At 56.0% G+C, this 123,093-nt stretch overlaps 2 protein-coding genes and 3 long non-coding RNA genes across 11 annotated transcripts; 4 read left to right on the top strand and 1 right to left on the bottom strand.

The window, feature by feature from the left end:
- Positions 1 to 8,942: 8,942 nt before the first annotated feature.
- Positions 8,943 to 76,261, top strand: TMEM255B (transmembrane protein 255B). 6 transcript variants are annotated; one of them, XM_082435181.1, is made up of 9 exons: positions 8,943 to 9,138; positions 15,031 to 15,173; positions 17,815 to 17,877; positions 26,020 to 26,109; positions 26,508 to 26,705; positions 29,144 to 29,224; positions 31,003 to 31,088; positions 34,393 to 34,536; positions 74,844 to 76,261. In XM_082435181.1, exons 1-9 carry the CDS (start codon positions 9,084 to 9,086, stop codon positions 75,280 to 75,282), a joined length of 1,299 nt encoding a protein of 432 aa, XP_082291307.1. In that variant the 5' UTR covers positions 8,943 to 9,083; the 3' UTR covers positions 75,283 to 76,261. The 6 variants fall into 6 exon arrangements, with proteins under 6 accessions (XP_082291307.1, XP_082291308.1, XP_082291306.1 ...); XM_082435182.1 differs by lacking the exons at positions 26,508 to 26,705; positions 74,844 to 76,261 and adding exons at positions 32,281 to 32,440; positions 39,904 to 46,265; XM_082435179.1 differs by lacking the exons at positions 26,508 to 26,705; positions 74,844 to 76,261 and adding exons at positions 32,281 to 32,440; positions 39,218 to 39,871 and having other exon boundaries at positions 8,950 to 9,138.
- On the bottom strand, positions 50,775 to 85,399 carry GAS6 (growth arrest specific 6). 2 transcript variants are annotated; one of them, XM_082435175.1, is made up of 15 exons: positions 85,184 to 85,399; positions 84,807 to 84,973; positions 72,558 to 72,582; positions 71,115 to 71,177; positions 66,305 to 66,427; positions 65,412 to 65,534; positions 62,677 to 62,799; positions 61,443 to 61,564; positions 60,667 to 60,785; positions 60,202 to 60,391; positions 58,030 to 58,194; positions 56,838 to 57,006; positions 53,397 to 53,569; positions 52,055 to 52,283; positions 50,775 to 51,205 (listed from the first exon to the last, which is right to left on the bottom strand). In XM_082435175.1, exons 1-15 carry the CDS (start codon positions 85,254 to 85,256, stop codon positions 51,054 to 51,056), a joined length of 2,016 nt encoding a protein of 671 aa, XP_082291301.1. In that variant the 5' UTR covers positions 85,257 to 85,399; the 3' UTR covers positions 50,775 to 51,053. The 2 variants fall into 2 exon arrangements, with proteins under 2 accessions (XP_082291301.1, XP_082291302.1); XM_082435176.1 differs by lacking the exons at positions 71,115 to 71,177; positions 72,558 to 72,582; positions 84,807 to 84,973; positions 85,184 to 85,399 and adding an exon at positions 66,948 to 67,174.
- A 146-nt stretch (positions 85,400 to 85,545) lies between these two features.
- Positions 85,546 to 96,794, top strand: LOC309647661. The gene is made up of 3 exons (XR_014256236.1): positions 85,546 to 85,731; positions 93,777 to 96,502; positions 96,643 to 96,794. It is a non-coding gene; the product is annotated as an uncharacterized lncRNA (long non-coding RNA).
- On the top strand, positions 85,859 to 92,109 carry LOC309647662. Its single transcript, XR_014256237.1, has 2 exons — positions 85,859 to 86,546; positions 87,012 to 92,109. It is a non-coding gene; the product is annotated as an uncharacterized lncRNA (long non-coding RNA).
- An 11,088-nt stretch (positions 96,795 to 107,882) lies between the features above and the next one.
- Positions 107,883 to 109,535, top strand: LOC309647961. Its single transcript, XR_014256418.1, has 2 exons — positions 107,883 to 108,973; positions 109,079 to 109,535. It is a non-coding gene; the product is annotated as an uncharacterized lncRNA (long non-coding RNA).
- The last annotated feature ends 13,558 nt before the right edge of the window (positions 109,536 to 123,093 follow it).

Below are 123,093 nucleotides of genomic sequence, written 5' to 3'. Positions count from 1 at the left end.
CAGCCGTCGGGTGTAAGGGATGTGTCAAGTGTACCTCCGGGTCCCTTGTGCACCGAGGGCATTAAAGCCCCTTCCTGGTGAACGAACCTGCAGGATGACCCTCTCTCCGGTGTGCTGCAGCCACAATGTCCTGCAGGGGCCCTGAAGAGCCGTCCAGTGCTTTTGGTCTGTGACCTGAACCTGCCACTTGAATGTCTCCTGGGAGGCTGAGACGGGGGCCCGTGGCCAAGGGAGGCTGAGATGGGGGCCCGTGGCCAAGGGAGGCTGAGATGGGGGCCCTGGGAGGCTGAGATGGGGGCCCGTGGCCAAGGGAGGCTGGGCTGTCGGCAGGATCAGTCGCTGTGTCGGCCCTGACGCCGGTTCTGTGTCCTAGGGTGAGACGCGTAGATTATCTAACGGCTGTAAATCTCACCTCACTACGTTCAGGTGCAAGACACACCACTTCTGGTCTTTCTAAACCCATTTAATCTGCTCTAGGTCCCCATGGCCCTGAGCAGAGTGATTTAAACCTCAGGAGGTGGGTGTGGCCTGGCCTTTGGCCGCCGTACGAGTGCCTGCCCGGGGCCCACGGCGCCTGAAGTGTAGCCCCTCCTGTGGAAACAGCAACCCCGGCGGGGACCCCTCTGCCTTCATCTTACGCCTGGACGGCCAGAGGAGACAGGGCATCGATACAGTTGAATTTCAGATAAACAGCAAGTAACTTTTTTCGTGCGTGGGACATACTTAATGCTAAAAACTTATTCAACGTTTTTGGCTAAATGTGGCACAGCTGTTGCAGATGATTTACTCAACGTACGTTATTCCATGAGCTAGCAGGTCTGTGGGGATATAATCACAGAAGCGAGTTACGTGTGACTTCCGCTGCCTCTCTCTCGTGGTCTGCTCAGGGGTGCCCCCCGCTCCCCAGTAAAACTCAAGCCAGCCCCATGTAGTTACACACAGGCAGCAGAAGTCCTGGAGTCACTTCACTTTTATTTTAAAGCGCTTTGGAACTTAAATTTTCACATAGAAACAAAGGAATTGTCAACGCCCACACTGTGGTACGGACACTGCCCCACAGGTGCAGGAGCCTGGCTGTGCCGGTGTCCCGCTGGTCACCCCGACCCAGAGGCGCCCTGCGGCCCCTGTAGGCAGCAACCAAAGCACTGACTTAAAATGCGCCACCGGGAGAATGGCGGCTCCGGTCACTCCATTCTTCCCCAGCTGGGCTGGAGGGACGTCTCCACCCTCCCGTCCAGTCGCAGCCTTGGGGCCTGGGGGCAAGGCCGGGAGGCCGGACGGGGCACAGGGCAGTTCCCAGCTGCTGGGTGCGTGCTTATGGTGACTCTTCATCGTGGGGTTTCTTCATGGGCCTTCGGGGGCCTCTGCCGTGGGGCGTCTCGGGTGCAGACCCCCTGACCGGGCACACTCTGAGGGGTCTTGCTGTCACTCCAGCTGTCCCCCAGCTCCCCTGGGCAAGGGACACGCCATCCAGGCTGGATAACGGGGCTGCCCGGGCGCTCCCCCGGGCCAGAGCTGGGGGCTCTCTGTGGAGAAGCCTTCGTCCCCGGGCCCCTTCACCCCCGAGCACAAGCCTCGTGATGCCCGAGGGCTGCTGGGCTCAGGCACTTGGCCCTTGCCGTCGTCCCCATGCCAGGAGCCAGAGGAGATCCCACTTTCCATCCTGGTGCGTTCCAACGTGAACTGTGGTGAGGCTGTGGGCCCCCCACAAGCGCATATTTCCTTACGGAGAATCTGCAGACGCCTTCACTGCGACTTTTCCTTTGTAAAAGACAAAAAATGCAATTTCCATCCAAGTAGAAAAGGGTAAAAATAAAAGTTTAAAAACACGGCAGACTCTCTAGATTGTGATATGGCCCTGGTGCACGCTCTCTTTCAAAATCACATACACACATTACTCAGCCATAAAAAGAAACGAAATTGGGTTTATTTGTAATGAGGTGGATGGACCTAGAGTCTGTCATATAGAGTGAAATAAGTCAGAAAGAGAAAAACAAATACCATATGCTAACACATATATATGGAATCTAAAAAAAAACGGTTCTGAAGAACCTAGGGGCAGGACAGGAATAAAAACGCAGACGTAGAGAATGGACTTGAGGCCACGGGGAGGGGGAAGGGTAAGCTGGGACGAAGTGAGAGAGTGGCATGGACATATATACACTCCCAAATGTAAAATAGATAGCTAGTGGGAAGCAGCCGCATAGCACAGGGAGATCAGCTCGGTGCTTTGTGACCACCTAGAGGGGTGGGATAGGAAGGGTGGGAGGGAGACGCAAGAGGGAGGGGATATGGGGATATGTGTATACGTATAGCTGATTCACTTTGTTATAAAGCAGAAACTAACACACCATTGTAAAGCAATTATACTCCAATAAAGATGTTTTTAAAAATCACATACACTCGTGTGCAGATGCATACGGACACGTGCACACATGTACACACATGCATATAATACACAGGTACACAGATACACATACATGTACACAACACACATGCACACGTACACACACACGTGCACTCATGAGCACGCACACGCACACATGCACACACATACACGCACACACATGCACTCTTGCACACGCTCACACTTTGTCCCCATCTCCCTCCAGATGCAGAGAGTTGCCGGCACAGCCCTGTGGCCCCTGGGTCTGCACCCCGTGCTCTGCTCCCCGTCCGGGCGGGTCCCGTGTGGCTTTGTTCTGCTGCTTCTGGTAGCCCGTCAGGCCCTGCCGTCTGTACATATAAACCCCCTTTCTTCCACTTGTTTGAGTGGAGCTGCAGCCTGGGAGAGGCAGCCCCATGGGTTTTCTGGGGTGATTCAAGAGATATGGGCTGATTCTGATCAACACAATAACTAACTAAATATAACTGCCAAATACCATTACCCAACCTCAGCTCAGCAAAGGCTGAGGTCACCTCCTCTTATTTCACGATGGGCCCAGCCCCTCCTGCGAGTGTCCAGACACACAAGTGGGCCCCAAGTGAAAATACAGCGTCCCCGTTACAGGCATTTTGCCAGCTAAGAGAAGAAGAGTTTGAGAGGCCATGGGATTAAAGTAAACATGAGATAGGCTCCCAGGCTTTACCCAGACAACTTCAAATGAAGGTAAGAAGGCTTGATTTGATTTTGTAGAAACCAAACCTCAGTCCCTCAGTGACAGCAGGTTCAGGCTCCTTACGTCCAAGACGAAGGGCCGAGGGGAGAAAGCTGATCAAGGTCCAGGGCCTCGGGGTGTGACGACGGGGGCGGCCAGCCTGGGGGCTCCCAGCCCCAGCTCCTTGCCCAGCCCTGTGGGTCCTGGACGCTCAGGGCGCCGCCTTTCCCCGGCACACCAGAACTGGTAAGGGCGTGGTGCTAGACCAGGCCTGTGAGGGGCAAGGCCCCACTGTCAGGGCGACGGCTTGCACGTCCCAGGAGACCGAAGGCAAGTTGCGGCTGCCAGTCGGAGGCCCGGAAGGCTCCCCCTCCTCACGGGGGAGTCGGCCGGTGGGGGGCGTCCCGCTTCCCGCAGGGACAGAGCCTGGAAAGGTGATCCTCCCTGCTTGGGCTCACTGAGGGGCCGGGAGATCACGGTTACAGGCCTCCCGCGAAGCCCCTGGAGCGTTTGCAATTTACACCGTTTGTGTCCCTGAGAACATCTCCCGCCTGGCTGGCGGCCTCGCCGGGCACAGGCAGGCGGGGCCCTGAGTCTCCCCGGCCTCCGGTCTGCATTATTCATCCCCGGCTCATCGCAGGGTGTTCGGTTACCGCAGGGCCCCTAAGCCCGAGAGCAGACTCTCACGCGCTCCCACAATGGACAAGGGTCCTGCCTGCGCAGGGGCCCAGGGGCCCTGGATCTGGACCCCGCCCGGCCTGCGGCTGACAAAGCAGCTTCCTGGATGGTTCCTAGGGGTCCTTTAATCCCTCTCTTTTTAGGGCTGGTCCTGGTTTCAGAGCCTGCTGACCCCTACCTGCTCACACGGGTTGGGGGGAAGGGTCCTCCACCCGGGTCTCCTTGAGGGGGCCGGGCCGGGAGGACCCCGTGGAGAGGGGTGCATCCAGCAGGGGCCCCCGCCTGGGTGGGAGCAGGTGCCGAGAGGGGTGGGGGCCATGCTTGTTCAGTCTCCATCCACAAGGTGTTCCTGGGCGCCTGCCGCGAGTGGGACGTGGTTCTAAGCAGGGAACAAAAGAAGGGCCGTGAGGAGTTCAGTTTCATAACAGGACCGAGTGAGCGCCAGGTCACCCTGCCCACCACCTGCGCCTGCACAGGATCGAGGGCTGAGCCTCCCTTCTTGGGCAAGCTGGTCATGTACTTTCATGTCACCCTGATCGTAATTTAAGAAGCTAAATTCTAGACTCCTCTTCCTCTCCCCTGTTCCAGCTGGAGCCTGTGAGATTCACCCTCGGAGGAGGGAGGCCGGGCAGGGGGGACGGGCAGAAATCCCTGGGGCGCTTCCCATCTCTGCTTTCTCCGAAGCCTAAGCCAGGTAACTGGGAGGCAGTGACCGGAGTGCGAGGGGAGGTGGGCCGGCACCCGGCCAGCCTTGGCCGCCAGCCACCAAAGGCCATCTGAGCTTGGCGGGGGCCCCCGGGGGCAGGCCGTGAGGACCGTCGGCCAGAGGTGCCCACACCCTCACCTGCCACTGTGACGGAGTGGAGCCCAGCCGGGAGCAGGGGGCCAGCCAGGTGTGTGCGCACCTGTGCCGTGTGGGGCCTGTGGGAAGATCAGTCCCTCTTCTCGCAGTGTGGGGGCCGAGCCAGCCCCTCCCGTCAGCTCCTCCGTGCTGGACGGGTCTCCAGGGGCAGCTGGGGTCACGCTGGCCCTCATGCTGGGAAGAGTCCCTTCCCGCCCCGGGCATGAGGAGGATGCAGGGAGACCCCATAGTGCAGAATCCTTGGATTCACGGTGATTTCTTGCCCTCCTGACAGCCCTGCTCCTGGGCCCCTGAAAGCCTGCCCCCCCTACTCAGCTCCCCCCGCAGGCAGCCGGACACAACACCGTGCACACCTGCCCCCTCGGCATCCTCTCGGCCTGAAAGCCTGCTTCCCATTCCTGCTGCTCACGGACCACCCGGGCACCTCAGACGTTCGTTTCCCTCCAGAGGCCCCGGTTCAAGTGTCCAGGCCCCAGGATTATTAATGGCCCCTAGGGGGTTCCGGTGCAAGGCAAGGTCACCGAGCAGGTCACCGGGGAGGCCTGGATCTCCGCAGGGGCCGGGTCACGTCCCTGGGGATCCCTGTTCCTTCTCTAGCACGGTGACTGCTCTCACCGATGCTATTGTCACCATCTGCTTTATAACATAGTAGTATGTTTTATTTCTCCTACTTCTCACTTTTCAAGCTCTTAAAGGGCAGGTCTGTATGACTTATCTTCATGGCTCTCCTAGTATCTTGCATATAGAGGAAATTCAATAAATGTTTGTTGACTGCACGAACAAAAGATTAAATTAAATGTCTGTAGTGAAGTAAATACATGCTTTCCCACTTGGAGGATGTGATTACGCCTTGATATCGAACTGACCTGGTTCATATCTTATTTCAGCCACTGACCAGCTACTTCACTTCAGAAAAATTATTTAAATTCTCAGTGCCTCAGTTTCCTCATCTGTGAAATGGGTAGAACATTGTTCCGATTAACTAAGGCAGACGTGAGCAGCGGTGATCACAGGGCGAGGCGTCTGATAGGTGTTCGACCAGTGTCAGCCTTGTCCCCGATCTCCACCTGCCCCGCCCATCTGAAGGGTGAATCCAGGTCAGCTCAGGACCTCTGGACAAGACCCACTGAGGGGATGCGGCTGTTTCTGGGGGGAGTGGGGACTTGAGGGCAGGTGAGGGCAGTGGAGGCAGGGGACTTAGGATACTTCAAACATATTACACTGAGCCGGAAGGAACTTGGCACTAGGGTTCATAACTGTTTTAATCAATTATCTTCTTAACATCAGGAATAATTGGTCCAGACCCTCTGCCTGTCCTCGGACCAATAGAAGACAGATTACCTCATCGTCTCATAATTGCCTTTGCAAGAGCTAAATTAAATTACGTTTTAAAAATACCCTGATCCCAGACTACTGCTCCCTGCAGAGTTGGGCTGGATGCGGGCGTCCTCAGGCCACCGCAGGGGATCAGGTGTCAGTCGGTGTCATCAGCCTCAGAGCCAGTGCCTCCTACGCTGTGGTTGTGCTGCTTGGCCTCCTGGCGGGGTGTCTGGGGGTGAATTCTAAAAATGTCCGTGCCAGGTCCACACGCAGGCTTTGGAGGAGCCCCGGGTCTGCTCTAGTCACGTCGAGTAGCCTCCTGGACCTCGGTTTCCTCACCTGGGCAGGGGGAGCTCGTGGGGGGGGGGCGGGCACGCTAACCCCTGCCATGCTCCTCACGACCCCCTGCTCACGGAGCCCTGAAAGAATTTCCGAAACCCCACCCAGCTCCAGCTGGCATCTAAAATCTCCTGCGGTAAATGTATTAGTTGGAAAAGGGTATCATTTCTGGCAACACATGCACATTTTCTAAGGATATTTTCAGTGAACCTTTGGAATGACACACAGGTCCAGCCCACCCAGCTGTCCGCGGGGTGCGGGCGCGAGCTCGACCACGAGCGGCCGGGCGACCCTGCTGAGCCCCGGTGGGCCGCGGCCGGGCTGGCAGGGCCGAGCGTGGACAGAGCACTTGGACCCCGTGTAGCTCTTCTTCCCAACACACACTGGGCCCCGTTTGGCAGAGTCGGGTCTGGTTTTCCAAGCAGCCAACCGAATCAGACTTGCTTCCTGTCAGAAAATGTTATGAATTACCCTTCAATTCCGACAAATGGGCGAATAGGCGCCTCCACGACAACCGCTGACTCCTGGACTGTCTTCTACACCCTCCTGGGCGAGGCGCGATGCGGGGGCGGGGCGGGGGTGTCTCCTGTGAGTTCGCAGAGGGGTTTCTTCCTGCTGCTGCTCTTGGGTCACGGTTTCCGTCACCGCTTCTGTCTGGGCCCCGGACGAGCAGCCACGGTGGGGACTGCACCACTGGGGGGGCCTCATGGGGGACGGGAGTGAGCTCTCGGCTCAGACCCCCATACGGAAGACAGAGTAACGAGAGAAAAGCAGCTCATCACACAGCGTGGGGAGCGTCTCCAGGGAAAACAGCGGGTTCAGACAGACAGGGCAGGACACAGGGGAGCAGGTGCGGCTTCCAAGGGCATCGGACACGGGAGGGAAGGAACGGGGTGAGGCCTGCAGATGCCGCTGGGCCTTCTCTCGGCTGGTGAGAGTTGGTCTCCCGTAAAGGAGAATTTATTTCCTGTTTTTAGGCAGAAGGGGGAACTTTTTCTGCTCCTTATAGCCTTCAGCTCAAAATAATTTTTATGTCAAAGAGGCAAACTTCGGGGTGACGTGTTCTGGTTGCCTTCAGCCTTTCCTCCTGCAGGCGGGCTGGGGAAGGAGGTGCAGCAGCCCCGAGGCCTGCTCTCAGCGGGATCTGCTTATTCCCCCTCCCCGCAGCCCAGGTACCCCCCCGCCCCCCGCCACAGACGGAGGCTCTGCTTTAGAGCCCTTAAGCCCCACACGTACCACTGTGTATTGTGGTTAAAACAACACAATTTATTCTCGTGCAATTCTGGGGCCAGAAGTCCAAACTCGGGCTCACTGGGCCACAGTCAAGGTGTTTAGGGGGCACCCGCTGTGTGTCTGCACGGTATGCAGTTGGTGTGACCACGTCTCACCGCCTGCTCTACACCACGGTCACTTCTCCCTGGATCCTAACCGCGTTTCCGGCCTCCTGGCTCCCATCCTGCTGCCCTACAGCCCCTCTCAGTGACCCTTCTGATGTGGGCTCCCCTGGGGCCCTGGCATCGCGGGTAAGACCTCCTGCCGCTCACTGCGTGCCAGGCCCGCCCCCGGTCTGCCCAGGGGCTCCTTCCCAGACGGCTGAGCGGCCCCACCTCACGCCCTCTGGGTGGGCGGGACGTCTCCTCTTGGCGACCAGTGACCCGAGCCCTCCTCCTCCTCCGAGTCACACTTTCCCTCCTGCCGCAGCAGGTGTGGCCGTCTCAGGCCCCCCCGACCCCCCGCATTTTCCTCGGTGATTGTATTTATTGGCCACTGTCTCTTCTCCGAAGGGTGCCCGCTGCACCAGGACCTTTGTCCATCGGTCCTTCCCGAGTGCAGGGCACGGTGTCTAGCGTGTGGAGTGGGTGCCCAATGCAACCCGCGGAGGGCCAGCGTGAGCGAATGGTGTTGCTTTTCACGCCTAAAACCTGTCCACAGGTGGTGTTACATTCACCTCAGCACCACGAACTGCGGCTTTGCTCCACGTTGTGTTCGAGTTTTCCCTGCTGGCGCGTGACGCCTCACCACGCGGTGAACCACTGGATACGTAAATCTATCCCTCGTCCTGGGGTTCGTTGTTCTGCCGTTACACACAGAGCTGTGTTGCATATTTTGTGTGCAAACCTCACACGTCAGGGTTTTCCTGTCGCGGTGGAACCCCTTCAGAATGACTGGGGCTCCTAACAATTACTTCACTGCCAGACATTCTGATTGGACTGGTCTGGGTTGGCTCAGGACAGCAGTAATTTTTTAACAGAAGGTCTTTAGATGATTCTCAGGGCAGCCTGGGCCTGGAACCACAGGTCTTGGGCTTGTCTTTAAGCAGGGAATTGCTGGCTTGTAGGGACCCATCTTCGACTTTCCCAAACACTGCTGTCAAAGTGGTCACAGCGGGCGTAATCCCACCAGTAGCGCACGCGGGTTCCTTCCCCCAGATTCGCAATACTGTCACCGTCCCACCTTTAAAGGTTTGCCAGTGCCGAGTCCGGGGCGGGGGGCGGGGGGTGGTGGGTGGGAGCTGGCTCCCAGTGCCCCGCCGCACCGCCTTTCCTTCCCCGGTGCTTGCGCTCCGGGAAAACCGGAAGGGGGCAGGGGGCGGGGAGGGGGCGGAGCGAGGGGTGGAGGGGTGGGGCGGGGGCGGAGCGAGGGGCGGGGCGCAGGTAGGAAGCGAGCGGACAGACGCTGACCGGAGGGGCGGTGCTCGGGCATCTGGTCCTCGCGGCCACCGCGCCCCACGGTCGCTGTCGCAGCGGGAGAGCAAGCAGCCCCTCCCACCCGGAGCAGCCCCCGGGATGCAGCCGCTCCCGCCGCCGGTGCCTGGGCCCCTGGCCCTGCTGGACACGACAGGTGAGCGCACAGGTGAACCAGGCTCTGGTCCTCCGGCGCCCGAGCTCCGCCGGGACCCCTGGGCGCGGGCACAGGCCCTCTCCCTCCGCTTTTTCCTGAGTGTCCAGACTTTGCGCCTGTCTCTCCCCGTCTCGTTCTCCGCTGTCCTTTATTACGAACAGTAGACGACGATCCGTATACACCTTACAACCCACTCCTTTTCCATCTCTTCCACCCCATTTCAGGCTCCAAAAATTTCTAGGAAAAGGTCATTTCGTGGGGCCAGGTGGCTTCTTCCTGCTTGAAAGCCTTAGGGCATTCTTTGCGCGGCTGTCCGCCTCATCCGAGCCCTCCCCAGACTTCTCCCCCGTAAATTCACGGAATCTCGAATTCGCGGATTTCCCACCAAGCCCGATGCAGCCGAAGCCAGGCGGCGGGACACAGGAAGCCGGCGCCTTTGTCTCTCTACCGGGAAGTGGCCGGGAGGGGAGTAATGGGGGTGTTTTCCTGACGGGGAGGCCGGGAAGGCTTCAAGAAGAGAAAAGGTAGTTCCACGGCGAGCGGGGCTCTGACGGACGGGCCGAGGGGTGGTGATGCCTCGGGGTCCGGCTGCCGCTTCACAGGGGGTCCAGCGGAGAACGCAGGGGTTTACCTCCCAGCCCTGTGTGCGGTGGCTTTGCAAAGTCTCTTTTAAAAAACCAGATTAGTGATGTTGCTTGATTTTTAAATGATAATCAAGGCATCTGGCTTCTTCCTAAAAGAAACAATTCTATACCCACCGCTCTCTAAAGCCAAATGCTCTGTGACAGACTGACCTACACGTGTTCCATCCTCCTGGAAAACAATTACTTATTATAATCACAACTAGTTGTTATGACTAGTTATTAACTACTTAGAATTATTACCATCATTATATTAGAATGACTTGATTTCAAAAATAGCATTTTTGACTTAGAATTTTCTTCTGAGGAGGAACATTAAATTTAAAAAATACTGAGAGTTGGTTTTTTATTTAAAAATACTAAACATGAGTGTAGCTGGGATGGGATTATGGGTATTTTCTACCTGACATGTCTGCACTCATGCCCTTGGGGGTGTATTCTGTGTAAAAGCAAAATAAAAGGGAAATTGTTGGCTGAGGGCACATCCTTGTGCCTTCGTCTGTTTCCCTGGGACGGTTGCTTAGCCCCCCACGGCTGCTGTCGAGATGAAATGATTAAATGAGCTCATTCTTCTTTCTGGGAGGCCCGGCTCTCCTGGCAAGGAGGGGGTGACGAGGTGACTGCCCCCACCCCGGTCTTTGTGACACCCCCTTCCTGGCTCCAATAAGTGGAGAAGGTGCGGAGGGGGACAGCCCGTAGGTCTGCTCCATCCTTGCACCTGGTCATGGAGCCACAGATACTGGAAGGAGGCTGGGAGGGGAGGCTGGGAGGGGAGGCTGGGAGGAGGCTGGGAGGAGGCTGAGAGGGGAGGCTGGGAGGAGGCTGGGAGGGGAAACTTGGGGGAGCTTGGGACGAGGCTGTGAGGGGAGCCTGAGGAGGTTGGGAAGAGGCTGGGAGGAGGCTGGGAGGGGAGGCGGCAGGGGCAGGGAGCTGGCAGGGCTCCTGGGGAGCGACAGTCTACACAGGCTGGAGTCAGGAGAGCAGTGAGCAGGCAGGTGAGACGCAGATTTGGCCTCAGCCCCACAGCCCCAGACGTCCCCCCTCCGCTCTCAGGTGGAGAGCACCGGGTAGGAGTAAGTGCTGATTCACCTTAACGTTAGCACCACCCACGACCATATGTCCATTATGCGCATAGGCACGCATCTGGAATTTTCACGGATGTTCTCTCACTGCATCCTTATCACAATGAAGAGGCAGGCAAGCAGAGGGTTGTCATACCCCCACTTTGCAGATCAGGAAACCGAAGTTCCCTCATTCATTCAGCATGAGGAGATAACAGGCTCGGGGACCCGGCATCAAGCAAGATCCCCACGGCCCCCGCGCTCAGGGTCCTCCTTCTGCAGGGCTCAGAGAGGGCGGGGGGCCGCGTGCGATCACTCAGCAGGTCTGGCAGCCCCACGACAGTTCGACAGTTCGGGCAGCGTTCGTGTAAGTTGCCACCAGTGCTATAAGCCTAATAGTAGAGATTTTAACTAGGAGTCAGGGCACCGCCTTAAGGATGCTTCAGTTGTAACAACGCACACTGTAAGACTCCTGCTAATGGGACAGGCAGGTCGAGGGAACAAGTCAGGGAATTCTGTTTTTTTCCTTCAGTGTGGACCCCCTTTTCTCTGAAACTTGACCTAAAAATGCATATGCCTTATGGCAATTAGAAAGATACCCTACCTTCTTTTCTCGAGGCTATTTCTCATTGTCTTATTTTTTATGCAAGACCCTCTATTTATAAAGACTACTGAAGGTTGGGACTCTTCTCTTTGTCATCCCTGTTGTACCTGGAATCAAAATATTCCAGTTTGTGTCATTGGGATGAGGCCACTCAGAAGCATTCCTTTCCCACCTGCCTGTCTCTCCAGACCTCACGGTAAACTTGGAACTCGCGATACGAATCCTGACAAGGAGGACAGCTTGCATCTTGTGATTTTTATCATGTAGAAGTTTCAGAGGGAAAGTCATACTAGGGAAAGCCTGGTGAAATGGTGAAGTTATATTGAAAATGGCTCCTAGGAAGCTTTACGTGGTCCCGAAGGAGATGTTTGACATAACCTGTCAGAATGTCACTAACGGACTTGACAAGGTCCCAGCAAAACTGTTTGCCTGGTGGGGCCCCTCAGGTCCCCGCTCATCACGCGACCGCCCTAAAGGGACAAATCAAAGCGGAGCCAAGAACCTTCAGAACCAGAATATTGCCACAGGGGGTCTGCCAGATGGGCCCACAGGAGCTAAGAGACAAAGCCCAGCGGCCAGAACTGTGGTTTGAAGCAGGTGCTGAGACGTCAGTTAATTATTTTGAGCATAAATAGACGTGTAATGCATTAAATTAGGGAAAATAGCAAAGTCCTTTGAGGAGGAGGGCATTTGATAATTTTCTCAAATACTTAGTCCCAGAAAATTTAGTTTCAAGAGTCTTCCTGCTCTTAAAACACATTTTACAACAGAGGTGGGGATGGAACTTCAGGAAGAACAGCTGAGGAGGGGCAGCTGATAAGGAGGTGGGGCTGCTCTGGGTCCATCCGCAGGGGCTCGGGGGCTGGCAGGGTGGTCGGCACACGGGAGAGGTGACCCCTGGGGGTGGGTGGACGGGGTGGAGGCTGGCATGCCACCCCCCCACCGACTGCTGGATGGCCCTGGTGTGATTGTCTCATCAACTTCCATGGTAACAGCGTCACTAACTTCCAAAACATAGAAGAAGATGTGTTTTTAACTTTTGTGTCCGTTTTTTTCCAATGTACCTGCCTTTCTAAAGTTAATCACCCAGAGCAGAATGTCGCCCGAGGGGAGCGTTCTTTTTTCCTCTCACTCACTCATTTTCAAAGTGGCTTTGCCATTTCTGTCCCGTTTCCCTACAGACACCCCAGATCGGCTGTAACCGCTGATCTTTCTGACTCTGGGGCAAACCAACTTGTACTTGTATCCTCAGTTTCAGGCTCTAAATACATGCAAAGAAAAATAAGTGATTGCTGTCTGCATGCACACGACTTTGCAAGTAAGATGCCGTGAATAATAGTGAACAAGAGAAAAGCCCACCAAGGGGACCCCAGGGCCGTCTCCTCGCACTTGTGGCTGTGCTTCTGTAGACACTCCTATAAATGGTTCACCCTCAACAGTTCTTACATATTTGCAGTAAAAACTACGAGAAAACAGCAATGAAAGAGCAGGTGAAGGGAGGTGAGGGCCTCGCGGGAAATGAAGTGACCTTCCTGAGAGCTTTGCCCTCGCCAGGCCAGTGGGTAGAAGCGGCGTTCCCGGGCTGGCCAAGTGATTCTGAGTGAGCACGTTGACTCAGAGTTGTGTGTAATTTATTTCTGAATGCGTGACAATCCCGTTCTTGGGTGGCGTGACCTTGACCTGCCGTTAAACTTTGTTGACGAGACTGCGGACGGGTGTGTAAATCTTCAAAGGCACAGTCTGGGCGGGAGGCCCGGGGTCATCTGAGACAGTGGTTGAGGTCAAATGAGCAGCTGCTTCCCCACCAAACACACACACACACGTCAATTTTAAAAACTTTGGTGTGGGAAGAAGCACCACGTTTTTCTTTCATCCTGTTTTGTTTTGGAGTCACAAGGATGAAGACGGTTAACCTTCCAACAAACGAAACCCGCCAGCATGGCTGTGTTCAGTGTGGAGTCTCGTCCTGCCCTCTGTCTGGCTGTCTCTGCCTCCGTTGTGCGGTTGCTGATGACTACGTAGGAACAGGTGTATCTGAGATCAAATTGCTGTAATAATTGTTACAATTACGGTTATTGTAAGTGAGGCTTCCTTGCCTTCCCTGAGACACACGAGAGGAAGAACGGTTCACACAAAACCCAGAAGTCAAGGCTTGAGGGAGGAAGGTGCCAGTGACGGAAGGTTTCCTTTCTTGCTTTCTTGAGTTCTGTGACAGTTAAAATTAGGTTTGGCTACAGATACCAGGACATCCAAAATAGTGGCTTAGAGTCTAGAGATTTAATTCTGTTCCCTAATCAAAGTTTGGAGGTGGACAACCCAGGGCTGTCTTTCTGCTCTGCCTCTCTTTGTGTGCGACTTCTATTGTCAAGGTTCCCTCATGGTGCAAAATGGCTGCAGGGGCTCCACCTTTAGGTTCACATTCCAGGCAGCGGGAAGGATGAAGGGGAGAAAGGCAAGGGGACTGGCTCCTTTAAGAGATTTCCTGTAGGTCCCACCCAACATTCCTTGGTGAGATGGAGATTATTTGCTGAGAACATAATCACCCAGCTGGAGCAGAGGCTGGAAAATGCCATCTTTCAGCTGGCGGGTTTCCACATCCAATCATTGGGGCCTGTTGACAAGGGGAGAGGGTGATGGACGTGCAGGTGGGCAGCGGCGGGCTCTGCACAACTTTATACTTTCCACCCCTTCCCGTTTGATCACTCGCGTGTTTGGCGCTGAGCCAGGTACAGGAGGTAGAAGAACAGCAGGATGCCGGCCCCCGGGGGAGCGGCTCGGTGTGGACATGGGGCACAAGTGCAGCCACGGAGCAGCGTGGACGTGCTGGCCACCCCAGAGGGAAGCGTGCCCCCTCTCTGTGTGGGACCTGCTCGGCCTGGTCCAGGGCCGGGTGCAGAGGTCCTCTGTCCCGTCTCGGAGTAGGGCAGGGTCCAGGGTCACGGGCTTGGCAAGGCCCAGGGGTGCGTGTTAATGCAGGTGAAGTGCTCAGTAAGACCAGGCGCGGAGCAGATGCTCCCTAAGCGGCCGGCGTGACTGCTGCCGTGTGGGGTGAAGCCAGGACGGAGGCCGGCGGGGGACTTGGAACCCGGGGAGGGCTCAGCACCCCCTGACGTTTACTGAGAACCTACTGTGCGCGGGCACTGTCTCAGGTGGCAGGGACGCAGCGGGGAACGAGGCAGGGCCCCCGCCCACCCTCATGGGGCTCGTCGTCCGGGGGGATGGGCAGCAGACGTGTGGGTGGTGACAGTGCCTGGAAACCCCTGGGTGCGGTGGGGGCCACAGGGGAGGGCGGCCGTGCAGGGGTACCGGCGGGGTCTGGGTGCCCTTTAGGAGATGACGGTGAGTCCTCAGGGCGGGCGGAGGGGTGGCGAGGGGTCCCGCTCTGAGGACGAGGAAGGGTGGGGAAGAAGCAGGTGGTGGTGGTCCCTGGGGAGCGTGTCCCTGGGGAGTGTGTCCCAAGCTCCTGCCAGTGAGCAGCGGGGCTGCAGCAAAGAGCCAGGCTGACCCGGGATGCGCTCGAGATCCTGGGGCCCCTCTCCCCGAGCCCAACCCCTTACCAGCTGGCTCCTTGTTTGTCCTCCCCCAGAAGGGTTTGCGAGAAGAAAGAAGACTTCCCTGTGGTTTGTGGGGTCTCTGCTGGTGGTGTCCACCTCCATCCTGACCGTCGGCCTCGCCGCCACCACCAGGACGGAGAACGTGACCATGGGCGGCTACTACCCCGGGATCATTGTGAGTGGCACGGTCCCTGGGGTCTGCCGGTTGGGGGGCCTGGGGGCCACGGGGACACAGACATCCGTGTGCTGCTGACATGCTCCACCCCAGCCCCCGAGCTGGAGGTTTAGGGCAATTATCCTGCATGCTCAGGTGGCCCAGTGGGGCACAGGGACCTGAGGGGTGGGGGAGGGGAAGGAGAGGGGTCGGAGCCAAGAGGTGCGACAGGCCCTGGCCCAGAGTCTCCCAGAGTGCCCGGGGAGAGCCAGCCCTGTGACACCTGGATTTTAGCCCCATGAGACCAAGCTGAGCAAACCAACCCTCGGAAACTGGACTCAGAGCTTTAAAAGATGCCACGAAACCTGGATAGAAGGTGCGTTCGTGGGATCGCATGGGATCAGCAGGAAAACGAGCCGACGTGGTCCTCACCTCCGCTTCCGGGCAATAACCCCGCGAGGTAAACGCACAGCCCAGCCAGACCCGGCAACAGCGGCCCCCAAATCCAGAATCATCCAGACTTCTAAACTGTGGAATTGTGTCCATTTGTTGGCAGTAAAATTTGCTCCAAGCATCTGCATCGCACTCAGGGAGCGTCTGTGAAATTGCTTTTTATCAGATATGATGCCCTGCAAATGCACCAGAGCCCTGAGGGGCTGTGTCACAAAGTGCTAAACCAAGATTTTAAAAAATGAAGCTTATTTAATCTCATGACTCTCACTAGAGGTATTACCCAGATTAGTCATGATGTTGATAACATTTCTAGCAAGGATGAAAATAGTTTAAAATATTTTACAAATATCATTCATTTTCTCTTTATGTTTTTCTTTATTTTTATATTTTATCTGTGCTTTATAAATCTACATTATCTTCCTGTGTATACTTTCTGAGTAAACCTACATAAATAGTGTCTGTGCAGATAGTATTCTCAGTGAACTCTCATGAGACTCTGCTTCCCGGCCTGTGTCCTGGACGGGAGGGGAGCCGGGGATGTGGAGGCGGGCGGCCGTGAGGACGCATCCCCCAGGTGGCCTGCAGAGCGTCAGGATCAGTCTTGAGTAGGATTTTGCAGTGTTCTCTAAGCTTCAGTGGTTCAGGATTCACCTGGAGGTCACCCTCAGAACATCCTGGGTGTGTTCAGAGCCTTGCTCCGCAGAGAACCTGACTCCTGGCCGAGAACCAGAGTGAAACTGGCTTCAGCTCAACGGTTCTGAAAGCAAACGGCGGACACAGCAGATGAGGTTTGCTCCAAGAAAATGTGGATAAAGGTCACTTCTGTGGACACACGGCATCCGACCCTGAGGCTCACAGCAAGGGCGGGTCTCAGGAGGAAACTGGGTGAGAAGGTGCAAACACCGCAACGTTTTGGAAAGAGGAATTTTTTCAAATCCAAAAAAATGCAACTTAGTGAAACTTAATAGATATATTTTAATACGTTTTTGTTGGAGTGGGATTTTGATATTTTGAACTGTGGAGTGGGATTGTGATATTTTGAAGAAAACGCTCATCTTTCTTCACTCCTTGAGAATTCTTAAATTATTGGTGAAAACTACATCTGTGCATTCACGTCCGTCCCCATAGGTATAATACTTGCAGGTAAAGACATCCTTGGACATAAATAGGTCTGATTTTTAGTGCATTAAATCTGGCACCATGGTTAGAGATGCCACAGCTGTGTGGGTCAGTCGCTCGGCTGTCCCCAGGCTGCTGCCTCTGCCTCGCATGGTCACTCAGAATCCGACGGGCCGGGCAGAGCCGAGGGTCACCCGCTGGGCGGGCTCCAGGGCGGGGTCTCGGGGCGGCCCTGTGCATCTGCGAGGGGCTTGTCACCGGCTCCCCTGGCGAGGGGCTTGTCAACGCCTCCCCTGGCGTTGCAGGAACTCTGTTCTTCAGGCTGAGGGGAAGCTTAGGAATTCTTCCCAGGCGGGTGTGGGGGGACGAGGCCGCCGGCGCCCCTGGGCACGCTCGGGTGATGCAAGACGAGCACAGTCGTGGTGTTTCTCCAACGTCCCAGCGTCACCTGCACCCAGGCCGAGAGCTGAGGCCGAGGAACAAGCGGACTGGTTCTCAGGGGCCCCTGGGTGCCCTTCCTGCCTGGGCTGGAGCCCCCAGACCACCTCTTCCTGCCCCAGCATTACCTGTCTGCCTGCTCACCTGAGTCAAACGCTCATTTCTAAGGGGCGTCAGCCGTGTCCGTGTCTGAAACACCCTTGGTTCCGGCTTCCTGTGATCCTCCCTGCGGGTCAGCCGTCCTCCGACGATGGCCCAGGAGAAGCTCTCAGACGGGCCTCTCCCTGACCACCAGGCGTGGAGGATGGGTCACCACGAAGGTGTTCTCCTGTCGGGGTGGGGGGCACGTGACACTCTTTTCCCGGAATCGAGAGTTGAACTGACGTAGGAGTTAAAACATCTGAACACAGAAGATGAGACGGGTCTGTTTCAGCAGCTTCTGTTCCGGTCACTGGCTTTGATGGACCCCGAGAAGCCCACCCCAACGGGCCTGAACCTACCTGCCACTTAGTGCTTCGGGCTCTGTGAGGGGGGATGGCTGGCCTTGCTTGTTGACAGGGTGTCCTGAGCTGGGTGGCCACTGTCCCCTGTCGGCATTAGGCTGCCAGGTGTGTAACCGAGCGCTTTCTCCCTTGTTTTCCTTTGGTGTCAGCTGGGCTTCGGATCTTTCTTAGGAATTATTGGCATCAACCTGGTGGAGAATAGAAAGCAAATGGTAAGAATGTGCATTGTTTCTTTCAAATTTGGGTGGAGGGGCTGTACGCGGTGGGGGGGGGGAGGAGTGCTGCCCCTACAGCTGTGGGTGTTCCTGGGAAAGCCCCTGCCCCAATCCAGCACCCTCAGGGTCAGTGCCTAGCTTCTCAGGACTCAGGGTTGAGTGGGTGCCTTTCACATCTTAGGCTAAGTGAGCATCGCCCCTGGGATTGTAGGGTACATCTACAACCTCACGTGGTGTCTTAGCAGCTAAGGTTGGGCCACGGGAAGAAAAGTTTAGGGTATGGGGTGGGTTGGGAAGGTGGGCAATTAGCTTAAATGCTGATGTATAAGGTTCAGGCAAAAACACGTGTGTATGAATACCTGTCCTTGAGTCAGGAGCCCTGGCATCTCCTCCTACATCTGGGGTGTGACGACGGCTCTCCCAGACTGAGGAGAGAGAAGGGGTCAGTGGAAAACCAGGAGAACCGTGGTTCAGAGGCCTTTGCAGAGGGCATGTCTACAGCTGTTTGTCTGTGGGACGTATGAGGGCCAACTTTGATCAGTCAGGTTACAAACCTGACTTTTTATTGATCATTTCAATTTGGAATCTGTCTTGTTGATGCAGTGCTTTGGGGAAGAGAGCTCTAAGAATAGTTAATTCAAAATAGTTAATTTTGCCAAATCATTGTGCCAGCCAGTGTTGACTTTTGAGAGGGTTCAGGGAGGACGCAGTTGGACCATATGCTGTTTCTGTCTCATCTCCAAATCATCGTATCAGACTGTGCTGGCGTTTCCGCCTCTACCTGCACTGGCCATCATCCTGATGTACCACCAGGATCACAGCGGCTGCCCTGGGCTTTCACGGGTGTGTGAAGATGTGGAGAAGGTGGAGCCTGGCACACAGCTGGCGGGAATGTGAAATGATGCAGCCACTTTGAAAAACAGTCTGGCAGCTTCTCAAAATGTTACACGTAGACTTACCATAGAGTAAAGTGTGTGCTCTCGTCTGTTTCTACTCTGGCCATTCTGTTGGGTGTGAAGTGGGGTCTCATCGTGGATTTGTATTTCCTTGATGACTAATGATGTTGAGCTTCTTTACATGTGCTGATTGGCTTTTTGTATATCTGTTTCTGGTTGTTGTTGAGAAATGTCTATTCAAGTCCTTTGCCCATTTTTAAATCGGGTTACTTGTCTTTTTATTGTTGAGTTGTCAGAGTCCTTTATATATTCTAGATACAAGTCCCTTATCCGATATATGATTTGCAAGGATTTTGTCCCATCCTGTGGATTGTCTTTTCACCTTCTTGGTGGTGTCCTTTGAGGCACAAAAGTTTTCAATTTTAATGAAGCCCGATTTATCTAGTTTTTCTTTTGTTGCTCGTGATTTTGGTGCCATTTCTAAGAATCTCATGCCAATTCCAAGGTCATGAAGATTACCCTTATGTTTTCTAAGAGTTTTATCACTTACATTTAAGTCTTTGGTCCATTTTGAGTTGATTTTGTGTATGGTGTGAGATAGGGGTCCACATTCAAGCTTTTGCATATGGCTACTCAGTGGTCCTGGCACCATTTGGTGAAGAGACTGTCCTTTTTCCGTTGGATGGTCTTGATACCCTTATTGATAATCACTTGGCCATAGATGTGTGTGTTTAGTTTTAGACAAGTCTGTTCTCTGATCTGTGAGCTTCTGATAGAGATTGTGTTGAATCTGTAGATCAGTTTAGGGAGTGTTGCCCCATGAACTTGGGGATGTTTTTCCATCTCTTTAGATCTTCTTTCATTTCTTTCAACAATGTTTTATCGTTTTAAGAGTTGAAGTTTTGCACTTCTTTTGTTAAATTTATTCCTAAGTATTTTATCCTTTTGGAGGCTATTGTGAATGGAATTGTTTTCTTAACTTCATTTTTGGATTGTTCATTGCAAATGTATAAAAATACAATTGATTTTTCCATGTTGCGCTTATATCCTGCAACCCTGTTGAACTCACTCATTAGTTCTAATAGTTTTTTAGTGGATTCCTGAAGATTGTCCATCTATAAGGTTATGTCACCTACAGAGATAGTGTAACTTCTTCCTTTCCAAAATAGTTGCTGGAGTTCTATTTCTTTGGCTTTGGCAAAAGAAATGTGGGTCTTGGAGTGGGAGGATAAAAATCCAAAACTGACCCTAGCCCCCAGACAGGGTCCAGCCCCCCAGGAAGCCACCCTGAACCCCAGGCAAGACGGGGCCGCCAGGTTCCATAGACCAGAGCTTTCTGCCTGAGGTTGTGTGTGTTGCCTGTAGAATCTCATTTCGGCCCTTTCAAGAAAGCATTCCTCCAGACTCACCATGTATGATAAACACGTGTTTCACTAACATTTAATTTAATATTTGTGAGAGCTGAAACCTGTGTCGACCATTAGTATCTCTGTCATCTTGACCGTCATGAACCTCAGTTTCTTCACATTCAGGATTGTAGAGCATCTGTGTTAACGCACGCGAGAATATCCAGTGCGGCACTGGTCCCTCACGGGTGTTCGGAGACTAGTAGCCATTGTTACTTATTGTATTGAAGCACGTAGGTCAGTCAAAACATTCAAGTTGTAGCAAAAGGAAACAATAGCAAGCTGAGAAAATGTCAACTAGAGACAGTCCTTGTTTCAAATGCATCTAGATTTGTAAGAACACTCTCTTTTCCCTTGCTTTCTCTTTATTTTAATTTTTTGCAATAGAAAAATTTAAATACATGCAGAAATGGACAGAATAGTACAACAAACCCTCTGTATCCATCTCCCAACTTCATCCATTGTCAACTCATGACCGATCTTGAGTGGTATTTTGAAGCAAGTCCCAGACATGGTATCATTTTGTCTGTAAACATTTTACTCTGCTCAAGCTAAGGGGTGGAATCGAATCATTACAAGTGGCTCCTCCACGATCTCTGCCCGTTACGGCGTTAGTCTCTAGTGATGTCCAAAGAATGCCCTCAACTGAGTCAGCTTTTGCTATTTTACCATTGATGAATGAGTTCTTGCTTTCTCCTTCCCCAGACATCAGAGTCCCTGATTTCACCAGCGGCTCTGCAGTCTAGCTTCATCCCCACGGCCGGGGATGGAGAAGTTAAGGGCTTAAAGCAGCTTGTTAACTGCCGCCTCCGCCCATCCCCAGCCATATGCACGTGCACGTGCACACACACAGACACACACACACACGTACACAAGAGACACACACACAGACACACACATACACGCACACAGAGACGCACACAGACACACACACAGAGATACACACACAGACGCATACACTGGAATCTTCCCGGAACATAGTTTAAAACCCCCTGAACTAGAAGGACCGATGGGGCGTCACTTAGCGGTAGAAGTGCGTTTCCTGCAGAGGGTTAGGGTACCGGCCTCTGTCTGTTGGGCTTCAGTTCCTTCGAGTGTTGTGCTAGAGGGTCCTGGCTGTGCCCTCCGGCACCCCCTGCTCCAGGTCTTGACATCAGGGGAGTCTCCTCGGCCCTTCACCTTCCCGTGTAGAAGCCAAGCTGGTCTCTGCCCCCCCAGGGCTGAGCTGGGCGGGGCTGAGACAGCAAGGCCTCGAGGGCTGGGCGGGCAGACATTGGGGTGCTGGGGGATCCGAGGGCCATCGGGGAGGAAGCCTGCGAGGTCCACGGTGACCCACTTGGGGGCTGTGCAGGTGGGGCTGGGCTTTCCCTGTGAGGGCCCACTAGTGACGGGGGTCCTGGCAGGCAGGGGCGGGAGGGCGGTGGCCAGGTTCACACGCTGTCCCACCTCCAGCCCCGTGCTCCACCGAAGGGCCTGCACAGTTCTTTCTTCAGCAAATGCTTCCTGGAACAGCTGCACGATGCTGAGCTGGGGGCTGGGGCTGGGGGGTGGGGGAGACCCTGAACTCATGGGGCTTCAACCTGTGCATGCAGCTGGGGGGCCCTTGGCGGGGACAGGGGAGAGGCAGTGAAGGCAGAGAAGGGCTGGAAGGTCTATTCCCAGGCTGGGCAGGAAGGTGGACACTCTCGGCAGATAAGGCCGAGAACCAAGCAAGACGTCAAATTTGTTAGGAGTTCCAAAGAACCAACTTGCAGTTACCTCGATTCTCTTTACTGCTTTTCTGTTCTCTGTTTCTTTTATCTCTGCTTAAGCCTTTATTAGTGCCTTTCTTCCGCTGGTTCCGGGTTAAGTTCGCTCTTCTTTTCTAGTTCCCTAAGGTGTGTTAGCTCCTTCTCCTCAGTGCCTGTGTTCACAGCTCTCGCTTTCCCTCGGTCCTGGTTCAGCCGTGTCACCTCTTGCCTGGGCCCTGTGGTCGGGGCTAATTGCTCCCGTCTCCACTTTCTTCCATTCATCTGGCTCCAGGCAGCCTTCGTCTTATCACACCCTTATCTGTTTGGTGTTTGTTTTTGAAAATCACTTTCCCCTGTTGGAATGTAGTAAACTCTGTGGGCCCAGCGGAGATTTGAAGATGACCTTCCCCTACTGAGTTACAACTGCTCTTCTCCCAGAAGAGACCCCGGCAGGACAAGGAGACACAGTCCCAACCCTAATCTAGTGCCTTTCTTAGTTGCTAGAGCCACAGACAGACCCTGTCTGCAACATCTGTCGGGTCCGGCAGCCCTCGTATTAGAGAGGCACCTTTGGGGCGTGAGCGGGCCCTTGTGCTAATGTTAAACCACTAGGCTGCTTGAGGGGCAGCAAGGCCTGGAAAGGACGTGGCGGCTGTGACCGAGACCAGGACATGCAGACCTTGGCCAAGAGGCAGCTGCTTGTCCTGGCTGGTTTCCTATTTCCAGCCCGAAGCGTTGGAGGAGAGAACTTATATTGTCTTTCCCAGAGCTGTCAACTGGACCCTGGTGGTTCCCAGGCAATAGCACGCGTGTGGTCAGCCCAGTGCCGAGTTTACCACGTGTGAGGTCGTGCTAGCTCTTTTACTTTTTCCAGGGTGGTGGGAGGATGGGCAGCCGAGCAGAGTCAGTTGAAGGTTGATGAGCACGTGCAAGTCGTGGGGACGCGTGCAAACCGAGTCAGAACCTGTTTACACACCCAGCTGTGGGCAGCCCTGCGTGCTAGGAGACACTTCGGAAGTTGTGTGCTTTCTGTGGAGACCTGGATGAAATCCGGTGGAGGTGTGATGTGAGGGTCTCTCGGCCGAGACTGTGACTGAGCCACAGCTGGGTCGGAGCCGGCCACTGGCCAGCGTGGAGCAGGGCGCTCTCTGAGGTCATGGAGTTGGTGCGTGGAGGACTCACCAGGACCGCGGGTCCGACGATGGCTTTGTTCACCCGCTGGTGGTGAGAGAAGCAACAGGGCCTCAGGGGCCACTTCTGGGAGTGTCTCAGGCGACTGCAGTGCTTAGTGGACTTCCTGGACCAGCACCCCTGCTGGAGCACATGGGGCTGGGCAGACACCCCCTTCTGACGAGGTCCCGGTGACCAGGCGAGCCGCAGACCCACTGGTCCTAGGAGAGCCATCGCTGGGGACAGCTCCACTCCTTAGGGACACTGGCAGCGGCCGTGAGGGAGGTGGGGAGGGGGAATGGTGCCATCCCAGGGGTGTCAGGCCACAGGCCTCCTGTCTGCAGGAGCAGGTACCCGGACCCAGCGCATGGCTGGACCCGGTGCCAGCCCGGCGTCGGGGACAAAGCGGGTGCTGGGGAACACTTGCTGGGGGAGCAGTTTGTCCTTCCCATTGCTTTTGTGCCAGAAAGTTGTCCTCCCTTCCTGAGGTCACAACTACTGGGGGGTCTGGGAGGGGCCGGGGCTGCGTCTGAACTTGACTGTAGCTGTGGCCTCTCCGTAAGGCTGGGGTGGGAGTTCCAGGTCAGAACCGGTGCTTTTCCTCCCTACGCGGCTGGGGTGTCAGGATGAGATGGGCGCCCTGTGCTGAAGGACTTGGGGCTCCAAAGCGATGTTGTTCAGGTCACGTCTCTGTGTTGGGTCCCTCTGGCCGGAAGCTCTGCCCAGCAGGAACCGCGTCCTTCCCGTCGGGCTACGGCATCCAGGGGCCTTGCGGTCAATCACAGGAGCTGCCCTGCTCTCCGGCCGATGCTAAGACGAGACGGGGTGGCCTCGCGCTCCAGCCTCTACGAAGCATGAACCGTGGGCTGAGCGTCTCTGTGTGAAGGGCGCGAGCCCGGGGGCGGCTGGAGGGTCCAGGGAGGAAGCAGGGAGGACGCGGCAGCCAGAGCAGACGCAGGCCTTTCATTCCCTGGAGACGCGGGCCTGCCTGGGTCCCTGGGACAGCGGAAAAGTGCCGTCTGAGTCTTTTATGTGTTTTCATGTAGTTTGTCACAGGGCAGTACAAGCCTGGGAAGGCTCGGTTCGGTGCGGTTTCTGCAGTGACTTTCCCACCACTCTTTAGCTAGCCACGTTGCGTTTGTGTGCAGTAACTTCACGGGAAGGGACCACGCGGTCTTCCTCCCCCGAAATGAGGGAGGGTCTACCCCTGGCCTCCCTGCTCGGCATCGAGGCCCTGCTGGGGTGGGACCCCCGCCTCGTGTCTCAGGGCAGCTCCTGCCTTGTGGACCTAGAGCACCTGGGCGGAACGTGGGTCTGACCGGGGCCCCGCAGAGCCCCAAGGCGAGCTCGCTGCCATTGTTCAGATCCAGGCACAGTTCTCTGCGTGGCTCCCCGCAGGGGGTCCCCAAGGTCCCTTTTGTTCAATTCCTCATTGCTGTCAGAAGTGTCACGTGGGGGGAAGGGCCAAGGGCAGCGGCCGGGCTGGTCACACCTGCATCCACGCAGCACCTGCAGGGCGTGGATCCAATGCATGGAGAGGTCAGCCGCGTGGCCCCTTCTCCGGATGGGGACACAGGATCAAAGGGGTCAGCAGGGCAGAGATGCCCGCAAGGCTGGGCGACAGCTCTGACGTGCGGCGTCAGGGGACAGGTTTCATTTGGAAGCAACACGTGGGGCTGGGCGTCAGGCCTGTGGGCTGCCAGGAGGGAGCCCAGCCACCCTCCCCCCTTGGGACAGCCTTGTGTGGCCCTCCCGCCCATTCTGTCCCTTGAGTAGCCACTGGGAGCCTCACGTCAAAACGGAAATCAAAGTTGCAGTCTGTCAAACCAGCCCACGCTTCATGCCAATCCCTGTGCTTTGTTGAAGAAACAAATCCCTCAGGCTGACGAGGGTGGGAGGGTGAGGCCGTGCAGGTCAGTGACCCCAGAGCCTGACTCGGCCACGGGGAAAGAAGCAGCCAAGGAACGCGGGTGGTGGGAGGCAGCTTCTGGCCGTGTTCTCCAAGCTGAAGGCAGACGACCCGCACGCACGCATCGTGCTCTAGCTCGCAGCTTGTTGTTCACAAGGTCTGGGTTGGAAATCCCGGTTACTTTACACACCTTCTAGGACGGAGTAAATGCACTGACGCCATGGCTCGTGGCTGCCACGGGGGTCCTGGCGTGGCGGGCAGGGTGGACACGGTGTCTCCAGCAGCAGGACATACAGGAATTTGGGGACCACTTTTACTATCTGTTTTGGTAAACCTGAAATTGTTTCCCGAGAGAGAGAAAAAAATTTAAAGAAATGGCCAACAGACGTAAGAACAGGTTCTCAGCCTTGATAATAGCAGAGAAATGCACGTGGAGTGACAGTGGGGCTTTTTGCCGTCAGATGGCAGAACGGAGAAACGAACAGCGAGCCCTGTCCTTCGGGACATCAGGGGGTGGGTGTCTGGCCGTGGGGTGTGGGAGCGAAACGCATGTCCCCTCAGATTCTGACCTGCAGAGACCCCCCCTGCCTTGTCCTGTTGGCAAGCGTGGGTCCCCGTGTGTTCCAGGAGATGGTCCTGCAGAAACACGCGTGTGTGAGCCCAGACTTTTATGCAGAATGTAACTAGGGTCTTTGTAGCAGAGTCTGTAAAAGCAAGAGATCGCAAACCGTTTAAATACCCTGGGAGGCCCGCCGTTATCCACCAGGCCGTGTGGGGGGGCGACAGCTCCCCATCCACGAGCCCCTCCCTCGTACCCTGTGAAATAAACAAAGCAGCCCGCACGGGCCTTGCTCAGTGGCATGGGCCTGGGGCGCCGCCCTGGCCGTCGTGGAGGGTTTCCGGGGGGGCCGTGGCGGGAAGGGAGGGCCCTGCCGAGCAACTTCGGGGGGCGGGGGAGGGGCCTCGGGCGGCTGGGCGCTCGGGGAAGGCTTCTCATGGGACTGAGCCTCTCCTGTCTCTGCTTCCAGCTGGTGGCGGCCATCGTGTTCGTCAGCTTCGGCGTGGTGGCCGCCTTCTGCTGCGCCATCGTGGACGGCGTGTTCGCCGCGCGGCACATCGTGAGTTCTCCCCAGTCTCCCTCATTCTGTTCTCAGTTGCTCTGTGCGTTTAAGAAACCTTCAGAGGTTCAACTTCCTCTTGCAGGACGCGGCTCGGTGACCTTCACAGTCTGACGAATACAGATTGTGTTGGCCAATCGCAGCCTTTCCTCCTGTCCCTCCCCTCGTTTCCTCCAGAACTGACCCAACACGCACCCCCTACCCCAGGCATCGCATCAGTAGAACCAAAGCCCTTAACTTCCCACCGACGCTCCTCAGGCCCCTCTTTAGTCAGTAAGATGAAAGACGTCCTGGACCCAGTGCCCCACGACGTCCCAGGCTTTTCGCTCAAATACGCGTGTTGGGACCTTCTCACTGGACACTGTGCCCATGAGGTCCCTCTGCCTCTGTCATCCTAGTGGTGGGGAAGCCGGGGCAGGACAAGCCACGTGAGACACTCGTGCTTTGGAACCGTGGGGCGGTGGCCGGGACCTGCTCAGAGGGAAGGGCCGGGCCCTGCTGCTCCGTCCACCAACAGGAGCCCTGACCTGGCGCCCCGTCCGGGCCGGGAAGGACCCGCCGGCATTTCTCTGTGGCCCCAACGGGTCGTGTGTGAGGTGGGAATGCGACACGAGCTCAGGGCTTTACGTGCGCTCGTTCACGTCGATTAACACTGAACTTGGAGTGTCTTTATGCCTGTAAAGTTTCCTAGGTTATAAAAAGTGCCGGCCCTGGTGGTAATGTTAGGCTAAGCTTTACAGTCGCTATTCTTGGGACTATTCGGTCGGTTTGAAATTATTTCCAGATAAAAGGCTTAAAAAGTGCCGGCCCTGGGGATCCGTACCGATTCCTCTCCAGGAGAGGCGAAGGGCCAGGGAAGGCTCAGTTTCACCCTCCCAGGCAGGTTTTACAACTAGAGAGGCGGGTACGGTTGATCCCCACAGCCTCCCTCGAGCCTCAGGTGTGACGAGCCCCCTGTCCGGGGTTAGGGTGTGGAGCTCAGTCCCCACGTCCCTGCGCTTTTCTTTCTTTATTCCTCAGATGGGTTTCCAGCTTCCTCTGGCTGCGTGTGGCCAGTGTGCCCAGGATTGGCCGTCCCCCCAAAGCTGGGCCTGCCAATCAGGGACTTGGACGTGAACAGGGGGGGCTGAGTTTCCAGGTTGAAAACACGTAGCCTGAAGCTGCAGGGAGACGGCTGTGGTTGAACTATGGAGAATCAATTAAAAATGCCCTTTTCTGCAGCTTGTAACTGGCTATCGGCACTTCCCGAGGTTACAGCTTTAAGATGCCAACAGCTGGGGTAGAAGAATGTGTGGAGGGCGCCCCCAGGGCAGACGAGCTGGCATCCAGCCCACTGTGGACGTGTCGGGTGTGAGGGGGTCCGGCAGGCCGGCACCCAGCGGGGCCCGGGAAGGCTTCATGAGCCTCCACGACGAACCCGGTCCTCAGGGGCCTGTGAGCCTGTGCCCGCCGGCGTGTTGCTCCTTCTGGTAAATTCCAGCCTCTGGGCTCAGTCTCTGTCTGGACCAGGCCCTCCTTTCTGCCTGTAACCAACTGAGCAGAGGAGGATGGGGGCCCGCGTCTGGGAGGCAGCCTTAGGGAGCCCCGCCTTCCTGGGGGCAACGGAGGTGGGGTCTCAGCCGTGTGGGCGGCTTTCTCGGGCCTCACACCCTCAGCCCTCCCTTCAAACGCACTGGCTCCCCGGGTGGAAGAGCCTCTCCGTCCTTCTGCAGGAGCGAGAATGGCCCTGCCGTGTTTCAGGGCTGCACGGGACGCCTGAAGCGGCACCCCTGCAGGCGAGGACTGACTGCCTGCAGGCGCCGCCTTCCCAGCTCCAGGGCCAGGAGGCCCTCCCGGCAGGAGATCTGTCGGGAGCTAGCGCACCGGCTCACGCCCAGGCGGAGGGGCCGCGGTGTCGCCCCCGCGCTTCTACTGAGCGGCTGCTCAGGGGCGCCCACACCCGGCACAGCGTCCTCTTGCCTCCAGGCCGGTCCTGCATGACCGTCCTCCTCTGTCGCTGGTAGTTTTATGCTTTTTTCTCAGGTCAGAAGCAGGAATGCTTTGAGAAATATGACTGACAGAGTAAAAAAACTCAATACAGTTGTCGGGATCTGGACTCGTAACTTACAGATTAATAAGCAGCTTCATGGCATTTCACGTGCGCCCTTGCTGTTCACTACCATGCAGGTGATAAGCATGTTGTAATCGTCAGTTTATTGGTCTCTCTCCTTCACTAAGCCCCTCAGGGCAGGAACTTGCCTTACCCGGGTGCCCTTATGGTTTGGCACCATCTGCCCTATGAATGTCGGGGACAGACTCGCGGATGGATAGTTGGATAGGCACATGGGTGGATGTATGCTCCGGTGGTTGGTGAGTGGATGGGTGTGTGGAGGGAGGGAGATGGATGGATGTGGATGGATGGATGGAAGGAAGGATGGACGATGGATGCTTGGATGCACGGATGGAAGGATGGATGGAGGGATGGGTGGATGCATGGATGGAGAGGTGGATAGAAGGATGGATGGATGTGGATGGATGGATGGATGGATGGAGAGATGGATAGAAGGATGGATACCTAGATGAGTAAGTGATCACGTGGATGATTGGCTGGTTGGATGGATGAGTGGATTAGGCTGAAATCCACCTTGCTCCGGATGAGTGGATTAGGCTGAAATCCACCTTGCTCCCTCCCTCGTGGAAAAATTGTTTTGCTTTGAGGAAGAGAGGCAGGAGCCAAGGGGTCTCTTCGTTGAGACTTGTACGGGTGCACGACCACCTCCCTCAGCTGCCCTGTGTTGACCGATGGGGGGAGCTGTGTCCCCCGGCCGGCAGGGGTGGGGTGCCTGCTTCCCTGCTTCCTGGCTGCAGGAGCCCAGCTGCTTGGGGATGAGCCCTGGTATTTCCTGCCCCTCGTCCCCCTCCTGGGAGGGGCTCGTTGGCCTGGGCCTCTCTCCTTTGGGCTCAGAGCCTTTGGCGACAGGTCTGAAATCACCTCCCATCCCTCCTGATAGGGGGGTGAAACCATCCCATTCCATCTGTGGTTCTTGGTCTCTAGGAGCCCAGGCCCCTCACCGCAGGAAGGTGCCAGTTTTACTCCAGTGGGGTTGGCTACCTGCACGACGTCTACCAGACGGAGGTAAGTGCCAGCGCTGGTCCCACTTGTTAACCTGTGTCCCTGGTCCAGATCTGACTGTTCTGGCCCCAGCACGCCTCCACCTCGTCCTCACCCGCGCCTGGTGAGGTGCTTCACTCCGGAGTCACAGCTGCTGACTGCCTTTGATGCAGCCCCGAATCCACCGGTCCAGTCTGTGCGGCTTTCACGATGAGCTTTTTATTGACGTAATTAGTGCACTAAAATCTAGGATACTATGTTTACACTGGCCCCAAACTCGCCGGCTGTCCCTGGGCCGAGGATGTGTGCAGGGTGATTTCACTTCTGTTTCTAAGAGTGGCCGGCGTCTCCTCTTGGACCACCCCAGGCGGCTGCGTGGCTTTGTCTGTCCTGCCGTCTCCCTCAGCTCTGTGTAGATTTATCGAACTAAACACGGCCTCTGACGCTATGTACAAATGTCAGGAAGGAGGGGCGCAGGGCGGGCAGCGGGGAGCAGACGCCATGGTTGCGGCCGCGTGGCTGGCGGCGGGGGAAAAGGGGCCTCTGCTGCTGCCCCTCAACAGGGGGCGGCACACCTCTGCTCCGAAGGCCCGGCCTGTGCTCCTGGACTTTCTCCCGGCCGGAGGGAGCCCTGGGGACTCGTCCTGTTCAGCGGGGGTCACCGGGCCCTCCAGGCCCTTCCCACGTGCCCCTTGCCCCCCAGGCCCTCGTGCTGCTCTGTCCTTCCTTCCTGCTCACCCCAATGTGTTCCGTGCAGTACTGGGGTCACAGAGGTGACACCTTCCAGCAGGGGGCACCTAGGGTCAGGATCAGGGTTAGGTCTTGCAACCTCCAGCTCGCCGGCCTGTGGCTCTGACCTTCCCATGTGCTGGTTGCCAGGCTCAGAGCCCGGCATTGCCCTGACTGCTCCCCTACCCCCCTCCCTGTCCTCCAGTTCTCACCTGTCAGGCCGTCCGCCCAGCCCCCTTTCAGGCCTGAGTCACACGGGCTCACTTTCATGGCTCCCAGCAGCCTGTCTCTGGTCTCCGCCCCGTCGGGGCTGTTTTCCCAGATTGATCTTTCTATGACCCCTGCTCAAGCCCTCCCACTCCTGATGTGGGTGGCTTTCGGGAGTTGCCCACAGAACCTTGAAAGAAAGGCTACATGCCCAAGGGTGGCTTGAGGTGCCGCTAAAGGGGCCAGGGCCTCAGGGAGGCCCCCAGGACCTCTGGGGTCAGGCCCTGCCACCGACCTGCCACCTGACCTGCCCTGGGCGCTCGGCCTCTCAGGCGACCCCCAGCCTGCTGGAATCTCTGTCCTCACTCGTGCATGGCCCTCCCTCCAAGACTTTCTCCCCAACGTCCCCGTCCTCCCTCTGCAGCTGGGTGGTCTCTGCCCCACTTACCTTCCACGCGGGGGTGGTTACAAAGTGCTGGGGGAAGGAGGGCAGGCCTCCGTGTGGCTTGGGGAAGGGCTGGCTTGGTGAGACTGGGCAGCTGGGAGCTCTCCTCTGGGAGGTCAGGAAGGGTCTCCCACCTGAAGGGTCCCAACCTGCAGGCTCCTGGGGACTTCTCCCCCTCCCTCTCCTCGTCCAGCAAGCTTTGGCCGCCTGGTCCTCTACCTCTCCCTGCAGGGAGGGCCCTGTCGCCCCCAGCCCTGCTGCACCTGGACCGGGTGGAGGAAGGAGCAGGTCAAGAAACGTGGGCTCAAGAAGGGCAGCTGCCTGGCTGATGGGGCAGGGTGGTGGGTCCTTACCCCCAGGGAGGCCCCTGCCCGCTACAGCGCGAGGACAAGGGGCACCTGACTGGACTCTCCGCTCACAGGTCACCTGCCACTCCCTGAACGGTAGGTGCCAGCTGAAGGTGAAGAGTAACACCTGCTACTGCTGCGACCTCTATGACTGCCAGAGGTGAGTGGGGGGGAGCCCGGAAGCCGAGAGCCCCACGTCCCTGGACTTACCTGCCCCCATCTTTGCACGCTGCACCCACATCTCATTCAGCCCCAGGGCATGGGCTCCGTTCCACAGGTGAGAAGACCGAGGCTCAGGGCTGCCGGGAGGTGGGGGGGAGGCCTCTCAGGGAGCCCTGTCTCTCTGTGGGCTGTGACCGTCACAGGTGACCCGTTTCTTCCTCCCCGGGTGCTGGTTGCCTCAGGGTCTCCACCCCGGAAGGCCGAGACCCTGTCTCTGCCTGCTGGTCTCTCCGGTCTGGGGACGGGGGCGGCAGTTTGCCCCGTGTCCTCCCCCCTCCCATGGGGCCCGGAAGAGCTGCTCGTTTTTCAGTCTGTTCAGCTTTTCACCTGTTGTTTGGACCGGTGCAAGGTCCCAGCTCCTTGGGAATCAGAACCCTGCCCACATTGTCTTTTAAATTTTGTGTTAATAGCTTGAATACCTACATTAGAGCTAACAGGGAGTTTAGTGTTTGCTTCCTGGAGACCCCTCCCTGAATTGTTGAAAAACCCAGGGGTGTAGGCTGCAACGCCCTTCCCCCAGAGCAGGAATTCACCCGATGGCCAACCCGAGGCTGTGGTCCAGAGCCTGCGCAGACCACGACCACGGGGCCCAGATGAACCCCCTCTGAGGCTCTCCCCTCTGTGTTCCCTGCCAGGGCGGCCAGCAGCCTCTAAGCCCTGCTGGCTCCGAGGGTGACCGGGTCGGGGCTCTGCCTGCCGGGCCGTGTTTGGGGCGGGCTGTCCTGCTCAGAGACCTGGGCCCCCTCCCAGATGGATTCTGGGCTCCCTGGGACAGCCCTCCGCCGCCTGAGGGGCCTGGGCCCTCCCAGCAGAGCCCGCAGCCCCTCAGTACACGTCGGTACGCGTCGGTACGCGTCGGTACACGGCAGTACGCGTCGGTACGCGTCAGTACGCGTCAGTAACGTCAGTACACGTCGGTACACGTCAGTACGCGGCAGTACACGTCAGTAACGTCAGTACGCGTCAGTACACGTCAGTCACGTCAGTACACGGCAGTAACGTCAGTACACGTCGGTACACGTCAGTACGCGTCAGTACACGGCAGTACGCGGAGCGTCTGCCCCGCCCGCTCGGGCGCTGAGGCGGCCTCCCCGCAGGCGTGGGTGACGCCGAGGCCCCGCCCCGCACAGCGCCGAGCACCCGCCCACCTACTACGAGTTCGTGGGCGTCCGCGGCTGCCAGGACGTGCTGCACCTGTACCGGCTGCTCTGGGCCTCGGCGGCGCTGAACGTCCTAGGCCTGTTCCTGGGCATCGTCACCGCGGCCGTCCTGGGGGCCTTCAAGGACATGGTGAGTAGCGCCCGCCGCGCGCTGGGCAGAGTCACCGGTGGGGACGTGGGCTCGCGGAGCCGCCAGCCGTGCTGAACACAGCCTGGGGGCACCTCAGTCCCTCCTCCCCGAGGCTCGCGCCACCTGAGCCGGTCCAGGGAGCACAAGTTCAGCGGCAGAGGGGGGCACCGAGCCTGGCGCCTGACGGCCGCGTCCATGCCCTGGTGGCCCGCTGAGCACGGAACCCCAGCGCCTCCGATCCGGTAGATGTGGGGCTCAGGCCCGTGCTTCCCAAAGTCAGGTGACGCCAAAGTGAGCCCCCGAGAACGTGCTTCAGCATCTGGGCGGCCCTGGGCGGGGACCGCACCGCAGGACCCGTGCCTGAGGCCACCCTGCGAGTCTCTCCGTGGGCAGCGTCCCCTCCAGGGGACCGGCTGTTCCAAACCGTGTTCTCGCCCGGGGCCCAGATGGCACCTCCCGCGACCTGACACTTCGTCCGTGGAGGTGCCGCACGTGAGGCCACAAACACCGGGAAGAGCTCACAACCGCCCACAGACCACGCGCCCATCACCCGCTTTTAACGAGGAGGCGGTGCAAACGCACGTGCAAACAACCCCTGCAGGCCAGACCCCAGCCCCGTCCACAGCTCACCCTGCCGAGGGGTGGCTTGTTACCTCTGCCGCAGAGACTGTGGCCACTGGCCACATTTCTCAGCCTCACCTGGAGCCTCCCGAGATCAGTGACATGTTTCTTGGAGGTTTCCTGACCCCAGACGAAGCCCGAGATACCACGGGAGACCCTGGCGACCCCCCACCCCACTCCCACTCTGGGTGGTGCAGGCGCCAGGCCCAGCTCCTGCTCGGTCGCAAGGTGTCTTTCCGTGTGCGCACAACAAGCATCCTGTCCTTCAAGGATGAGAGCTGCCTGCCCCCAGGACGCCTGGGGTCTGCAGGGCCCACAGTGCGGTCTGTGGGGCCCCTCGGTGGGGCTTTTCCTGCTGTGGCCAGGTCAGAGTTTTCTCTCTTGGCAGATTCTCAAGGAGAGCGAGGTTAGGCTCGATGGCTACACAGAGGGTCTTGTTCGGGTCCTGCCCCTGGGAGCCCGGGTGGAGACTGCTGGGCTGTCCCCAGGGATGGCCGTCAGCCCAGTGGCTTTTCCGGAAGAGGCCCCTGTGCTCATGGGTTTATAATAAAACTGCTGGAGCTTCTCTCGGGAACGTAGCGATGCCCCAGAAAGGCCGCTTGTCACGCGGGACACAGAGTTACGTGTCAGCCCCGCTCCGGACAGGTTCCTCTCTCATACCCAGAGCTCAGGGGCGTTGTAAGAAGCCTGCCCCGTGGGTGGCTCTTAGGGAAGGATGCACCTCCGGTCTGGGAACCCCCGAGCCCCACGTTGGGAGTGGCTGGCCTGCCTCTGGAGAGGGGTCCGTCCTACGGCCCGTCCTCTCTGGGGGCGGGTGAGAGGTCAAGAATCAGGGCCACGTTCTGTTTTCCTTTGGGGAATCAGAGCCTCCCATGAGCTAAGGAAGCAGGAGTTCGAGGAGTTTGGGAAGCTCTGGTCTTGGTTGTGCTTATCCAGAAATCCCTGCGGCCAGAGCCCTACCCCCGCCGGTGCCACCCGGAGCCCCTGTGGGGAGAGGGCCCTGCTGACTAGAGCTGGGGGCATCTTTGGACTCAGCGCCCCTCGGAGATGCCCGTGGCACACGCTCCTGGAGCAGAGGGATGGGGTTTCCTCACTTTTCCAAAAAAAGCCCAAGAGAGCCTGGGCCTAGCTGGGCCTCTCGGCGGATCCCGGGACAAACAGGAAAAGGAAAAGCAAGACGAAACCCAGCTTTTGGGCTTTAGCTCTGGTCGGAGAGAGGCTGGTGGGAGGACTCGGAATCTCTCCCTCGGGGACTCCGCCTGCCTGAGCGGCTGCTGGACGGGGCTCCCCAGGGCAGGGCTCGGCTGACACGTCTCCATCCTTTGTGGCAGGTCCCGCTGTCCCAGCTGGCCTATGGCCCGTCCACAGCGCCTCAGGTCCTCTACAACCCCGCCCAGCAGATCCTGGCCTACACGGGCTTCTGCCCGGTGCCCCCGGCTGCCCCCACCTGCTCGTCGTACCCGCTGCCCCTCCAGGTAGGCCGAGCGTCCGCGGGCCGGAGCGGTGCTCACGTCCCAGGCAGCTGCCATGCAGGAAGTGCTGCTCGGGTGGGACACGGGGGTGGGGGGCTTGGGTTGAAGGAAAAGGGGACGGGGGGTCTATGGCTCCCCCTCCCGATTTAGACAATGGGGTGGTGCAGCTCGTGTGGACCAGCAAAGGGGGTGGGACGACTGAGGGATGTGTCGGGTGACCCCAGGCCCACACAGGACGTTCGGCGTCCCCGGGGGCATTTGGGGCAGCCTTTGCTCCACGTGGCCCTGGTGACCTAGCCAGCCACGTCTTTCGGGGCCTTGAGATTTTCTGACCCCTGACCAGGTCCCACACAAGTTGGCTGCAGTTTCCTGGCCAGAGCAACCAGGGATGTGCCAGCTGCCTGGCCCCTGTGACAGGGCAGAGTCACTGAGTAGAGCCGAGGGCTTGCCAGTGCCCACGAGAGCGGCAAGTGCACAGGCTTCACCCTAATACAACTCCGGTGGCCTTGGGGCTGCTGTGGAAGGGGGCACGCGGGGGTGAAGCCTGTTCATAGAGCAGCGTCCCGCCCGACCAGCTGCCACTGTGGTGACCAGAACGTCCCCAGGTGTTGCCCCGTGTCCTCGGGGGGCAGAGGTGAGCACCTCTGGCCCGGACAGCCTGTCGGCCTGTTTTGGCGGGGGCGGGGCGGTGGCCTTGGCACGTTCTGTGGTCTGTGTCACTGACAACAGCCCCTGAGCAGTTCTGGGAAGTTCACGGGGTTAAGGTACCGGAGGGGCTGCGTCTCTGTGCGTGGGCGGGGGGGTGGTGCTCGGATCCCGGCCGTTTGCTGTGAGGTCGCACATCTTCATCTGCTGCTCGGGGGCCCAGCGCCCGAGGAGTGATGTTGACGAGACGTGAGGCCTTTTCAGGGCCAGCGGCTGTTTAGGACAGGTGTGTGTATCCACCAGCTCGGGGACAGAGGCGGCGGCCAGACTTGAGGAGGGGCTGAGGGGAGCGTGGTGCCCATCTCCGCGGCCCCTCATGACGCAGAGGAACCCGCAGACTCAGCCCAGCTGGCCACCTGGGGCTGCGGCACAACCCCGGCCAGCGAGGTCCGCGGTGGCCTCCCCAGACCCGACAGCTCGTGGGGCTGGAAGCGGGTGTGGGGTCTCTGGGCCCCGGGGCGCAGCAGGTGTGGCGAGCTGAGAAAGCCTGCAGCCTCCGTCCTGCCCGGGACAGACCCGCTGGGCGAGAACTCAGGGACCGCTTTACCTCCCCGTGGAGTTGCAAGTCCTTCCTCTCCGCGCCTGGCTCCTTCCGCTTGCCTTGAACGTGAAGCTGGTGGCGTGCGCCCAGGGCTCCGGGGGCCTTGGAATTCCCAGAGGAGGACGTGGCACGGTGGCCTGGCCTGAGGGCGGTGTCATGTCTGTCTCTGAGGAGTGGTGGCCCACGGGCTGTGCCATGGGAGGCCTTCTCCTGCCGATGAGGAGCAACCCCTTAGCCATCCCACCAGCCCCGAGCAGGCGCCCTGGCCACACGGGGACCCGCAGGCCGAGTCCTGAGTCAGGGAGGGGCCTGGCTCGAGAGTCCTCCCATTTCTAAGACACGGAAAGGAATTATCCAAGCGTCAGGAGACGAGCTGGTTGCCAGTAACGCCCGGTAGTGTCGCTTCTCAGGGCGGGTACGTCAGCTTCCCCGACACCCAGGCGGCCATCCTTGGCAGCCCTCGTCTTCCCTGGAAGCGCCACCCGCATCCCACCTCCGGGCCATCCTCCCTGGTCCCCATCACGGGAAGGACCACATCATCTGGGTGTGGCCTGTGTCCTGGGGGCTGTGCTCTGCCCCCTCATCTTCGTAGTTTGCCGAACCCAGAACGTGAGACCCACAGCTGGAGGGAGGGCTGGACCCATGGCTGGTTGGCCACCTGTGGTCTCAAACACCAGCTTGGAAATGCACAGGCGCCGAGGAACGGGCGTGCTCCGCGGGCCAGCTGTCTCCCGTCCTCCCAGCGTCCACCCCGAGGCCCCACAGTCACGCCCGCACACGGGGACTCCAGGCAGCTCTGGGACGTGGTTAGGGGGCAGAGACGATCCCCGCAGGGCCCTTCCTCCTGGCTGAGCCCCGACATTTGGCTGGTTTGTCACCGGCCTCCGCAAGCTTGGCTGCAGGGAGGACCCGGGGAGGACGGCGCCTCATCCTGGGCGCCTGCTGCCCTGGATCCTGACCTGAGGCGCTGGCAGGCGTCCTGCTCTTGTGCCCTCAGGAGACAGGGCTGCAGGATGCGGGCACGGTCTGCCCTCCTTACCGCTGGTGCTGGTGAACAGATGGCTCTGGGCCGGTGTCGTATTCCAGCCTCATCCACCTTCGGGCCTCTGGCTCGTCACAAACAGCAGATGCTCCCACTTCTCCCTCCCAAGGGAGGCCCGGGCTCCCTCCACAAGGGCCTAATCAGCTTTTATCACCAGCACATGTAGGAGCGTAATTACATACACGTCAATAATCAGATTTCGAGGAGATGACAAATCAATGATGTTGTGTGTCTCGTCAGGAGGGAAACGACAGATTGACGTTTCTGACTCTGTTCCCATCGGAGGAGGAAAGGGATATTGCAACTGTTCTGTCCAGTCATTAGCAGTGGAAAACACTCCCACATAATAGAGGGAGTGAGCAGCTCTTGGGGGCTGTTTTGAGCAGTTGGTCAAAAGAAAAATCACCTTAGAAGAAAACCCACCTTCCTATTCCCAGGGCCACCTGGTCAGGAAGTGCAGGAACAAGGACACTCCAAGGATTAACTCACATCCTGTAACTAAGGACCTCGCATCCTGTAACTAAGGATCTCGCATCCTGTAACTAAGGACCTTGTGTCCTGTAACTAAGGACCTTGCATCCTGTAACTAAGAGGCTTTTTGTCTGCCCCCTGATGGGATTGCCTGTGTGGACAGAGCCTGGTTTCCTCCGTGGTTCCTGGTGGTTTGCTCCGTGGTCCTTGGTGGTTTACTCCGTGGTCCGTGGTGGTTTACTCCGTGATTCCTGGTGGTTTGCTCTGTGGTCCTTGGTGGTTTACTCCGTGGTCCGTGGTGGTTTCCTCCGTGGTTCCTGGTGGTTTGCTCTGTGGTCCTTGGTGGTTTACTCCGTGGTCCGTGGTGGTTTACTCCGTGGTTCCTGGTGGTTTGCTCTGTGGTCCTTGGTGGTTTACTCCGTGGTCCGTGGTGGTTTACTCCGTGGTTCCTGGTGGTTTGCTCTGTGGTCCTTGGTGGTTTACTCCGTGGTCCGTGGTGGTTTGCTCTGTGGTCCTTGCTGGTTTGCCATGTATTTCCAGCTGGATCCTCCTCTGTGGTTCCCACTGGTTTATTCCGTGGTCAGTGTGGTTTACTTCCTGGTTCTCTCAGCTGCTCATTTCTGGTAAAGAACTGACCACACACATGCCTGGTGGGAGCTGGGGACCCGCAGATCTGAGGGATGTTCTCTAGAGGTTTCCTTTGTCCCCTGAGGTCAGAAAGAAGTGTGAGTTTGAGAGAAAGAAAGCAATGGAGGTGGGCAGGGACCCAGGGCCCTTGGATCCCTAGAGCCCTGGCTTGTGAGGAAATTCTCTCTCAAAGCCCGAGGTCTGGGGTTCCTCCGGGGGGAGGGGGCAGGCAGGCTGGCATCCCTGGGCCCTGGGCACCTGCTGAGCGGAGAGCAAGGAACCACCTGGCCCCACCAAAGACCAGGGCCTGCACACACTTGCCTGTGTCCCATCACAGAAGGGGTTGCTTGCTTTATTTAATGTTGGTTTTAAGCAGGCATTTTTAACCTCTAGAAGTTAAAAAAAACAACAAAAAGAAATTTAAGAGGTTGTTGGCGGGTGGAGGAAAACTGGAAATTTTATTAATTTAAAATCTGTGGCGTGTCCCAACACTCTCTTTGCAGAATCACTTTTTGCGTCTATGTGTATTAGTGTGGGATCTCCAGAGAAACAGAACCAATAGCATGTGTGCACATAGTAGACACAGGTAGAGATACATTTATAGAAAGAGATGATACACATATAGATATGTAGAGGGGGAGAGTCCAAAATCTGCAGGGCAGTCCATAGGCTAGAGGTCCCAGGAAGAACAGATTTTGCAGTTTGAGTCTGGTCAGTTTGGAGGCAGAATTCCCTCTCCCGCGGGAACCTCAATCTTCTCCTCTTCGACTGATTGGACGAGGCCCACCCGCACCAGAGAGGGTGATCTGCTGGTCTACATATTCATCATGGCTACAAAACACCCTCAAAATGACATCCAGACAGTTTGAGCAAACTTCTGGGCACCGTAGTCTAGCCAAGTTGAGGCATAAAATTCGCCGTCACACTATGTGGAAAATGTTGATGTCCTTGGTTTTTTCTGTAAAACATGAAGTGTTGAGTAAACCCAGGGCCCCAGATGAGCTGGGCAGCCTTTTCCTTAGACAGCGTTTGCACGTCCGTACATCCTGGTGTCAGGTGTCACCAGCCACCCTCCTGAATGTCAGGACCGGTGCCCACAGGCGAGAAGGGGGCCCAGTGGGGCTGAATCGGGGCCTCCCTGCGGCCCCCTGAGAACGCACGCTGGTCAGGGAGCGGTTCGCACCAGGAGGGCCTGGGTCTGGGGGTTCGGGCCAGGGTGGGCTCTGAGGGGCGCCGGTGGCGCTGGGCGCGTCCCCGGGCGCCCGTGGGCTGAGGAGGCTTTCTCTGTTTGGTTGCAGACCCCTGGCGGCTTCCCGGCCTCACCTGGCTCCGACCTCTCTCTGTCCGAGGGTGTGCAGCCTCCGTCCCAGCCCGGCTCCAGCTGCCGGCCGCCCCCCAACGCCCCCCCCATCTTCGCCCTCACCCACTTCCTCCCCGGGGAGAAGCCTCCGCCCTACGCGCCATGATGCAGAGGGTGGAGATTGAAAACTAGTTTTTGGCTTGTTAGAAAACAGAGCAGCTTCTACGAACCCTGCTTCTGTGGCCAACCTCCTGGAGACGTCCGAGCCCTCCTCCCCTCCCTGGGCACATCCGGGCAAGGAGAGGCCGGACCGCGGCGGGGAGCACTGGTGGCCGAGGCCACCTCACCCCGTGTGAGACCACACACCAAGCCATGCTAAAACTCCCGCCGGAGCAGCCTCGCTCTGGTGGCATCACTTACAAAACAGTTCCATTTTCCTCCTAATTCGTTATCACTATTATGATCAAGGGGGATGTGGCAGGTGCCCCCGTGTGAGGACCACTTTCGAGGAAATGTGCTGTGTTTGTACTTATATGTGTGTGTGCCCGGCGAGGGCAGGGTCGCCACCCTCAGCACGGCCCTCCTGGTACACATTCACTCGAGTGAAGACTTGTCCCAGCTCAAATATAAATGCTGTTTCCAAGGCCTACGAGTGGTCTGAGGTCTGCGTGTGCTCTGTTCCAGTCGCGTCCCGCAGCTGCGTGTGTCCTGTGTACGGTGTCCAGGCCCCCGACTGTCAGCCTTCGTGGAGAATCCAGGGGAGCCTGGTCTGTTTTGCGGGACACCCCGTGTGGGCCCCCGCTCGCAGAGCAGGTGCCCCTAAGATGCGGCCTCTCTGCTGAGAGACCCCTGGAGGGGGGGACCTCTGTGGCCCAGTAGCCACGGCCTAGGAGAAGCCGTGCCCAGGACAGACCAATGGCTACCGACCGGGGCCCCACGTGCACCTGCCCACTGCCAGACACACCTGAGGAAGCAGGTGAGCGTGGCCTTGGAGCCAATCAAATCCTGGTCGAGAGACAGACCAGAGTCTGTCTCAGAGTTACAGAGTTACAGTCATGGATCTTTGGGGAAAAGAGATGGTGGAGGAGGGACAGGAGGGAGGAGAGGTGAGGGGAAGGGAGGAGGGAGGGAGGAGAGAGGGAGGGAGGCAAGCGGTTAGGTCTACACAAGACGCGGTCTCCTGCTCCCCCTGCCGGCTGGGAACGCAGTTCTGTCCAACAGACAGCATACTCCTAGCCTTCACATTCAGAAACACTTCTCGCTACATTTTCTGAGCATGTGGACCGTTTCCTTAGAGAGGAGGACACGCGTGGATGCGTCTGGCCCCTTGGCCTAGGGAAGGCTATTTGTCACAGACGAGGCAGGAAGGACCTGGTCACTGGTCAGAGCATCCGGATTGTTTTGGTACCCCCCCCCCGCCTCCCGCCAGTACCACAACGAGGGGAGTCACAGAATTCTTGGTTTCCCGGCACATGAAAGCGATGTTTACACCATCCTGCAGTCTGTTGCCGGTAGCATTATGTCTAAAGAAACAGTGCACAACCTTAATTAAAAACACTTCATTCCGAAAAAATACCAAAACAGTGACAAGAGTAACATCAAAGATCACTGGTCACGAATCACCATACAAATATAATAATAATGAAAAAGTCTGAAATATCATGAGAATTATGAAAATGTGACACAGAGACACGAAGTGAGCAAACACTATGGGGAAAATATGCTAACAGACTTGTTCTGCACAGGGCTGCCCCAAACCTCAATTTGTAAAAAAAGAAAAAAAAGCAGTATTTGTAAAGCGAGATGTGACTGTATTTTGTTAAACGTGGGCTCGCAAGCCCAGTGTTTCCAGGCTGGCCTGATCCGATGGGCCCAGCGTGGCCCTGGCCTCCGTGGCCTCCGTGGCCAGGACGTGGCCCCACCTCCTGTTGTCCTGGAACTTCAGCTCCAAAAGCCACGAGCACAGCGAGGTCACTCCTCATCAATTTGGAATTTTAGGTCAAACTCTTAAGTGGCCAATCCTCCCTAATTGTTTGATTTGCTTTGGGCATATTGTAAAAAATAACAAAACTAGCAGAATTTAGGAGGAGTAATTCCATTGGCTGAGATGGAGCCCGTGGCCCCACTGAGAAGCAGCGTGAAGTTAGTTTTTGAAGCATCCTTTGTCTCCCTTTAGCCCGATTTTGACCCGATGGTCTGGCTGTCCCTCCACCTGTCCGCCCCGTCACCAGACTCACTGGTCTGGGTCCCAGTTCCTCACGGCTTTGCTCGGTAGCCTCTGCGGCTAAGCTCTCCCTTTCGGGGCTTCGCCGTCACAGTGGCAGGCATTTGGGGCCTGGTGGGGGGTTCCTAGTGCGACCACAGGACCAGTGTCCCTGTGCCCAAAGCGGGCTCTTGCAGGACGAGTCCAACTCAGCTCTGCGACTTGGGGAGACCATCTTTCACCAAAGAAACCTAGTTTGAACATCATGTAAAACAATGGTGTAGGAAAGGAGAATTCACGTGACTGTGTTCCCTGCCTGGATTGTGCGGAGAACAGGGACGACGGTTCTTATTTCTGAGGCTCGTAAGAACCAAATGGGTCTTGTTTTGCGTAAGGAGGATGAGCTCTTTCCTACGGAGGACCCTCTACAGCCCACTCGAGACCCCTCAGCTCTGCTGGAGGCCCGGCAGGCATCCCTGCGGCCTGGGTGCCAGGCAGGGGCAGGAAGGGGCCCCCCGGGCGGCAGCTGGAGCCAGGTAACAGGACACGCTCCTGTATTCCCCCTAAACACAGCCAGTCCTCATCACAAAGGCAAAGCGGCAAACTCATGACTTTACAAAAGTTATGCGTATAAATTTAGGGACTTTCCACAAAATCTAAGAATGTAAGAGTCACTGAGATGCTTATTTATGTTGAGAATTATGTTAGGATATTAGTGCACAAATCACAAACTGTCAGGTGACCAGAGTGGGGTGAGACCAGATCCCGGCTTCCCCCCTTCCAGCCTGCTGGCTGGTGCGGCAAAGCCCAGGCCTGGCTTCAGGCTCATCTGGGTGAAATCCACCAAGAGCGCCCTGTGTGGGGACTTGACGCCAAACCTGCCTTCCCAGCCCCATCCCATCATCATCTGTTCATTTTGCTGCATGTCAGATAAGGTCCTGCCTGTCCCGTTTTCCCTCGCGGCGTCTGTTGGGAGACGCGAGCTCACTGGCACAGAATATGTCAACATTTACTGGGGACACCTGCGTGGACCCTACAGGCACTTAGGGTTCCGCGTGTGAGGCGCCCAGCCCGGCCTGGTCGGGGCCAGCGCCTGCCCATCTGGCTGCCCTTCCCTGCATGCCCACCTGAATGCGTCAAAAGACGACACAAACCAAGCCGCGCAGTATTGGATGGACAAGCGTCCCTTCCAGCCAGGGAAACCTCAGCCTAGTCTGATGGGTTCTAGGAGGGATTTTTTCTTCTCTGGGTGACTTTCCAGTGGATCCTTGGTTTTATGTTCTTGGTGTTTTTGGTTCAGCGTGCAAAGACACGTGACATTGAAATGCCCGCAGCCGTGTTGCTTGGGAACGAACTCTGGCAGCAGGGCTGTGGTTCTGACCGTGGGCTTTGCCCTCTGCCCACTGCCAGGTCAGCCCCCCTATCGCAGCATGGAGACACCTTCAGTTGTTTTATTCTTTCCACCTTTGTTGCTCCTGGAAATGTCGGTCAAGGTGGAGATACTGTCTGATCCCAGGACCCTCTGCGGCCCCCGGGCTAGAGCCTCTGGGGGGAGGACGTGCCCTCCCCTGTGCCCGTGCTGGCCCTGGTGCTGCTCCGTGGGGCTTCGGCGTCCTGCCCTCCAGGGGGCATTTAACCCAGCGCAGACCGTGCCAGGCAAAAGCGGGAGAGGAGAAAGGAACTGGGGCTGGGACTTGAACGGGACGTAGGGGCTGAGCCCCAGAGCTGCTCGCGTGGGCACTCGGCTCGGAGCTTCCAGAGGGAGGGGGCTCCACGCTTGACCAGGACCCCTGCATCCACAAGGCTGGACCGTGCTCGAGACCAGGGAGGAAATTCTCTTTCCTCCACGTCTCTGGCCGCCCCCCGCTACGGTTTCTGCACTCAGATGCGAGCCCCGGGAGGGGGGCGTCCTGGAGACAGAAACCCCTCGTCCAGCAAAGGCTCGAGGTGCCCGGCCTCTGCTTTCCTCACGTGACGGCAGGGTTCGAGGCTGCTGTCCGCTCGGTCCAAGGAGGGGAAACCAAACGGGGCCACCAGGCACGAAGGGCCGACTCCACGCCCAGCCCACACCCTGAGGGTCAGGACGTCCACCCGGCCCACTGACCCGCCTGGGGTCCTGCAGCAAGTCCCTCTTCTGCCCAGAGTTTAAGAACCATAGCATCCAACCGAGCCAGGGGTCTGTGGTCCGAGACGTCGATCCCCTCGGTGGCTCCCGGACCCACGAGCACCCGGGCCGGGAGGGACCTTGGCTCCGGGCTGCAGGGAGTGAAGCCGCAGCCCCTGGTGCCAGCAGGCCCGTGTCTGCCTTTGGAGGAAATGGCAGGGAAGCCGGTCGCAGACCTGGACGCAGGATGACCTTCGACCTCCGAGCACAACCCAGGGTGGGGTCTGCAGGGCCGCAGGGTCTCCCCGGACTGTCCACACTCGCGTGGCCCGACCCACACTGTCTGCCCTGCCAGGTCGTTTCATCTCGCCGAGAGCCGGGAGCTGATAAAAAATATTAAACTCCAAGGCCAACAATTTTGCTCTTGCCCACAAAAATGTCTTTATCCCTCACCCCAGCCACAAAGAATGTGAACAATTCAATTCCCAGCCTGGTGGTGGCTTCCAGGCACCCCCATCCCCAGGCCCCAGGACCCCCCAACTCCGGCTGGCCTCCGTGTGCGCTGGGCGCCGTTCCCTGGGGACCCCTCTCTGCCATGCCGTCCCCACAGCAGAACCCGGCCAGGCTCCGCCTGCGTCCTGACGTGTGCGAGGCCTGGCCCTGCAGCTCTGACGGGCACCACCATGGGGTGGGTCTCGGTGGGGCCCCTCCCCCGGCCCCTCCCTCTGCTGAGCGACCCCGCCTCATCCTCAGTCACAGACGGAGGCTGGTGCTCCGGGGGCCGGGCTGGAGGCTGGTTGGGTGCAAGGGGTCAGGGAGGCTGCTGATGGGAACGGGGTTCCCTGCTGCCATGGTGGAATGTTCTGGAACTGACAGTGGTGGTGTTGCACAGCCCTGTGAAGGTGCTGAAACCCGCTGAATCACACACTGTTAGGGGGTGAACGTTATGGTATGTTACTGGACCTCATTGCAAAAACACTCAGGGCAGGGCCGGGGGATAGTACGTTCTTGGTTAACAAGAACAACCTTCCGCAGCAGTCTGGTCTGGTCCGAGCAGCCTGCGGTCACCCGCACTGCCCTGCCCTCCCTACTCCTGCCTTCTCAGTCCTTCTGCAGCCCGATTCCGCCACCTCTGGGTGTAGGGAGAGAACACAAAGCTGGCGGGAGCAAAGGTGCCCACTGGATTAAGGGGACGTGCCCAGCCGAGCGTCGCCCAGCCCAGAGGAAAGGAGCCGGGGCAGGCCTCACTCTGTCAGTGGCTCTTGGGTGGCACCAGTTACATGCCTATTTCCCTTTCCCATTTGCTAAAACTTTTTAATTATGAAATTTAATACACGTGCAGAAAGCCTGCTGGAGACCAAGGTGTAACGTGGTGACTGTTTGCAAAGCGAGGCAGTCACCCGGCCCCGGGGCTGGCCCCCCCTCTGCCCGGCGCCCACCCTCCCGCTGTTCTGTCCTCTGTAGGGACAGGTGCCCGGCCTCCGCTGAGCTTCCTGCTTGTGAGATGGCACGCGTGGGGTTCTGCCTCTGAGCCCAGGACCTGTGACTGCCCCTTTGGCTGTGGGCGGGCCTCGGCTGATCTCCGGGCTCCTGTGTGTATGCGGGGCCCCTGGCTTGGATTTGGGGCACATGGCAGACTTTGACTTTGGAGGACGATGCCCGGCCAGGGTCCGTGGGGTTGGCCCAGCGCAGCCTCAGCTGCGGACCTGGCGTCCCGTTGCTCCAGCCCACCAAGATCTGGTCCTGCGCGATCCGAGAACCTTTCACAGCTGTGGGTGCAGGGCTTCCTCCTTGTAGTTTCTTCTCGTGGTGTCTGTGCCCCGCATTTCCTCCTTGTTAATGAAGTGGGGCCCCTTGGACAGACAAATTGCCCACTGGTGTTTCCTGTTCTGTCCAGCGCCCGCCTGGTCTTCTGCCCGTTCTTCCGTTGGGTCATTACTTTCTCTCACTGATTTGCAGGAAGAACTCGTTCTCCCTTCTGGGTTAACACGTTAGCAGGTTCATGTGGTTCCCAGTATCTTCTGTTCTGAGCTGGTCTTGTCACCCTCTTTATGGTACCTTGGTGAACAGATGTTCTTGATGTATCTACTGATGGATATGCTTGTTTATTTTTAATAGACTTTATTTTTTATAGCAGGTTTAGATTCACAGCAAAATGGAGAGGAAGGGACAAAGTTCCCGCAGGCCCCCTGCCCCACGCAGGTGCAGCCTTCCCCATCATCACCATCCCCCACCCGAGGGGCCGTTCGTTACCATCCATGAACCTACACTGACAGGTCCCCGTCACCCAGAGCCCGTCGTTTATATTCGGGTCACTCAGTGTTGTACATTGTGTGGATTTGGACAAATGCTTAATGTCCCGTGTCCACCATTTCTGTCTCATACAGAGTGCCTTCACTGCCCTAGAAATCCCCCGTGCTCCATGCACTCATGCCTCCTCCCCTAAACCTTGTTAACCGCTGGCCTTTTTATTGTACTATCTCCATAGTTTTGTCTTTTCCTGAATGTCGTATAGTTGGAATCAAACACTGCGTAGCCTTTTCAGATCGGCTCCTTTCACTTAGCAATATGCATTTAAGTTTCTTCTATGTCTTCTCATGACTTGATAGCTCATTCTTTTTATCACTGACTAATGGTCTGTTGTCTGAGTGTAACACAGTTTGTTTATCCATTCACCTACTGAAGGGCATCTTAGTTGCTTCCAGGTTTTGGTAATTATGAATAAAGTTGCTGTAAACATTTGTGTGTACATTTTTATGTGGACATTAGTTTTCAGTGCCTCTGGGGAAGCACCCAGGAGCACGATTGCTGGATCGTGTGGCGAGAGTACGTTTAGTTTTGTAAGAAACTGTCTTCCACGGTGGCTGCAACATCCTGCGCTCCCACCAGCGATGCCGAGAGTTCCTGCGGCTCCGCGTCCTCACCAGCACCTGGTGTTGCCTGTGCTCTGGATTCTGGCTGTTCTAATAGGTGTGCCGTGGCATCTTACTATTGTTTTAATTTGCGTTCGCCCTGATGACACATGACATACGAGCACGTTTTCATGTGCTTATTTGCTATCTGTGTGTCTTTGGTGAGGTGTCTGTTAAGGTCTTTGATCCATTTTTTAATTGGGTTGTTTATTTTCTTATAGTTGAGCTTTAAGAGTTCTTTGTATATTTGGGGTAACAGTGCTTCATCAGATATGTCTTCTGCAAATTTCTTCTTCATCTGTGGCTTGTTTCTTCATTCCCTTGATGGTGCCTTTGCGGAGCAGAAATTTTTCATTTTAATGAAGCCCAACTTGTGCATTATTTCTGTCATGGATTTTGCCTTTGGTGTTGTATCTAAAAGATTATCCCAAATCCAAGGCCATCTAGATCTTCTCCCGTGCTGTCTTCTGCGAGTTTTATAGTTTTGCGTTTTACTTTAGATCTGTGATCCATTTTGAGCTGACTTTGTGAAGGGTGTGAGGTCTGTGTCTGCATTCGTTTATTTGCATGTGGGGTCCAGGTGTTCCAGCCTTACTTGTGAGGAGACTGCCTTTGCTCCATTGTGTTACCTTTGATCCTTTGTCGAAGATCAGGTGACTCTACTTTTGTGGGTCTGTTTCTGGGCTCTCTGTTCTGCTCATTTATCTCTTTGTTTATTCTTTTGGCAACACTAGGCTGTACTGACCGCTGTAGCTTCATAGCAAGACTTGAAGTCGGGTAGCTTCCTCCAACTTTGTTTTCTTGAAGTTCTTAATTTTAATGCAGCCCAATTTTTAAATATTTTTCTTTATCATGAGAGAGTTTTGTTTTATTTTCTATTTTAAAGCAGTATTTCTTTACCCTAGTTCATGAAAATACTCTTCTATCACAGGGGTCAGCAAAGTTTCTCTGTGAAGGAACAGATAGTACATGGTTCAGGTTTTGAGGGTCTGTAGCTGTGAAGCCACCGCTCAGCCCTGCCACTGTAGCAGGAGAGAAGCTGTAGAGAATCATAAGTTAATGGGTGTGACCGTATGTCAATAAAGCTTTATTAACAAGAACAGGGGTGCATCACATTGGGCCCACAGCCTACAGTTTTACATTATCTTCTAAATGCTTCATAGATTACCTTTAGATTTAAATATATACTCTACATAGAGTTAATTTTTTTTGTCATGTGAACTGGGGTCAAATTTCCTATTTCTTTAATGCAGAGATTTCAACAGGGGTGACTTGCTCCAGGGGACGTGTGGCAGTGTCTGAAGATGCTTTGACTGTCTCAGGTGTGTGTGTCTATGTGTGTGTGTGTGGGGGGGGGGGGTACTACTGGCAGCAAGGACAGAGGTTGCAGGCAGGCCGCCAGATGCCCTGACGGCACAGACCAGCCCTTCACACAAAAAAACGTTATCAATCAATCGATAGTATCTGAAAAACAAACAAAAGAATGAAATACAAACAAATATTGCAGCTCTTCTGTTTAAAACAAAAAAAGCAAAACTCTGAGATCATCGCAGACCACAAGTGTCAGCAGCATAATCCACCTGAGCTCCTCCTTCCTGGCGCACAGTCAGACCCATCCCAGCTCCATCTCCGTGGCGCACAGTCAGACCCATCCCGGCTCCATCTCCATGGCGCACAGTCAGACCCATCCCGGCTCCATCTCCGTGGCGCACAGTCAGACCCGTCCCGGCTCCGTCTCCGTGGCGCACAGTCAGACCCGTCCCGGCTCCCTCTCCGTGGCGCACAGTCAGACCCGTCCCGGCTCCGTCTCCGTGGCGCACAGTCAGACCCGTCCCGGCTCCTCCTCCGTGGAGCACAGTCAGACCCGTCCCGGCTCCATCTCCGTGGCGCACAGTCAGACCCACCCCAGCTCCTCCATGGCACATAGTCAGAGGACATGCAACTCTCTGTCTGCCCCAGCCTCATGTGCAGTCTGGCCCGGACTGGGTAGCAGCAAGGACGCCAATCTGGCCAGCACAGCTGGGGAATGTCTTGCAGATTTTGGCTCTGCACTGGCCATAAACTTTTTCTTGGCAGTAGTTAGAATAACCCCTGGCGCCCAGTGGAAGTCTATGGAGACCACAGTAGGAAACAGATGTGGCCCTCACTCTCCCCGGATAGAAGATGAACCCAAGGTGGTCAGAAAGCCCCTGAGAGCTGGCCTCGACTCCGTGTGTCTGTAAGGCCAGAGTTTCCAGTCCCAGAGCTCAGCATGTGTCTTGTCTGCTCTCTGGCCATCCTGGCCTTTGTGAGGGGGTGGGGGCTGGCCTGGGGAGCATTCCGTAAGAACATTCCAGAGCCGCCTCCGGAGTAGACGAAAACCAGAGAGGATGGCGGGAATGCTGTGGTGACCGGGCTGAGAGCAGGCCCCAGGGTGGCTTTGGGCTCCTGAGGCCACATGGGGCCAGAGGGTGGGCAGCAGGGGGTCTCCTGGGGTCGCGGGCGGGACTGTGTGTCCCCCACTTCTCAGAGCTGTGCTCAGCGGCTCTGGGAGACCATGGGCGGCAGGTGGGACCCCTGCTCCCTGAGCTGACGGCACCCGTGCCTGGTCCTTCTCAGGAACTGGGCTCTCAGCCCCCAACGGACAGCCTGAGGCACGTCCTACAGCTCCAGGCCCCAGCCTGACCAGCTCAGCCCACCAGGCCAGCCCCCAACCCGGAGCTGGCACTTAGGCTGTGAGCCAGCCCACACGTCCACCCAGGTCACGGATGGAGGGGAGGGCTCCACGGTGCTGTGGGAAGAGGCTGGCCGGAGGTGGACTTTTCACGAGGGCCCAGGCTCTCCGAGTGCCCTGACTGACCTCCCTGCCGGCCTTTCTGTGGAAATCACTTGAAGAACTCTCGGGCTAGTTTTCTGAAGTCCTGAGTCAGCAGAACTCTCACCACAGCCCACTGAGGTTTAGGGACGCCTGAAGGAGCACACCGTGCCCACAGCTGGCCTGGCAGAGGAGGGGCCCAGACACATACATGCATGCACATGCACACACACAGTCACACACGCACACACAGATACACACACAGACGTGTACACACACACAGTCACACACACACACAGATACACACACAGAGACACACGGTTTGAGGCAGGCTGGGGAGCAGACAAGTGGGTTCAGGCTGGCAGGAGGACATGGGTGGCCATGGGAGGGGCCGACCCCGGCTGCACGTGCCAGCCCTGCTGGGCCCTGGGGCCTGAGCGCTTCTGCCTCTGGTGTCCTGGCCAAGTCACCTTGTACCTTCAGGCCTCAGTCTGGTCATCTTAGGTGAGCGTGGCCTGGGGGTCCCGCCTGCTGGGCATCTGTGGTGCCAACCCCTCCCCTGTGTCGTGGAGACCCCGTCCCTTCCAGGGCACGCCAGCTGCCTCTGCCCACGGGTCCCCGGGGTCACTCCACTTGCCAGTCCCGCCAGGCAGGGGCCCCTACTGCCATCCTGGAGGCCAAACCCTCTCCTGCAGGACCAAGAGCGAGCTTCTCCTCCTGAGGTGCCATGGCCACTCTGCTTCATGTGGGCTCCGCACGTGGCTGGGCTGCGGTCTTCGGCTCCTGCCCTTCCTTCTGCCCCTGCTCGTCTCTGGGTCAGGTTGTGACTGTAAACTCACGCTCAGCAGCGGGGTGGGGGGAGCTGGGTGGGTGCAGAGACCCTGAAGCCACTTTGAGGGATTAAAGCCATGAAGCTGAAATGGGGCCGTGGGACCCTGGGCTGCCTGCCTGCCTATCTCAGAACACACTTCAGGGTTTAGTATTTAAAAAAGTAGAATCTCAGTGTTGGGGTGGAGGGAAGCCCCACCGGCTGCCGGAAACTCCCCTGGGACCCTCTGCTGCGACAGCGCCCACATTCCCGGACGTGTTCGCTGCAGCTGCAAACCGCGGGCTTGCTCTCCCCCGTGGCTTGGGCTGGCGTCGTGGTGTCGTTACTGCCCCCCACGCTCCTGGAGCCAGAGCAAAAGGCCCGTGCGCTCGACCCCCGGCAGACCCAGCTCGCTCCACAACGAGCAGGTGCTTCCAGCGCTGTGCACGGCCTCTCGAAACGAGGAGACGGGAGAGCCGAGGCCGCGGGGGAGTGGGTTTGCACAGGGGGCCGGCGGTGCTGACCTGCTGTGCCTGCCGTGGCCGCGCAGGCAGGCGACTGGCACCGCCGCTTCCCGGAAGGCGGCTCATCCCCGTCATGGGGACGCCGGGCGGCAGGCGGAAGGGATGCCACCCGGAGTTAAGGCCGATGGGCATGGCGGGCCTCCCTCGGCCTCGGACCCCGCCACGGCCGCGCCGCTGGGCGCCAAGGGGCAGAAACTGCCGACACAGAGCTAGGAAGGTTCCGTAAACGTTTTATTTTTCCATAGTTTTAGGTCAGAGAGAAGCATCTGGTAATAAAAATAACAGAATTCTCTTCCCGGGTCCGCTCGGGCGGTGCTGAGTCCGCTATTTACACGTATGTTACACACGGGCAGGGAGGCCGTGAGGGGACCTGGCGGGCGAGGGTTCAGTGTCTCGGGCGGGGGTGCGGGTGCCTCCCGCCGTCCTTCCTGGTCTGGGAAGAAAGCCGAGGCGTACGTGGCTGCGCGGGTGGCCGGCGGCGGCAGAAGGCTAGGCGGCCGGCTCAGCGGGGGGGCAGGAGTGGGCCGTGATGTCGCTGTGCTTGTAGGTGGCCTCGTCCAGGTCCAGAACCTGCCGGTTGACCTCCAGCGTCATGCAGCCGCGGTAGAAGGCTGTGACCGGGGCCGAGGTCACTGGCACATCTGGGCCGCGGGGAAAGAACAAACACGTCTCAGGGGGCGAGCTGCCCGGCGTCTGGGCCCGGGCTCCCCGCTCTGCGTCTCCGGCCTCCTCGAGGGCACGGTTTCCCTTCCCTGCGGAACCCCTCCCTCTGGCTCAGGCACACGCCCTAGGCAGGCGGTAAACCGTTGCCGCCAGGCTTGACGCTGCACCCCGACCCCCAGGAGCGCACACAGATAGTCAGATCAGTTAAATGTTATCTTCTCGGCCCAAGTGAGTCATGCCCAGGGCTTCCAGGCTCTCTCTGGTCCTCTTCAAAGCTCTGTTTATTAAAACTAAGTGCACTTTGAGTCTGGCAGCCAAGACCGAGGTCCCGCCGTCTGCGGCAAGTGGACGCCCGCCCTGAGTGGTGGGAGCAGGCGGGGGCCTGTGTGAGGCCCTGGCCTCGCCCACCTGCCACCACTGCGCCCCGGTTACTGGGCTCCACCTGACCAGACACGAGCCCCGGATGCAGGAGGGGCCGGGGTCACTCTGTCTGCTGCCATGGCAACTGGACGCCAGGCCTCAGGGGCGAGGCTGGCTGGGCCGCTGGGGCACCCGGCCCCCAGCGCGGCCCAGTGGGCTGAACCCTCCTCACTAACCTTGCCCACGGCTGGGGGTGGGGCTCCTGGAGGGCGCGGGAGCCGGGAGGGGGCGCTTCAGGCTGATGCTTCCCCGCGAGCGTGTTCCCAGCCTGGGCCCCACACACAACGGCGGGCCGGGGCCGACACGCAGCGAGGCACCCGATGCAGCCACGGGCCGGCTGCTTCCCTCTTCCTCTTAGTACAGAGCAGCCCGGTTCTGCTTGGGGCGAGCAAGTTGGGGCACCCTACCTGGCAGCCCCCCGACGAAGGTGAGCACGGAGCCCTGCAGGTGCCTCCCGAGGACGGCCAGCCTCTCCTGCAGCCCCGCTGGGCTCACTTCACTCTGGCCCTTGGTGCCGTCCACCTCCAGGGTGGCCCCGTCCTTGTTCACAGAGACGGTCACAACGTGCTCCTGGCCGTCGCAGACCTTGATCTCCATCAGAACCAGGGTGACGCTCTCCACGGCCAGGACGACCAGCTGCGGGGAGAAGCACGCCTAAGCAGGGGCGGGGCGGGTGGGGTGGCGGCCAAGTGCCCGCGGGCCCTGCTGTCCTGCCCTGTCCTGCGGGCCTCCTGCGGGCAGGGTCGCCTGCGGCCGGGGCGTGACAGGGACACAGTCTCTACTCGGGTGAAGGAGGGGGCCACCTGGACCCTGTCCAACATGATGGAGGACGAACAAGTAAAGCCACACACCCTCGGGCGGGAGCTGGGGGGAAACACGCTCCAGGAACAGGAACGCACGTGCACTGGCCTGGGCAGAGGTGACCGTAGTCACCAGCGTGTCCGTAGCCGGGACACAGGATAGGGCTGCCCCTCCTCGTGGAGCCGCCACGAGGCACCAGAGAGGGGCCAGGGCAGCAAGCGCACACGCCAGGCAGAACACGCCTCTGACAACACGGGCCCTGCCCTCTCCTCCCTCCCTCTCCCCGCCCGGGGAGGTGGTCTCAGCTGGGTGGGCCTCGGGGCTTGTCCCGAGTACCCGGACGGGGAAAAGCCGGCCTGGGCAGGGCGCGGACCCACGCCCGTCAGCTTGCAGCCCCGCTAAGAGGGGAGCTGGGTGGCCCTCGCGGGCAGGCTGACTTGGTGAACACAGCCCTCTAGGACAGAGGTGAGAAAATCAACCTATTTCCGCCACCTCTTAGCTGTTCTCTGAGAAAACAGCAAGTCCAGTGGGCACGGTGTTGACGTGGTGTCAGGAGAGTCGGGAGAGGGGGACTGCGTGAAGGTGACGGGCACGTGTCCAGGGGCGTGTGCCCAGAGCTCCGCCTGCACCTCCAGGGGGCCGCATGACAAGGGTCTGGGGCGTGTTTGCACATCTTTTTCAAAAGGAAGATCTGATCTGTGAGCAAAATCCTTTGGCTTACATACGAGCAATTAATTCAAACTGCTACACCACTGAGCGGGTGGGAAAGTCTCCCCACCGCACAACTGGCTTTCGGGACCCCAACATCGTCCCCGAGCCACGCGTGGCTGCTCGGACCCTGGTGAGAGACGGGGAGGGCGGGCTGGAACCTCGAGGGGCACGGTGTGGGCCACAGCCGGGCTGGGCGCTGGGGGCAGCAGTTCATCCTCAGGCGGCGGCGAGTGGTACCTGCTTCTTGAGCCTCTTGGTGGAGTGGTAGTCGACCAGGGCCACGGAGAGGACCACGGCCTGGTCAGCGCCCACCAGCGCAAGCAGCAACCCCGTGTCGGTGGCGGGGCGGATCCGAGCCACGGCCTCAACTTCCCAGGCGGTCTCGGTCCCGACATCCGGCGATGTCCGAGCTGCGAAGAAGGCGGCACGTCACAGGGCGCTCCAGACGGGGAGAGAGGCGGGGAGAGAGAGGCGGGAGGAGCAGGGCGGCGAGCTCAGCTCCCCCGCGGCCCCGGGCAGCAGAGGATGCCGGCAGCGGAGGAGGTGGGAAGTCGGTAACAGCCTCCCAGAACCCGCGGTTCGCGCCAACAGCTGGGAAGTGACGGGGGGCCAGGCAGCGGACTCAGGTCTGGGCCGCAGTCCAGAGGCCCCGGGCCGCCTGAGGACGGCCACGCTGCCCGCTCCCCCGAGTGCCGCTTCGCATGACCACGGGCCACTCAGTCCCACCGGGACCGCAGACGCGCCACTCGGGCCGTGCTTAGCCCCCGGGCGCCCCAACTCCCTCCCCGCAGGTCAGTTGAATGGGGGAGGGTCTCAGCCTTCAGCCCTCTGCACCTCACCTGCGGCCTTGCGCAGCCCCGCAAGCTGAAGGACTTCGAAAAGTTAAAGACGCGGAGAAAACGGAAGCTTCCGCGAGCCCCGCTCAACAGCACATACGATCTTACATCCTGAGCTGCACTTTCCTACCGTTACAATCGATGCCTCCGTGGGTGAGGCTTTGTTCAGGTGTGTCAGACGGGCCGCAGTAGGTACCGAGTGTGAATTATAAACCATACGGCGCGTGTCACGTATACGACGCATCTGAATGAGTGTACATGGTGCACGCCTCTTGCACAAACTGCTCCAAAGCACTTGTGGTAGCAGAGCTGCATCCTGGTTCTCGGAGGGCAAACACCACCTCACGTTTCCTCCCCACGTTTGATCACCTGCTGCTGAAGAGGCCAGACAACCTCCGCCCTCTTGGTTTTTAAGTGTTTCTACCTCGTGAGAATGTCAGGCAGGGGCTGCTTAGGCAGAAGGATGGTGAGGCCACGTCTGCGAACATTTGGGCTCGGACCTCGCCGCGGGCCGGTCTCTCCCCGCAGTGGACTGTGGGCCCCTCGAATCGTGTGTGTGTCCCCGTCCCGGAGGGGCCCGTTATGGTCAGTTCCCGTAACTGTTCACCGAACCGAATGCACACAGAATTGGAAAAAGGAACCACCCCCAACCCAGCCTTCTCCTCCGTTGCCAAGCTCCCCGTGCACCCCGAGGAGTGGGCTCCCTGCTGAGCCCGACGGGTGAGGTCCGTGGCCTCCTTGTCAGAAGCGTGCTTGAGGCACCAACGCCTCAGCTCCCCTGGGGGAGTTTCGGGGGCGGGGTGGGGCCAGCCACACGGCCCTCACCGAGAGCTTCTCAGGCTTTGAGACCCAGTGAGTCCAGATCCACTGGGACCTGCTGCTGAGGACAGTATCTGTCATTCCCTGACGCGTCCTTTCTGTGTTGTAACGTGAGAACGTTGATGGTATAGTTGAAGACATATTAAAAACGCACAGAGTTCTAACTACCACTTGGCCTTTGTTGTCCCAGAACCTGAAGATCAAAGCCATGCAGCAAAAGCGGCGAGCAGACCACAGCAGGCACGGTGACGGGCACAGGGACAGCACTGCAGCCCGTGGAGACTGCACCTGCGGTGTCTGTGTCACCACAGTGTTAGTGAAAAAAGAATTAAACATTTGTGTTCCATGATGTGATATTAAACATCACAAGGATGCTCTAGGTTTGCACGTACAAAAGCAAAGACTGAAGGAGTGACGTGTGTTTTGTGTGAGGTGGTGCGATTAGGGGTCAATGGTTCTTTTCTAAAAACCCTTCAGTGACGTGGTGACGCTTTTGACAATTAAAGACAGAAAGGGGACAGTGACACAAGGTCTTGAGAGGATGGCCCGACTTGCTAAGGAGGAGGGAGCAGGCCCCACGTCCTCCGAGCTGGACAGGCCCTCCTTGAACTTGCAGGCCACCGGGGCAGTGAGGTCTGAAGGAGGAAGCAGGCCACCTGCCTTCCTGGGCTGACAAGCAGGGCCGTGGGGGGGGGGGGGCGGTTACGTGTGTGCCTTCAACCATGAAAGGCTGAGAGTCTAGGAACAGAGAGGGGCTGGGGGTACCCCGGGGACTCTCTCAGGGTGAGTGTGTGGAGGGGGGAGCAGAGCCGGGAGTGGCCCCGGGAGAGGGGGCCTTGGCAGCAATGGCAGGAGCCTGGCAGGAGTGGGCTACGGAGAAGGGGAGGGGGGTGACCCTAGAGCCTCCCTGGACCAGGTGTCCACCTGGGACCGCCGGGCAGCCCGGGCTCTGGACGCCCTCCTGACCCTTGGAAAGAGGCATGCGGTTCTGTGCGAGGTGTCCCTGGGCCGGGACCCAGGGCTCTCCCAAAATCCTCAACTCGAAAGTCACTAAGGCCCGTGAGCCCAGGCACGGTGACACCTCAGGGCTCCAGCTGGTGCCCCCTGGGAAACAGAGATTAACTTCAACCCTGTCTGAGGGGAAGTTGGGGAAATTCTGGGTCCAGACTCAAACGGATCCGCCACCGTCCCCCCCCCCCACGAAGTCCGCACTGTCCAGGCTGACATCCTCAGAGCAGAGGTGGCAACGGTACCTCCGGGATTTGGCACATGCACTCATTTCACATAAAGCTGACATCTAAGTGCTCATTTATCAGCACGGGAGGAGTATTTCTCTTTACTGTAAAAGTTGTCACTGATGGATAATAAAAGGCAAGAGATAGCTGTGGTTTGTTCCAGGAATTAAGGGCCCTGCTTTGCAGAAGCCGGAGGGACTCTGGGTCGACCCTGTGTCCCCTGCAGCAGCACCGGCCCGCAGCTGCCCGCTCCGCCCGCTACAAGGCCTGCTCCTCTGTCTCCGGGTGTAAAGGAGAAGCTCCTTTGTTGCTTTCCACACCGGCTGGGAAGCCTCAGTTCTGTGTGGCATCTCTCCTTCTCCTCCTCCTGAAGCTTGAGCTCAGGGACTCCTTGAGGTGTCGCTCCCACCCCACGGCCCACAGCGCTGTGACTGCAATGCTGGGCGTTTCCGAGCGGCCCCATGGCCCCATCTACATCTACGTGTCTGAGCCTGAGCCTGTCTTGTCTCAGAACCTTCTGCGAAGCTCCCCTTAGAGCCCTGCATCCACCTGGCCTGCCGTCTCAGCCACCAAGCACCGGCACTCTCCTCCGTCCCTTTTTTTCCCAGCCCTGCGCCCTGGAAGTGGGCCTGTGCCCCCGCCCTGTAGCCCAGGGGCCACGAGGCCGTCCCTCATGCCGTCTTCCCAGGTAGGAAACTGGCTCCTGCTTCTCTAGGTTTTAGTGTATTTCAGCTTATTTTGGCTGGAAGGACAAGCACGGCCACCCCGATGCAGGAGCCAGAACTCACCATAATCCAGGCTGTAGAAGGCAAACCCGCTCCCAGGGAAGAAGGACCCTCTCTCGGTCAAGGAGAAGCACTGCATTTTCACGTTCACCTTGACCGTCTCCTGGACGGTGGTGTCCTCGCCGTCCAGCCAGTGCCAACTCCTCAGGCAGCCGTCCAGACGGGGGTTCATCTGGAAAGACAGAGACCCCCGGTGGCTGCCTGGTGCCGCCCGGTCCGATGGCGCCCTCCCGGCACAGGCACATGGAAATCCACCACAAACGTGGATAAATCCTGCTGGGGGAGGTGGTTCCGGTACAGGCTCCGCGCTCATGGAGGGATTCGCTGCCCGACACCAGGTACACGGCACACGCAGCAGCACACGTGGCACATCCGCGCCCCACGCAGACGAGGACAGCGTGCCCGTCCGCCTCTGCCTGCACCCGGTCCCCACTCGTCCAACAGACACGGGGTGCTGACCACCGCCTGGAAGGACGAGGGCGAGGGGACCCTTACACAGCAGCTGTGCCTGCGCTCCTGCCAGGCACCCAAAGCACCTGGTGTGTGTAGGGCGGGGGCTGGGGACCCGCAGCCGTGCACTCGCCGCGTGGCTCTGCGCAAATCAGGTCGCCCCAGCCTTTGTCTGTAAGACGAGGAGGCGTGAGGCACACGGACGGGACTCTGGGGTGTGGGCCAGCCCTCTGGAGGGAAGGTGCTGCTGACACCACCCTCTACTCGGAACCTCCGGGTGCGGGACTCACGTCTCGTGTTCAGTGTGGAAATCAGACCCGGAACACCAGGGGTTCTGGCCGTGGACCTCAGCACACCGGGGGAGCGGGGTGATGAGAAGGGCAGGACTTTGGGACGTGACCAACGCCAACCTCCCGTTAGGTCTTGTTTCCCCTACGGGAATCCTGGCAGGGTTAACAACCCAACGTTCTTGGGAACTGTCCAAAAAAGTTGAGTGTTCTTTTGTTAAAGGATAATTTCATTGTGATTTATCTCCTCTGCAAAATAGACATTTTTATCATCAATTTAGACGAAAACACAAATGAGTGTCGTAGAGAGACGGCGAGGCACATGACGTAGCTGCACTGCAGCTTGTTAAGGTCTAGAGACGCTCGCCTCCCGTCCGGTGCTCTGCCAGGGCCCTCAGGGTTCAACCCTGCGCTCAGCCACCCGGGCTCCGACCTCAGGGACTAAGGACAGGACTTACCGGCTGGACAAGGTCCTTCTCCTTGAAGGGAACGCCTCCCACGGTCAGGTTCAGGTGGTACAGCCCTCTGTCCAGCTGGAACAGGTCACCGGCCACGGCGATCTTCATGACAGCATCCTTGTTCACCTTGATCACCAGGTTCCGCTCGAGCTCCTCAACGGAGATCTGAAGAGCACAAGTGCTATGAGGGTGGGTGTGCACCTTCCGAAGGGGCGCCCAGCCTTGGGTACCAATTCCCATCACCACCCGGGGCCAAGAGACCCCCAGCCTCGGGGGGGCCACGTTCCCATCACCACCCGGGGCCAAGAGACCCCCCAGCCTCAGGGGTGACCATGTTCCCATCACCACCCAGGGCCAAGAGGCCCCCAGCCTCGGGGGGGCCACGTTCCCATCACCACCCGGGGCCAAGAGATCCCCAGCCTCAGGGGGGGCCATGTTCCCATCGCCACCCGAGGCCAAGAGACCCCCAGCCTCAGGGGTGACCACGTTCCCATCGCCACCCAGGGCCAAGAGACCCCCAGCCTCGGGGGTCCATGCTCATCACCTGTACTGCTTCCCTGGCATCTGTGGTGTGGCTCCGACCCTGCCGGTTTTGGTTTCCCTCCCAACGCTGCTCCCTCCCCCTGGCCCCCCTCCCCCTGCAGGTGAGCCCACCTGGAGCCCCCTCCCCATCTCTGGACCCTAAATTAAGCCTCAGTCAGGGAGCTGCCTTCTGGGGGCCTGAAGTCACTGCCCCCTTGGGTCAGCCTTGGCATCTCTGGTCCTTTGCTTCTCCTACCCCTCAGGTGAACACTTTGAATACAAGAGAACATATATTACTTCGGAATCTCCAGCAATAGTGCCTGGCACGGACTGAATGCTGACTGAACATATGAATTCTTTCTACAACTTCCCACTCTTTCCTGCTTTCCTTGTAGGAAAATTAAAAAATCTGTCACTCTATACACGATGCATCTTCCTAATGACCCAGAAGCCCCTCAATTTCCTTTTTGGCTCAGGTGGAGAAACATTTAGGTACTGGGTCTGAATTTGGTGAGGAGACAGCAGTGTGCACATGTGGGGAGCCTCAGGGCCAGGGAGAGTGGGCAGAGGTCGTTGTGGAACTGGCCCTGCACCTCAAGGACCGGTTTGTGCCTTGGGTGGGCTGGCAGCCATGTGCCTCCGCTGGTCATGCCTCCTCTAGCCTCTTCCCCTCGGGCAGTGTCCCAGCCCCGCTCGGGACCCTCCTGCCCTCAACCGCGGGGCAGCGGGTTCCCACGTGTGGAGCTCCCTCAACCCCAAGACAGCTTCCCTCTAGATCGACTGTTTTATCTGTAACTTTGCGGAAGGCATCTTTCCTGCTGCTTTGGAGATGCTCGTGCTTTAAGAGTCCAGGAAAGGAGGAGCTAGACACCACTGACAGGATGGAAATATTAGCAAACGTCTACACTGTTTTTATTCGCAGAGACCAGGGCAAATGTTTCCATTTAATCTTCACTTCTAGAGGAAAAAAGAATGCTTTTCCCATTTCTCTTTCAAGCACTTACTTCTAAAAGCCCAGTTCCAACTAAGGGGCCTCCAAGTTTGGGGAGAGAGCCTGCGTGTCACAGGCTGCTTTGCTCCAGGCATCATGATGCAGGACAGAGCGGCAGCTCCAAAGCCAACGGCTGCAGTTCAGGCTCTGGGCGGTCAGGGCACCTCCATCAAGAGGCTGGAGGTCAGCCTGAATGGAGCAGGCCAGGAGGCCAGAGCCTGGGACAGTGTCACGAGTCATGTCTGACCCTGCCCCACACCGAGAGCCGGGCACTGGGACCTTGGCCGGTTCTCAGCCTCGACGCAACTGACGGTCTGAACCGGCGGGTCCTCGAGGTGGGGAGTCCTGAGTCCCCCTGGCCTCAATCCAGCTGCCAGGGGCCCCCCATCCCCCCCACAGCTGTGATGAGCAGGAGTGTCTCCAGACAGCCAGGTGTCCTCAAAGGAATCACCCCACTGAGAACCACGGCCGCTGTGGTGGAAGCCCTGCTCTGCTTCTGTGAGGACATAATGCCCATCTGAGCGCAGGCTTTCTGGCGCGGGGCCGTCCTGCCACGGCTGCACCCACTAACTGTTGAGTGAGCGAGTGCAAGTAGATGCTGGGTCCTTGGCCCAGGAGCCCCGGGCTGGCCCAGGCAGCGCAGCGGGGGCCACGCTCACCGTCTGCCACGAGCCGTGGTTGATGATGGGCCCGCTGCTGGTGACGCGGCCCACGCCCTGGTAGCGGAGCTGCAGCTCCAGCCGGCCGGCCCGCAGGCCCAGGACGATCCAGGTGCTGCCCCGATGGCCTCCGGCGAAGAACAGGACGCCCTCGGGATCGAAGGTCCTGAAGTCGAACTCTGCCACCAGTCTGAGCGCCGGCAGAAACGAGTGGGTTACATGCAGGTCGTGGTGCGTGACCCCGCCCGGCGAGGGCTCGCCTGGCCTCGGGAAGAGCCCAGGTGAGCAGGCCGAACGCCGCCCGCACCCCAACGCCGGCAGCGAGTCCCCGGGGAGGCGTGCAGCGGGCACCAGCCCTGAGGCCCACGCGGCTGTGCTGGCCTGCGGGCTCCCCGGCCGGGACGCGAGCACGGGGCTGACTTGGCCCCCCGCCGCCAGGTCCAGATGCTCGGGCCGCCCTCTCACCTCGTGGGCTGCAGCCGCTTGAAGCGCAGCCGGATCACGGGCGTCCCGCTGAACATGCGGCCCAGGTACAGCGACTTCACACTCTTGGCCACGTTGAAGGGCACGCAGGGCAGGATGTCCTGTCAGGAGCGGGGAGCTGGCCTCAGGTGGGGGCACTCGGCCGGGCTCCCACTGGAACCCCCAGGGACCCTGCTGCCCCCAGCCCAGCCCACCATGGGGGCTCCCAGGGGAGGCTGGTCTCTGATGTTTCCAGAGGCCTCCCGCTCCCCGCTGGCAGCCCCCTCGCACAGTTTCTCCAGCACCCTCCTTCCCTGTGTATTTCCCTTCTGCTTTCATATTTTAATTATGGAATATTTCAAACATATGGAAAAGCACGGAGAATAATAAAAACAACTATAAAGTGTTGTAAAACAAGCAAAAAATAGAGACCTTGAAGACTTGTTTCTAGAATGTTCCCTGCTCTACGATGCAGCTTCTCCACTACCTGGAGGACCACATGGTGGGAGCCCCGGGGGTGGTCACAGGGCAGCCAGGGCTGGCCTGCCCTCATGGTCAGGGGGCGCTTGCTGCACATGCATTGCAGAACCCGGGTAGAGGCTGCGGTCACGCGTGTATGAGTGAGTCACTCGGGGGAGGAGTTGAGGTGGCCACAACCAAACATCGGACTGCATGGCCACGCCTCCCACCCCGCCTCTCCCCGCGGGGCCCGAGGACATGCTCCCAGCCAACCCCACGCGGGGCCACAGCGCAGCCCGGGAGGCCGGGCCGGGCGCTACCTCGCAGGTGTTCATGTCCTGGGACAGCTTGAGGCCCCCGCGCCCGTCACAGTGGCAGGTGTAGCTCCCCGGGGAGTTGACGCAGGCCTGCTCGCAGCGCCCCTCCGCACACTCGTCCACATCTGCCGGCCACAAGGAAGCGCCTGAGCCCACTGGCGCCACCGCGCACCCTGCTGCCCCATCACACCGCCATGGACGTGAGTCCCCAGCCCGAGACCCGGGAGCTCCAGGCCCGTGGCTCCCACCCAGCTGGCCGGCTCCTTCCTGGGGACGTGGGACGGAGGCCATCAGCATGGCCAGATCAGCATGGGGCGCAGGGACAGCCTGGTGGGCGGGCGGGGCCAGGACCACCCCATCCCCTCCCTGGTGGAGAGGGCAGCCGCTGGCCCAGGCAGGAAGGCAGTGGGAGGGAGCATGGCTCTTGGCGCCCCCGGACTCGGCTGGGCTAGGCTGCACCGAGGGCAGGAGAGAAGCCCGTTGCCCAGAAGCACAGGGGCCCCGCCTGGTCGGTCTCCCTGTGTCTCTGGGGAAGAGGCCCAGGTGCACAAGAGGCACGTGCCATGTCGCATGTGTGCAGGTGCGCAGAACCCACACGAGTGCTCGCAGCACGCTGCGTTCCTGGGAAAGCGGTGCCCCGCGCGCGTGTGCGTGTGTGTGTGCGCGTGTGCGTGCGCGTGTGTGTGCGTGCCCCGTGTGGTGTCGGGGCGGGCACCTCGGCAGGACTTCTCCTGGGAGAGCGGAGCCCCGTGCGCATGTGCGTGTGTGTGTGTGTGCGCGTGTGCGTGCGCGTGTGTGTGCATGCCCCGTGTGGTGTCGGGGCGGGCACCTCGGCAGGACTTCTCCTGGGAGAGCGGTGCCACGCGCGTGTGTGTGTGTGTGTGCGTGTGTGCGTGCGTGTGCGTGTGTGTGTGTGCGTGCCCCGTGTGGTGTCGGGGCGGGCACCTCGGCAGGACTTCTCCTGGGAGAGCGGTGCCCCGCGTGCGCGTGCGTGTGTGTGCGTGCGTGTGTGTGTGCGTGTGTGTGTGCGCGTGTGTGTGTGCATGCCCCGCGTGGTGTCGGGGCGGGCACCTCGGCAGGACTTCTCTTGGGAGAGCGGTGCCCCGTGCGCGCGTGTGTGTGCGTGCCTCGTGTGGTGTCGGGGCGGGTACCTCGGCAGGACTTCTCCTGGGAGAGCGGTGCCCCGCGCGCGCGTGTGTGTGTGTGTGCGTGCCCCGTGTGGTGTCGGGGCGGGTACCTCGGCAGGACTTCTCCCGGGAGCTGAACGCGTAGCCCTCTTCGCAGAGGCAAGAGTAGGAGCCCGGCAGGTTCTGGCACTGAGCCTCCCCGCAGGCGCCTGAGTCCGCACATTCATCCAAGTCTGCAGGAAAAACCAGCTGTGTTTCAGGTCCACCAGGCCTGCTGGCAGCCTCCCGAAACGAGATGCCGCCAGCCAGACTGGGAACCGCCGCTGAGAGGCACCCAGCTCTGCAGAGTGAGCACAGCCCGGCCTGGCGGTGTCATCACTGCACCCCTGGGCAACGCAGCCCTCCTCCCCTCCCCTCCCCCTCCCCCCATTCCCTCTCCCCTCCCCACCCCTTCCCCTCCCCCTCCCCCTTCCCTCCCCTCCTATCCCCCTCCCCACTCCTTCCTCTCCCTTCCCCCTCCTCCCCTCCCCTCCCTCCCCTCCCCCTTCCCTTCTCCCTCCCCTCCCCCTCCCCCATTCCCTCTCCCCTCCCCACCCCTTCCCCTCCCCCTCCCCGCCCCCTCCCCCTTCCCTCCCCTCCTATCCCCCTCCCCACTCCTTCCTCTCCCTTCCCCCTCCTCCCCTCCCCTCCCTCCCCTCCCCTTCCCTTCTCCCTCCCCTCCCCCACTCCCTCTCCCCTCCCCACCCCTTCCCCTCCTCCTCCCCTCCCCCATTCCCTCCCCACTCCTTCCCCTCCCTTCCCCCCCTCTTCTCCCCCTCCCCTCCTATCCCCTCCCCTGCCCCCCTCCTCTCCAGCCTCCTCCCTTCCTTCCATCCACTGGGCTTTCCAGCCCCAGCCCAGGAGCAGGGGTGGGGGGGGCATTGCTGATCAGGGGCCTGGTTGAGAAGACTGATTCCAGACGCTGTACAGGGCACCACCTAGCCGGGGTGCACACAGTTGTTGCTTAGTTCAAATGACTGCAGTCCAGAAAGGTAAAAAAGTGACTCCTGGGACCTTCTGACTAGAAGTCCCACCCTGCACCCTGGAGCCCTGAGCTGACCACCGAGCTGACGGCTGCCTGCTGGCCTCACTCAGGCCCCCTGGCGCCTCCTCCTCCCTCTCCTCACGCCGGGGTCTGCCCGTGGGAAACCAACGCCACAGTCACTGTAACTGACAACCAAGGGTCAGTCCTGAGGCTCCATCCCCTCTGCGCCTTTGGCAAACAAGTACAAAAAGCCTGCAGTTAAGAACTGGCTCCTAAAGTGACAGAAGGACTTTCTAGAAAGTGCAACTGTTACTTCAAATAACATCGATTCCTCAGATGGCACACAGAACTGCGCGTGCCGCAAAGACTCACAACTACTTGTGACTTCATTGCAAGGGCGGTTGAGCAAACACAGGCTTTCAGATGTGGAAACTAAGATTTCTCCCAGCGATCAATCGTGGGAAGGAGACAACACAAAGGGCACCTGCTCCCCCCCCGGGGAGCCTGTAAACCTACACGGTTCCACATCGTCAGGACCGATCTGCACGATGACCAGACTGCAGCCGTGACACAGGCTGCTCTGTCCTGAGCAGAACTGAATCTCTGGCTTCACAATTCCAAGAACTGGCCTCACGAGAATGGGATTAACACTATTGCTCATAATAATCTGTATCTCTGTGGGCATCAAAATAATTGTAGCTTGCTCTGCCCGTATATGTAAGCGAACAACTAAAACTGTCAGCAAAGAGATGCTACAGACCCACGTCAACGTCTTCCACTCTGAGAATACGGCGCCTCTGTCAGCACGAAGAAGTTCAGAAGACGGACCTTCACCCCTAACCCCATAGAAATGGAATGATGTCTGACAGGGGGGATCTGTAAGCAGCTCTCTACAGGAAACTGCCCTCAGGAAGCCCCTTCCTTGTCACTTTAGCAGAGCCATATTGTAACCGGCTTTCAACCAGGCGCCCCCATGCTCTACTCATCTCCAGCCCAAGCACACCTCTCAAATCTCTTATCACACAATACCTCGCCTAACCTGCCTGTTCTTTCTGTAGATCAAAGGAGTAGAAATGAAGAATAATTAACAGATGACCAGACCTACCCCCCAGCTTCCCCTCCAGTAATCTCCTGAACGAACTGTGTGACCGAGATCGCATCTAGAGGGAGACCATGAGAAGTCCACACGCCTGCACACAGTGGGGGACGGCGGGGACTCTGGCCCCCCATCTCAGGGATTAACTGAGATTCCTTCTCTGTTTCCCTTTAGAAGCTTTCATGGCCGAGCAGAATCTTCGGAGGTGGTTTCTGGGGAACACTGAGGGCACCATCTCCCCAGATCGCTGGCATTCTGATTAGAGCCACCTTTCCTTTCTGCCACTTGTGAGCGCTGATTTTGTAAGCAGTGAACAGTGGCACCCTGGGCTCCCTGCCCACCCCCACCCCCGCCCCAGATGTCCTGGGCCCCGACTGGCACAGAAACCTCTGCAGGCTCTGTGGCCTGGAAGGAGGCCTGGCAGCCGCCTCCCGTCCCGGGGCAGTAGGCATGGTCTCCCCAGCTGGGCCGGCCCTGTCCACAGGTCCTGGTGCATCAGCCCGTGTTGAGGTGCTGGGGCAGCTCCCCGTGGCCACGGACATGCCCGGGCATGTGCTGTGTCTGCAGGACGCCCACAGCCTCCAGAGCCTGAGGGACCAGCCACGGCCTGCAGCCTCTCGCAGAGGAGCAAAGCGACTGTGGCTTCAGCCAACCGGCAACTTGGCAATCGCAGAAGAAGACGGGGGAGGAGGAGAGAGGAGGGCAACCAGGGCCCAGGGCCTCACCGTGGCAGGTCCGGCCGTCCAGGGAGAGTGCATAGCCGCTGTAGCAGCCACACTGGAAGCTGCCCGGCTTGTTGTAGCAAATCTGGCTGCAGCTCCCGTTCTCCTGGCTGCACTCATTGACGTCTGGGAACAGGACACAGGGACGGAGAGAGCCAGACGTGACCCACAACCCGCCTGGAGCACGTCGCGGCGTCGGCATCTCCGACCCCATGGGATCCACCCTCAGATCCTGGGTGGGAGGGCACAGGGGCCCAGGGCTCCCACTGCAGCAAGGGGGCCGCCTGAGGGTTCTAACCACGTCCTGGGGGTTTTCTGCAGCTTCTCCGCTGACCCTGCGCACTGTAGACTCAGAGAGTCTCTTGACTCCTTTCTGATCAGCGGGGGGCCGCGCCGGGCGGGGCGGCTACAGGGCACTCCTACTGCCCACCGCAGGCCCAGGCCTGCTCTCGGGAGGGGCCGTCGCCCTCCCGGCGCCCCCCCAAGGAGGTGGCCTGGCTAGAGCACAGTTCAGGGCTCAGCACGGTGGCTTTTCAAGCTGGATGGCGCCCTGCCCGGGGGCAGAGGCAAGACCTCCCGCACTGTGCAAACATTCGCGCTCTTGGGAGGACCGGAGGGCTGAGGGCCCCGCCCGCCCATCCTCTCCCGGGACCTGGGAGGGGGGCCGGCCAGCGAGGGGCCTGGACCCCCGGCCTGCCGTCCTCCCGCTTCTCCTCACTCTGCTCTCAGCCAGACAGGCCGGTGCGGCTGTGTCCCCGGCGGGGCAGGTAGGGGGCCTGGCAGGGAGAGGCGGAAGACAGCAGGACTCACGCCCCACCAGCCCGGGCCCCGCGGGTGGCCCTGCAGGGAGGGCCTGACGCCTATGCCGCCAGCCCGCCCCCAGGCCGTGGCCTTACCTCTGTTGCAGAGCCGCCCCGCCCAGCCGTCTCTGCACTGGCAGTAGAAGTTGCCCATGAGGTCCTGGCAGACTTGGGTGCCCTCCTTATCGCAGGGGTCTGGGGAGCACTGGTCAGGCAGCTCTGAGTTGAAAGGAAGGAGAAGATGGCCCTGAGCTGCTCCTGGTCAGCTGGGGGGAAACCGAGGCAGGCCTGGGGCACGAACATCTCCTCCACTGGCCCCGGCGGGCCGCACAGAACACCCACCTCCGGGCAGGAGGGGGCCACAGACCAGGCTGGCCGGGCCCCAGCCGATCCCAGGAAACCCAGGTCAGCTCGGAGGTAGGGGCCGCCCACCCCCTGGGCCCGAGGTCAGGGCCGCGGCCCCGGGGCAGCGGAGGAGAGGTGTGGGCCTGGCTGGGCCCCAGGAGCTTGGACCTCCCAGGGAGCAGGTCCACAGGGCCCTGGCCGGCCCATGGGCCAGCCCGGCAGACCCAGAACGTTCCCCTCCCCTGGTGGCCGTGTCCACCCTCCCAGGCCAGGACCCCGGCCCACTCGACCCCTGGTCTGTGGGGTCCAGCTCGCACAGAGGGCGCCCACAGCCTCCCCGCCCGCCCCTCGGGTGGGCCTGCTGCTTCTGCCTCTGCTTGGACACGGTCCAGACCGTCTGGGCCCCGGGCTCCGCTGCTCCCCTTTCTCTCCGACACGCGCCGGCCCCACGGCCTGTAGGTTTCAGCGGTGCTGGTGACCAGCGGCTATCCTGCTTCTCTGGGTTGTCCTGCTTTCAGCGGAGGGGAACGGGGCACGTTTCCCGGGGCCCTGGAGACCGCGGGCCAGCCACTCGGCCAGGCTCAGCCCGCGACGCCGCCTTTCTGTGTGCCAGCGGCCACTACCTTCCCATACCCGGGCGTCCCCCTGCAGCACCTGAGCCAGGCACTGTCGTGCGTCTTTATTCACCGAGCGACAGGCCCTCTGAGCGCAGGGAGGCCCACGACAGGTGGCCGCGGTGCTTCAGCCCTCCCTCTGCCCCCGCCCCGTGTGTGGCTGAGGGCACCGTTCACTCCACGGCCTGGTCACTAGAAACAGGCCAAGCCAGCACGTGACCGATGAGAGCGCCAGGCCGCTGTCTGCGCGGTGGAGCCGGCCAGGCGGGCACTCACCCCCGACTCTTCACTTCTTTCTCAGGACGGCTGACGTCCCCAGCCGGACGCTGCTCTGGGGACAGTGTTTCCACCGTGGGCTTGCTCCTGGTCCCAGGAGGACAGTGGGCCCCTGTGTCCCCCAGCTCACCAGGCCTCGCGCCAGCCCTTGTCCTTGGCATGGACCCAACACCATGCTTTGTCCCTCTGCGTCCCCGTGGGTCTGGGGACCTGGTCACCGGGGACCCCCTCAGGGAGGGCCCAGCATAACTGTTTGTGTACGCAACCCTGGAACCCACGTCTCTCACTGGGCTCTTCTCGTGACCTTTCCACGGGACCCCTCAAAGCTTGCTGCTTCTGCACAATTACAGCCAACAAAACACTTGCAAGTGTGGCCCAAACGCAGCACCTCCAGGTATTTTGGAGACACGTGCACAGCTATCCTTGGTGGACTCCGTGAGCGCCTTCCACCCCTAAGCAAGTAGGACCTGGGTCTGGCGCTCGGAGAGTGAGGAAGGGGGGTCCAGCGGTCAGCCCTGTGGCCCCCATGCGGCTGTAACGAGGGCTCCCCCGGGGGACAGGAGGGCCGGGGCGGCGGGGGTCAAGCCCAGTGCCAGGGCTGAGATGACGGACGGGTCTGCTTCCTGACACGGCCTCCGCAGGACGGGGCTCTGAGGGGGCAGGGAGACTGGGGAGGTCGGGGGGACGTGTGCTGGGGCCCAGACAGCACCCGAGCCGAGGGTCTGGCTGATCCCCCAACAGCACTCGGCACATTAGAGGCCCTGCAGGAAGGACAGGGAAGATGGGGTGCATCTCCACTCGATATATTTGGTTAAAGACTTAAAGTTATTTCAGAAGGACACACCTGGGCTCGTTACCTTCGTCTGGAATTTGCCTAGAATGCCTACCCGCCCCCCCTTTAAAAATCAACCTCCCCTGGGGTGGGACAACTCCAGGAGATTCTCACAGGGAACCCAGCTGGAGAACTCCACCACCACGGCTTTCATCTGTTGCCCTGTTGGGAAGCTTATCTGTAGGGCAGAGGAAGGAGAGTGTTTGCAGGTGCCCCTGAGCTTCTAGGAATTCGGTGGACGCAGGCAGCCTGCAGAGGGGCTCGGGGCTGAGTCAGACCTGAGCCCCGACCCGGGCCCCCGACAGACGGGAGGCGAGGGGTTATCTGGCCCCACGATGGCTGTGAGAGGATGGAGGGAGAGTGGCTGCTATGTAGACAGGGATGTGAGGCACCTGCTGAGGCCAGCAGAGGCCTGTCTCAGTGGCTTTTGCTCCCACTTCCAGAAATGAGTGGGTGTGATGAGTTATAGCCTGGGAAATGCATGCAAATGCGGGCCGTTGTTCTCACGGAGGAGAAAAGGCACCGAGACCCTTCCTCGTGGAGACAGTCAGCCAGGACTCCTCAGACGGCATCGCCCAAGTCTTCTGGGACCCAAAGGCAAAGCCTCAGAAACCAATCCGGGACCCCCGGGGGAGGCACATCTAGAATAAATGAGGACACAGAGCTTCCACCTCACCTGGACCAATGACCACACAGAGCCTCCACCTCACCTGGACCAATGACCACACGGAGCCCCACATCACCTGGACCAATGACCACACGGAGCCCCACCTCACCTGGACCAATGACCATACGGAGCCTCCACATCACCTGGACCAATGACCACACAGAGCCCCACATCATCTGGACCAATGACCACATGGAGCCTCCACATCACCTGGACCAATGACCACACGGAGCCCCACATCATCTGGACCAATGACCACACGGAGTCTCACATCATCTGGACCAATGACCACACGGAGCTTCCACATCACCTGGACCAATGACCACACGGAGCCCCACATCATCTGGACCAATGACCACACGGAGCCCCACCTCCTCACTGCATCAGAGATGTCCGAGGCAGGTTATAAGCTTAAACATGAAATATCAGACAACTTTTTATAGTCTCAGGAAAAGGATAGCCTGAAACCCAGGAAGTAAAACAATCCAATCAGTTTGAATACATAATTCAAAAAGAAGGAACTGATATGGCAAGTTGACAACACCAAAAATCTGCTACAAGTGAAGCGTAATGACGGGAAGCTGAACTTCTCTGGTGCTCCCATGTCCGCCTAAGGCCGGCGAGGTCCCGCTCACCCTGGGGGCCGAGGGGCAGGGCTTGCTCCCGGCAACCGGGATGTGTGGGCGGGGGCTCTGGCTCCTTGAGTGCACACTGGCCTCTGCCAGTACCAGCGGCTGCTCCTCACTTGCTCCTGTGAGGCTGCCGAAGCGTCCGCAGGGAGCCCGGGCCTCACAGCAGGGCCCCCGCCCTCCTTCAGTCTCTCACTTCCTTTGTGCGCCTGGGCCGGGCTGGGGTCTGTGACCCGGGGCGCGATAGGCAAGGCCAGCGGCTGGCGTGTGGGAGGCTGGGTGACTGGTCACAGCAGCCGAGCCCTGCCCCCCAGGCCCTGGGGCCACTCCCGGTCCTCCACCCGCCCTGGGCGACCCTGCCGTGCAGGTCTTGAGCGCAGCGCGGGACCCCCCGTGCAGGGCCGGCTGTGCGCTCAGAGCCCGTTTCCTCACCGGTGGAGCGGGTGCCATAAAGCAGCTAACATCTGCGCTTGGCGGGGACGAAGTGGCCACATCACGGAGCTCTCGGGCCACAGCCAGGCCTGGGGTCAGGCTCAGCTGAGACGGGTCTATGGGTCTACGTGTGGATTAAAGTTCGTGCAAAATGTCAGCGTTACGTATGATAATTTAAAATAATAATAATAAAGACACATGATGAGCTGAAGAAAAATTTTGCTACCTTTAGTACAAATGGCTAATTTGCAAGCTATATCAACAGCTGCTACAAACTGAGACAAGCAGGCAAAGACTCTGAACAAAGTATCCACAGAAAAAGAAACACAAGGTTCCTCAACATATGAAGCTCAGCTTTACTTATGAGTAAGAAAAAAATAAACTGCATTGACTGGGGGTCGTTTTTCACTTTTTCTACGGAAAGATATAAGCAAGTAAGAAGCAATACACTGGGCTGGTGCAGGTACTGGGAGAGGCACTCCCACCCTCCACTGGGGGGTAACGGGGCCGGGTCTGCATCAGAATTGAAAAAGAACACAGCTTTGCCTCTGCAAGTCCACTCTGTTCTGCAGATATGTTCAGACAAGGAGGTCACTCTGGCTTTGCTTGTTACAGTATACAACTGGAAACGGCCCAGGTGTCCGCCAGTGCACACTGGTTAACAAGCACGCTGCCCACCAAGCGCGAATGTGGACGCAGCCCCGCGTGCTGGCGCGGCTCGTGCTGACACAGGAAGCGTCTGCGAAGCGTGGAGGGGAAAGGGCGGTGGGGTCATGGGTTCAGGAAGCTGCCACCTGTGTGCAAATAAGAGACTCCGAGTACATTCCTACGGGTCTGAGAATATTCTTAGAACCGGTGGCCGTGGTGAAAGGGCCCCTGACTGACCAGGAGGCGGGGCCGGATGCACCTTCTCTCCACCTGTGAAAGGTTTACAATTCATACCGTGCGAATTTCCTGCCTCTTCGAAAAGCCAACACGTACTCGCTTAGAAAAGGAAGTTCAGGGCAAAGGAACGGACCTCAGGCAGGTGCCGTGGCTCCAAAGACAATGGAAATACAGCAAAGCCCCAAGACCCCAAACGCAGGGGCTTAGAGGAAGGAGACAGACTTACTTTGCACGCAGGTGATGAAATCTGTGTTTTTTTTGTACGGAGATCCATGTTTACTGATGCATTCTGCAAAACAGGGAGGGCAGGGCGTCACCCTCCGGCACGGGGCCAGCAGACGTGACACTCTGGAGGGAGACCAGTCACACTGACACGGAACGTGGAACACCGTCAGACGAGAAGACGTCTCCACCAACGGGCAGAGCTCTGTCTCCAAGGAGCCTTGGGCCCCTGCAGCCTCCTGGTGGGGTTCTTTCTGTCGTACAGAAGGCCCTCCGGTGGCACTCAGGAAGCTTCTGACCGTGGTCAGAGAGCTGGCCTCCATTTCAACTTGACCCCCGCTTGGAAACAGTACCCTTGGTTTGACGGTCAGTCTCTTTGGAGAACTAGCTCCCCCTCCTCCTCTTCCTCCTTCTCTGTGCCGTCTGACTGGGTGCTCCACAGGGAGGCCAGGGGTGGGAGGGACCACAGGCATGCGGATGATCTGAACTTGAACTTGGGCATAATGGGTGTTGGTTGGGCCACTTCACTGGCCCTTTAGTGGGTCGCTTCTGCTCATCCACGCCTCGGAGGACGTGGGCACAGGCAGTGGACAGCATTGGAGGTGGCCCAGGGGGCCACTGTCGCCTTTGCCTCAGGAAACAAAGCCATACACCCGGGAGCAAGGCCGGCAGGGAGCCCGGATGGGGCTTCTCAAGGCCAATCACAGGTCCACTATACTTGTTGCTAGATACACACCCAGAGAAAGTACCTCTAAGAGGCTATAAGGCCAATGGAAAATTTACCAAAATGCACTTCACACAATTAAAGAGGAAAGCCCTGGAGTACTTCTCTCTCATTATAAGTAGAGACATAAAAAAAACCCTTAAAACTGTATTAAGGAGCAGTTTGCAGGGGAACTTCCAGGTCGTCCTGAAAACACGGGACCGTCTTTGCCTTTTTCCTCTCGTTCTGCCCCCAGTGTTCAGTGGGGCTTTCCAGGCACCCCCCGCCTCCATACACAGACATGACTGCTCGACGGCCAAGACTGTTAGCCTGTATGTTCCTGTCGTCCAAGTTAAACAAAAGCATTTTTTAATGTTCTCAGCTTTAATTAATAATATGGTATCAATAACCAGAGTCCGCATAAGCAAAGCTCTTTGGGGTCTTCAGTAATTTCACAAGGGCAGAGGCCTGAGACCAAAAAGCCCGAGAACCACTAAAGCAATCATATTTCCAGTTAATGAGCTAAGCCTGGAATCAGAGTGGGGCAGAGTGGGGCAAACAATGGCATTGGCTGGAGGTGACACTAACGCGGTCACTATGGTATAAAAGACACAAACTAGGGCTTTGCCCTGTGAGCCCTGGAGAGCTCCCAACTCACTGTGCGATTAAGCACGGTCCTTCTGGGAACAACTTGGTGATGAGGCTTGAGTCCCCAAACAGAAGGAGGAAATGAGTCCAACTTACCTAAGTACCTTGGATAAAAGTACTCCTGCAGAAAAAGAAAAAGAAAAGTCAGTGGTTAACCGGCAGAGTGCCCGGCGTCTGGGCACCACCCCCCTGGCAGCTGGTCCACCAAACCTCACCCTTCTCCCCCCACAGGAACGGCCCGGCCCGGGAGGCAGGTGCTTGAGGGAAGACGGCTGCCCAGAAAGCCACTTTCTGCCCTTGAGAGGGCTGGGGGAGGGGACGGAGGGAGAGGGCGTCCCTGGGGCCATGCAGCTTCTGCAGAGTGATGTCTGCACACTGAGACCAGACCTGCGGTAACCAGAAATACTGTGCGGGCGAAGCATCTTTCAGGAAGACAAGAAATGCCAAGAAAAAACCAAGCCTTAGACCCCGGTGGTCGCAGGGGCCCCTTGGGAGATGGGAGGCCTCTGTAGGACTCCCAGCAGCTACTGTACTTGTACAACAAACAGCTGGATGAGGGATGGAGGGTGTAAACGGGGAGTCCTTTTATCCATGACTGCAAATTAAGAGGTGGGCGCTGGGCAGTGAATGTCAGGTGAGAGAACACCTGCCTGTGCCCGTCCGGCAGCAGCTCCGGGGAGGGGGCAGTCACAGCAGTCCTGACCCCACAAGCTCTGATGTCCCGCTCAGGGCTGATCGCTCAGGGCCGATCGTGGAGCAGTTCGGCCCTGTATCCCCTCCCTGACGGAACCAAGGGGCCGGATGTTGGGTGTCACCTGCTTGCTCATGACCACCCTCCCAGGAGGGTCTTGCTAATCAGCCCCATTATCACAGATGAGTGAACTGAGGCTCCAGGCCGGCTGTGGAGTCTGGCTGAGCCCCGTCCCAGGGAAGGCAGGGGTGCCGGCCTCCACGGGACCCGTGCTTCGCGCCCCCCACTCCTCCACCACCTCACTGGCCCCTCCGCTCGTGCCTGGCCGGGGCGGCCTGCGAAGACGCGTTCAGATGTGCTTTTATAAAGGAACGTTCTGGTAAAGATGCTTCTTGTAAAGCTCAACTTCTTTAAAAGAAAAGTAAGGATCAGAGCAAGTTTGGGACTCATGCAACACTTGCGAAGGTGACATTCATGCAAACGTGACAAAGAGGCAGGCGGGAGGGGACTGCCCTCCTCTCCGCTCCCAGGCCCCCGACAAGCCTGGCTGCGTTTCTTTCTCCTGCTTTCAGTCCCACACCGGCTGGCGCTGGGGACAGAGAGATAGACAAGTCTGGGGCCCTGTGATGAGAGCTCTCAGGGTCCCGGGGGTTGTGGCATCTTTCGGGGTTAGAGGGAGTATGGAGGCCACTGGGCTTTGCCACAAAGGGAGGGGATTTGGTTCTGAAATAAAGATTCAGGATGGACGCAGGAAGTGCCCGCTCAGGCTTAGGAAGCCAAGGATTAGACTAGGGTTGAACATGATGAAGAACTGCGGGGCAAGTACCCAGTCACACACACGTTTACACACTGCAGCCTTCCGGAAGGGCAGATTCTATTCTTCAAAATCGTGACTAGGTAATAGTAACGTGTAATATGTTTTAATACTGAGCCCTACTGTTGTGAAAAGTCAGGCTCCTCAGCCCTCCGTGCTGCCCTGCTGCCCGCAGGTTTGTAAACATGGGAACGTGTGGCCCGAAGCTCCTTCAAGGAGCTGAGCCCAAGGGCAGCTGGGTCCACCTGGGTCTACAGTGAGGCTGCATGTGTTCTGTAGCTACAGGGAAGACTTCCCTGTGAGCCCCCTCCTCTGTCTCTGCTCCTTGTGATCTGCCCCCCAAACAGGAAAGGAGAGCAAATCTGCTTTACCCCTGAGCTCCTCAGAGGCCGGCCACGTCCCTGCGGGGACCAGGTGAGGCACGGGAATCCAGCCCTGATGCTGTCCCACTGTTCACCCGACGGCCTCACTTCCTGGCCCCGCGCATAGATGGGCCAGGGGACGCCCGCTCCCGGCCCTGCTGACCAGCATGGACGCTGCCTTGGAGACACACCAGTGTTGGTGGTGCATGAATCTTTTTGTCGTGGAATGTCTGGGACTTTTACCTGGATTATACAACATGACAGGAGTCACACACTACCACAATGTGGTTACTTCTCAAACAGTAAACTGAGAATGTATTACTTCCTTTAATACATAACTGCCCTAAGTTGTTTCCAAAAATCTCTACTCTTTGACAAAGTAGGCTGGGACTTGGGTGTCAGGACAACTTTGCTTACTGACATGAAACGTGTAGAAGGTGTTTTCCCTGGGAACAGTCGGGAGGGTTGACCAATCCTTTGGCCACAGCCTCGCTAGCAAATCTGTCTTCTGGAAGGAGACTGTCAAGGTCACGGCAGCCTGAACTGCCCTTGCCGAGGCTTCGGCTTCCTAAGAGCATGAAGCTCACAGCGGCCCCTGAAGACGCCTTCTTGCAGGTGGGTGCCCAGGCTCCACTGGTCCCGCCTGGGGACCCGGAAGGGCTCCTAACCCCTGGGGCTGGCGTTACGCGGCTCCCCACGTGTTCTCCTAGCACGGTTCATACAAAACCCTTTTTTCCTTCCTTTCTCCCAAATTCAGCTCTTAAGATTCTCCAAACCAGGTGCAAAAGACTCCACAAGACTGAAGGAAACACGGACACCACTTCTCAGGACACGGACCTCTGGGATCCCCCAGTCCCTGCTCCACCCAGAGAACCCAGGGTGGACCCTGCAAGGGGGGCAGTCCCCAGAGACACCCCGCGAGGGCACTGGGTCCTCTCCTTCCTCAGACACTGAAGTGCACGTTGCAAGGAGGTCCTGGAACAAAGTCCTGGGTATGACCACCCAGTGGCAGGGGTGACGCTGGGATCAGCCCCGGCCTTGACCCTGGGGCCCTGCTGCAGCTCTGCACATCTGTGTGTGTGGTTCCCTCGGCTGCACGTACCCCCTCCATCCCCATGGCTGTCCCCTCCCACCCAACCTGCACCCATGTGACAGGGACAGGGGCCCGAGCGGGGGGGCCCTCGACAGTGGCTAGGCCCAATGGGAAGCCCAGCTCTCCGCGTCCTCTTCACATCAGTTTTAGGATGATACGCGCTGTTCTGGATGCTCAGGGCCCTGGTACAGGCAGCAGCGGCTCTCGGGGGCATGGAGACCCTGGTCCCCTTACCACTGGCCCCTCCCTTACTGAGCGCTTTCCTGCAACCTGCACCTGCCCACGGCACATCCCTCTGCACGTGCTTCCCACCTGCTCTGGGCACCCGCTGCACCCCAGCTGCTGGCGGAGCACGTGCACACAGGCCCCGGGCACCCCCCCGACCCCGCCAGGGTCAGCGGGGCCCCAAGGCAGGGGTGGCAGCCTCCGCTCACCACTCAGCTGCGGGCTGACAGGCTCAGGTGGCCGGGTGACTGCCGAGGCCCAGTGTGGGGCAAGAACCAGGGCAGCAGAGGGGGGCTGGTCCCTCCAAGCACAGGTTGTGTGAGTGCAGCTAAAAAGACCCATGTGAGAGGCGTGTTGTGCAAAAACTCTCTGACGTGGCTAAGTACAGTGTCTCCTGCCAGGCATGAAAATACTCTTGGAAATGAACCTCGTAAAACAGGTTTGCTTCCAAACACCTCTCCCCCACAGCAGAGATTCGTAGTTGCCATCCAGCATCTGCAATCCTCCCTTCAGCCTCAGTAACAGAACTCTGGATTTAGTTAGAGCTGCAATGCACCCAGCTACAGGACTACACTTCCCAGCCTCCCTTGAAACTAGGAGTGGCCATGTGACTAAATTCTGGCCAATGAGATACACACAGAGAGTGAAACTGAGTAAAGAGAGTGGAGTGCTTTGGTTCTCTGGCCTCCTTGCTGGAATGTAGATGTGATGGCTGGTACTCCAGCATCTTGCCCAGTGTGTGAGGAGGCCTGGAAGACAAAGGCCATGCACCAGTACAGTGGAGCACAAATAGGTCATGGAAGTCCCTGGGCCCCCACCACTGAGCAGCCCTGGGCAGCCTGCCTCCCACCTTTTACATGAGAGATAAATAAAACTGTCTTGTTTAAACCACTGTTGTTTGCATTTTCCAAATTTATGAGGCAAAAATACCAGGCTAGCTGAATTTGAAAAATGAGTGCAATTTTCAGATTTGTAATGACCTGCAAAGTAAAATTATAAATCTACCACGAGTCAAGATTTCATGAGTCAGTGAGAATGTTTTGGGAAATAACCAATGCAAAGGCACTGATAAATCAGGGTTTAGGCCAGTTAACAACGACAGAAGAGAAAGTTTGCAAGTATCATAGAATGACTGCTTCAAGACAGAATAACTTGATTATCTAGGATTAACAAAGGCTCACGGGACTATGGATGAAGTTGCCAAACACTTTTTGCAAAAATGTCTCCATTTATGGTAAGGAGAATGTAGGCTTTCTAAAAATCATTATTATTTCGAAAAAATATGCCCTGCCTCTCCCCAAAATCTTACTTCAATCTTTCTTTGTTCTGAAAATTTAGTGCCTAATTACATTTATAATCCAATTTTATAAAGCATGAAATGGAATAAATTTGTTTTTATAATTTACGGTTTCATTCCTCAAGATTGATTGGTACACTCACTGTGTAATCTGATCAGTTTTCAGTGGGTCACGCGAAGTGGCCTTTCTTCCCGTCTAACGTGCTCTCCTGGAGGAGGCTTCTTGGGGCTGCTGGGCTCTCACCTTCACAGCACCAGCTGATCACCCACAGCTTTGCTCGGAAACCCCTTCGTTCTCCAGGCCAAATGCAGCGGTGCTGCTCACTTAGTGGCTGGGGTGCCCACAGGCAGGAGAGGAAACAACTAAGCCACGCTGGGTACCACTGAGCCTCAGCACGTGCTAGGCCTCACCGGGTGCTATGTCTCACCGGGTACTAAGCCTCACCAGGCGCTACGCCTTCCCTGCCAGGCCTGCCACGTTCTCTTTGGGAAATGTGATTCACGAAGGTGAACCAGCAAAACTTTATTCAAACCACGGTTATGCTGCACTGAGGGATTTCTAAGCACCAGACCCCATGCCAAGTCCCTCCTACACCCTCGTGGTGGCACAGCAACGACCCCAAAGGCGTGCAGGTCCTCCTCCCGGCAGCTGGGAATATGGCGGGCTCCGCAGCGAAGGTCAGTGAGGTTACTGATCGGCTGATCTTGGGAGGAGGTGATTCCCCTGGGCCATCGGGGGCTCAGGGGACCCCAGGGTGTGCAAACACGGAAGAGCAAGGCAGCAACAGATCCAGAAATGGCAACGTAGAAAGAACACTGACCTGCCGGCCAGGAGGATGGAGGAGGGGCCCCAGCCAGGGATGCGGCGCCTCCAGAAGCTGGAAAAGGCAGGCGTGGGTTCCCTACTGGGGCCTCCAGCAGGGTAAGTTTCTGCTGAAGTGTTACAGCAGTGAAGAAACGACACATCTTCCCTGGAGTCAGGCAGGGACGCTCCTGTCCCCACCGACCTGTCCCTGCCGACACGTGGCAGCTGGCCTTGCGGAGCTCAGGCAGCGCAGGACCAGCGGAGGGACAATGCTGTCTGCCTACCACCCACAAAGCCATGCCCACCAGCCCCTAGCGGGATGCCAGCCCCTAGTGGGATGCCAGCCCCTAGCAGGGAGCCAGCGAGTAGAGTGTGTCCCCCAGGAGCTTGTGGAGCAAAGGGGTAGAGCGGGAACCCGTGGGAACCAGGGGGCTCTGGGCAGGGACGCGGCCCTCGTGGTCTCCAGAGCCAGGAGGGGGCTTGGTGGGCAGCCTGGCTGGGGGCTCAGGCGTCATCCCAAAGCCACAGGGAGAGACCGTACGCGGCTGCTCGGCAGTGTGAATGGGGACCGAGGCCCAGCAGGTGGGACGGAATGTCGGCCTGTCCTGGGAGGGCCCCGAGGAGGCAGAAGTGGTAGCACCAGAGACGCTCCATGGAGGTCGCTGGGCGCGTGCTTGGGGGAGGGGGAGCGGGGGCCGCAGGCTTTGTCCCAAGGCTGAGAGGCCGCAGCTGCACCGACAGGAGAGGGGAAGGAGGTGCGAAGCCAGAGAGAGTGAGTAGGAGAGAAGAGAAGAGGAAAGAGGAGCCTTGCCCGGGGATCAGGGAGGAGCTGGCGACCACCCGTCCCTTCGCGGGACCCACACGGGCTGGGCTTCAGAGGACTCGTGCTGCGGGTGGGACGGGCAGGCGGGGATGGCACGGTCAGGTCAGCCGGGTCAGAAACGCAGTGTTACGCTTCCCTGCTTACGTTAGTTAGGGAAAAACAAAATGATGTGTTTTCCCATCATGCAAAACCCCCAAATAAAACACTGGACAGAGTGAAGGGTGACAAGTTATCAGGGCAAACAGCGCAGCTCCAACACAGCCTTTGCACAAAGGCAGTGTGTCCAGGAGGCCCTGAGAGCGGGCTGTGCAGACGGGACCCAGGCTCGCCCTAGAGGCCTCAGTCACTTGGGCTCACGGGTCAGCCCGGAGTTCCCTCTGGTCCTCCCACTGATGACCTGACTCCCTTGAGTCGGTCAACTCCTGGGCCGCAGCTCAGGGGCGCCTCCGCGGGATGGCTCAGACTCTCGCCCGGAGCAGCATTCTGCGATCCCGTGACAGATTCTGTGACTGCACAGCTCCTGTCTGTTCCTGGCATCTGGAAGGGGATGGAAGGGCACCTCGGCACCTTTCGGGTCCCTGCGTAACCACGGCCCCGCACACGTGAGCGTTCAATTCTGAGCAGCACAGGATGGGCTGCTGTGAACGAGGAGAGACGCAGAGGATGCATGTGGTGGGGGCAGACCTGGGTCAGGGGTCAGGGGTCAGGGTTTGCCACACCCCACCGGAGAAGGTGCCCTGCCCCCGACAACTGCCAACAGCCACCTCCTAACACGTTTTGCACCTCAACCTGAAGCGTCGCACTAAAGAAACGTGTGTCCAAACCAGAGGCACCTGGGGGCTGTACCTGTGGCCGCCAGGCATGCCGCGTGCTGGGCAGGCGGCCCCAGCCTGGCCTCCGGCCCCGTGGCTGCAGCGGTGACCTTCCCGGACGCCCTGGGAGCTGGCCCAGCCCAGCTGTGGGATTTCCACAGGGCACAGCGTTCCGAGAAGAGGTCCTCAGAAAACTGGGTTTAGATGGCAGGGTTTGGGGACAGATGTGGAAAAGAATGTATTTTATCATCATGGGCACTAACTGGAAGGAAACAAATTTCACCTCGAATTTGGAAAAAAAAAAAAAAGTCCAAGAAAATAACAAGTATGATGGTAACACATCACTACCTCCTTTGAATGACGTGTTTTTAATTGGTGCAAAGTGCCTTTCTCAGAAGCAGATAAAGAACTTCGTCCACTTCCAACACCTCCTTAAAAATTACTTTAAAACTTAATAAACTGCACTCTCTCAGGGTCAAAATTTACAGGTGTACGCGCCAGGACTGCAATGAAATCACTGGACTAAAATAACCACCGAAGGGGCAGAGTATTCCCAACATCAAATATTAACCCTCAAACCACAGCAAAGTCTGCATCACAGAAGCAGCTCCCACCTCTGACCACAGGAAACGCAGCGCGAAGACACCAGACCCCTGCCAGAGCAGCCAGAGTAAAGTAAAAGCCTGGCTGGGTTTGCGATGTCCCGGCCCAGCTCCTCAGAATCTCGAGAAACGGGCCAGAAGCATCAGCTTCTTAAAGGGTGTTTTCTTCCTAAGTCCCATAGGCAGACCTGCGGTGACTTTCAAAATGTCTTTAATTGGTTTTCCACAGACGTTAAGCCCGCAGGCTGGGACGAGGTGTCATTTAGGGGCTGCCCTGTCGTGACACTGCAGGGCCCAGCTCCGGGCCGGGCAGACCCCCGGGACTAAAACAAGCACGTCTGTGGGCACAGGGGCAGCAAAGGGGGGCCAGACAGAGCCTGCCTCTCCCTCAAGGCCACCCGGGGGGCGGCAGGCCCTGCGCTGGGGGCCTGAATGCCGCCCGTCTAACCAGCTGTCCTTAGGCCTCTGAGCCGCGCGGAGCCAGCTCTGGAGAAAACGTGATGACTCGGAGACCCTGCCCTGCCAGCCTCCTTGGGCCTCCAGGGGAGGAAGCCCTGGAGGGACGGGGCCCAGTGGGGAGGCCTGGGCAGCCCCGGGGGCAGGGGCCGCCCAGGCGGACGGGAGCTGGGGCTGCGTCTGCACAGGGCGGTGCCTGGTCACACTCGTCGATGGACCCCGGCGTGGCACGGAGGAGCGGGGCGTGTGCGGGTGTGTGTCCGAGCGCCCGAGGGAGTGTTAGGGGCTGTTGTCCAGGCGTGGGGGGCAGGGGACCCGAGGCTGTCCTGGAGGTCACTGGGGGTGACGAAGGCCCCCTTCCCCCTCCTGCTGGGCCCCCTGAGACCCCTTAGGCCACCCCAACAGGGGAGACTTGAGGGAGGGGCTTCCACCTCCCTCGGGGGTGCCCCTCCCCAAGCTGTCCCCAGAGACTCTGGGGTCTCAGGAAGACAGGTGTCCCTGGAGGGCAGACGCCGTTCAAGACAAGGCGGCAGCCCTGCAGGGCTCTGAAAATGACTGCACCCCGAAAACCCTCCTGGGTAGGGAACTATCACCGCCACTGGGCCCCCATGTCTGAGAGAGCGGGGGTGGAGTGGGGGGAGAGAGACAGAGACAGACAGAGACAGAGAGAGACATGGGGTGCGGGGTGAACACGTGAGGTCAGAGGTCAGGCTTGGGCTGCACAGGAGGCAGAGGGGCCCTGGGAGTGGGATGCCGGCCGAGCTGCGAACACTGTGAATATTGTTGTTTGCATCTCAAACTAACCAAGGTGATGGGGTCAAGGCCCAGGACCTGGAATTCCTCCCGACCCACAGGCCTCGGGCGGCACTGGTGCTGGGAGGTGGTGAACCATGCCGGGCCGCACGTCGGGCTGGGTAAGTCTTTCGTCCAGAATCCTTTCTGGAGGCCAAGGGCGATGGCATCGGTGTCTGGAAGCCACTGGCCTTCAAGGACTTAAGCGGGAAGGTGACCGCTGCGCTGGCCTGGGGAGCTTTTGGGAGAGCTCGGGGGACCCAGCAGGGGTGCCTGGGGGCCTGGCACCCAGAGCCCTCTGGACAAGATGCCAGAACGAGGGAAATGCCAGGAAGAGAGGGTAACAATGTGAAAGGAAAACAAGATAAGGAGGGACTCTAATCTCGGGCTCTGGGGGGAGGGCAGGGCGGGGACACTCCTCCGCGGCCCGAAAGAATGTGGAGGAGACCCTGTCAGCAGGAGGGAAGCAGGCGACACCTGCATCGGGAAGGCCCCCAGGCTCCCTTAACCCCAGGAAGCGGGAAGGTGCCCACAGCTACCTGCTCAAAGGAGAGCTCTAACGTCAGACGCCTCCATCCCCAAAGAGGAAGCCGGCCCAGGGTGGAACACCCCGCCCTGGCAGGAAGAGCCTAGAACACACCCAGCACAGAGGGCACAGCCTCCGGATTCCAGGAGCGGCTTGCCGCCCAGAGGGCCGGCTCCAGGTGCCCCAGCCCTCCCCCCTCCCCGGCCCCCAGAGCCCCAGGCACTGAACGGGGAAGGCAGCGCGGCCTCCCCTCTCCACCAGGTGTGTGTGGCTGCAACGGCCAGACACACAGAGGACAGGCCAGCCCCAGAGGTGACCCTGGCAGGTAAGGCCTGGCTTCTCCTACAAGCACCCCCTTGAGCGGCGAGCGGAACACAGCCCAGTGGGTGCTGATTCCGCGGCCTCTCCTGTCACACATCAGGACGCCGGCGGGAGGTTCCGTGACGGTCACAGAACCAGGTCCTGGTGACTTTTTGAACTGAGGTCAGGGCGCTCATCCTGGGTCACCCCCGCAAACACTCACAAGGAACAACATTTGAAGGCGAGGAATTGATGTTTCTCAAGAGAGCCCGAAACTGTGTGGGGCAGAGGGACCCACTGGTAATGTCATAGGACGGCCTCATTCAAAGGCGCTGTTTCTCCAAAGGTGTGTTAGCAGTGAGTTGTGTTTGGAGGGTTTCCCAGGGATCCCAGGCCCCTGGAATCTGAGACCTCCCCAAAGTGAGGGAAAGGAGGGTGTGGACACCTGGAGGGGCACCTGGTCGACCAGAGCAGGGCCGACATGCAGGAGACCCCTGATCACCAACCTCAAGCCACGACCCTAGCTGGGCTCCTCCCGGCCTTCCACACCACCTCTTGAGGAAGAGGACTACAAACCAAGGCCCAGACCCAGACAGGGAGCAAGCGGTCTGCACAGCGGTCTACACAGCATGCAAGGAGCGGGTTGAAATGAGGGGTTTTGCACTGACTGCAAGGGAAGGCACAAAAGGAGCCGGTCCACCCTGGGAAGCTGGTAAATAAAGGGAAAGATGTGATTATGATTTGGGGATGGGGGTCAGAAAGGAGGACAGCATTCTGGAAAATTACAGATGGCTTTGATATGAAAGGAGTTCACAAATTCCCGATGGGGTAGAGGGGGTGGATGTGAGAGAGGATGCCCCCAGTGTCACAGCAACGCCACCTCGGCAGGGAGGGAAGTCAGGACGCTGTAGGAAGTACAAAGTCCCTGCACAGACATGGCGGTCTCATTAAAGTCCTGGGCTGTGAGCACTGCTTTCCTTGTCTTGTCTTCATTTCATCCATTGTAGACAAAGTTATAATTAAAACATAAAAGCAGTTCAAGTCAGAGGGGGGATGGCTCTGGGAAGGGTGGCACAGCGATTAGTGTGCAGTGTGTCCAGGCCCAAGGCCTTTCCATCCTGGAAAGCAGGGGCTGGGGCAGAGCAGGGGCAGGCTGCCGTGGGTGGCGGCCTTGTTGCCCTCAAGTCTTGTCACCCGCAAGCCCGTCCCACACTCTGTACAAGCCAGCGCTCCAGGCTGGGCCTGGGGCTGACGGGACTGCAGGCGGCACACAATCCCGCAGCCGGGCAGGGACACAGCCCACCGTGGGACCTTCAGGAATCCTCCGCAGGTGCCAGCTCCTCTGGGCCACCAGGACTCATCATTAAAGAAACGGGAAAACAGGCCAGAAGGGACCGGTGGCAAAACTGCTCCTTACGACGGGGATAAACCGCGTTGCTACGGACACTGAGGGCAGAGTCACGGCAGAAGCACCTGTCACAGCTCGGCCACCGCCGCCGCGGGCTGGGCCAGAGGGAAGGAAGGCACAGCTGGGCCACCACTGTAAAGCTTGTTTCGGAAAGGGAACTGAAGGGATGGTCAAACCAACCGGTCAGAAACGGGAGTCAAAGTAAAAGCCCACGGGCCTCACAGCCATTTGTTTATTACACGAGACATTTATTTCATCCCAGAAGAATCCTTTAAAAGAAAAATTCCCGTAGAACCAAAAACAGCTGTGAAATCACCCTGACCTCGTGGTGTGAAGCGACGCAGTATAAGCCCACCCCGTCTCCATCAGTCCTACTTCCCAAAGACAGACGCGCACCAGGTCCCCCAGGGCACCGCCACCACCTCTCCCCTCCCCGAAGATGGCACAGCTCCTGCGCTGCCGCGGAGGCCACGCGGGGGCTGCTCCCTGCGGTCGGCTGCCCGGCCACCCCACGTTCTCCGAGGCCGTTATTAATAGAAATCTGTCCTGAGCCAGCCCGTCGGGCTCCTGAAGTCACCAGCTGCTTCGGCGAGCGCACCTTTCTGCAGGGGCTGCGCACCGGCGGCGGGACCTGGGCCCGACCCTGCTGTCCACTCGGACCGCCCCCGACCCCTCCACGTACGCGTTCCAGCTCTACCCTGTCCTCCTGCTGTGGGACCCGCTGCTGCCAGCAATTCCAGCCCTCACGCCTTTGAAGCTAATGCTCCATCCCTCCTGATGCGGATCAGGGCGCTGCCAGCAGCTCCCCCGCCACCTCCAGTCTAGCTAAGGGGGCGGGGAGGTAGGAGACTGATCTGGTTTTTAAACCATTTATTTCTTTTACATTTTAAAACGGACCCTGCTGCATCCCGGTTGAGCTGTCATATTCCTGCAGGGTTCTTTCAAAGCGGCTGCTTTCACAGGCTTGCCAAGGGAAGACGACTGCAGGGAGTCCGCAGGACCCCCCGCCGACATCCGCCACCCCCCTCCAGCTAAGGCGGCACCTGGCGTCACCAGCAGAACTGGGGCTCGGAAGGAGGAGGCTTGAGGGTGGGCCCGGGTCCCGGCACCTAAGACCCTGCCCTTCCGCCGCGCCGACCGCCCCCCTGATAAGGGTCTGGGTGTGCCCTGCAGCTGAAGGACTTGCCGCAGACGCCGGGGCTCCCACCCGTGCGCGCACGGACGGTGTCCCCGGAAATGCGGCGCCGCAGGGACGGCGCTCGAGGGGACCCGGCTGCCCTGACGCTCCACCTCGCGGCCCCAGGCGCCGGGCGCACACCTCCCCGCCCCGCGCGCTCACCGTCTCGGGGTCGTTCTCGAACACTTCCCGGGCCTCCTCCTGGCTGCACAGCTCCTCGATGCACTCCCTCTCCAGGTGGCCCTGCTTGGCCTCCTCGAACACCTGGTAGGCGCGGCGCTGCCTGGGCCTCAGGAACTGCGCCGCCTCGCGCGCCCGCAGGATCACGGCTTCCCGGGCGCGAGCGGGAGGACGCAGCGGGAGGAGCGGGGAGAGAGCGGGGACACGCCGTCAGCGCGGCGGGGCCAGGGCGCACGGGGCCGGCGCGCACGGGGCCGGGTCTGGGCGCGGGCCCCGGGGCTCCCCTCGCCCCCGGGGTGTCGGGGTGTCGGGACGGGTCCCCCGGCCCAGCCCGCGCCGCGGCCCCGCGCGGTACTCACTGTGCGCGGACTCGGAGGCCAGCAGCAGCAGGAGCAGCGCAGTGCCCAGGGTGGCGGCGGGCCCGGGCGGCATGGCGGGCGGGGACGGGGACGACGGCCGGGACTGAGACCGGGGCCGGCAGCCGGGCGCGCGCGGTCAGAGCGCCCGCGGGGCCGTGGCGAGGCGCGGGCGCCGCGGGGCGATGGCTCCGGTCATCCCGTGCGGGCAGCTCTGAAGGTCACATCCCGGCGGCTGCACCGCGGCGCTCGCGCGGGGCTGGGCGGGGGCGGCGGCGGGGGCGGGGCGCGCGGGCAGGACCGGCCTCGGGGCCGCGCGGGGCGGGCGGGGCGCGCGGGCCGCCGCCGCCGCCGGGCCGAGCCGGTTTTCTCCGGGAAGATCAAAGCCCGGAGGGGAAGCGGGTCGTCGGGACGAGGGAGGGGACCCGCCCGGGAGGGGACCCGCCCCGCCGCCGCCGCCCTCGTGCAGGAGCCTCTCCCCAGTCGGCGGTTAAGTGTCTGTAATCGGGACGTAAACGCGACGAAGAAGTCACATGGGTCCAACCTGACAGGTACAGTTTGACCATTTACCGGATTCAAACCTCTTTCCACCCCCCACCCCGACCCCACGCCAAATCTACTGCATCATTTTTTGGAGTCTTCATTCTGGGGCACATTTTCTCAAGACTTAAAACCCACCAAAGAAAAGATGAACTGAAGTCAAACCGAGTCCCAGTGGGGGCCAGGGAGCCAGATTAAATGATGTCCATTTGTAATCTCTGTTTACACAGTGATGACATTGGAGACCTTGAGGGTTCCCAGTAGATATTTCAGCTGAAAGCAGCGTTCTGCTAGTTCTCGGAGACCAGGACTTTCTGTCTCTCGTCCCGGAATATTTCGCAAAGTCACAGGCAAAAAAAACCCAAACACACAAACAAGCAAAACCAAAACATAGCGGACCACTCGGGGGACCGAAGCGGACAGTGAGCCTGGCACCGCGGGGAGGGGCCCGGCGCCGCCCCCTGGGGAATCCTGCCCCGGAAACCGCGCCCCAAGGGGAAGGTGAAAGGGCAGCCACCCCCCGCTGGGCGGGCGATTTGCTTGGTGGGCTCAGCGCCGAGTCCGCACCTGTTCTTCCCGCTTCCCTTGTGGGAGGATGAAACGGTGCTGCTGGTAGATGCTTTGAGGTCGCAAGTTTGAAGGTGGGGTGGTGAGCATTAATATGTCAAATTCAAGGGAAAGGATGTTCTCCAGAAGGCTCTACAGAGGGAATTAACAATTTAATAGCTAGGTCATCTGCACCTGTGCCTGAACCAGTTCCCGGGCCTCCCCTGTCAGCTGGCGATTCCAACGCCCCGGCGACTCAAAGGCTACCGCAGACACGGAGGTGCTCACACAGAGTACTGACCACATTAACCTTCCTGCTTGTCCTCCTTAAGGAGAAGCACTGGCTTCAGAAACCTGGGGGGGGGGTGAAAAATTCTTTAGTAGGGATTTACACCAGATCTTTAATTAATTAGTGGCACTTCTGTTGTTGGAGATCGCTGAGCTTCTTGGATCTGTGAATTTACAGTTTTCATCAAATTTGGAAAAAAAATTGGCCATTTTTTTTTTCAAATATTGCTTTATGTCTCTCAGACCTTTCCTCTCTTTTGGGAACTCCAGTGGCCCCTGCATACAGCTGCTTGAAGTTTTCCCAGAGCTCACTAAATGCTCCTGTTTACATTTTTACATCTTTTTTTCCCCTCTGTATTATTTTGATAGTTTCTATTGTTAGGCTTTCTTTTGCAGTGTCATATCTGTTCATCTATCCAGGGTATTCTTCATCTCAGATATTTATTTTGATCTCTAGAGGTTTGCCTGAAGCCTTTTTGGGCAGAAGCAGAGCGAAATGGTTTCAACTCAGGGCTGAAGTTCCACGGCAGAGTCCTTGGACAGTTTCTCCAAAGCCCATGAGTGTAAGATTCCGCTCTGGCGGAAGAGACTGCAACTGTTCCTGGGCCCGTGAGAACCGCGGGGTTGGTCCCTCTAACCATTTCCCAGCCTTGGGAGTCTCTGCCCAAGATTGTGATCATTCAGCTGAAGAGCTGAGGGGCCCCCGCAGATCCCAGAAGTCCCTTCTCAGGCAGCACTCTCCTCTCATGCTCTCCAGGGAGTCAGCAGACTGGGGTCCCCTCCACCCAAGGCGGCCTCAGCGGGAGAGATCCCGGTGGGAGCCGGGCAGTGCCAGGGCCCACCTTCACGTGTGTCCTGTCCCTCAGGGTCGCTCTCCTCTGTTGCCTGATGTCACTGTCTGGAATACTGTCATTTCATAGCTCTGTCTGGTTTTTTAGTTGTTTCAGACTCGGCCTGGTAAATCAGACAGGAAGTTGAATCTGGGCCGTGTGACTCTGTCTTGTCCAGAAGCAGAAGCCTCCAGTCATATTTTAATGAAGTTTTTTTTTTTTCTAAACCATGTTTTGTACCCACTGGTAGGTACTTACTATTTTGTTAACCTGCAGTTTTTAATGATGCAGGATAGAGGGTAGCAGAGTTTTATCAGATGGGAGTTCTTATTTCCACTGTATTTCTCTGAGTACACACTGGATCATGGTGTAAAATGTGTTCATTACTGTGGGTTATGGTCCGAAAGTTTGAGAAACACTGCTTACCACCGTGAATCAAGGTGGTCAGACCCCACTGAGGTGAAAGTTCTTTTGTGGAAAAGTCCTTCAGGGCCTTCCTGGGGGGGGACCAACTTGTCCCGGTTTTCTAGGGATGTTCCCAGTTTAGCCCTGGGTCCCAGGACCCACCTCAGCCCAGGGCAGATCAGGGTGGTCGCTCCCCCTACCCTGCCCGGTTGGGCGCCCCTTGGCGGCCTGTGACTTACAAGCGTTTTTTGTGCCAAATGTCCACGTGTAAGTGGTTTTGTGGAATGCTCTAGGGGCCTTGCTGTAGAAGCAACACCCATGTCCAGGCAGGGCTGCCTACCTAGCCTGGTTAAGCCCTCCTTGTCTGAAACGTAGAGCCTAGCCTAGCCTGAGGCCTGGGCACCAGTCCTGGGCCCGGTGAGGTTGCACAGCAGATGGAGGGAAGGGCCTGTGAGCCGAGATGCGGTTCACCGCCCCCGGGTAGCGTGGCCTTTGGCCGTCACCTTTCTCCATGCCCAGGTTCCTAATCTACGACGTAGCGCCACACAGGTCCTGCCTCCTGGTGGGTGGGACAGTGCGACGAGGTGGTGACTGGGCACTCCGTGGAGGCACAAAGGGGGCATGGCTGTGGCTTCCAACACTGTCTTTGTTGCGCGTGTCTGTTGCTGGAGGGGCTTCCCCTGACCAGGTATTGGTTCAATCCGGAACCATCCCCACACTCAGGCCTAGCACAGGAGGGACCTCGTGGGGCTGAGAGTCATGCAGAGGCTGGGGCTCTTGGACAACGGCCCCGTGCCTGGGACGGGGTCAGCTCCCTGATCTGCAGGGCTGGGGGCCGAGACAGGGGTGACAGCGTAGCGGGCTAGAGCACGGATGCTTTGCACCTGCGTTTGGGACGCAGCGTGAGCCCTGGGCCGTCTCCCGGGGTAACTGCTGGGACACTTGCGGATTTCAGAGGTGTGTCCATCTGGGCCAGTGCGGCTGCACATGGAGCCCATTGGTCCAGGCCTGCGCTGACCTCAGGGCTCCGGCAATGCCGGGACTCGCTGGCTTTCCCGCAGGTAACGTGTCCTCCGGCAGCGGCGGGGATGGCACAGCTGCTCCAGGCTTGTGCTGTCCCTGCCTCCAGAGGACTCCACGCGTGTTTCTGCAGGCCCCCTGCTGGAATTCCAGGGATGAGTCCGGCCGGCCTGGCGTGGGCGGCGCTCACACCCGGGAGCTGGGGCCACGTGCACACCCGACCCGGCTGCACAGTCTGCTCAGCGGCCCTGCCGGCAGGGCAGCACCTCCTCCGAAAAGGGAAAGCTGCCGGGCAGACAGAATGCAACAGATGCTCGTTATCTAGAAGAACTTTCGTAATAGAGGTGTAGATAAACGTACCACGATAGGAAAGTTTACATTTTTAGAATTTCCAGATCAGTAGCTTTTTTTCAGAACATTTTTTCCCTTCTGGCTGATAAAATGTTTGTTAGAAAACTATGTAAGTTGGCTTAGACTGTATTCTAAAGATCTGAAACCCTGACTTGATTTGCAGGGTTTGGTCTACTTTTGCTGCAGCAACCTTCAGATGGGGCCACGGTTCATGGGGCCCCTCCTCTGCCGGTGCCAGACACGACCTCTGGTGCCAAGAGATGTGGGACTCGGGGGTCAGGGCAGATCCCCGCTCATCGCCCCACAAAGCTCCAGGCGGACTTTTAACTTTATCATTGTGACAAAGATAGGGCTTTTGCAAAGTCTGATAGAAAATGTCTTTTTTGTATCTACTAGCCTCCCGAGTAAATTTTGTTTTAGGTCTGAACACGCTCCAAGCAGATTTTAAGTTGAGGCAAAATAACCATGAAAGGATTGTTCCGGGTCCTCGTCAGCCTGGCTTCCGGGAGGGTCAGTGGCGGCTTCCCTCTGGTGAGAGGCAGCCGGCGGGGAGGGCCTGGGCCTCGGCAGGAGGGGCCGCAGGACGCCGGGCGGTGGGCCCGGGAGCCATGGCAGCGGTGGCAGGCGTGCGGCGGCCGAGAGCAGGGCTGGGCGCTGGCACCCCGAAGGGTCCAGCAGAGCCTGCGGATAAATAGCCTCGTCTATCACCGCTGAGTCGACAGCACTGCAGGTGCCCCGGGACCCTCTCCCCCTACGTGTGGGAATTTCTCACCTTCAGTCTCCCGCTCTGTTTTTGTGGTTCCCGATACCTCAGTGTGATACTGACCATCTGTTCAGTTGCCATTTGCCGTAATAGCGAGGTTTTCAGGACTTTTTAGCATGCTGGGAAATGGGACTTGCAGGTGGTGGCATCCTAGAATGTGGGAGAGGCATGGTAGCCAGACCTCTGCTTCCTGCCCCAGATCCCCAGACGCACCCACGGATCCACGGCTGCCTGAGAGCCCGCCTGTGCGGGATGCAGCCTCCGCGCGGTCCGTGGGCTGTCACGGTGTCTGGGGACACGCTGTTGACAGTGGCTACCTGTGGAAGGGGGAGGGGACGGTCCCTTTTTACTGTATTGTTGCATCTCTGCATCTGTTCCGTCTTTTACAATGAGCATGTGTTACTGATACAACAAGTCCACGAACATTGAATGTCGGCAGGCCCTGTTGCAAAGAGAGGGCCTTTTATAGCAGCTCGGAAGGGAAGTCCTGAGCAGGTGACAGAGGACAGGCCAGCGGTGAGCCTGGGCCCCTCCGCTGGCACCAGGCTTTGCACGTGGACGAAGCACCTTCCCCAGAGCCTCTCCTGGCATCGGGGAGGCTGAGCGAGTGTGGTACGGCGTGAGCGGATGTCTGGGGCCAGACAGGCCTAGTCTCAAAGGTGATTAGGGCTGCTTGTTTGCTGGGCTGAATTATTGGATGACTTCTATCTGTAACAGCCATCAGGATCTTTGAAAAGTCATATAAGTTAGTTTATTCGTTTAGAAAACTATGCCGATGACCGTCTCGCCTGGCAGACCGTCTCTGAAGCCTGAGATGACTCATTTCATTCCACACAAGGAGTTAGGAGAAGATTCAGGTTTCTCTGGGGAAAGCAGTGCGTGAGCACACAGCCAGGCGCATCAGGGGGCCCGGGGGGGCTGGAGGTGGGTGGTCACCTCTGAGGCTCTCCAGGGAGAGCAGGGCTCCCGCGCTGCCCTGGCCTGGGCCGCTGAGACAGGGGCGGGCGCCTGGTGGGCTACCAGGCCCGGGAGGCCTGCTGTGTCGTTTATGGCTCAGCTGACGAAGGACGAAAGTCATGACGCCGAGGCAGCTGTGAAGTCCCTGAGGCTCACCCTCTTTGGCGACGGGGGCACACGTGTCAGTGACCAGGCAGATGCGCCTGGGGAGGATGGGAGTCCGAGCCGTCTCCTCCCCGTCACCGATGATCTGATGAGACCAGGCCTGGGCCTGCTGCATGCGTCACCCCCAGCTGCTCTTCTCGTGGGGTTCCGGGCCGGTCCTTCTGCAGACCAGGATCTGGTGCGTCCCTGCAGGGCAGCGGTGAGAGTGGCGCGCCAGCATCTTGATCTGATCTGCCTTCTGAGGCTGGTCTAACGCAGCGGGATGGGGAAGGCCGTCTGAGGACAGCGGAGTCGTGCGCAGCCTCAGGTTTGAACCCACCCACCCGCCGACAGAAACTGAATCTGAGATTATGAACTCGGGTGAAACGTAAACAAATTATCATCTCGTAGAAGTGCTGGTCTGAGCCCTGACCTTTAAACGAACTGATGAGCTTTGCTTTAGTTAATGAAAAAAAACCTGGTTCGGCATGAGCTTGAAGAGGTCTAGAAATATTCCTTCGGGGGACGATCCAAAACATTTACAGCAGCTGCAGGAGCCTTTGGAGTTGACCCAGCTATTTTAACACACACAGAGCTGGGTTTTAACCTTCAAGGACAGGCCAGGTGAGAGGTGACGGTCACAGTGCCCTCGGGAGACCTGTTAGGCCGTCTCAGCACAGCCGAGACTGCAACACATGGCCTTGGGGTACATTTCCTGAGGCCCGCAGAGCCGGTGGATTGTCTTCCCCAGGCTACTGCCCGGAGCTGCCTTAGGTGACGGTCTGTCCTTCTGTCTGTGGGTGTGACAAAGTGTAGTTTTTAAAATTTCAAAACCTGACTCTCATGCAGATATAGAATGAACAGGTGTCAAATATTTATTAGCTGATTAACAAGGGAACCAGAAAGTTAAGTTGGTTCGAAGAGCATTTTAAGGATCTGGGTGTCCACAGCCATTGAGGGATGTGTGCGCGGGGCTGCTGGGTTGGATGCAAAACTGGTGAATGTCTTTCAAGGTCACTAGTATATGTAATTGTATACTATCTATAGAACATATCATTAAAATGCACATACAGATTCTGAAGTTATCCTTTCTTTTTTTTTTTTTTTTATTTTTTCACACACACACACTATTTTATTTTTACAAGAGATAAATAGACTGACACCAAGCATTGTACATGGATGACCACAACAAAAGCAACAACGATTGCAATTACCAAACACAAAACACACTCATACTATGTCATAATATTGACATTCAGTCCAGTAATCCTCCACTGTAACAGCTCCTTTACTTTGCAGTGAAAATTGATTTGTATGTTCTTTGCCTCTGAGTCCTTGTGGGATTTTTTTTTTTTTAATTCAAAAAGAAAGTCACAAAAATTATACTCATCCTCATCAGTTCACTCAGTCCCATGTAATTAATTTTTTTTTTCATCTTGATCTTTTGTTAGCACTTTTATGAGTTCATCAGTTTTTCAAAAAATTGAAGTTATCCTTTCTTGTGGGAGGAAATTATGTGCCCCTTCGCCCGAGAAGATCTGAGTTCACATGTAACCCTGGAGCCCGACTTGTAATCCACAAGATGCTGGGCTCAGATGGAGAAGGCGGCCTGGTGGGCTGGGAAAGGTGACAGGGTGACAGTGGGTGGGCTCACCCACATGCTCTCTGGCCGAACCTCCTAGTTTGGGGTATTTTTCTTAACATAGATGGTGGTATTCTACCTGTGAAGAGGCCATTGTGGTATCAGAAAGTGTGGTGTGTTATCAAGTAGTGTTTAATCTGCTCTGACTAGTGGCCAAATCTGTGATTCTAGGTAACAGGAGAGACGGTTTACAGGCCTGATTCCTGCACGGTTCACAAGCCCCCTGGGGTCGTAGCCCACTTAGTGCACCAGGCAGGGTGGGCGTTCAGGTGCCCCCTGGGGGCCGTGCAACCTCACAAAGGGCCTGCTTGCTGGACAATTCTTTATTTGATGCTTAACGGAGAACAAGCAAATTCTTGTTGAAATTTCAGTTTGGGAGCCAAGAATAGACCCCTAGGCTATCGCATCTGTAAAACGAGTTCCAGGTTCAGTGATGAATTTGGTCAGGTGCTTAGAATCCACAGCGAGAGGCCGCCCGCCTCTGTGACACCGTCGCTTACGATGTGCTGTGGAATTTGCTTGTGCTTGGTGCTCGGGGCACCTCAGACCCAGGGCTGGGCCTTCCCGATGCATCAGGCGGGTGCAGGCCATGGACGTGAGGCGAGCACGGTCCCCTGACCCTCGCTCCCACCCGGGCCGTCCGAGGGCAGAAGGAGAGCCCCTGCTCCCTCGGGGTGTTTCCCTCCCTGAAGTCTGTTACGAGGGTCTTGGGGCTTGAACATGGAGGCGACTCCACAGGACAGGCTGGGGTCTCCCCCTTTCTTCACAGGCGGCACTGTGTCCCCTGGGGAGGGATGTGCGTCCTGGGTGATGCCCTGGTATTTAGTCACACACACCCTGCCCCCGAAACTCACGAAGTCCAAGGTCGCAATCTGCCTGTTGGCATGACGTGGAGATATCCCAGGAGCTGAGCGGGGTGGGGTAACTAGTCTCCAAACCACCGTCCCAGGGCAAGTGAGAAACAAGGATCTGTAGGCGGTAGAGGTGGCCGGCCGCTCCAGGACGCCAAGGCCTTCCTCCCGTCCAGGCTGGGAAACGCGTCCTATCTGACTGATCCAGGTCATCCCATCAGTGTTAACTTCATTCATTCTCTGTGTGTCACACCTTTAGGAAAAGAATCATTCATTGAGGTGAAGTTCACAAGAACTTAGGCATTTCAGTGTGACGTGTAGTGAATTCACAGTGTTGCACCACCACCACCTCTGTGCAGTTCTAGGACATCCCATCACTACAGGGAAACCCTCCCCCAGCCCCTGGCAGCCACAACCTTCGTTCTGTCCCCATGGATTGGCCCCTCTGGAGGTTCCACGTAGCACGAGCTTGCGACCTGTGTCTTGTGTGACGGGCCTCTTAACACTCAGCGGGCGTTTCCAAGGTTCATCCCGCTTCGGCGCATGCTGGAGCTTCGTTGGTTTTTTTGGCTGGAGAATATTCCATCGTGTGGATGGACCACATTTTGTTTGTCTCTTCATCAGTTGAGAGACTTTTGGGTTGTTTCCACTTTTTGGCTGCTGTGAACACCGGTGTGTGTTCACTGTATTTTCTTGTATTTCCATACGTGTCCCCAAACACATGGCTTTGTCCTTTTTCAGTTAACGGTTAATTTTTTTTTTCAGAAGTGCATTTTGAAAATATTATCAATGCCTTTATTGCCATTCCATTAAATCCAATAAAGTTAAATTATAATAAATATTCTTTTTGGTATAAATAAAATATTTAAACTTAAAATAACATTGTGAGTTTTACTGTGCCTACTTTTCAATTTTTCAACATCTTTCTCAAATACTTTTAATGTTCCAGAAAAACTATTAAAAACACCCATAAACACATGTATCCAGAGGTGTACATTTTTTCTTTTGTCTCAGGCCCCTATGTGGCTCGGCTGGCGCTGGGCACTGCTTGGTGCTGGGGGCACCAGGGGGGGTTTGGAGGAAGTAAAAAGTCATCGTCACCATCGTAATTGATAATAATCGGTGTCTGCTAAGGACACCGGTGTTTTCTCAATCCTGAATGAAGCACCTGTAGGAAGCTTCGCTGCTCGAATGCGGTGCCCGCTGGCCCAGCGGCTTTAAGCTGACGCCGCGAGGATGCCCGGTTTCTGCGTCCTTCGTCTCCTCCCTCCTCGGGGCACGTGCTCCACCCACGCCTTCCGGGCACGTGGCCAAGTTTTCAGCGTGGCCCCAGGCCTCACACACCTTCGACCGCCGGGCAGTGGCGGGGCAGCAGGAGCCGAGGGCCCGGGTCCCTGTCCCCTGCCGGCCTCTGTGCATGCTGGCCTCCCCACCTCAGCTCAGCCTGAACGCCAGACCACACGGTGACATCGAGGTCCATGCTCTCTGGCGGTGGGGACCTCAGCAGCTCCCAGGCTGCCCACGTGGGCACGTGGCCTCCGTCCCCGTCAACAGCCCTGGCCCACGTCCAGCCACGTCTCAGGCGATCACGGCCCCTCCGGTCTCCTAGGCCCTGCGCCTCTCACCAGCCTCACCCCTGGGCCGACCTCACAGCTCAGAGGCTATGTCTGGGGAGCCGCTGTCGGTGTTTATCTGAGGTCATACCCGCCGTCTGGGGCCGCAGAAGTCAGGGTGTCTACCTCGCCTAAGTCTCTATTTGACGCTTCTGGTGTCTGTTTCTGAGATTTGGACCAAAGGCAACAGAGCGAGTGGATAAAGGGACCGTTTGACCTTTGCTGACACTTCGGGGACTTGGGAGAGGAAACGCTGCAATGGTGTTTAGAGCCAGGAAAATGGCTGCAAAGTCTCTCGGCCTGTCTGGCATGCGGCTGCTTCTCCTGATGGTGATGGAGCCCCCCGGACCGTCACAGGCCGCCGGTGCAGCCTCCAGCGCTTCGAGTTCGCCCAAGGCTCCCCTAACCTTTGCAAAACGAGACCGGGCTCCTGGGCCTGGAATGCGGCAAAGGAAACGCTTTTGTCCAGCCCGGCTTATCTGATTTCCCAGCTTGTAGCTCCGTCTTATCAAAACAGGCTGCTTCCTGTGTTACACAAGGCGGGGAGGCGGGGAGCGTGGCAGCTGCCAGCTTTAGCAAAAGCCCGGTGTCGGTGGAGGTGACCCTCTGTCCCTGGTGTGGCCCGGGGTTTGTGAAGACCCCACATGAGGGACACAGGTGAGCCAGGCGAATGGAGGCCTTCCACCAGCTGGCCTTACCCCTCCGAGCCGTTTGAAGTACGCTGTGCCCCTTTGCTTGCTCCTAAACTCCCCAGCGGGAAGGCAGTCCTGGAGGAGGAAAGCGAAGGAAGATGAAGGCAAGGCTGGGACAGTCGTGGAGAAGATCCCTGACACGTGTGTCCATGAGGCCCAAGGGGTCAGAGAGGGCCCTGCGGGGGAAGGTGAGGCACGGAGCAGGTCACGCGCATCATGCAAGTTTCTCACGCTCGTCAGGACAGTGCACAGCCAGCCCCCCGGCCCGTCACCACCGCAAGGATCCAGCCCGCGGCTGGCCTTGTTTTGTCTACACCCCACCCACTTCCTCATGGGGCTATTTTAAGCCAGTCCCAGACGTCATATTATTTTATCCATAAATATTTCAGAAAGTATTTCTAAAAGTTAGATAAGAACTAAAAAAATCCTCATGAAACCACAATTCCATATTTACAATGAAAATTATTGACAGCGATTCCTTAAAATCATCAGATATCGGTGTTCAGATTTCCCTGGTGGCTTCTGCCTATTTAAAGCAGCTGCTTTTGTCATGATCTGGTCTCCGGGCCAGGCTCTGGACCTGGCACACAAGACATAGGTGGCACAACCCTGCTACGTGGGGCTGCAGTCCAGGTGCCCGAGGGCAGCCCCAAACCGCCAGGAGCTTGGTCACCCTCCAAGTGAGTGCCCGGAGGGGTCTGTGCACCCAGGAGTGGAGGTGGGGGGTGGAGAGGGTGCAGAGGCCAGGGGGAGAGGTGGGCTGAGACCCACACTGGGGTGGTGACCGCTCTGCTGGAATTCCGACTTGATTGAGCCACAGGCCTGTGAAGTGTTCTGATGGGAGCTGGCCGCCCAGAAGCCCTCCTTCCCCAGGGTCTGCGTGAGCACCAACACACACCTCCCCCGCACCGCCGGCCCCTCGGCCCAACCTGCTCGAGCGAGCATCTGGGGTTGGCAAGAAGGAAGCACACAGCAAGGTCTAAGGTGTGTGCCCGGCCAGGACCTCCACTCCGGGCGCCGCGTCCCCAGCCCAGCCCCGGCCCGACATGCAGCCCTCGTCCAGGATGGACTAGCCTTTCCAGGGTGGGGTACTTCCTGCGGCTCTGGAGGCCAGAGTCTACCGTAGGTAAAGGTGTCCCAGGCGCATCCGTCCGGGCTCCTTCCCCGCCTGCAGCCCACCCCCCCCCCACCGGGGTCTCTCTGACTCGGACCCTCCTGCTTCCCTCCTTCCCTTGTCAGGACGGGCGATCTCGACCATCACCCATCTCAAAATCCTCCACTTCTCGTCCGCAGAGTCCCCGCTGCCACGAGGGGACACATTCCCGGATCCTGGGGGTCAGTGTGAGGGTCCCTGGAGACACAATCCCTCAGCCACACGAACCCTGTACAGCTTTGCACCAGGTGAGCAGAGACATGTCCCCAAGGTGCCCGCGGGTTCAGGGCCCTCCCAGGCCTTCCTCCCGTCAGACGGCTTTGCTGGGATTCTGTGCCAGATAAACTGCTGAGTCACCAACCATAGATAAGATCTAGGGTGATGAACCCTACAAGTCCCTGTGAGAAGCGGCTTTTTAGACACAGACGTTTGGGCGCTGGGACTGCCTCGGCGTCTGTGGTCTGTCTCTCCAGAAACGGCGCTTTGCTGCAGTTCCTCAGTTCTGGGCCCGGGAAGCCGCCCAGGGTGGGGGTACTTCGGGGCTCAGGGTCACAGCGCGAATGCCATCACCGCTCCCTGAGGGTGGGGAACACGTGTGAGAGAGTCTCGCCGTCAGCTGTGCACCGCGCTGCCCCTCCTCCTCCTCCAGCCCCGCACCTCCCCCTCCCCCATCCCCCCCTCTCCCCCCTTCTCGCATTCATTCGTTGATTTTACGATTATTTACCAAGTCCGCATTATCCTCCAGGAACTGTGGAGATGACGGGCACACAATAAATTAAAAACGTACACATAGCGCCTTTCTCAAAGAGCTTACCTTCTTTAATGGGGCAAGTCTTACCCAATAAATTGTACAAGTACTCGTAGAGGCACAGCTGGAACGCAGGCCCTGATGGTGGTGTGAGAATCTGTACTCGGGGAGGTGTGCTTCCTCCCACTGCGCGGGGGGCGTGGAGAAGATCCTGGGCAAGGAGGGGCTCCAACCTGCGTAGGCGGGGGAGGGCGAGTGGGGTGAGGGCGTGTGCGCCGCCCGCCCTGCGTGAGAACCGAGCCCCGGGGAGGCGCATGGGCCCCGGGACGTGCTTCCTGCCCAGCGGCAGAGGGAGGCCCTGGGGCGCTGCGTGTGTGAGCGGGGAGTGGAGGGGCCCCCCAGCAGGGTGGGGAGCGGCCCTCGGCCGCATGGGTGGGGGATGGACTTGGGGGCGGCGCTGGCCACGGGCGGGGTCACACAGCTTCAAGGCCACCTGGGGAGTGAAACCCTTGCGGTCGGTGGGGTGGAGTCCGCGAGAAGCAGGAGGGACTCCGGCCTGAGCGAGGTGAGACAGGTTTGGGGGAGGATCAGGGAGGTCCGGGTGTGCTTATTCTGCTGGGCGTCCGGTGTTCATCGTGTTCGGGGAGGGTCCTTTAAGCCCCGGGGAGGCATTGAGGGAGCCCTCTGGTCCGGGGGTGTAGAGGTGGGGGTCACCACGCTCCTGCCGCTGCTGAGCACTAGGGTGCAAGCAAAACCCATTCTTGAGCTTCTGGACTTGCTGGGGGTCGTGGCCTGGATGTTTGTGACCCCCCCCAGTCATATGTTGAAGCCCTTCCCCTCCCCGTGTGAAGGGTCAGGAGGGGGCCTTTGGGAGGGGACTAGGATTATCTGAGGGCATGAGGGTGGGGCCCCCCAGGGTGGGATCAGTGCCCTCAGAGAGAGCGTGCTTCCCCTCCTGCTCTCTGCCTTGTACGGACACCAGGAGGGGGTCCCCACCAGAGCCCAACCCTGCTGGCTCCCTGACCTCAGGCTTCCAGCCCCCAGGATGGTGAGAAACAAATGTCTTGTCTGTAAGCCACCCGGTCTGTGGTGTTCGACTACAGCAGCCCAGACAGACTAAGACAGGCCACAGGCATCTCCAAAGTGACTTACCCCAAACGAGGCCCCCAAGGTCCTGAGTCTGAGCCACTCACACTGGGGAGCGGCAGACCCCCACCTGTGGCCCGAGGACGCTCCTCTCATGTGGCTGAAGTAAAGGCAGCGGTGGATGACGGTCTCCTGGGCCTGAGGGCTTCAGCGGAGGACAAGGGGAGTGTCGGCAGGACAGGCTTGCTGCCGGCCACTAACCAAAGGGCCAGGTTGGCACACGGGGAGCTCTGCTCAGCGAATCCTTTTACATTGTGGGGGAAAAGAAGATGGAGGAAGAGCGTCCACCCGCGTTCTTCTGGCTCCAGGGAGGCCATGTTCGCCTTCTGCCCCCCTCATTATCTGTCTTTTCTACAGCCAATGTTTATTATTTATTATTATTATTGATACAACTATTTTTACCTCTGAATTGGTAATATACTCACATGGTTCAGGGTTCAAAAACTAAGACAACATAAAACCTCCACTTTTGGTCCCGTCTGCTCTGTTACCTTCCAACCACTTTTATTATCATCAAGGATCTTTCCAAATTCTTTTATGCAGACAGATGTGAATACATATTAGTTTCCACCTCTCTTACATTAAATGCAGCTTACTGAACACATTGTTCAGAACGACATCTCTTCATAACAGCACCTAAAGAGTTCTTCACTTTTTGAAAAATTGATTTCTTTTTCAATCAGTTTTTGAAAGAAAATTCAATTTCTTTCAACAGAGCTTTGTAGTTTTCCTCATATAGATGTTATACATCTATATATTTTGTTTACGTCTTTATATTTTGTTAGATTGTACCTGCATATGTCTCCCTTTTATTGGTGCTAATGTAAGTAGTTTGGTTTTTTAAAAATAAATAATTAATTAATTTTATTTTTGGCTGCATTGGGTCTTTTTTGCTGCACGCGGGCTTTCTCTAGCTGCAGCGAGTGGAGGCTGCTCTTCATTGCGGTGCACGGGCTTCTCATTGCAGTGGCTTCTCTTGTTGCGGAGCACGGGCTCTAGGCACGTGGGCTTCATTCAGTAGTTGTGGCACGTGGGCTCAGTAGTTGTGGCTCGCGGGCTCTAGAGCGCAGGCTCGGTAGTTGTGGCGCGCAGGCTTAGTTGCTCTGTGGCATGTGGGATCTTCCTGGAACAGGGACCGAACCTGTGTCCCCTGCACTGGCAGGCAGATTCTTAACCACTGTGCCACCAGGGAAGTCCCAAGCAGTGTGTTTTAAATTTCAAATTTCAATTGTTCATTAATGGTATATAGGAAAGCAATGGACATTTTATTAACATACCTTGTACCCTGCAGCCTTGCTAAGGTAACTTATCAGTTCCAGGATTTGATGTTGTTGATTCTTTGGGATTTTCTACATAGACAATCATGTCGTCTGCAAAAAAGGATAGTTTTATATCTTCCTTACCAGTTTGTATAATTTTTATTTCCTTTTCTTGTCTTGTTGCATTAGCTAGGACTTCCAATACAATGTTAAATAGGAGTGGTGAGAGAGGACACACTTGCCTTTTTCCTGGTCTTAGGAGGAAAGATTCTAGTTTCTCATGATGAAGTATGATGTTAACTGTGGGTTTTTGTAGATGTTCTTTATCAAGTTGAGGAAGTTCCCCTCTATTTCTAGTTTGCTGAGAGTTTTAATTATGAATAGGTGTTGAATTTTTATATTGTGCTCTTTCTGCCTCTACTGATATGATTATATGACTTTTCCTCTTTAGCCTGTTGATGTGACAATTACATTAATTGATTTTCAAATGTTGAACAACACCCTTGCATACCTGGGATAAATCCTGCTTGGTTATGGTATATAATTCTTTTTATACATTGTTGGTTTGATTTGCTAATATTTTGTTGAGGATTTTTGCATCTAGGTTCATGAGAGATTGTGATATTTAGTTTTTCCTCTTTTGTGATGTCTTCATCTGGATTTTATGTTAGGGTAATATTAGCCTTATAGAACGAGTTAGAAAGTATTCCCTCTGCTTATATTTTCTGTAATAGATTGTAGCAAATAGGTATGATTTCTTCCTTAAGTGATTCTTAGAACTCACCACGAATGTATCTGAGTCTGGTGCTTTCTCTTTTGGAAGATTATTAATTATTGACTCAATTTCTTTAATAGATACGGGCCTATTCGGATGATCTATTTCTCCTTGTGTGCGTTTTGGTGGACTGTGTCTTTCAAAGAATTGGTGCATTTCATCCAGGTTATCAAATGGGTGGGAGCTGTGCTAATGACCCTCTTTCCTTTCTGATGCTAGTAATTTGTGTCTTCTCTCTTTTTTTTTTTTCCTTTGTTGGCTTAGCTAGAGATTTATCAATTTTATTAATCTTTTTAAATAATTAGCTTTTGGTTTTATTGATTTTCTCTATTGTTTCCTGTTTTACATTCCATTAATTTATTACTTTCTCCTTCTTACTCTGAATTTAATTTGCTCATCTTTTTCTAGTTTCATAAGGTGAAAGTTTAGATCATTGATTTTAGATCTCTCTTCTCATATGTGCACTCACTGCTGTAAATTTCCCTTTAAGCACTGTTTTCACTGCCTCCCACAAATTTTTATAAGTTGTATTTTCACTTTCATTTAGTTCAAAAATACTTTTAAATTTCTCTGGAGGCTTCTTCTTTTACCCATGTGTTATTTAGAAGTGTGCTGTTTAATCTCCAAATATTTGGGATGTATCTTCAAACTCATTGAGTCTTCCCTCATCCATCAACTAATGAACCCATCAAGGTATTCTTTATTTCTGTTATGGTGGTTTTTATTTCTTGCATTTCCTTTTTATTCTTTTAGAGTTTCCATCTCTCTGGTACATTACCCCTCCATTGTTGCATTTTGTCCATTTTCCCCATTAGAGCCTTTAACTTATTAATTGTAGTTATTTAAAATTCCTGGCCTGATAATTCCAAACTCTCAGCCATATCTGAGTTGGTTCTGATGCTTGTTTATCTGTTCAGACAGTGTTTTTTGCCTTTTATCTGCCTTGTGACTTTTAGTGACAAGCTGGATATGGTGTGTCAGCTTAAGGAGCTGAGATAAACAGACCATTAGCCTTTATTGTGAGGTGAGATGTTTATTATCTTTCTCGTCATGTTGCACTGGCTACTACCTCCACTACATGCTGGGAAATGGTGGGAGCAGTCATTCTTACTTTGTTTTCCATATTAAGAGAAAACTGTTTGCTATTTCACTATTAATCATTATATTAACTGTAGATTTTTTTTAAATGCCCTTAATCAGACTGAGGAAATTATGCTCTATTTTTTTTTTTTTAAATCCTCTTCGGATTTCTTTTTCTTTCTTTTTTTTTTTTAATCAATCTAACAGGAGTGAGTGATATCTCATTGTTTTAATTTGCATTTCTCTGATTATTAATGAGGTTGAACGTCTTTTTTTTTAATTTATTTTATTTATTTATGGCTGTGTTGGGTCTTCGTTTCTGTGCGAGGGCTTTCTCCAGTTGTGGCAAGCGGGGGCCACTCTTCATCGCGGTGCGTGGGCCTCTCACTGTCGCGGCCTCTCTTGTTGCGGAGCACAGGCTCCAGACGCGCAGGCTCAGTAGTTGTGGCTCACGGGCCTAGTTGCTCCGCGGCATGTGGGATCTTCCCAGACCAGGGCTCGAACCCGTGTCCCCTGCATTGGCAGGCAGACTCTCAACCACTGCGCCAGCAGGGAAGCCCCTGTGCTCTATTTTGCTGTGTTCTTCTAGTTAGGGTTCATCTAGTTTGCTGTTTTTTGGTTATCATGAATATTTGTTGAATTTTGTCAATGCTTTCTATACATATGTTGAGATGATCATATGAATTAAGCTTTTATTCTGTAATCCTGTAAATGACAAAAATTGATTTTTAATTAATTTTTTTTTTATTTTGAGATAACTGAAGATTCACACTCAGTTGTCAAAAGTAAAGCAGAGAGATTCCTGTACCCTTTACCCAGTTTCCCTCCAACGGTAAAACTATGGAGCAACGTTGCAGCTAGGATACGGAGATCAGCACAGCCAGAATACAGAACCTCCGTCATCACAAGCATCCCAGACTTTCCCTGTTTTCAGTCACACTCTGGTACCTTCAAATAGTAGTTTTTTATATTGTGTGCAGAATTTATACTTGTTGTCTTCGGAAAGACTGGTTCATGGGGAGCTATTGCCATGAAGGGGAGCCTGCTCTTTTCTGTATCTTTTGTATATTATGGAAATTACCGCTTTGTCAAGTGTACAGAAAACTTCCCTCAATTTTTCTTTATTTATTATGTTTATTTCAAAAGGCCATTTGCACGGGAGAATGTTCTGTTCCTACATACAATACCAAACGCAAATCATTATTGTTGGGCTATAAGGATATCATCTGACAAATAGAGTTTAAAAAGCATTATACTGCTAATTTTATCAGTCTTTTTCTCAGTCCTCTGGATTTTGCATCCAGAAAGGTGACCAGATTTTCCTTAGAGCAGTCTTTTTCATTTTAAGATTGTAAAATTGTAAAAATATGTAACTACAGAAAAATCTTGTTTTCATCTATTGCTTTTCTTCCTTCCATCCTTCCTTCCTCCCTCCTTCCTTCCTTCCCTCCCTCCCTCCCTTTCTTTCTTTCTTTCTTTCTTCTTTTTTTCTTTCAAATTTAAATACTTGCTTCATCTAAAATGTATTTTAATACATGGGATGAAGAATAAAGACTAGGAATTTTGTTTTACCCAAATGGATAGTCGGTTGTCTTAATATCATTTATTGAGTAATTTATCACTTAAATATTTTATTTTGACTCTTCAATGTTAACCGTTATTTGTAAGTGTTGCTATACTTATTTCACAGATGCAGTATCTGAGATCAAGTTAAGTAAGTTATTCAAGGTTGCAGGGCTGAACTTTGTAAAGCCTGAGTCCAATCAGGTTTGCAGGGTCCAGGGCCCATCCTCTTTCCCCGTTTCCAGCTAAAAACCCCCATCTGATGTCAGAGCTCCGAGGGTCCTTGGGAACCGTGTCTCCCGGGTGACTGTGATCTAGAGGAGCTGCCGGCAGCAGAGTCTTTGGTTTTGGGTCTAGAGCTGCCTTGTAGGAGGCATTGGTCTTATAGGAGTGTCCTCGTGGCACCAAGACAACTCAACTCCCTTGGATGATCTAAGGCAGCTCAACCTGCACCAAATTTAGCTTCAGGCCACACTGACGAGAGTCTGTTGTTAATTTTGGGATCATATGTTGCTATTTGGGATGCACCAATTGGATTCAGATGGGAAAAGTTGGAGGAAATAGGAAGATTTCTGCTTCAGAGAGAGGAGAGATGGAGTTGGCTGGAGAGATGGAGTTCCTTCCCTTTATCCCACACTTCTGTGGTGGGAAAAGTATGCTTTGCTGAGAGGTGAGAAGGAGTGAAAGCAGTCCGTTTGGCAGATGGACCAGGAGGGATTCCTCCCAACTGAGCCCGGAGGGAAGGCTGCTGCTCCCCCCACCTGTCACATCCACAGAGCGGTCAGCGGGGAAGTACGATGTCACGTCCACGTCTCCGGGCAGCTGACCGACTGTGGTTCCTGACCCGTGCGCAAAGCATGTAGTTCACTGGGAGGCGCAGGTGGTCACGGTGCAGGACCCACTGCCCGCCCACGGGGAGCAGTCAGCCCCCAGCCCCCTCGTGGGTCCCAACACGGTTGAGGCGGGAACGGCCGGGCTGTGACGCGGAATCCATCGCTGTCCCCTCAGCGAAGGACCCGCGAAGATGACACTAGCGGGTCTCTGCTGTGCGGGAGATGAGCCCGTGGGTTCAGTGGAGCTGGGGGTTCCAGGCTGCTGGGGCCTGTCTGCTGGGACAAAGCCAAACGGGGTCCCAGCAGGACACAGACTCCCCACCCCAGTGTGCCCTGCGGGGTCATCGCCACCCAGAGATTGGCTTCAAACCAGCAAACAACAACACTCGAAGGGTTAGAGATTTATTTGCCTGGAAAAGTTATTTTTTGAGGTTGTCAGACATTTCAATTATTAAAAGCTGGGGCTAAGTAAAGCTCAGAGAAGGAGGAGGAAAGCAGTGTGGAGGGAAATCGCCCAAAGAATAACTCTGACAATTCAGAGCTTTAAGCACGAGCTAGTTTTGGATGAGAGAAGCCAACACCAGAGAAGAGAGTCCAGAGACCTTAGCCGGGTCCTCCTGGTGTTTGGTTAAACCCCGTGACAGTCCCACTCCTGGACCGTCCGTCCTGACGGGCGTGGGGATTTGGGAGGTAAAACTTACCTGTAATGGATTATAAGGTGTTGATAAACTGAGCGTCCTATGTAACCTTCACCCCCTTTTCAGTGACTCCCGACTGCCCACGGGGGAGCCAGGGTTCTGATGCTTCCTTCGCCCGTATGGGGTCTGCTCTTGAACCTGCTGGACGTGGACGCATGCCGCGCGTGCACCCCTGTCTGTGGGGCCGTCCTCGTTCTGTCTCAGGAGGGAGGGTGGCCCCGTCGGGGTGCTGAGTCACTGTTCTCTCATTGCAGAGCATCTGGAAGGAGATGCTGTGCTTCTGCTCTTTGGCCATGTGTGGCTGAATCCCTGATTCCCTGGGAAGGGGCTGGCGTTGGGGGTGGGAAACCCCAGCAGTGCTTGCAGAAAGGGCCACCGGGTGGTTCCCAACGAATGCAGGACACGCAGGAGCCTGAAGCTTGTTCATGAGGTCCGCCTGCGGCTGGTGGTGACCAGCGCTGAGTCACGAGATTCACCTTAACAGAAAGGCGGGGGCGCTGGTGGTGGTATCAGTGCTGGGACAGCTCCAGACATAAACAGCAGGGTGTTCAGAATTCTCTTACGCATTGTAGAAATAGACTCTTGTTGCTGAGATGTCGTCTTCCCTACAAGAAAGCAGGAATTTAGATGCTCTGAACTGTCAACAGACCAAAGGTTTTTGGCTCATGGGGGCCTGAGGTTCTTATTTCAAACTTGAAAGGGCTGGAATAAGAGTACATCATCGCTAATTGGACCCTGGGCTCCAACATGGCAAAAATAAACTTTACCCTAACCGCCCACAGGCTGGAGGGAGATGAAAGCCGTTGCTCTGAGATGAGGGACCACCGGCGAAGCTGCACCCCTCCTGCAGCCGAGTGGGCCCTGAGGGTCTCGGCACCTCCGGTGACGGTGACGCTGCTGGGAGCACGTGTGCCAGGTCGCCGCCACCACCTCGCACCCGCATCTCGTCTGCAGCGCCTCCCTTTTCTCCTCTTGCGGAGCCTGCAGGGTCGTTTCAGGAAACGAAATGTATCAAGCTGTCCTGGAAGCAATGAAAAACCGAAAATTGGAGGCAAGCTTCCAAGAAAGAGAGGAGAACGTTGCCACGTGTCCTGCGAGTGCTTTGTTTTCTAGGCAGCGTGCGCTTTTCCTGCCCTGGGACCTTGGCCTTACAGGTCCCCCCACCTCCCCACCCAGCAGGTGCCTCCTCGGGATGGATGCCCTCCTCCCTCACCACCGGCCAGGACTTCCTGGAGGGGACTTCACGCTCGCTGAGGATGCGGAGCCTTCTGTGCTCCGAATGTTCCAGGTCCCAGTAAGCTGGCTGCAAATAACGGGTGCCCCATAAATATAGGGAAAAATTGTAACTCTCATGGTGGACTCTTCTTCAACACTAAGTGACTGTTTAACATTTTTGGCACAGCTCTTCAGGGTAGAAAAGCAAACTCCCAGAAATCTCCAGCAAAATGCCAGTGTTTCAGTATTTGAGTATATTTTATTTAATTAAAAGCACCAGCTTGGTGTAAGGTCAGCCAGGTAAGACACCCAAAGTCTTGAAGACATTCATTGCCCTTGTTTCAATATTTTACTTCTGGGAGTTTGTCCAAAGGAAAGAATTCAAAATATGGAAAAATCTTTATGCCCCAAAATGTTCATTATAGGATAGCGTTATTTGTAATAGTGAAAAAATAAACAACTCAGTTGTCCGAAAGGGAGGTTATTAGGTGGACTGCGGTGGGTTCTCTTTTTTTTTTTTTTAATAAATTTATTTATTTATTTATTTTTGGCTGCATTGGGTCTTCATTGCTGCACACGGGCTTTCTCTAGTTGCGGCGAGCGGGGGCTACTCTTCGTTGCGGTGCGCGGGCTTCTCATTGTGGTGGCTTCTCTTGTTGCGGAGCGCGGGCTCTAGGCACCTGGGCTCAGTAGTTGTGGCGCACGGGCTTAGTTGCTCCGCAGCATGTGGGATCTTCCTGGACCAGGGATCGAACCCGTGTTCCCTGCATTGGTAGGCGGATTCTCAACCACTGCACCACCAGGGAAGTCCCACGGTGGGTTCTTTTAATGGATGATGGTAAAGCACTGAACACTGATGCTTATCAAGAGTTAACGACATTTGTTCATACATCCATGAGTGATGGCAAAGTGTTCTGTGTAATAATAAGATCATACATATGATGGATGGGAACAACTAATTTTTTCTTGAACTACAGTATAAAAGTTCTTCAAAGAAAATGTGGCAAAAAGGTTCACTGCAGTTTTCTCTGGGTGATGGGACTCTAAGTGATTTTTTTCTTTTTTCTTTTGTTTTCTTTTACTTTCCAACTTCCCTGGGATGAGCATTTTACAACAGCAAACCAGTCAAAAGATACTGGCTTCACATTGTGTGTGTGTTTTCTGCTCATGTATACGTGATTTCTGTTGTTCTGGTGCCTTTTCCGCTGCACGGGAAATTCCTGGAACAAACGCAGGGCCCGGGGACCTGGAGTCCAGGGCACCTGGCGGGGCCTGTGAGCAGGGCGGCCCCACCCAGGTCTCCAGAGCCCCGACCCCCATGCAGACGAGGAAACAGACGGAGAAGGCACACAGCCCTGGCAGGTTGCTCCATCCCAGCGCAACCTTCACGGGGGAATTAATGTCTATTCATGTCGTTCCTGGAAACCATGTGAATCATTCCCAAACACCCCCATTGTTTCGGCGCATACTTTCCCGTGAGGTTGGCCCGGCAAGCTGCAGGCCACAGCCAAGGCCTCGGGAACCCTCAGCGACCCCCCCTCCCCCCCGAGTGTCTGCCTCTCTGGCAGGAGCGTGGTCGTGGCCTTGCACTCACTTTCTTCCAAATGTGCATCTTGTCAAAGACAGAGGACCTGTTGTTGACTCTGATTATCAAGGCCTTATTGGATGGAGCAGGCCACTTTTGTAGCATTTAAGAAAGAAACAGACTTCCAGAAGAATGGCCCATTTTTCTGGGCCAATTTTTGAGCATTTAGCTCAAGAAAAAGACAGCTTTTCCTGGGCTAAATGCTCAAAGCCAGGGTATACCCCAAATAAAGGGCAACAAAAGTCTAGCACGGAACTCTCCCAAAATGATGAGGAATTTGGAGAAAAAGACCATCCCTCATTCAATTACCAAGAAGTGTTCTGGCGGCAGGGGGCGCGGAGGGACGAGGGAGAGAACCAACGGGAGAGGTCGCATGATGGGCGGGAGGCCTCCGAACGCACACTGTAGCTCAAGCCCAGCCGAACTGACGCTATTTTAAAGAGAGAGAAAAGTCAATGTTTGTAAACGTGTGACAGGTCACTGGTATTCAAATACTATGCTCATAATCATAATGGATATTTTAAGAGATCAAGCAAAGATGCAGTATTGATAATACTCCAAAAGCACCACAGAAGCACAGAAAGATGGTGATACCCAAGGATCTGGTAGAATCAGATTAAGTTTTCACTTGTACATATGAGGGTAATCGCAGCGGTGGGCGTCGTAATAAGAAAAATCATGATAGTAATCGCCGTCTAGGGGTCGTGATACACGTGCTGTCTTGTTTAAACCCACAGCAGCCCCTCAGGGCAGCTTCTTGAATCAAGTGTACAAATAAGGAAACCGAGGCTCCCAGAGACTGTGTGTCTTGCACAAGATCAGATCGTTAATAAGCAGGCAGGGCCACGTGGCAACCCAGACACGACTTTCAAGTCCTTACCAGCAACATGCAAATGAATTCAGAAGTTCATTCCAGAAACTTTCCTGACTGAAAGTGAATTGCGGCACTGATATTACAGCCAGCCTTGCCCAAAAGCAATTTTAAAAGAAAGACTCCACCCCCATCTCCAACCCCAGGCACCTACTTGTCAAGTTTTATATTTGAAGAAAGGAGAAAGGATCACATAGACACCCACGAAGAAATGAGAGGGGCTGTGTGAGTATTTCAGAAATCACTCCTTTGGAGTTCTGAGATGAGAGTACTTTGGGGGGAGAGGTTAAACAAGTAGTGTCAGCATACACCTCTCTGCTGCGTCCCCAGGAGGAGGTTCAAAGGCAGCACGCCTACGGCATCGCTCCCGATTCTCCCCTGCAGACGGTCCTGGACCCTAACCTTCTCCGCTTCCGCCCAGAGCGCTCCACGACCCAGGTGCCCAGTTTCACCTGGTCCAGTCTGTCTGGATCAGGTAACAAAACGTTATCAGGAATTTCTGACCTGAAGTCCCAGTAACCACAAGAGGTGTCCCCTTCGATACGAAGCCAGGTGAACCTTCACCAGGAGGGGGCATCTGGTCGGGTGTGGCCAGAGGCTTGTCCGGGCTTGTCCTGATGACTCAGCGGAGCAGAAACGTAATCCACAGTCTGCCCGTCTGGATTCTCTGGAACCCACCTGTGCTGCTGAGGTGGGGTTTTATTCTATTTCAAAATTGTAATAATTAGAAGGTGATTATAATTGGTTCTAGGCAGTAAAGATGCATTTAATAAATTCTGTAGAACTTCAGGCGATTGTATTGCAATAACATTGAAACCAACTAATAAAAAGAAGGAGAAAAGATACCGTAGCAGAGGGAAATTAAGACTATTTTCTACATAAAACAGAAGTGGTGCATATATAGAAAGCACTATGAAAGGTATTTGCAAGCAATGAAAAGACATATACAACATAACGGCATTTATAACATGAGGCCCAAGCATTATTTCATACATCAGAGTTTCCCAAGTTTCAGCCTTTTGCATGCTAATTTTAAAGTTTTGCCATATCTATACATCTGAATTTTTATTACTTTCTTACAGATTTGTGGTACTGGCTGTAATTTTTTCTACAGTACACTGAGATAAATTAAAAACTTTAAAATAAAAAGTATCCATCTATGTACCACCTAAAACTCTTCATATAGTCCCTCCACACTTTGGGACCTAAGGAAACGTATAATTACCTTCCCCTATGAAAGCATGTGTAGCACAGCACATACAGAGCACAGATAGATGGATAAAGGCAGTCAAGATAGAGAAACCCACCCCCCCACCACCACCAAAAAGGCACCTGACACACATACAAAAACCATTCTGCAGCATTACCACTTCAGTGTCATCCTACTTATGCTGGTAGGGAAATCCTCCATCAAAAAAATACAGGCAATTAAAAAAAAAAAAAAAGAAAAAAAATACAGGCAAGCTCCACTTAAAATCCTGGGAAGGAAAGCTGGATGTGACAGGTAATTTCCTATCCCAAGTAAATTCTTACAATAATAGGACTTCTCCTGATGGGGCAGATCTAATACATGGAAAGGTGGCACCACAATCTGTATTAACACTGAAAAATGTAAGAATAGCATAAATATTTGAACAGCTACCAAGAAGGCATTCTAAAATTCAAACAATTTTTTAACCATTATTTTTTTTCTAGCTATAAAAGTAATTCATGTGTACTGCACGCCATTTGAAAAACACAAGAAAAACACAAATAAGGAAATAAAATCGTCCAGAGATAACCACTGTTAAGACTTTCACACATTCTTGATATCTTAATACATATGTAAAGGCATCAATATACATGTTACATCAACATAGATCCACAGTTTCGCAAAAATGTGCTCCTGCTGTCCGCTCAGTTCCGTAACAGCCTTTCTCTGCTTAGCAATATTGTTAGCACGTTCCTCCAAATAGTCACGCTCTTCTTTTATGTCCCTTAGTGAAGTTTTGCGTTTTCATCGGCTTTACAAATGTGTATACTGTGGGGTTTATATTTTTCATATTTTTTTATGCACTCAGATCTACCAGTCTTCCCATCTCTGGTTCTGTTTTTGATATCATGTTTACATCTCTCAATTTGCTCAAGTTTTTCCTATAGTCCCTTACAAAAGTTGTTGTTTCCTCAATATAAATTTTGTCTACATTTCTTGACCTAACTAATCCTAGAGCTGGTGTTGCTATTTTGAATGGGTCCTCTACCCTCACCATTGTTGGCTAATTGGTCATTGCTAGCATCTGGAAATGCTATTGGCTTTGTATATTAATTTTATTATCCATCATAGTAATTTCCTCTCTCAGTTTTACTAATTTTGAGTCCACTCTTTTGGGTGTTTGGGGAAGTTTTGTGGCTCAAAACTGATTCTGGAATCAACCAGACCTGTGTTTACATTTTTTTTGTTGTTTGTTTACATTTTAGACACACCATTTGCTGGATCCAGTCTTGGGCAAGTCCTTGTATTCTCTTTTTCCCCAGCTCTATTGATATAACTGACACGTAACATTGTGTATGTTTAAGGTGTCCGACTTGATGATTTGATACGTGTATCTACTGTAAAATGATCACCACTGAGGTTAGTTAACACATGTATCGCTTCACATAGTTACTACACTGTTTTGAGTGTGGTGAGAACATTTCAGATCTACTCTCTCAGCAAACTTCAAGTATTCAATAGTGTCCACTCAGTCACCAGGCTTGTTCATCTTTTAACTGAAAGTTTATATCCTTTGACCAATATCTCCCCAAATCCCCCAGCCTCCAGCAGCCACCATTCTACTCTCTGTTTCTATGAGTTGGATATTTTATTTTATTTTATTTTTTGAGTTGGACGTTTTAGATTCCACATAGAAGTGAGATCACGCATACAAGTGTGTTTGTCTTCCTCTGTCTGATTATTTCACTTGGCAATAATGCCCTCAGTGTTCATCCATGTTGTGGGAAATGGCAGGATTTCCGTCGTCTTTTATGGCTAAATAATTATCCATTTTACATATATGCATAATTATCCAATATATGTATGTATGTATAGAAATGTGTATATATGATATATGATAATTATGGGTGAATGGATAAAGAAAATATGGTTTATATATATCCATAAATGTGCTAGTCATCTGTCATCAGATACTTAAATTGTTGCCGAATCTTGGCTCTTGTGAACAATCCTGCAAATGAACATGAAGCTGCTGATATCTCTTTAAGACAGTGATTTAACTTCCTTTGATTATATACCCAGTAGTGGGATTGCTGGATGATACGGTAGTTCTATTTTTAATTTTTTACTATTTTCCACAGTGGCTGCATCAATTTACATTCCCCCCAGCAGTACAGGAGGGCTCCCTTTGCTCCACACCCTCACCAACACCTGTTACTTGTCTTTAGCATCACAACCATTCTGATAAGCTTGAGGTGACATCTCATTGTGGTTTTGATTTGCATTTCACCGATGATTAGTGATGTTGAGCAGCTTTTCATGTGCCTGTTGGCCATCTGTATGTTGTCTTTGGAAAAATGTCTATTTAGGGCCTTCGCCCGTGTTTTAATTGAATTATTTGCTTTGCTATTGAGTTGTATGAGCTCCTTACAGATATATCCCATCCCAGATATGTAATTTGCAAATATTTCCCCTCCATTCGCTTTTTAAATTATTTCTTCTGCTGCGCAGAAGCTTTTTAGTTTGATGTAGTCTCACTTTATTTTTTTGTTTTTGTCGCTCATCTTTAAGTGTCAAATCCAAACAATTTTGCCAACGTCAGTGTCCAGGAGTCTTCCCCTGTGTTTTCTTCTAGGAGTTTTACAGTTTCAGGTTTTACATTTAAGTCTTTAACCCAATTCGAGTTAATTTTTGTGTATGATGTAAGACAGGGGTCCAGTTTCATGCTTTTGCATGTGGATATTCAGTTTTCCCAACATTATTCAGTACCTTCCGAAAGCCTTGGTTCCTCTTCTGGAAAATGTATGTGGTAAGACGTACCTCACAGGACTAGTGTGCAGTGAAACTGGACAAAGTGTGTAGAACACAGATTACAGATATTCTTGGACACAGATATTCTTAGAGATATCATGTGTGAAGAGTGATAGTTTGTTTTCCTCACCCCACCCACCCCGCCCTTCTTTGGAGGGTGTAGCTCTTCTTTGTTTCTTTTTTGGTCTTAGTGCATCGGGTCGGGCTTCTAGACTGTTGAGTGCAGTGGAGATGGAGGGGCTTCGTGCCGTGGCCTGACGATGCTAGGAAAGCCGGGTGCCTCAGCCCCGGGGACTCTGTTGCCCACCAGCCCCGCTTCACGCTCCTTGTCAGGGTTCCTCTGAATTCAGCTTCACAGCCACTCCTGTTCTAGATCCGGGCGCCGGAGCTGTCTCCACGACTGACACAGTCCGGGAGCATGACCTGGGCTCAGCGCCGCATGGATCAGATGTTCAGTTGTAAGCACCTCACCGTGACCTTGCTCGGCACAAGCCCAGGGTGGTCGCTAGGACCAGCTGGGCTCAGGGTCTGGGAGCCCTGCCTGGCTCCGTCACGCGAGAGCTGCCACTCTCCGCCTGAGGGTCTCCACCCTGCCGCCCGCTGTGCCACAGTGGAAAGATTTGCTCTGGGCAGCTGGCCCAATAATGCAGTAAGAGTTTCCTCTCTGCCCCACCCCCTTCTCTTTGCTTATCTCTGAGTCTACAGAAATGTTGAAATGTGTTGGGCAAAAACATCTGGGCAGCTTCCAGGTAGAGGAAGGCTACTTCCTTTTTGTTTCCTTCAAAAGCAAAAGTTTTAAATTTTGGTGAAGTCCAATTTATCAAGTTTCTTTCATGGTTCATGCTTTTTGTATCCCATCTAAGAAATCTTTGCCTACTCTAAAGTTGCATATTTTTCTCCTAGAAGTCCTACAGTTTTTTACTTAACATTTAGGGCTATGATCCAGTTTGAGTTTATTCCGCGTATAGTGTGAGTTAAGGGTCAATGTTGATTTTTTTTTTTCCGCGTGAATGTCCAGCTGTCTTTGCTGGAATGTCCAGCATCATTTGCTGCAAAGATATTCCTTTCTTCATTGTGTTATCTTGGCAGCTTTGTTGAACATGAATTGACCATATACATGTAGATATATTTCCACTGATATGTAAAAAAGACACAGTTGATTTTTTATGTTGCATTTCACTCCTGCCACACTGCCAAATTCATGTTATTATTCCTGGTGCTTGTCTTATCATGCATGAATAGGTGTTGATTTTTGTCAGATGTTTTTTTCCGTGTGTGCTGCACTGATATGATCATGTAATTTTTCTTCTTTGGTCCATTAATATGGTGAATCACACTGGATGATTTTAAAATATTGAAACAGCTTTGCATCCCCGGAACAAAGTTCACTTGTCCCTGGTATAAATTTTTTTTTATATATGTTGCTGAATTCTATGTACTATTGCTTTGTTAAGGATTTCTGCATCTCTATCTGTGAGAAATATTCGTCTGTAGTTTACTTTTTGTGTATTGTCTTTGCCTGGTCTTAGTATATGGTTAATATGAGCGTCATAAAATGTTCCCTCCTCTTCTATTTTCTAGAAGAGATTGTGTAAAATTGGGGTTAATTACTAAACATTTGGTAGCATTCTCCATTGAAACCATCTGGGCCTGGAGATTTCTTTTTTTGGCAGTTTTAAAATTACAAATTCAGTGTCCTTCATAGTTAAAAAGCTATTTAAATGATCTATTTCATATTGGTTGAGTTGTGGTAGTTTGTGGTTTTTGAGGATTTGGTCAATTTCATCTGCGAGATCATACTTTTGCAGAGTTGTTCATAGTGTTCCTTTAATACCCTTTTGGTGTCTGCAGGTCTGTGGAGTTAGCCCCTGTTCGTTTCTGGTATCGGTAATCTGCGTTCCCTCTCCCCTCTCTGTGTCAGTCTTGTTGGAGGTTTGTCTATTTTATGGATCTTTTCAAAGAACTAGTTCTTTGTTACATTGCTTGCCTCTTGTTTTTGTGTTTTCAGTTTCATTGATTTCTGTTCTTTCCTTTATCATTTCTTTCATTCTGTTTGTTTTGGGTTCATTTTGCTCTTCCTTTTCTGGTTCCTTGAGATGAGCGCTTAGATTATTGATTGGAGACGTTTCTTCTTCGCTAACATATGCGTTTAGGAGCCTAAACATCTTTGTCAGCACTGCTTTAGTTTCTCTCTCTCAAATTTTGACATGCATTTTCATTTTCATTCATTTCCATATATTTTTAAAATTTCTCTTGAGAGTTCCTCTGTGACCGAGGGATTATTTACAAGTTTACTGTTTAGTTTTCAAGTATTTGGAGATTTTCCTGTTGTCTTTCTGTTATTGATTTCTGGCTCAATTCCACTGTGTTACAGAACACATTGGGTGTGATTTCAATTCCTTCGGATCTGTTGAGGTTTGTTTTATTGCCCAGGATAAGGCCCATCTTAGTTTATGTTCCATGGGCCCTTGGAAGAAAGTGTATCCTGGTGTTCTGGGTGGGATGTTTGCTGGATGTGGATTAGATCCTATTGGTGGTGGGGCTGATCTGTCTATCAGTTACTGAGAGAGGCATGTCAAGGTCTCCAACCAGAATTGTGGGTCCGTCTTTTTCTCCTTTCAGTCCCATCAGTTTTTGCTTCACATATTTTGTAGCCCTGTTGTCTGACGCATACGCACTCAGGGTTCCCGGGTCTGCTGGTGGACTGATGCGTTTACCGTTACACGACGTCCCTTTGTCTCCCACAATTTTCTTTGTTCTGTAGTCTGTTTCATCTGATGGAATGTAGTCACTTCTGCGTCTTTTGAATGTTTCCACGGGATATTTATTCCACTCTTTAACTTTCAACCTGCCTGTACTGTTATATTTGAAATGAGTCTCGTGTCACAGTTTTTAATCCATTCTGCCAATTTTTAATGCCTTTAGCGTTCTCAGGCCCTCTACGTCCAGTGCAATATTGATGTGCGAGGGCTGGCGTCTGCGCGTCTGTCACCTTACTTTTGTTTTTTCTCTCTGTTTTTCAGTTCTTTGTTTTCTTTTTCCTGACTGCCTGTTGATTACTTGGACATTTTCTAGAATTCTGATTTATCTATATAGTTTTCGATCATATTTCTTAGTATAACATTTTTAGTAGTTTCTCCAGATATTACTTTATATACAAATGGCTTATTGCAGTGTGCTGATGTCGCCGTTGTACCAGTTCAGGCGAAGAATAGGCCCCTCACCTCCCTGTATGTCTTTTTACCCTCTTCTGTCTCTGGTATAACTATCTTATTTCCTCCAAGTCAGACTGTGTGATAATTTTTCTTCGATTGTCAAACACAATTTAGAAAACTCAGGAGAGGAAAGACTGATTGCGTTTACACCATTTTGTTCACCATTTCTTTCTTCCTTCCTGACATTCAAGTCCCCCGCTTCAGGTCCGAGGAAATCCCTTTAACCATTCTTCTAGCGTAGATGTGCTGGTGACACATTTTCTTAGTTTTCCTTCAAATGAGGTGCTTTGATTTCCCCCTTCAATCCTGAAAGCTATTTTTGTGGGATACAGGCTTCTAGGTTGACAGTTCTTTTAGCATCTGAAAAATGTAGGGTGACTTCCTTCTGGCTTCCATGCTTTCTGATGAGAAATCTGCTGTAATTTGAATTGTTTCTGATCTGAATGAGTAAAATGCCATTTTATTTTGTCTTTAGTTGTCAGAAGTTTGACTCTGCTGGGTTTTGGTGTGGATTTATCCTGTTTGGGAATTTTTTTCAACTTAATTTTGTAGGTTTATGCCTTTTGGAAAATTTGAGAAGTTTTCATCCTTTATTTACTTGTTCATTTGTATTTTTTCAACCCCATCTTCTTTCTCGTATCCTTCCAGGATACAAAGTTAGCTGTTTTGTTATAACTCCACAGTCCCTAACATTCTGAGTGGTTTTGTTTTCAGGTCTATTTTCTCTCCGATGTTCAGCTTGGGTGATTTTTATTGGTCCACTTTCAGTTCACTGATTCTCTCCTCTGTCTCCTCTGTTTTTCTGAGCCAGTCCATTAAGGTTTTTTATTTCTGTTCTTTCTTCCAGCAGAGTCACCTGCCTGGCTGGTCTGCGGGGCTGCTGGGTGTCGTCTCTCTGGGCACAAACTGGAGCCCCAGAGACTTGCAGCTGCAGCAGGTCTCAGGGCCCAGTGTGTCTGGTTAGGTGTTGGGAGGGCAGGCCTGACTCTGGCCAGGCCACTGCAGCTCCAGAACCAGGTGGGCGTTCAGAGGGGACTGGAAACACACAGACTCGACGGCTCTGGACGCCCCTTCTGTTTTCTGGCCCTCCGTCACCGGCGGTGGCCGCAGCTTCCCACACGGGCCGCAGACATGTTGTGATGCCCGTGGAGCCCACCCAGCCCCGCCCCACCCTCCTCTGCTTCCCAAGACGCAGACAGGCCACTGGGCCAGTGCTGGGTGTGGTTGTCAGGCCCCTGACGGCCTGCTCTGCTCAGTTTTTCTCCATGTTGTCTCCTGTCTCGATGCATGATCTTCCTGTGATGATGGTGACACACACAGTGGCGGTGACGGCACCAGCGCGTCCTGCCGACACGGCTCCCAGGGCCTTGGGCGAGCCAGTTCGTGTTCCGCCCGGGCACATGCGCGGTCCTTTCCCTCTTCTGTGGATGAGGAAACTCTCCCACAGGCTCTGCGGCGGCCTCACCTGGGCTCACGTCCTGGCAAGAGCACAGGATCGCACAGGGCCAGTCTGACTCACAGCAGCCCAGCCCTGTGGCCGCTCTGCTCTGCACCGACCGCTCAGCGAAGGCCTCGAGGCCTCGGGCAGAGCCCTGCCCCCGGCACCCACCCCGGCAGCAGGGCGAGCCCGCCGTCCACGGGCAGCTTGTGAACGAGACTGCAGGTTCAGCCTTCCTTTCCCGCCAGCATTTGGACCCTTGGCACACAAAGGGTTAAAGGCATCCACTTTGGGATCCGCAAAATAAATACAGCATATTTTCTTAATCCCTTTCACCGTGTCTGTACACGGTTTTGTGGGCTGTGTTTAATGGAAGGAGAACTCATGCTTGGTTCAAACAAATCCTTAAGTTGGAAAGAATGCTCTCCCGCGGTTGGAGAAGACGGCAGAGCGAGGGCTGGGGGTGGGCAGCGGTGGGGCCGGAGGGGCTGGCTTGCCCGCACGACCCGCCAGCGCAGACGGAGGGCCGACCTTCTGTCCCGGCACCCGGCAGAACCAGCGGCGTCTGCAGCGTGCTACGTGGATGCACTGTGGTAGTTTACTTCTTGGCTGATTATAAGTCAGTTACTTGTTACGGTTGCGTTTCAGGAGCCGCCCGAGTCCCTCCTTGATCTGAGTTCCCGCTCCCTGGAAAGCGCAGTGCAGAGCGTCTCTGGCTCAAAGTGGGTCCAGCGTACCCTAATTACATTTTCAGTCAAGGTGCCGCTGGTGGCTCAGAGTGACAGGTAATGAAGTCCCCTACCAGTTTTGTCTTTCTCACACCGTTTGGAAGGCTGCTGATTTTTTGGCCCATGGCTTCGTCGTAGAAAACTACAAAAGGATTTTAGAAGAGCAGCATGTCCTTGGCAGGCAAGTTAGATAATCCTGCTGTGTTTCTGTGACTTTCCTCTGCAATTGTAGTTCCAAATCGTAAAGAGTGGTTTCCTAGGAAATAAAAACCAAGGAGAGAGAAGGCCATGGGGGCCGTCGGCGGGTCGATGTGAGTGGACGCTCCACCAGGAAGGTTCAGGGCGTGTGTCGAGGTTCCTGCTGGAGTCTCGAGGCCACACTCTCTGAGGCAGTTACTGGAGGTGTGGCAGTAGCCACACGGCCAGCTCTTTCAATACCCGATTTACGGCACGGAGAAAGAGCTTGTAAAATCCGGACACTTCATGGCAGAGCTTCCAAACGTCTTGGTGATGCCCAGAAAGTCTCTGGTGAGCAGAGCCCAGCTGACAGCAGGATTCAATTACCCAACAGAGGACTCAAGGACAGTCACGCCAGAGGCCAACCGAGCTCGGTGAACTACACAGAAGGAGGTTTCGTATTCAGTCTTCGTTTCCTCTTCCTCTGGACACAGTTGTTGAACATCGTCTCAGCTAGCACTTAGTGAGCACAACGGCCCCAGGACCCTGTCGCTCCTGAGAGGGGACACACAAGAGGCCGCTGCTCTCCAGCCTGAGGGCAGGAAGCTTCTTCATCTGCTGACTCTGGACGTGTCGAGGCCCAGGGCTGGCCTGTATCCGTCTCTCCTCCCCGCTGCACCAAGAAACCAGACGGCCGAGTGGAAGCCTCACCCTACAGTGGCATCACCAGAGTGCGGGGTGAACGAGGAAGAGGAGAAAAGTGGGTACAGGGAGACTCAAGACAAGAGGGACACCATTGGGCCCAGGGCGCCCGGTCTGGCTGGGTGTCGGTCCTGCTACCCGGATGGAGGGCGGGGGGTTCACACCTGGGGGGTCACAGGGGCTGGAGCCCTGCCGGGGAGGAGGGAGCTTTCTCGCCGAGGAAGCACCTGGGCCCAGCACAGCAGCTGCCGGCCTGCTCGGCAGAAGCCACCGTGGACGGCGCTGGGAATTTAGTGACCTGGACGGCCCTGAGGCCAGGACGGGGCTCGGGGGGGGGTCCCATCGCCACAGCTCGGATTCAGGCACAAAGCAGGCTCTGGGAAAGCAGGAGGGTCCCGGAATCACGGTGATGAAAACCTTTCATCGGCAGAGTGCGTGTCTGTGTGGTATCAGTGTCAGCGTGAGAGGAAATGCAGTGGTAGCAGGCGTCCAGCCCCTCAGGAGTGCTGCCCCACCGTCTCCCCGCCAATCCTGGGGGGCCAGCTGACCGGGGGAGAGTTAGAGAACAGGGTCTCCCAGCGCAGGAGGCGGCTTGGTTACTGTTCAGGACTCGCTGCCCCCCACGGCCCCTGACACCGGCATGCTTGAGTCACTGAGATGCCAGTCCCATCTGAGCAGAGCTTGCCGGCCACCCCCGGCCCGCCTGCCCCTGCCTCTGGCCTGGGGGTGTCCACGTCCCCTGCGGCGAGGTGGTCCTTCAGCCTGGGCCCCAGCATGGAGCAGACTGGGGCGGGCCCAACTGACCCATCGCACACGCACACGCACACGCGTACACACAGCTACACGAAGGAGCTACTGTACTACCACTGGGTCACCTTTGTCATCCTCAGCCCCCAGCAGGAGGGCAGAGGGGACGGTGCCCTGGGACTGGTCACAGAGGACCCCAACTGTGGCTGCCAGACACAGCTTCTTCAGCTCAAGCTTCTCCGTGTAGAGACCCTGATCCTCTCCCAAGGCCAGGCTCCGGGGGAGGGAAGGGGTTCAGGAGCCACGGTAATAAGAACTAGCCATCAGGAACATCGGGGTTAACACACGCGCCCTGCTTGATAGAAGCTCTGCAGAAATCCATCCTGGAAACAATGCGTGGACGTATGGTTCTTGGCACAGGGGTTGAAAGCGTGGCTTCTACCCAGACTTGGAGGTCCAGCTGCCTGCTGGGGCCTCAGCACGTGGCTGGCGGTGGGGCTGGCGTCTGGCCCATCACCAGTCACCTGGATGGGCACTTTCCCCGAAGTGTGTGCCCGGGCGCCAGGGAGCCCCAAGGCTCTTCGCTGGCGGTCGTTGGTTTAGGCGCGTCATCACTTAACCCTCACAAGGAACTTTGCGGAGCGTCCCGATGTCCATCCCCGTGCCTGAGCTCACCGCCTTCTCTTCTCCTGGCGGGTAGCCTGAGAGCCCTAAGAGGTGACGGTCCCCAAGGCCACCTCGGTCACCGCCTTGGCCCCTCTTACAGCCCCCGTGGCCAACACTGCTCCCTCCTCCAGCCCTGCTGCAGGGCTGCGGCTAGGAGGGTGGGCCTGGGGAGAGGCCGTGGGCTCTCAGCTCACCCTTTCGTGACCAGGGCCGGCTGGGGGACTCGACCTAACTTCCTGAGCGTTGCGGGGCGGTCGAGGTCCTGGCGGAGCCGCGTGTGGAATGTGCTTATTTAGTTCCTGGCTCTTAGCAAGTGCTCAATAAATTTCAGAGATCGTCCAGATATTTCTATCACTGCTGAGGCTGAGTATTTAAAAGTGCATCTGGTTCATATTAGCGCATCTGCAACAAATCCCACCCCCACCTTGCTTTTAAACTCAGGCCTGGGAGCCGACCCCCGAGGGGTCTCCTGTAGGACGAAGCGTGAGTCCCTTCTCCGCTCCAGCGTAGGGGAGGCCTGGGGTCTTCCGGTGGAGCCGCAAGCAGCTCCAAGTGGTGGCTGGGCGCCCAGACTGAAGCTGCAGAGCTAGTGAGCGCCGGCGTCCAAGCCTCGATGAGGCCGTCCCAGGGCCAGGACGCAGGCGTGACCGTGTCCTCCCTCCAGGAACCTGTGTCGCAACAGCCCTCGGCTCTTTTCTGGCCCCGCGCCCCGGCCAGCTAGCTTCAGGTAAACAGTCAGGTTGGAGGCCTGTGCTTTTGCGCGTTCAGAAGCCCTGCGCCCTGCTCCCTCTCAGGGCCCTACGCCCTGTATTCCTGCAGCTGCATCAGAACCCCCACTTCCCCCAGTCTCCCCTGTGTCGCTGCCTGCCCCCGGCTCCAGAAGCGCAAAGTTGTGTAAAGAGGCGGCTTAAGAAAAGGCTGTATCTAATTACACTTTAAATTATGGACATGAGAGGTTTCCTCCTTTAGTTTTCACTGCTTTTTTAAAAAAACATTTTCCAAATGCAGTGTGAACCTCCCTCCACCCCCTCGGCCACCTCCTCCAGGAAGACCCGCGGGCTCCTCCTGTAGCCCTGCCGGGACAGCCCGCTGCTCGGCCGCCATCTGCGAGGGTCCCTGTGTGGCCACTTTCGTGGGACCACCACCACTCGGGGCCAGCAGTCAGCCAGCCTGCAGATGGAGCTCACCGAGAGAGGACCAGCTTAGGGAGGAAAATCCACTTGAAATTTTGTTGCTGTCTTTATTCTTGGCTGGATGTGGAATTTCACCCAACAGATACGTACTAACCAACTACTAGGTGGTAGTAAGGTGCTGGGTTTCTCCCCATGCAAGGGAAACGTGGGGTGATGCAGGTGTGGGGCCCGAGGGAGACAGAGGAAGGAACGGGGACCGCAGGCTGGAGGCCACAACCCCTGTCCGCCCCGTCCACCCATCTGTCCACTCCCCTGTTCTTGGGGTGTCAACCCGCTGCAAAGAGGGGGCAGGGGCAGGGGAAGGCCCCGTGGTTAGAGGAGGCCCCCATCTGCAGGCCCCCTCCACTACCCCCACCCCACCCCTGTCCCAACCCAGAGGGTGACACAGTTAAAGTTCGGTTTTCGCTGCAGGAGGTGACATTTTCTGACAACTATTAAAAGTGGGCGAGGCTTTAATGAGCAGGACTGTAAAGCTCCAGAGGCAGAAGCCTGATCTCAGCTGAGGAGGCTGGAGGTGGCTGTGTTTTCTGTGCTTGGTGAGTTGGGCAGGCGTTGAATTGCAGCTGTGACTTTTCACTAGGGCTCAGTCATTTGTGGTCGGAGCCACATGTTTCCCCTTCTAAAAAATGGGGTTATTGACAAGATGAATGAACTGTCAGCTTTAACCTTCTACAAGTTAATAAAGAAGATAATTTTATTTTATTATTCAAATACTGAAAGACAGCATGTCGCTTTTTTTTTTTTTAACCAGCCTTACATATTTTGAGTTCTCCTTGTTTCTTGCACATTTAATCATATGTACACATATATTTACACAATTTCAATATTGCTTATACACTAGTGTTCTGATTTTCTCCAGATAAGGTATTTTGTAAGTATAATATCTTTACAAATGTACATGTTACCATTTGTCAATGATAATAAGCCTTAAAATAGACATGCCTTGATTTACTGAATTGTCTATTGGTAGCCATTTTGGATTGTTTTCTGTTTGCATACATATAGCTTTATAATTTGTCCTTTAAGTTAGCTCCCTATGGGTTTGATGGGTCAAAAGGCACGAATCTTTTGTATTCCTCTGTACATCTTGTCAACCTGCTTTCCCAGACTGGGAAGAAGACTCACTTTCCCGTCATCTCCTGCTTCACTTTGCACCTCAGTTCCTGGCCCTGAATTCACACTTTAAATCATTGAATGGAAGTAGAGCAGCGCCTGGTTTTACCTGCACTTCCTCGGTCGCTGGCGACAATCTCATGCTCAACGTGTGATTCATTTGTAGGCCCTGGTTCTCACACGCAGACCTGCTGTGCGTTCCATGGTGATTTTGCACGTAAGTCCTTTAGTAGAGGTGACATCTGTAATATAGCTATGAGTCTTTTGTGTCATATTTTTTGCAAATATGTGCTGATTTCTGGTTTCCTTTGTGATTTTGGATGACCCGTGTAGGGCCCCTCACTCCTCTTCAGCACAGACTTG

This window comes from Balaenoptera physalus (assembly GCF_965194825.1).
Source record: "Balaenoptera physalus genome assembly, chromosome: 18".
In the NCBI taxonomy this organism is placed as follows: Eukaryota; Metazoa; Chordata; class Mammalia; order Artiodactyla; family Balaenopteridae; genus Balaenoptera; species Balaenoptera physalus.
Note: the sequence above shows the minus strand (reverse complement) of the source record. Positions and strands in the feature narration are given on the sequence as shown.

Excerpts from the sequence above, each read along its gene's own strand:
- TMEM255B (XM_082435177.1), top strand. The coding sequence starts at position 14,011 with ATGCCATCTTTCAGCTGGCGGGTTTCCACATCCAATCATTGGGGCCTG. Across the intron at positions 15,174-17,814 it reads GCTACTACCCCGGGATCATT|CTGGGCTTCGGATCTTTCTT; the intron begins GTGAGTGGCACG and ends CTTTGGTGTCAG. Across the intron at positions 26,706-29,143 it reads CCCAACGGGTCGTGTGTGAG|GAGCCCAGGCCCCTCACCGC; the intron begins GTGGGAATGCGA and ends CTTGGTCTCTAG.
- GAS6 (XM_082435175.1), bottom strand. The coding sequence starts at position 85,256 with ATGCCGCCCGGGCCCGCCGCCACCCTGGGCACTGCGCTGCTCCTGCTG. Across the intron at positions 66,428-71,114 it reads TTTCATCACCTGCGTGCAAA|AGCTGCCTGACCAGTGCTCC; the intron begins GTAAGTCTGTCT and ends CTTTCAACTCAG. Across the intron at positions 62,800-65,411 it reads GGACGGCCGGACCTGCCACG|ACTTGGATGAATGTGCGGAC; the intron begins GTGAGGCCCTGG and ends TTTTTCCTGCAG.